At 47.9% G+C, this 111,169-nt stretch overlaps 3 protein-coding genes and 1 non-coding gene across 11 annotated transcripts; 1 reads left to right on the top strand and 3 right to left on the bottom strand.

Moving 5' to 3' along the window:
* Positions 1-4,663: 4,663 nt before the first annotated feature.
* On the bottom strand, positions 4,664-8,001 carry PTRHD1 (peptidyl-tRNA hydrolase domain containing 1). The gene is made up of 2 exons (XM_020870412.2): positions 7,716-8,001; positions 4,664-5,142 (listed from the first exon to the last, which is right to left on the bottom strand). The coding sequence occupies exons 1-2, from the start codon at positions 7,965-7,967 to the stop codon at positions 4,972-4,974; spliced, it is 423 nt and encodes a 140-aa protein (XP_020726071.2). The 5' UTR covers positions 7,968-8,001; the 3' UTR covers positions 4,664-4,971.
* CENPO (centromere protein O) lies at positions 7,954-32,498 on the top strand. 7 transcript variants are annotated; one of them, XR_011482129.1, is made up of 9 exons: positions 7,954-8,254; positions 8,426-8,535; positions 9,774-9,931; positions 16,974-17,091; positions 17,778-18,037; positions 18,958-19,129; positions 19,866-20,029; positions 21,407-27,354; positions 31,920-32,498. XR_011482129.1 is itself a non-coding variant. In XM_020870410.2 (8 exons), the coding sequence occupies exons 2-7, from the start codon at positions 8,490-8,492 to the stop codon at positions 20,000-20,002; spliced, it is 891 nt and encodes a 296-aa protein (XP_020726069.1). In that variant the 5' UTR covers positions 7,954-8,254; positions 8,426-8,489; the 3' UTR covers positions 20,003-20,029; positions 21,407-32,498. The 7 variants fall into 7 exon arrangements, 5 of the variants coding, with proteins under 5 accessions (XP_020726069.1, XP_070307070.1, XP_020726067.1 ...); XR_011482128.1 differs by having other exon boundaries at positions 28,561-32,498; XM_020870410.2 differs by having other exon boundaries at positions 21,407-32,498.
* Positions 21,996-102,805, bottom strand: ADCY3 (adenylate cyclase 3). 2 transcript variants are annotated; one of them, XM_020870406.2, is made up of 21 exons: positions 102,030-102,805; positions 65,730-65,879; positions 42,929-43,059; positions 42,437-42,548; positions 42,110-42,237; positions 40,827-40,985; positions 39,891-40,068; positions 36,296-36,424; positions 34,535-34,677; positions 34,258-34,419; positions 32,887-32,974; positions 31,939-32,055; positions 29,432-29,691; positions 29,052-29,117; positions 27,554-27,635; positions 26,474-26,632; positions 25,832-25,978; positions 25,151-25,270; positions 23,501-23,624; positions 22,747-22,871; positions 21,996-22,178 (listed from the first exon to the last, which is right to left on the bottom strand). In XM_020870406.2, exons 1-21 carry the CDS (start codon positions 102,702-102,704, stop codon positions 21,996-21,998), a joined length of 3,438 nt encoding a protein of 1,145 aa, XP_020726065.1. In that variant the 5' UTR covers positions 102,705-102,805. The 2 variants fall into 2 exon arrangements, with proteins under 2 accessions (XP_020726065.1, XP_070307042.1); XM_070450941.1 differs by lacking the exon at positions 65,730-65,879.
* TRNAG-CCC (transfer RNA glycine (anticodon CCC)) lies at positions 73,639-73,711 on the bottom strand. The gene has a single exon. It is a non-coding gene; the product is annotated as a tRNA-Gly (tRNA).
* Positions 102,806-111,169: the final 8,364 nt, after the last annotated feature.

Here is a 111,169-nt window from a genome sequence, read left to right as displayed (position 1 = left end):
TCTGAGATGACCAGCCATTGGAGGATCGTAAGCAGGGGAATGACATGATCTTACTTGGGTCTTGGAAGGATCACTCGGGATTTTGTGTTGAGAATAGTTGTGGTGAAGGCAAATGCAGAAGCAGGTAGACCTGTAGGAGCCTACTACAATAGTACAGGTGAGAGAAGATGGCTTGGACCACTTTCTCCGTCTGCTAAGATGAATCGTAGCAGTGGAAATTGTGAGAAGTGGTCAGGTTCTGGATGTATTGCGAAAATAGAGACAACAGTATTTGCCAACATATCAGATGTGAAATGACAGAAAAATCAAAAACAACTCCAGGGTTTCTGGCCTGAGCAACTGGAAGGATGGAATTTCCATTAACAGGGATGGGGGGAAAAAGGCAAGTTTATTTTCTATCATGATAAGTTTGAGATTCCTATTAGACATCCCAGAGGAGCTGTCAAACCTATAGGATATAGAGGAGGCTGAAATTTAGGGGAGTTGCTGAAGATACAAATTTGGAAGTCATCATATGATTAGTTTTTAAAGCCATGAGACGGAAAGATAACTGGAACCCAGGTGTCTTAAGTAGGCCATCTCCCTCATACTAAATCATCATGCCAAAGTAGGGTTTATTCCAAGGACAGAGATGGTTCAGTATTTGAAATCTTGCACTGCAATTCACCATGGTAACAATGAAAAAAAAAAAAGTGATCATCCCAGTAAATGAAAAAAAAAAAGTGGTTGATTTTTTTTAAACACACATATATATGAATTTTTTTTTTAATTTGGCCTAGCAGTGGCAGAAAGGAGCATCCTTAATCTAAACAAAGGATCTGCTGAAACCTTCAGCAACTCAACATACCTAACAGTGAAAGTTTAAAAGCTTTCCCTTTATAGTCAATGATATCAAGTCAGAGATACCTATGCACACTGCTATTATTGTACTACAGGTCCTAGCACAGTGCAAGGTCTTGATCTGACATCTCCATAATGCAATAAAATGAGGAAAAAAAAAACATTGATTATAATGATTGTATTGCACACTAAATTGTGCGGTGATAGTGCTTTTGTGGGGTATTGTTTAAATTGGTCCTTAAATTTGAATTGATTGTTTAATTCCCATTAGGAATTTTTCACAGATCAGGAAACAGAGGCCAAATTGCACAGCCATTAAGTAGCAGTGTTCAGCTTTAATCTCAAATCTGGGATTGTCACCTGCCTTGCTCTTTCCATTTGTACCATAAGGAAGTAACACCATATTTCTTATGGCTCAGTTTCCTTTTGCCACCACATCATCAGTCTTGTGCCTAATTTCGTACATTGTCCTTACTAATGTCCCAACTTTCCTCCCCATTCCAAGCAAATCCATCTTGAACCTGTTGTCAGAACACTCATTAGTTCTTCAGAATTCCTTACATCCAGTGTTGGAGAGAAGGTGGAATGCCTTTTCCCCACTTCTTTCTTTATAGAGTGAGTTTAATAAACATAATGTTCATATGGAGTCTGCTGTTCCACCCCTTGCTCTTCCTCATGCAGGTTGAATGAATAGCCTAGTTGGTGGATGATTGCTTTTGGTCCATGTTTCTCATTTGGGTGGAATTAATCAAAGTTTGACAGATTGAATGTGGGGCATTTATTATTCTCTCTTTACTTCTTCTCTTGACCAGAAGCAGAAACTTTGGTATCTGCTTTCCCTTCAGACAGGAAAGTAGCAAGCCCATTCAGGGGTCACATAAAGCTCTATTGTCTAACCTATTGATAGTAAAAATGATATTTTTTTTCTTCATCTGTTTTTTATTTCTCAAAAACCTAGGTTCAGAACTTGGGTGCCACTTTTTTGGCCCTTGAAAAGCCCCCAAAGCTAAAACTTGGGCATAGGCCAGCATTTAAGACCTTCCATATCTGGATCTCAAGGTAGAGTAGAAGCTGGGGCTGTGTTGACTTGACCTCAGAGAATGACTAAAACTTGTGAGGCCAAGGTAGCCGAGGGGAGTGGTTTTCAGCCATTTTTCCACACTAACACCTTGTCAGCAACAGTGGTTCACTATTGCCACAGTTCTCAACCAGGAAGCAGTGCACACCCCTAGGGTGGCATCTCAGAATCTGTGGGGAAGATACGTTGATTAAACAACAATAAAAGGTGACTGTAATATGCCCCCGTGGGGGAGCCCTCTGCATTCTGCCAGCCCCGTGGGAAGCAATGACCTAGGTGCTGATCCTCAGCTGTACACGTTCACAAGCTGAATTTTGTTAGCTCCTCCACTGATAATTGATCCCTAGGGTACAGAGTCACACAGCTTACAGTCACAGGAGGCTGATTTATAATCTGGAATGTCATTTAACCAATTTAAAATGGAACATACAGCTCTTCCTAGTGCTCCAACTACTCATGACCCCTTTTCAAACCACTCTCAATTAGTATCTACATGGCTGAAAATCAAATGAGTAACCAGCTATAAGAGGTTAAGAGAAAACTGGACTGACGAAAGATCTGGTTTTCAACCCCAGTCTTGGCACTGACTTTGATCTTGGACAAGTCTAAGCCTTTCTGAATCAGTAACCTTGAGACAAGTCAGCCTGGATCACAAAATTGTCAAATTGATTAGCACGATGGAAGCAGTTTGTTCATAATCAGATGTTTTTCACATGTAAGAAACTCACCAAAGCATAGATTCTTTTCAAGGACTTGCTGCCTGTTCTAGGTCTAGCAACACAAGCTTGCTCCATTGGAGAAAAAATTCTTTTTTATATGTAAACTTGGTGTGCAAGGCCAGATATAGTGTAATTAGTACCAGATTCTTGCTCTCCATCCTGCCTCCTTCCTGTAAGCACATCATACACTATCATATGTGTTGACTTGAAATCACACACATTCATCATACACATTTTAGGTTGGCTGCCTCTTGGAACCAGGCCGCTTCTAGATAATGCCAGAGTTTCCAGTTCAGTAGGTCTGGGGTAGGGCCCCAGGATTTATATTTCTAACCAGTACCCAAATGATGCTGATCTAGGGACTACACTTTGAGAACCTCTGATCAAGTTCAGATGATAATAAGCTTAGCTGATTCTACTAAGGAAAGCTGCTGCTTCCCTGCTGCTGTACTCTCACTTGAGTGCCTGTCCTTTCTTCCCTTGGGAGCTGCTTTAGGCATTTGCCTAAGCTGTTACCTCCCAACTGTATAGACACTCATCTCTCTCTGACTGTATCACTGTCTTACTGCAGAATTTGAATTTAAAAATATATAGGTTTTTTAAAAATTCAGTATCATTTGGAAACATTTACCTAGTTGTCTTCAATTGAGGTAACAGGGAGTGGATGGTATCACTTCACAGAAAAGGAGTTAGACAACCAGCTTACGTGATTGAAAGCTTCTTGAGGGCTGTGTCTTACATTTTTACGCTCAGGTTCTGGCACTGAGTGCCCTGGCATTGTTCCACAGGATTTGTACACACTGACACATTTAATCCACACAGCACTCCTGTAAATCCCTGTTTTACAGATGAAGGGCCTAGGCTCAGGGAAGTTGAGTGATTTGCCCAAGTTCACACAGCTGAAATGTATGAAAGCCAGGATTTGGACCCAGGCTGTTTGACACTAGAGTGTGAGCTTTAACCACTATGTTATGCCATGTAATAAGGTGCTCAGAAAGTTTATTCACTGTTCTGGAAGACTATATGCTTCCCACTTCATAGAAGAAAATTAAGTCAACAGGTATTTCTTCCACTATAAATTTATATATATTCATACTTTTCCCCACTCCCTCTCCTCTAGTCTCAAAAAAGTTTTCTCCCTCTCTCCCTGTTCAAGGCCAATCCTCCATTATGCCCCTGACCCTGCCTATTTTTAAGCACTGTTCAGAGATGGGTGCTATCATTTGTGGCTGGGTTAGACTTTGTGAAGGTGGTAGCATTTGAGCCAGAAACAGCTTACATCCAGAGGCAGGCAAGGGAGGAGAAGAGTCCTAACATTCGACTCCCAGGCCAGAATGGAGGGCAGCAACTGGAGTGTCTTTATTGATACATCAAGTTTGAATAAGGGAATTGAACAGTCACCTAAAAAGTTAGTTAGGAAATATAAGCACGGAGGGCCTGAGGGCTGAGCTAAGGAATCCTGACTTTATTCCATGGGCAAGTAGGACCCTATACTGACGAGGGTGCTCAGTGATCCTACATAAACCTGGTGGCAGAACATTTGCCACCTTGTAACCAGGATACACTAGGTGAGCAGACCAGTGGGACACCCACAAGGAAAATGAGAGCCCGACTCAGGGCCATGGCAGTGGAAGCTATAAGAAAATAGATGTGGTACTTGGCATATTTTATTAAATAAATTTTATATCTTTGAAGTTGGAATATATCTTTCAGTTAATTATATGTCTCAACTGGCAGTATTTCTCCTTTCTTAACAACAGGTAAAAATCACTGTGTATCTTAAATCTGATGGTGTCCTAGATTCAACGATCATAAGACCTGAAAATGAGTAAGAGATAAGGACTTTAAAGGCTAAGTTTTAAACCTGGGTGATTGAAAGAACTATATTAATTCTAACAAAAAAGTAAGGGCATTTCCTTGACCCTATATAGAAGTCTAACCAAATCTTCTATTTGAGCAAAGACCCATAGATGATAATGCTACTCACCTACCTTCCCCATCTGAACTAATTAATTAAAAGAGGAAATACTTATTAATGACAACTTTAATATGAACGTGTGTTTGACCTTCAAGAAACTGTCATAATTTGGGGATTCCCTGGCAGTCCAGTGGTTAGAATTCTGCACTGTCAAGAATGTGGGTTCAATCCCTGGTTGGGTAACTAAGATCCCACAAGCCATGCGGCATGGCCAAGAAAAAAAAAAAAACAACTACCATAATTTAAAAGGAAGAGGGAATTGTCATTGAAAGGAGTACACGGTGCTTAGGGATGGACGGCATGCAGTTTCTGGATACAGCTGATACTCAAATATACAAAGCAATGGATAATGTCAGTCATTTGAACAATCGGAATTTCTTCAAATACTGGCTCACTTCTTCCTTGGGGTAGGGACGGAGTGCAATGCAAGTGGGGATGTTCTCTGGCTGTTCCATCCACAGTTTGTGGTCAATGTTCTTCTGTTGCAGCGTCTCTGCCAGCAACTTTAAGGTGGTCTCATCCGGGGCCTAAAAGGAGCAGAACACAGACTGAAAAGCCCACTTAGGAAGTGACAAAAAGCAAAAGCAAAAAAAAAGTATGAAGGGGGACTCCTCTTAACTGAAAGTGGAGGAACAGCTCTACCAAAGTAGGTGCTGTAGAGAATGTCTCCAGAAGCAACAGCTTCATCACTCCATTTGCCATTCACTCCCTGAAAGGGTGGGAGTGGGGTGAGGTTTCATATTCCTGTGTATAAAACGGAGTTTTTTTCTCTCCCCTCCTGAGATGCTGAGGGAATGCGCTGTCAGTAATTATGCTCTATGCATTTCCTAGTTCTGGTGACTAAACAGCCATCACTAATCCCACAGCCAGCTCTGACGTGAAGAGTTGACTACTGGAAGGCTTTCTAAAATCACATCACTTCCACCTCCCTCCTACTTTCACCCTAGTCCACACAAACCAAGAAGGATTTTCTTACTGCTGGGATAGTTCTCCCTTGTTAACTCAATGGTGGGCAAATGATTCTCCAGTGTCCTTCTGAAATTGTTTCTCATCATCTTTATCACCCATGCTGAATCCCATTATAGGAAATAGTAAAGCTATTACTCAGAAAATAAAGATCACTAGTGTGTTATGTTGCATAAGGTATACATGTGTGTGTGTGTGTGTGTGTGTGTATTTTGCCTAGAAAGGCAGAAGTCACTAAGGTAACTAGAGGTTTGTCTTATCAAAGTAGAGGATGCTGGGATTGCTACTCTTAATCTATTGAGTCCTTTGGGCATACTGAAGAAGAATGCATTGACTTCCCTTCCTTCCTTCTTCAGCACCAGGAGCAGCATAGTAAAGCTAGAGTGAGTTCAAACCCTTGCTATACCACTTACTGGGCTTCCCTGGTGGCTCAGATGTTAAAGAATCTGCCTGCAATGCAGGAGACCTGGGTTTGATCCCTGGGTTGAGAAGATCCCCTGGAGAAGGGAATGGCTACCCACTCCAGTATTCTTGCCCAGAGAATTCCATGGACTGAGGAACCTGGGGGCTACAGTCCATGGGGTCACAGAGAGCTGGACACAACTGAGTGACGAACACTTTAACTTTGCACCACTTACTGGTTGTGTGATCTCTGATAAGTTGTGTGGCTTAACTGAACCTTTGTTTCCCCTCTGTAAAATGGGATGATAATGCTTCCTAGTAGTAATGAGATTCAGTGAAATTAGGCTCATATCTGTGTCTGGCACACAGTAAGCACTCAGTAAATGGAGTTTATTGTCTTATATCTTATTGGTCTTTGTGGCTACGGGAGCACCTTTATTTAATCAGTGGTGACTCCTAAGTCCCTTTCTTGAGTCACAGCTAACGAGTCACTTAATCTCTGAGCTTCAGATGTCTCATCTGAGAAAAGGGGTAAATATTTTTATCTGCTAAAAGCAAGAGAGAGGGAGATGTCCGAACCACATGATTTCTTGAAGTCTTCCTATAAAAATTCTATAAAAAGAATCCAAAGGAAAAGCTATGTTTCTTTTCTGCCTTACAGATTCTCTGGACTTCTCCCTCCAGGTTACTGTTTGATGTTTCAACACTCAACAGCAAGTTTTCTCTTGAAAAATAATGCTTTTGCCAGCTAGCCCAGAAGGAATTACCCCAACCCTCCACCTCAGTTATTAAGATAAATTTTATGAGAAGAAAGCTGCTTTCAAATGAAAGCAATCATTTTTTCATTATAAAATATGTGCTTAAAAAAAATATGTGCTTAATGTAGAAAAGTAAAAAGAGAAGCATTACTAAGAAAACAAAATTCCACTATTTAATACTTGGATGTATTTAGTTTTTCCTATCATAATCTGGATCATTTTGTATGTAGAATATAGTTCAACGAGCACCACGTCATGAGCACTCTTACACGCCAGCTAAATGTACTTCAAAAACACGATTTAGGCTAGTTTCATAATAATACATTATCAGGGTCGAAGTTTAGCCAACTCATCATATTGGAAATTTAATGATTTCCACATTTTTTACTATTATAAAACGCTCCTATGAGTATCTTTGTGCAATGCTCTTTGGATGCATCTTGTTATTTTCTTAAGATACATTTCTAGAGGCAGAATTGACAGAAGATAAGAGTAAGATCTGTTTGGCCATCTGTAAAAAGAACCTTACCTCTGATGCTAGGTTCAAGTCACACTAGGGTTCACGTTTATTTTCAAATTTTGGGGTCAGACCCAGGTAAATGCTTCAGTTTGATTTCACTTACAGAAAGGAACCCTGAGTCCCTACGCTTCTGGATCGGTTTTTCGGAGAGGGATAAGGACTGTACTTTTCAGCACAGCCATTAAAAGGGCCAGCCCAGCGCTCAGGTAGAAGGCGGGTAGAAAGTCCTCCGCCCTCACCAGGCATCTATTTAAGAGGGACGCAGGTGAGACCCACGCGCGCGCGCACATCCACCCACCCACACCCACACCCCCACTCCATGATGTTAGGCGCCCCCCGCCCCCCCACACACACACGCCACACCCACTCCATGATGTTAGGCGCCGGGACTCAAAACTACACCCACTTCCGGCCCAGCGTCCTCAATGTCCCACCCCTCTGCCTAGTGCCTCACCTCAAGGACCACCTTGCGCATGCGCTCTAGCTCCCGGAGGTAAGCGGTTGTGTGCGGGTGGTCGCGGTGAAGGTGCAAGGCCGCGGTGGCTGCGTGACAGGCCTGTGCGACTAGTGCGCCCGCTGGCCAGGAGAACGGAGCCTGTGATAGATCCTTTCGTAACACCAAGTACTGTACCAGGATCTGCGGCTCTCCGCCAGAGGCCGCCATCTTCCTGTTCAGCTGAAAGGCCAGGCCTACCCCGCGGTGCATGCCGGGATCAGGGAGGAGCCCTGAGCGCTGCCATGTTTTTGTACGGCAGGAGCGCGAAGCACGCTGGGACCGCTTGGCTTGGTTTTGAAGCCGAGGATGGCGGGAATTCTTGGCCCTGACTAGAGTGAGCAAGAGAGGCGGTAAAGGGACAGACAGACCCAGTGTTGGACCGGGCTCTGATCAGGGTGGAAGGTTGAGCGGCCTCTTAACAGTCCCTTCTGTGTGCGAGGAAACTCAGAAAGGGGATCCAGAGGCGTGGCGCCGCGGTAGCGCGCAGGGACCGGGAGGTAGACACCGACTCGGACCCGGGGATGGGCCGGGCGGGTCGGGGAAGGGGCATCCTAGCGAATACCCTTGGGGTGTCGGGGCTCAGGGATGCGTGTCTGCGTTGTGTGGGCCGGCCCTGTGGGTTTGTCGTGAGTGTGAATACATTCCTGCCATTTTCTTTTGCCCACAAGGATAACTCAATTACTGGTGACTGGACCACTTCTCTAGGAAGGCCTTTGAAAATCTGAGGAGAAGATGGAGCTGGCAAATACTTTAAAACAAGACGGCGAGTCTCGCGGAGGTATTCAAAGGTTCACATTTAACTACTGCTCCTCAAAATAATTCTCAGGCTGAAAGCCCGTTTCTCCTCTAACCCGAAGTTTGGGAGCAGGATGGTGAACGAAACTAACATGAAAGACTTCAAGGCAGCTGCTGAGATCATTGGAGCAAGAAAAATGACTTTTATTTATTCCTAAGCTCTTTTCCCTTTGTGGACCAGTAGGTTGCATGCGGTAGTATGCTAAATGTTTGTATTCAGAGCTGCAGTTCTAGCCAGTGAGCCTTCTTTTCTTCTCAGAACTTTTGGGGGGCCATTTTCCGCATTACTCCCGTGGAAGGGGCCGTGCCAGGCAGTGACCGGTGTTGGTTAGACCTGGGTTTGAGTCTGGCTGTGTCATTATAAATATTGTGGCCTTGGGCAAGTTATTTTACCTTTCTCTGCCTTGATTGCTTCATCTGAAAAATGGAGGAAATAGTAGCATTGTGATGGTGGTTGTGGAACTTAGATAAGTAATTGTTTTAATGCTTTTTCATTGAAGCATTTAGCAGATGCATAATTATAGGAGATATAAATGCTTTAATTCTTTGCATGCTTTGCAAGTAAAGGATCTAGTGCAAGTGTCTTAATATGTAGGAAATGTTCGCAGATGCTTCATTGTTAGAGTTGATTAGCATTTTAAAACTAGGACCTCAACTATATTGGTCTTTAGTCTCTTGGAAACTGAGATTGCCCGAGTTTCTATCCATTGGTGAGCTTGTTTTCCTGTCTAATACCCAGTAATATTGGTGGACAGTTTCTCTGAGTGTGTGCCTTTATAGTTCTATGCTCCTGATACTTTTCAGGGCTTCAGAATACTCACTCAAGTCTATGGATGTCTAAATCGAAATAGTTATGCATTACCACTTTGGGAAAACGTGTATAAAACCCAATTTAAAAAAAGCTTTTTCTGACCCTGTTTTCCTCTGGGTCACTATTATCACAGATAACTGAGATTAGCTATATTTAGATGATTCCCTTTTTGAACAGTGGCCTAATAAGGAACCACCAGTAGGTCAGTGTTCTGCCTAAGAGGTTGCTGACCATTGACTTCTGTTGTCAGCTCCTCTTGTTTTATAAATTGTTGGCAATTGTTGTCTACAGTTTAACTGACCACAAATTTCTGGGGAAAGGGTCACCATCTGTTCTTCCCTGAAGTGCTTCCTATTCCTGGAGTTAGAAATCCTTAGCTTTGTTTGAAAGTTCCTTTTTACTTCCCTCAGGTGTTTTAGCTCAGTTGGAAAGACTAGAGACTCAAGTGAGCAAATTCCATAAAAAATTGGAAGAGCCACAGGATGCACAGGCTCTTGAAGCCAGGATTCATGAACTGGAACGTCTGCGAGATAACCTGAGGGCTGAAGTGAAACAGCGTCAAGCTGGAGTGAGTAGAAGTGTGATCGATGCTGGCAGGCTTTCCTGGAGTGTAAAAACCTAACATGGTCTGGGATAAGCAAATTTGAATAATATGTTTTACCTGTGGTCTTAACTGGAGCAGTTTCAGTCCTTGATTCCTCGAGTGATCACACCTATAGAGTCAGCTGATAGCAATATCATCTAATAGTTGGCAGGCCTTACTGATGGGCCAGGTGAATTCATAATAGTCTCTTAACCTGCTCTCATGGACATGAGCCTCTTACCTCAGTTTCACCCGGACTTGAGTCATTAGTCTAGATTTTTCTAGAATCTTTCACCCAACTTGAAACTTCACAGTAAACTTTGACTCTTCCCTCTTTTAAGCTTTCTCTCTAGCCCAGATCCAGTTAGTAAAACCTGTCAAATTCTTTAGATTGTCTTTGTGCCCCCCTCCTCCACCTCCTCCGTACCGTAGCTTGTACATTATACACATGGTTCTTAATATTTACCAGGTGATTTAGATGGTAGGATTTTGTAGTAGTCTGCTAGTTGGTTCTCTTCTAATATTTATATTTTCCAATAAATTTTGCACAGCCAAGAAAATGTTCATAAAATACTACATTTTTCATTAAATTACAAGTTTTCTTGCTCATTGTCAACAACCGTCCTCAGCCTTCCTTCTTTTTCTTCTCTCTCTTTTCCTTGTCTCCATTTCTTCTCTTCCTCCTTCTTCTGTTTCTTTTTTTTAGTAAAGAAAAAATCTGTATCTATTATTAATATAGATAGATAAATATGTGTATATACTGCAAAAATCTAAAGATCCTTTTATAGAGATGAGCACACTCTGGTAAGTACCATACAAATCAAGGTGTAGACTATTACCAGTACCTGAGAAGTCTCCCTCCTCCATCCTCCTAGTCATTTCCTTCAAGGTAACAGTATTCTAGTTTCTGTTACCATACCCTGGTTTTACTTGTTTCTGAGCTTTATATAAATGAAAAAAGTATGAACTCTGTTCTGTCTTCTTTTGCGGATTGATTTCTCTCTTGAGTTTCATCCATTTTGGTGCATGCTGTGGTCCTTCTTAGCGACTGAACAGCAACAATGTATGTACTTATTTTATTTGGTTGTGTTGAATCTTTTAGTTGTGGTATATGAGATCTAGTTCCCTGAGCAGGAATCGAACCCAGGACCCCTGTATTGAGAGCGCGGAGTCTTGGCCACTAGACGACTAGAGAAGTCCCCTGGTCATTCTTTTTTATTGCTATATAATTATTCCATTTTAGAAAATATCCCACAATTTATTTACTGATTGAACTGTTGGTGACATTTACATTATTTGGGTTTTTTCACTTTGGGGGTACTAAGAATAATGCAGTATTCTTATTGCTATCTTTTGATGTAAAAATATGTACTTTTCTGTTGAATTGCTGGATCACAGGGTACAAGGATTATCTTTAGTAAATACTGTCAAACAGAATTTGAGACTGATTGTACTAATTTTACATGACCAGCAACAGTATATAGGGTTTCCATTGTTTTGCATCTTTACCAATATTTGATACTGTCAGTTTTAAAAAAATTATCATTCTAGTGAGAGTGTAATAGTAAGTCACTGTGAATTAATTTGAATTCTTTTAATTAATTATTTTAAGTACCTTTTTTGGACACTTGAAAGTCTTCTCTTGTGAAATGAACTTTTCAGAACTTTTGCAGAATTTTTATTGGGTCATATATCTCTTATTAAATTGTAGAATTTTTTACACATTTTGGTTAGAAGTACCTTGTTGTATATCTGTATTCCAAATGTTCTTTTAAAGACTAACTTGCCTTTTCACTCTCCAGTGACATCTTGTGATGAGGAGAAAGTCTTCATTTTAATGAGGTTTGATTTAAGAATCTAACTTCATGTTTCCTTTGAATAAATATCTGCCTAACTTAAGAACACGAAGATGTTCTGTTACTTTCTGAAAGTTTTTATTTTACTTTTACTGTCAGAAATACAGTCCCTCTGGAATTGATGTTTGTGTAACATGGTGTGAAATATAAGTCATACTACTTCTTTTTTAAAAGCATTATTTATATATTTTGCTGTGCCAGATCTTAGTTAATGGCACTCTGGATCTGTAGTTGTGGCATGCAGTCTCTCAGTTGTGGCATATGGGATCTAGTTCCTGACCAGAGATCAAACCCAGGCCCCCTGCATTGGGAGTGCACAGGCCTAGCCACTGGACTATGAGGGAAATCCCTGAAGGTCACACTTTGTTGTTTTCTTCCATATGGGTATGTAGTTCATTCAGTACCACTGCTTGAAGGTCACTCTTTCCCCATTGTATTGTAGTGGATCTTTGGGTTCCACTGCAGGCCCATCTTTGAGTTGTTCTGTTCCATTGGTCTATTGGTCTTTGTGCTGGTACCAGAGGTTTATTACTGAAAAGTTTTGATTCCTATAGTTTAGGTCACTCTTCAGATTATCTTGGCCATTCTTGGCCCCTCAAATTTCCCGTAAATTTGGGAACTGGCTGTCAGTTTCCAAAAAGAAACCTCCTTTAATTTGATGATTGCACTAAATCTATACATCCATTTGGAAAGAGTTGAAATCTTTATAGTATTGTGCCTTCCAGTCATTGTACATGGCATGTATCTTCTAGTTTCTTGGGATGAATAATTAATTGTTTTTTAAATCTCTTTTTTTTCTTCTGTATGTGTTTAAAGTTATAAATTTCTCTCTAAGCATACTGTCTTAATCTACATGGGCCACAATAACAAAAATACGTAAACTAGATGGCTCATCAGCAACAAATATTTTTCACAGTTGTAGATGCTGGGAAGTCTAGGATTATGATACTGGCAAATTTAGTGTCTGAGGACTTATTGCCTCTTTTTAAAAGAATGTTTTATTTTTGGCTGCACTTGGTCCTCGTCGGTGCAGCGCACAGACTTGTGACTTCTTTTCTAGTTATGGCACACAGGCTCCAGAGCATGGGCTTTGGTAGTTGTGGTACTTGGGCTTAGTTGCTCTGCGGCATGTGGGATCTACCCAGACCAGGGATTGAACATGCATCCCCTGCATTGGCAGGCGTATTCTTAACCAGTGGGCCACGAGGGGAGTCCCCCTTACTACCTCTTTGATTGTGGTCTTCTCATTGTAACATCACATGGCGCAAGGGGCAAGCTAGTTCTTTGGCATCTCATTTATAAGGACACTAATTGCAGACACTATTAGGACACTATTGAAGGCTCTCCAGTTATGACCTAATCACCTCCGAAAGGCCCCACCTCCAAATACCATCACATTGGGCATCAGATTTCAGCATGAAGTTTGAGGGACACAAATATTCATAGTACATGGCTTTAGCTATATCTTGCAAGTTTTGATATGTTTTCATTATCATTTCAATTCAAAATATTTTTTATTTCCATTGTAATATCTCCTTTGTCCCATCGGTTTAAGAAATATACTACATAATATCTAAAAATTGGATTTGTTAGTAATTTTTTTAGTTATTGATTTGTAGCTTAATTCCATTGTGATTGAAGAATATGACCCAGCATGTGGTGAATTTTGATAAATGTTCCATGTTCATTAAATGTGGATTTTACATTTTTGGGTACTGTATTCTCACTATATATCAAATAGACCAAATGTGTTCATCATGATGTTCATTTCTTCAGCTTATTAGTTACTGGGGTAAATGTGTTGATCTCCCACTATGATTGTTGATTTATACATTTTTTCCCCTTTCATTCAGTTTTGCTGTGTAGTAAGTAAGTGTTAGTCGCTCAGTCGTGCCCGACTCTTTGCGACCCCATGACTGCAGCCCCCCAGGCTTCTGTGTCCATGAGATTTTCCAGGCAAGGATACTGGAGTGGGTTAGCCATTTTCTTCTCCAGGGGATCTTCCCAACCCAGGAATCAAAGCCGGGTCTTCTGTACTGCAGGCAGAGTCTTTACCGAGTGAGCTACAAGGGAAGCCCTGCTGTGTAGTAGGTACAGACAAATTTAGGATTGTTTTATCTTCCTGGTTAGTAAGCCTTTTATTTTTATGCAGCAACCTTTTATCATTATCAGCTATCCCTGATAGCTCAGTTGGTAAAGAATCCGCCTGCAATGCAGGAGACTCTGGTTTGATTCCTGGGTCAGGAAGATCCACTGGAGAAGGGATATGCTGCCCACTCCAGTATTCTTAGGCTTCCCTGGTGGCTCACCTGGTAAAGAATCTGCCTGCAATGCAGGAGACCTGTGTTCAATCCCTGGCTTGGGAAGATCCTCTGGAAGAGGGGAAGGCTAACCACTCTAGTATTCAGACCTGGAGAATTCCATGGACTGTATGTAGTCCATGGGGTTGCAGAGTCAGACATGACTGAGCGACTTTGACTTTATCATTATGCAGTGTTCCCTTTTATTTTAGTTAAACTTCTTGCCTTAAAGCCAACTTTGTCAAGTATAACTTTAACAGTTCTTATTTTTGTAAGTAGCATATAGTTAGTTTTAATCCAGCCTGGCTGTCTTTGTCTTAATTATTTAGTCCACGAACTTTTAATGATTCCTAACATATCTAGAAGAACTTCCCTGTAGCTCACACGGTAAAGAATCTGCCTGCAATATAGGAGATTAGGGTTCGATCCCTGGGTCGGGAAGATCCTCTGGAGAAGGGAACGGCAATCCACTCTAGTGTTCTTGCCTGGAGAATCCCATGGACAGAGAAGCCTGGTGGGCTGCAGTCCATGGGGTCGCAAAGAGTTGGACACAACTGAGCGACTAAAGGATATAACGCAATATATCTAGATCTCCGTCTATCATGTTACTATTTTATTTGTTCTTTGTTTCTCTTCTTGCTACTTTTTGGATATTATTCCACTTTTCCATTAGCTTGTTAATTATATGACTTTTAGCATTTTTTTAGTGATTTATCCTCGACAAAACAGGCTTGTTTTTCTTACTAGAATATACTTTAGAGTAGTGCCTTTACCACTTCATAGATAATTATAGAACCTAACATCTTTGCTTTCCCACACATACAACCTTTCATGTTATTATTGTCGTATGTAAATTCTACATGTATTAAACTCTATGAAACACTTCATTGTACAGTCACTGTGCCTATAAAGTTATATACCTATTTACCCTTTTCAGTGCTCTCTAGTACTGCATTTCCATATTTTCATCTGGGATTATTTTCCTTCAGTTTAAGTAGCTCCTTTTGGTACCATTATCAGTGTTGGTTTGCTGGAAATGAAAATTCTCTATTTTTGTCTGTCTGAAAAGCACCCTTATTTCACTATGTTTTTCATGTTTAAATGGATATTTTTGTTGGGTATTCAAATTAGAGGTTGAAATTTATTTTCTTTCATACTTTAAATACATTTTTTCATTGTCTTCTGGTTCTGTGGTTTCTTTCAGATGTCAGTCTTCCTGTTTGAATATAATTTGTCTTTTTTCCTCTGGCTGCTTTTAAGATTCTGTCCTTGGGTTTTAGCAGTTTCACATCATCATGTGGCCAGGATTGATTTTCTTTCTTTATCCTGCTTTATGTTACAATACTCTTTAATCACTTGCAGTTTTCTTTTGGAAAATTTGCCCAGGATCTCTTCAAGTAATGTATCTGTCTTGTCCTTTTTCTTTATTTCTGGGGCTTCCATGTGTGGAGTTTTTGTTTTTACTGTGAGCTGTCTTATATCTTTACTCTGCTTTAATCTAGCTATGAAAATATACCTATTTTCCACTTTTCTTATGTGTCCGGTCAGCTTTTAAACCCGTTGAATTCCTGATTTCTGTAACTGTATTTTTTGGATTCAGGATTTTCATCTGATTCTTTTTAGTAGATTCCAGCCCTTTGGTATGAATTTTCCATTCTTTAATCTGTGTTAATAACTATGTCTGATAATAACTCAAATAGCTGAATCCCCTCAGATCTGCTTCTGTTGTCTTCTTTTTCCTTCTGGTTTTCAGCCATCTGTTCCTCTTTTCTAATATGCTTGGTAATTTTTCTTTTTAATTCAGTGATGGGTAGTGTTTGAAAAAAATAGGGATTCTGAACTATGCTATCTTCTTCCAGAAAGAATTTCAGTTTTTTTCTGACAGGCAGATAGTGTATGGGCACATCACTGTCAACCAGCTGAGGTCATCTGTTTCTGGTTTGCCCTCACTTAAAGGGTGTAGTCCTTTGTGGAGGCCTTACTTGAAAGCTTGGGTGTGCTAGGACACATGTGTTAAGATCCATCTTCTTCGGCAGGCCCTGACCTCCACAGTCTGCTTAGCTTTTTGATTTTCAGCAGCTTCTTTCTGTTACACCTGGAGGACAAGTGCCATGCAGCCTGTTGGGTTCCCATTTCTATATCTTGGCCCATAGGAAGACTGCTCTGGTAACCTCCATCTCCAGTTTCTGTTGCCCTGGCACTGAGAGTGCTGCAGAATCTAGCCTGCAGCTTTCTATTTGGCCTGTATGCTGTGTGATAAAAATCAACAACACTATGAGGGGGAAAACCCAACTAACTTCCACATTTATCTTTAGTCTTCAGTCTGGCTAATTTGGTGGTTCTCTGATGCCTTCGGGCCATTTTCTGTTTGTTTACTTGCATGATTGCTCATTTCTTTTTGGTATTTCATCAGCTTATGTAGTTGTCTCAGAAGGAGTTAGTTTGATAGCATCTACTGGGTTGTAGCTCACAGTATGCAACTTATAATCAGTATTTCTCATCCTGGCACTTGAAAGCTTGCACAGTCTGACCCAACTTTCCTTGCTTTGCCTCTTTACAGCTGTTTTTGCTTACCCTAGGCTTTCCTTACCTCCTTTTCTTTCTCTTCTCACAAGACTCTATACTGCAGCCAAATGCATTGTTCTTCAGGCCGGCACATTTTCTACTTCTGATTCCTGTTACTGTATATAACCCACAAGATTCTTCCTCTACTGTGAATTCATAGCACCAGCTGGCTGGCCACAGTAGCATTTCTTGATTCATAACATTAAAAAAAAAAATACTCTGCATTTACATTTTTCCCACATAGGTGAGGGCATGGGACTTTTATTACGCCTCTGTACCCAGATTGATCTGCTACATGTCTTGCAGGTTAAAGCATCTACTGCCAATGTCGAACCTGACCAAACATTAGAGATTAGTGAGCAAGAAATTTTGGAGAGAAAACAGGAAAACGTGAAAGCCATTCTGCAGGCATATCGTTTTACAGGTATGATATTTTTCTGACCTGTTTCAGTCTGAGTCTCCTCTCTAGTGAGATAGTTTGTAAGATGCGTTATTAGTCCTGGCCCTATTTCATTAACACTGAATTTTTCCCCCCACCCCCCGACATACACATGCAGAACTGGAATGCTATTCACAGGCAGCTTTACCTGCAAAGTTGGCCGCTGTGCAGCAGCAGATTGGTTGGTGACTGGCTTAGACTATTCATTGTAGTGATTCGCCATGTGCTAAACCGTGTGCTAGAACTTCCTGTACAGTTGGTTTGCCTGATGCCACTGTTCAAACAGTTTAAACCCCTCAAGTCTCTGTTTCACCACTAAAATGAGGACTTACTTACCTATTATCTGTGTCATAAAGAGGATTGTGAGAAGCCCTGGGGACTACCGTAAGTTACTTGACACTCAGGAAAAAAGGAGCCATAGATAAATGGAAAATTTCAAAATCTCTTCTTCAATAATTTGATACTTAGAATGTTTCTTCCCCCCACCATTCTGTGGTTTTAAGAACACAGATTCAAAGTAAGTCAAAGTCAGAAGAGTCTAGACATTCGTTCAGTGAGCATTTGAGCGCATGGTGTGTGTACTAGGTGGAGCTGAGGGGCGTGGGGTGCACAGATGAACAGGATACTGCCTTTGCCTCACGTCCCTTAAGGCACTGTCTTAATTGTCCCAGGGATCAGCGGGAAGCTGACCAGCCGAGGAGTCTGTGTCTGCATCAGCACTGCTTTTGAGGGGAACCTGCTGGATTCCTACTTTGTGGACCTTGTCATGGAGAAACCACTTTGGATACATCACCATTCGGTTCCAGTCTTCATTCCCCTAGAAGAGATATCTGCAAAATACCTACAGACTAATACTCAGCGCTTCCTGTTTGTTCTCTGCGAATACCTAAATGCTTACTCGGGGAGGAAGTACCAGGCAGATCGACTTCAGGTATCTGTGGTCTTATAAAGCATCTTGTGAGCCCAGATAAACTTGAAAGAAAGGGACATGTTCTTTTGTACTTTAGAATGCTTCATAATTCCAAGCCAGAAGTTTGACTGTTGTCATCCTAATGCTCATTTCTTATTTACACACAAGCTATTTTCCACCTCCTCTTCTGTTGAAACTCTGGATGGTGTTGAGCATGGGTACTGGTGAAGGGATTATTTATTCATGCATGGTGATTCTCAGGCTTTTATACTTGACCCTTCCTTCCTCTCACAAAGTGGTAGCGTACAGTTGCTTTATTTTTAATTCAGTGGAGGTCCAGTAGATGACCTACTGTGTTCCAGGTATCTTTGCTGAGCCTTGGGAATAGGTGCAAAGCAGAATAATGGTTTCTGAAAATGCCATAGAGGAATGCTGTCCATCTTTGCCTAAGCTCAGGCTTGCATTCTTAGGATTGTAACTGAGCTAGGGTTGCATTTAAAAGGGGGGGAGAAAAAATGGAAATGAATGCAAGCAGGGAATAAGTGACTCTTACAAACTTAGCATTTCTCTGTGCATTTGGAATGACCAAAACTTCTGGTTATCAGCTAGATACTGACATGTGAATGTAGACATGAAGCATTTTAGCCAGACATGTGACATCCCCTGAGTTCTTAGCAGAAATAGTGTCTCCCCAGTCTCTAGCCATTGACTTAGTAAGTGCTTCCTACAGGCCTTCTAGGCTGCTACCAACTCTTAATTATCTTATAAATCTCTATCATTTGTCCTTTTTTCAGGCCTTTCTCTATCCTTCATTTATTTCTGAGATTTAATTAATGGGCCCTGTTTTTGGTAGACATGTTTGATGTGTCATAACCACTTACTGCGTTTAGAGCTGTAATTGTCATATACTTTGTGTGTCTTTTGATCCCCATCCCCATTAGAATGACTTTGCAGCCTTCCTTGTGGGGCCCTTGCAGAGGAACTCATTGTGCAACTTGCTGTCATTTACTTACAAAGTGAAGCTGAAAGGTCAGTCCTTCCCCTTTTGTGCTAGACTGCTGTATAAGGACCTCACAACAACCCTTCCAACTGACGTCACTGTTACTTCTCAAGGTAAGAGGAAGGATGCCTCCAGGAAGAAATTACAATATGCTCTGTGTTATTCACATGATTGAAACAGAGTGAAATAGTGAGATTGTATCAGCTGGTCCTGTTGAGATACTATTTTCTGTTTCCATACTGTGAACCAAAAAATACAGTCAGTAAGATACCAAGAATATCTGCCCTATTTCTGTCAGTTTTTCCTCTCCTCCTTGTTAAGTAGTAAACATAATTATTCAACTTTTTCTTTCTCCTTTGCTCAGTCCACCGCCACCAGAGTTCTTTCAGCTTATGATTTGTTTTCATTGGAAACCCCTCTTAGACAGTTGATGAGGTTGCATCATAGAGTTGCTGTGGTGGCGAAAGCCTAGACTCGATTCACTGTGAAACCAAGTAGATGTGACAAGTCGGCATACCCTTAGCTCTGCAGAGACCGGTCTCTGAATGGGAATTTTTCAGGGATGGCCGAGACTTATGTTGTTAAACGTTACATAATGGACAGTAACGAGAAAAAGGATAAAATATTTTTAGTAGGCAGGTTTCACATCATAGGATTTAGATTTCTCTGGGCAGAGTCTAAGTTTCTGGTCTCAAAATTTCATTGGACCAATAAGGGGCAAGCCTCTCTCAGCTCCAGACCAAAAACGAAAAAAAAGCTCCATGGGTCCCAAATATTAGTGCTCTAGATTCTGATTCCTTCAGTTGCACTAAGTGAGATTGACAGATCCTGTCTTTTCTTTTTTTTCAGGGATGGAAGCATTACCCAGTACATGGGAAGAACAGCGAGCAGACCATGAAAACCTATTTTTTACGAAGCCCCTACATCAGGTGTTTACATCATTTGCAAGAAAAGGAGAAAAGCTGGATATAAGCCTGCTCTCCTAGAATATTTTCTTTGGGAACACATCAGAAGTGAGTAAACGAGTACTGACCACACTTGCGGGCAAGGTCCTGGGAACGGAAAACTGTTGAAAGGCTCAGACTCCTCTCCTGGGGACTGTCCCTGGAGTGAAAACAGACACCCACCTTATCAGGATGGTCAGGGGCAAGTTTGGGTCTGTTGACCCTGGCATTTTTGGATAGGTCTCCAAAATTGCCTGGTCACTTGCTCCAGTGCTCAAAATCATCTCTTCTTTTTGAGATATTAATCATACGTTTTAGCTGAAAATGAGATTTTTTTACAGAAGGCATTTTGTGAGAGAGGGAGTATTACCATTTAATTGAAGAGTTATTATGTAGCTTTTATGAAACCTTCAGCTAACTTTGTCTCATTTTCTTATTTGTGACTTTTGAGAAGAAAGTTCTTAGAACTCTCAGGGTTCGTGATATGACATGAATCATATAATTAAGAAGGGAACGGTGGTTAATCTTTGGTTTGGAGTGGAATATTCTCAGCCACTGCTTTGCAAAGAATGTGGTGTGAGTACTAAGGATAGAGTAATTGGGGTTGCATGTATCTAATGTCGTTTCCTAAAACAAGTTGGGAGAGCACTGAATATATTGAGTCAGCTCATGATCAGAAGTCTACTCATTACCTTGATCATTGCAAAGGAAGTGGACCCCTCTCCTTTATCTCTTCCCTTTTCTGTAAGCTCCAGGCCCTGGCCATGCAATTGTTTTCATCCTCTGCTAGTCCAGTTAGTGAACCACCTCTCCACATAACCATGGCCTCCACTTTGCTGGCTTTTTTTGTTCCTTGCCTTGGGAGTATGTGCACGGCCAGTGCATGGATGTGAAAACCTGTCACTTGCCAGGTCATAAATAGGAGTCATCACTACCCTTACTGTCCAAAACCCTGAGCTGTATTCTGGCCTCACTCTAAAATGGTCCTGTCCTAGAGCTGATGGCCAAGCAGCAACCTGTAGGTGTGGGTGCCACAGGTACCTCTGGGAGGAGCACAGGGGGATGGTCGAGCCAGTTTGGACCACCATCTAGAAGGAAGCAGCCTAAGGATGAGAGAGAGGTTGTAGTTTAAGTTCTTGCCTTCCAGGCACATGAGGACCAATGTGGGAGAGAGCAAAGCACTTCTCAGATGAGGGCTGTTAACAGAATTGGCACAAATGATCATATTCAAGTTGAATAAAGCTTTTAATAAAACAGTCTTGTTCTTTATCAATACCTGTAAATTCTCTCTTTAAGCAGTAGCAAAGGCGACTGTAGCAAGAGCTCAAAAGGCAAGGCAATATTGGAATGTTTTCTTAACAGAAAGTTAAAAATATAAATGTAGAAGATCTGTTTATATATTTTTCTTTCAGAAATCCCTTTCCCTCCCTCCCTCCCACCCACCAGGTAAAAGGAAATATTGCACTTTCTGCTCCCATGACTAAGGTGACGGGTTCCAGAAGAACCTTTCAAGATTTATCAGGACAAGGGCCATTTCACCTAACTCGGACCACAGATAAGCAGGTCTTCAGATTGAAAAGCACTGCTTCCGAGTTCTAGCTGGGGAGCGAGTGGTGGCCAGCGGGCGGCCCTCATCTGAAGCAGAGGTGCTCCACCCGTGCTTCTAGCCAGGCACAGGGGCAGCAGCCTTGTTCCTCCTCTGGCAGCCCTTTCTACTCACAGTGGCCGTGGCCTCTCTGGGTGGAAGAGGGCTGGTGAGACTTAGGGCTCCGGAAGGAACCTTCCAGTACTGTGACTGTGAGCCCTACTCTGGGGAAGCTAGAGGCACGCTGAGGAATAGGATGGCCGCCCCCAGAGCTCGCACGCCCACGGACAGATGAAGGCTGAAGGAGAGTTCTTAAACCTAAAGTCTATGTGAGTGCGCTTCAACAGCCTGAGTTGTTGGGACTTGGTCACATGTCCTTTCCCAAGGCCTTTCTTTGATTCCCAGAAATAAACTCCCTCCCATTTGGGTTCTCGTAGAGCTGGAGGCCATTCAGGAGTTGTCTACTACCTGGTGAGGCAGTGTGATTGAGGCGCCATTGGGGAACATGGCCAGCTTATCTCGGCCCTTCAAGAAGAAGGTTAGCAGTTCCCCCTTCCCTTTCACAAAGATGGGCCCTCTCCTCACGAAGCGGAAGCCGTACTCTCGAAGGATGACTTGGGTTTCTTCCACTACCTACAGAGGAGAACCGAGAGCCTGGGGTTAGAGAGTGAGCCTGGGCTGAGGGGCTTGGCGGCACCCAGCACAGTTCCCATACTCAGGTCTGCAGGGCTCCCCTCCTGTCCCCTTCAGCCTGGGCACAGATGGCGGTGGGTTGGGGGTGGAGAGAAGGTTTGCCTAGCCCTCCTCTCTCCCACAGGTAGCCTTTCTGCCTGCTCTTCCAGGAGGTCAGCCATAGGTCACCTTGTTTGGCAACTTGTATCTTGCTTTTCTGTCTTCTTTGCCTTTTTTTGTGGAGCTTTCCTGCCAGATCCCAGTGACAAAGATCAGATGGTTTTGAGGGGAGCACTTGGAGGCCCAAAATGTCAGCTAGTTCACATCAAAAGGCAGGATGTTCTTACCCAAAACTTAAACCTACATTTTGCAAATAAGAGTTGAAATATTTCCTCCCTTCTACTGAGGCAGCTCTTCCCACTCTTGCTCTTGACTGCAACACTACCCGCTTAACATTGTGGGCCCACAGAACAGAGGCCGCAGTGCCCAGCAACACATGCCCTGCTCTGATTCTGTTCCCTGGACCTACCTGGATGTTGCCCATGACCCCTGTGGACTCCATCCTGCTGGCCACGTTGACTGTGTTGCCCCAGATGTCGTAGTGTGGCTTCCGGGCTCCAATGACCCCAGCCAGGACCCCTCCTTTGTTCATTCCTGGGGGGGGGGGGTGGGGGCACAGAACTGGGCTCAGCCCAAGCTGAGCTCGCAGAAGCCACCAGCTCCTTTCAACAATTTCCACCTGACTCCAGCCACAAAGCTCCTAGTTATATAACCAATCTCATCAAGCCTGACTCTTGAATTCCCAGAGGACAGAAATCAAGTCTTCTCGTCCTCACTGCTCTGCAGACATCAGCCACCCTGCTGTGCTAAGTAATTTAGTGCAGAAGTTGCCAGTTTCTCTTGCCACCCACCTGGTACTTCAAGTCTCCTGTGACCTTGCCCAGGATTGAGAACCCCCCTCCCCAAAAGTGTGTGATGGGTGATGTTAATCCTAATGGGCTAGACTGAAGTGACAGAAGATTCCCTGGAAAGGGAGACAAACTCAAGCCCCAGCCAGATTCAGAAGGGAGGCCATCATAAACAGCATGGGACAGGAATGGCTGAGTATCACATTTTTGGTTTGATCACTGACCTAAAGACCCTTAAGTTCCCTTCAGCTTGAGAAGTGTGACCCTCCCCACCCAAAGTGCATCAGGTCTTTCCAAGACCCCTCCCCTGATTTGCAGAGCCCCCTGCTTGGGGAGAAGGGCACACAGCAGGATTGGCACGCTGAGAGGCCTTACCAATGCGCAGCATGAAGTTGTTGAAGGACTGGTTGTTGATGTTGGTGAGCGTGTCCTTCATGGCCAGCGCAAAATCAGCCAGATCTGCCAGGTGCTGCCAGCGCTCCTTGTCTGACTTCTCCTCCTGTGCCAGAGAGTGGCTGTGAGCGCCAGGGCTAGCTGGGTGCCTTTAGCTAGCTTATAAACACCGTCCTAGACATGTCTTTTTAAGCTCATCCATAAAATGGAGATGGCTATTGGTAAAAAGTCTACAGATAACAAGTGCAGAGAAGGGAACCCTCCTACACTGTTGGTAGGAATGTAAATTGGTACAGCCACCATGGAGAACCATACAGAGATGCCTCAAAAAAGTTACCATATGATCCTGCAGTCCTGGGTATATATCTGGAGAAAACTTTAATTTTAATGATATATGCACCCCAGTGTTCATTACAGCACTATTTACAATAGCCAAGTAGTCATGTATGGATGTGAGAGTTGGCCTATAAAAGAAAGCTGAGTGCTGAAGAATTGATGCTTTTGAATGGTGGTGTTGGAAAAGACTTGAGAGTCCCTTGGACAGCAAGGAGATCCAACCAGTCCATCCTAAAGGAAATCAGTCCTAAACATTTCCTAAAGGAAATATTCATTGGAAGGACTGATGCTGAAGCTCCGGTACTTTGGCCACCTGATGCAAAGAACTGACTCACTGGAAAAGACCCTGATGCTGGGGAAGATTGCAGGTGGGAGAAGGGGACAACAGAGGATGAGATGGTTGGATGGCATCACTGACTCAATGGACATGAGTTTGAGTAAGCTCCAGGAGTTGGTGATGGACAAGGAAGCCTGGTGTGCTGCAGTCATGGGGTCTCAAAGAGTAGGACACAACTGAGTGAACTGAACTGAAGATGTGGAAACAAATGTCCAATGACAGATGAATGAATAAAGATGTGGCACATGTATACATACAGTGAAATACTACTCAGCCATGAAGAAAGAAAATGCCATTTACAGCAACATGAATGGACCTAGAGGTTATCACACTAGGTCTAAAAGACAAATAGCATATATCACTTTCATGTGGAATCTAAAATATTACACAAGTGAACTTATCTGTGAGACAGAAACAGACTCAGAGAACAGACTTGTTACTAAGTAGGGTGGGGGAGGGCTGGTTAGGAGTTTGGGATTAGCAGATGCAAGCTATTACACAGAGACTGGATAAACAACAAGGTCCTACTGTATAGCACAGGGAACTATTCAATATCCTGTAATAAACCATAATGGAAAAGAAAATGAAGAATGTGAATATATAACAATCATTTTGTTGTATGGCAGAAATGAACACAAGATTGTAAATCAACTCTATATATTTCAACAAACTAGAGAGCATGTGCACAATTACACAAACCATCTTGTGCCCAGCCTAAGCTGTGGAACAGGAGTGCAGGAGGAGGGTCATGTGTCTTCTCCTCTCTGCTCATTAAATTCAGTAAAGCTGTGTTTATATTTGTACTGCATGGTGCTAGTTGGTGTGTGTCTTAAGGGACGCCTTCACGCAACAACAACAGTACTTAATGGCAGCTATTTTTATTAGACCATTTCCCACCAATGATGTGTAGGCTGCCTCTCTCTTGCCCCATCCATCTCTAGCTACTGCAGGTTAGCTACCTTGTTGGAGCTGGTAAAGCCATTGGTGTTGACATCTGGGGTGACTCCTGAAGCTGCCATGTAGGTGCTACCAATGGTCTTGATCTTGGTGATGACCCGGAACTTGGGATTGTCCAGAAGCTGAGGCCAGTGTTAAGAGAGAATTATCAGCAGTCAAGGGAGATGAATGAGCCAACCAAATGACAGATCTGCCCTTTTTTTTTTTTAACAACAAACCCATGAAACATCTAAGAGATGTTTTCCTATAAAAGCTTCATTTAGCCAACACGTGCCATGTTATCCTGGGCCAATGTCCTGATTTTCTGAGCCTCAGTTTCTACCACATTAACACAGGGATAAAAGGGCCAGTCTTGAAGTGTTGAGCGTGTATGTAAAAGCATTTCCCCTGGTACACAAGTTACTAATACCTGATAAATGTTTGCTGAATCTGAATTTGAGGATAAGAGGAACCAGAGGGGCCGCAGAATCTTGTTTTGGCCAGACCTTATCCTATGAGCTTGTAGGTGATTTCCCAGGCTCCCACCTGGGACCCAACATTTCCAGACAACTACAGAAGGCCATGCGTTTTGAGGAGGAGTTTTTATGGGAAAACAGCAGCCAAAGTAACTCCCAAACTTCTTGGGCTGCAATCTGGAAGGGCTGGCTTTGTGGCAGGGTGCGGGGGCCAGGGTAGTCACTCACAGAGTCAAAATCTGAGATGATCTCATTGAGGAAGCGCAGACATTCAATGCCACCATTATTGATGCTCTCCTCTGTGTAGAAGTCAGCAAAATTGGGCAGGGAGGCAAACATAACTCCAATCTCATCATAAGACTGGCTGTACAGTTCCTGAAGAGAGGCAGGGCCAAAACGCTCAAAGACAGTCAAAGTGAATGATATGCTACAGAAATGAATGTCCTTCACACCCATGACGTGCACTCAGCTTCTTGGACACACCTGTCTCCCAGACTATCCTGACTGAATTATTAGAAAGTAGCTCATTGCAACTTTGGAAACCAAAAAAGAGCTTTGCTAGTTCCTGCCAACAGCCACAGCTCTAGGAAAGAGGGCAGTGGCAAGCTGGGAAGTGAGGTGTGAGAACCACTCAGACAATCACAGTTGACAGAAAGGTGGGCTCTGCCAAGGCCTCATCTTCTGAAACGGGCCTTACAGAAATTATGGCGTATGGAAACAATGTCTACAGTGGTGCTTTTCACCAAGAGATTCACTTCTAATACTGTGGTGCTGTGTAGGTCCAGCCCAACCTGGGTCCCCAGGCCATGTCACGAGAGGGCAGAAAGCCAGAAGACAGCCCCATGGCTCTAGCATGGGGCCACGCCTCACCTCATCTCTCTTCTTGGACCCCAGGAAATGGCGTGCCACATGCTCAGGCAGCATGTTGGTGACCAAGGCTTCGTTCCAGCGTCGCATCTCATAGACACGTTCCTTCTGGTCGTGGACCTCAATCTTCCACAAGAACAGTGTCCGTGCCAGCTTTTCCACCTATGGACAGACACAGGCGAGGTGTGTGCCCTAAGCTGGCCATTTCGGGTTTCCCAGTGGTTAGGACCAGGTGCTTTCACTGCTGTGAGCCTGGGTTCAGTCCCTGGTTGGGGAACTAAGATCCCATAAAGTGCATCCAAAAAAAAAAAAGTTGAAAAATGGGGACTTGAGAGGTTCCAACATGGAAAAACTGAAAGGAAGATGGAGATGGCTGGATAGCTGGGGAAATGAGCCCCAGAAAGACTCATCAAAAAAAAGGCCACACCCTACAGCTGGGGTGAGGATCCCAGCCTCTGTGGTCACAGGAGGATGTGAGGGGGCCTCCTGGGACCTCATTTTAGCTACAGATCAGCCTTGTGGGTGGTGGCAGCAATGGGGATCTCTTAGCACAGAGAAGTCAAGTCCTCATTTGCAGCAGGCTCCAGTTGCCAACAAGTGGCTGGGGGTGGCTGCAGTTCTCTGACAAGCCACTGGGTGGCTCCTGAGCTAATATGAAAGTAAGTCCCTTGTGTGAGTACCTCCCCTCCCTCTTCCTCTTTTTCCTTTTAACCAAACAAAAATTTCACCAGCTTCTTTCCCTTTCTGGCTCTGTAGTCAGTGTGTTAGTGACCCCCAGAGCCAGGATGAGTGGAGATCCATGAGCCCCTGGCCTAGGAAATTAGAGATTTTATCCAGGCTTTGTACCTCAACCCCAGGCTTTCATCAGCAGATCAGAGCAAGAGGTAAGAACTGTTTTTCTGGTATTAATACTCGTGAGGAAGAGACCAGAAAATGGCAGAGGTGGTGGCCTGACCAAGGTCACATGCCATGTGGGGTAAGGAAAACGGCATTCCCCAGGAGCTTGGATTCTTAGATCCTGGGGCTGCTTCTCAGGAGGCCCTGAGAAGTCGGCACAGAAGGGGCGGGTGTGCAGGCACTCACATGGCGGGAGAAGTAGTAAAAGCTCAGCATCATGACGAAGATCATCACTGTCATCGAGTACTTAGAAGGCACCAGGGGCAGCCTGTGGGGCCCAGAGAATTCAGTTGAAAGTGCGCCATGCTGCCCTCTGCTGACAAGGGAGTTTTTATCCCCTCTAACGTACCTATGCTGTTTCCTATCACCCCAGAAACCTTTCTCAGCAGCTTCAGCACCTTCATATAAAGTCCAGATGCCCACTGGGCAGTAAAAATTTCTGAAATCACTGGGTTTTTGTCCTAACTGCCAGCCAACTCCTGGCCAGTCCTGGCTGCACTTGGAATCCATGTCAGGCCTTCAGAGCTGCTTCCTAGATGTTTATTAAACACCATATCACCTGAGTGATCACAGCTGTAGTCGCAACCATGTAGGAATCTGGAGAAAGGAGAGACTAACATTTCAGTGATGGGATGAGGGCACAGTTGCACCATGCTTTTCTATAACTGTCAGCCATATTTTTGCGTGGAGCTGAGTTGGTATTATATGCATATAGCACAATGTACATATCCATTTAGTCTTAATTTCATTGGGGTTCTCCTTTGTTTTGGATGTTTGTACATGTGTGGCTATTATGAACAGTGCAGCTATGGACATTCTAGTACATACATCTGGGGACAAATAACATGTACATTAATTTCTCTAACATGGATACATAGCAGTGGAGTTACTGAGGTCTATTTTCACCTTTACTAATTAACTCCAAATTGTTTTCTTAGATGGTTGTACCATTTATACTTCCAGCAGGAATGTATGGGTTACCATAATCCATGATGTTATCAGACTTCTTAATTTTTGCCATACTGGTTGGTGTGTGACAGTCTTTCCTGGTGGTCTTAATTTGTATGACCCTAATTACTTGAATGCCCTTAATTTACTAGTGCCTATTTAGACTTTGTGAAAGGCCTATTCAAGTCTTCTATCCATCTTCTGTTAATCTTTTTTCTTTTTTTTTTTCTTAACTTACTTAAAAGTCTAGTCAAGTCACTGCATCGTAACATTCTAAAACTTTAAAGCTAAGACGGGATCTTGAAGAATTCTACTGATAACCTCTTTAAGAGATGACACAGACTCAGGAAAACTGGCCTGCTGAGACCCCACAGAGAACTACTGTGGTGGGGAAAGAATCCAGGTGTTCTAGTCTGAATGCCACAAGGGTCCTTCCTCCTCAGGCTTCTGAGGTCTGTTCCGCAGCTGTCATCCATGTGGCTGCTCCTCTCTCCACCTCTCCAGCCTGCTCTCTATTCTACCCTCTAGACCGCTCTGCATTCTCTTCACCTCAGGAAAGGCCAGCGTGTCCAGATAAGCACTAAAGTCTGCTCCAACCTCCCACAGAAACATGCTGACTTTTCAAGCTTGAACATCCCATACAGTGTGCCTCTGGAAGGATGAGACCCTGTTGTATTTTGTCTCCCTGAAGAAGGACCAGAAACGCAGGGCAGGACGGGAAAGTAGACACGCTTACCTGTCAGTGCCATTGAGCCCCAAGCTGGAAAACACTTGCATCTTCTCTAAGGCCACCATCGGAAAGCTGTTGAGACAGATAACAGCACATACTTGGACCCAGCCAAACACTGAGGTGACCTGGGCCTTTCAGTTCTCAAAAAGGGACAGGATCTGTCCTGGGATCACAGCCAACCAATCTGTGAGAAGCCACAAACCCTGATTCCCTTACAAGCCTTTGTTGAGCCCTAGAGACAGATGGCCAGCTCACTGCAGGCCCGTGACCTTGAATCAGGGACTGGGGAGGCGGGTGAGAGGAAGGAGACCATGCTTGAATCGGGGACTGGGGAGGCGGGTGGGAGGAAGGAGACCATGCGGATCTCCAAACAGGCTTCATCTTACTCGTGTTGCTGGAAGCGTTTGCGGTCGTAGTCATCAAAGATGGGGCACCAGGCGTAGATGTTGATGACAGCCACAGCACCCGCAATGAGCAGCATGAGTGTAAGCTTGACCATGTGGCTGACCTGCACCAGCATGATGGTGGCGATGAGGGACAGCACGGCCACATAGTTGTAATACTTGGGGTTCTCCACGCAGCCATCCTCCACCTGCATCTCTGCAGTGCCGTTGGTGGGTCCTGTGTAGTACTGGAGACAGCTGAGCTGGAGGCCAGGACCATGAGTAGATGGGGAGAGCGTGGGATGCAAGGGGACAGCAGACACTGGTAAGAAAAGGCTGGGCCGTGGCAGCTGCCACGTCCATGGCTCCCTCAGAAACCCCGATCAAGAAGGGAAAGTTTACCAGGGGACAGTAATGCACAAGTCAGTAATTCCTGCTAAGAGCTTTACCTTCATCTCTGATGATGACCATGGAAATTCTCTTGTGTATTGAGTACTGCTACCATCATATAAGGGGCTTCCCAGGTGGTACTAGTGGTAACCTGCCTGCCAATGCAGGTTAGACATGAGAGATGCGGGTTCAATCTTCCCGAGTCAGGAAGATCCCTTGGAGAAGGGAGGGGCAATCCACTCCAGCATTCTTGCCTGGAGAATCCCATGGACAAGAGGAGCCTGGAGGGCTATAGGCCATGGGGTCGTACAGAGTCAGAGACGACTGAAGCGACCTAGTACACACCACACACACGATCATATAAAACAGATAGGCCACCCTTGGCCAAATGAGCAAAATTAGCAGGTGGTAAAGCCAGACTAGGAATCTGGGGTTTAGGTTTCAAGCCCAAGATGCTCTAGCCCACATTGCACTATTGCCCCAGAGGAGCTCTGGGTCAGCCAGTCAGCCCCCTCACAGTTCACTGTGAGGGCAGCCAGTCCCCACTCAGACTCCTTTCTGGAGTCTGGTTGCCAGTCCCGCTGCTGGGCAATGTGGTCAATGGAAAGTGCATCCATAAACTGAATCAGACCTACTTTTCTTCACTTTCACCCCCTGGCCATTATCTGGCTTTGGGAAAGCCCTCAGCATGTGACTCTAGCATGGGGAAAATCTTACACTTAGCCAGATTTTCACCCCTCCCCTGGTGACAGGACCTCCTGCTGTCCTGTAAGTGTCCAAAACCCTGCTAGATAGCGGTCCCCAGACCCAGACATCAGGTTCCAGGGGTTCCTGACACGCAGGAGACCTGGGCCTTCTCTTCCCTGCACTGTGGGCACCAGCTACCTGTGGGCACGTCAGGGCTCTGAACCCCATTCCTGTTGAACTTGGATCGAATAGCCTAGGGCTTCTCACCTATATGCTGCTGAATAAGTCTTCATGCTGAGTTTTCTCCTGTGCTTCAGTGTTAAAGAGAACAACGCAAACAATGTTTTATTTTCAAAATAGGACTCTTAAATTAAGAGGGTGCACCTCATGCTACCAACAATGGAGGGAGCTGTGAGGCCTGACAAGAGAACACCAGTGACAGCTCTAAGTGCCCAGTGCTCAGTAACTGGCTGGTGGCTTCCCACAGCTGTCCCTCTGCCCCTTCACGGAACCTGCAGGAACTGGGGAGAGCAGATCTCACGTGAGCTCAGTGGCTCAGTCATGTCCAACTCTTTGCGACCCCATGGACTGTGGCCTGCCAGGCTCGTCTGTCCATGGAGATTCTCCAGGCAAGAACACTGGAGTGGATTGCCATGCCCTCCTCCAGGGGATCTTCCCAGGCCAGGGATCGAACCCAGGTCTCCCGCATTGCAGGCAGATTCTTTACCATCTGAGCCACCAGGGAAGCCCCAACAGAGGAGTAAATCTGCCACCAGCCTCCTGGGCTCAGTGAGGCAGCCGCCCCCAGTGACCCACCTCTGGAAGGTCTGGCCTTGCTCAGATGGATGAAGGCCCAACAGGAGCGCTCCTCTCGGGGAGCAGGTTTATCTCCCTTGTCCTGCTGGATGCCTGACACTAGCCTCACTAGGGGACACTTAAGACACGCAGAAAGCTTAGAGTACTGGGGCCCCTGAGCAGTGAGACATAGAGGAAGAAAACAAAGGACAGGGTTTAGAATTGCTTCAGTTCACTGTGTTACTAACTGGCTGTGTGACCTAAAACAACTGACTTAACCTCTCTGAGCATCATTTTTTCACAGGAAACTACAGATGATACCGACCTCTTGGGATTATTATACAGATTAAATGAATCAACCTATGTAAAGCCCCCAGCACAGGTCCTGGAGCTGGGCTCCTGGATGTGGGGAGAGCAAGGAGCTGGGCAGGGGAGAGAGGCAGTCTGGGAGGTACCCTGGGGAGATGACCCTGCTGGTCAGGATGATCAGTTAGGAACCCAAGTGCCACTCAAACCTGTGTCTAGCGGCCAGTGTGGATAGCTGGGGGGACAGGGTGGGCTGGCAACTGCTCAGGCAGGTCAATTCAGAAGCCTCCTCTGAGAGCGGGTGTCCCTTCAGCAGGACAGCGGGGGCTCACCATGTCCACCACGTTTGCCATGACCAGAATGAAGATGGCCAGCATGGCCCAGGTGTTCCTGGCCCAGCGTGTCCGGTCGATCCAAGTAGAGAAGGCCACGAGCTTCTTTGGAAAGGCCTACAAGCATGGAATTTCAAGGGCCTTGAGCCTTGACAGCCTTCTCCTCTGTAAACATGGCTAACCACTCTGCTTGCTCCCACACTCACCGGGAACCTGGGAAGCAGTGCTGTGCATGTGCGTCAACCAAAAGCCGACTGCAGCAGAACTGAGAAGGCACATGGATCCCAGCTCAGCCTGCTGGTGCTGCTGGAGGTGTGGGTGACAACACCATGACCCAAATATCAGAGCCCTTCCCAGAGCCACTCAGGGATCAGCCCGGAGCCTGTGGGTGGCCCTCCAGCAGCAGTCCACTCCTGGCCTCTGGGCAGTGAAGCCAGGTCAGGGGAGTTTTCAGGGCCGGCTGACTTTGCTTGGCTCCTCCTGCCTTCCCTGGGTCAGTGTACCTAAAACCCCCAAGTTTCTTGTGAGTTACCTGCCAGATTAAATGTCCTAAAATGCTGCTTTTCCCTTGTCATTCTGATCAAAACCTCTGCCTGGCACCCACTGCTTATAGGAGAAAGTCTTAATCCCTTGTGTCTGGCTTTGGGTCCTTTGCAATTGGAGCCAGTTCACATTCCAGCCAGGCCTCTTCTGCTTTTCCACACAGGTTCCCATTTATCTTGATACAGGCTCTCTCACCCTTGCGTGCTCAAGGGCCTGGACCAAAGAGGGTGCAGAGCCAATAGTGAAGGAGTCTGTCATAAATGAATGGATGGGTGCCTGAACCATCACAACAGGAGTCATCTACTTGTCAGGACCTGACAGGACCTGACAGCTCCATCAGCACCCACGCTCACCGGGAGTGATACTTCCAGACAGCTCTGAGCCAGGAGGAGATGTGCTTCTTACCCGCGGAAAGATGGCAGCCAGCGAGCAGATCGTCAGGATCAGGAGCAGAGCCTCCCCAACCACAAAAGTCACATAGTTCGTCATGAGCCTGTAAGAGAGAGAACATGATGAGGAAGAGCCTGAGGCGGGAGGCGGGAGGAGGCAGGGGGTGGGCAGGGGGCTTAGTGAGCTGGGTCAGGGGCCAGGAGAACAGAGGAAGGGAGACAGAAGGAAGACCCTCTAAGTGAGGCCAAGCCTGTACCCTAAAAGTTCCATGTGATTTCCCCTCCATGCAGCTGCGTGCAGGGTCTGGGGAGACGCAACCCTCCCCAGCTGTAACTGTTCTTTAGAGGCATTTCCCAAAGAAGGGCAGACTTACAGATGCCCTGGGTAGAGCCCAGTAAAATCTGGGAAGGGATTCTTAGGAACAAGCCTTCTGCCATGTCACTGTGATGGAAGGAGAGAGCATGGAACAGAGCAGCTTACAGCCAAGGGCTGCTGAACTGACAGTGTTCACTGCATCCCTAGACCTTAACCCTAGGTGCAAGGTAGACAGTAAATATTTGTGGAGCAAATGAATGAATTTGGTCCTCACAATTCTGAGTTAGCCAGATATTATCTTCAGATCATCAGCATCCTGATCTTTCACTTTACAAGTGAGCAAACGGATGCTCCAGGAGCCCTTAGTGATGTACCCAAATAGAACAAATAGGCGACAAGCCACAGCCAGAACCTAGGACTATGTGACAAGTCCAAGGCTCTTTTAAGTTCCCCAAACTGTGATCAGAACAGGGCTCCACACCTCTCCCAGTGGGGAATCCCTGAACTGGAGCAAACTGCTGATTGGCTACGGGGAGAAAGCAAGGGAGGGGGCAGTCATCCTTCAGTTCAGGCTTCAGCAAGGATTGGGGCAAGGATTCCCCAACACCCTGCCTTGCCCTGGAGGACCTCGCACAGCTGTGAGAGGAGACAAGTCTACAGCCAGAGCCTGAAATCTGTCTTTACTAAGATGAGCCAAGAAAGGGAGCCAGTGGGCCATGGCGATTGAGGTTGAAGAGCATCTCCAGCCCGTCTCCTTGTCCCAGCACCACTCAGGCTCACCCAGCCAGATGTCCATCCCCTGGACCCCTCCCTTCCTCAGCTTTCTCAGCCCTGATGTGAGCTCCGCTTTGACGCTAGCTCTATCCCAGGACCCAGGGGCAGAGAGAAGGAAGGGGGTGCAGGGCGCAGTCCCAGCATTCCCTGGGCTGCTCTGGGGGTGAGGCGCGAGGAACCAAGCCTGAGGCCCTGAGTCAGGCTCCACCTGAGGCCTTCTCCCCTCTGGCCTCCAGCCTAGGTAGCTCATCCCCTTCCGCCCTGCCAACTGTTGGGCCTGCCCTGCCCACCCCTCACCAGGGGTCAATGAGGATCTCCACTGCGGCCGTGCAGAGCAGGACGACGCAGGAGCAGCTGAAGGCAGCCCCGCTCTGCTTCTCCTTCTCCACCGAGTAGCGGGTTTCCATCTCGGGGTCCATGAACCGCATGGACAGGAGGAAGGTGTTTCTCTTCTTCACTCTGCAGTGCAAACAAGCCCCATGAGACACATTTAAGAAGACTAAACTTCCTGGACCGCATGCCAGGGCCACTCAAGGCTAAGACCAAGGGGCCAGGTGTCCACGGGGCCGCTTACACCTGGGCAGACTCCCGCTCCAGCAGCGCCTCGTTGAGTAGCTGGTTGAGCTCATGCTCGTCCTCAGAGGCATCCACCACGCGATCAGCCAGGTCCTGAAGGCGCAGCCTCCGGCGAGGGTTGGGGAACGAGGGGTTGTCAGCCTGCAAGGCAGGGCAGCTGAGTTGGGGGGCAGGTGGGGTGGAGCAGGGAGAGACTGGGGAGACACACAGTGGTGTTGGGGGAAAGGAGAACAGAAGGGATCACAGAGCACCGCCCCATGGCTGTCAAAACCATCTCCTGGGGAAAGTCTTCCCAGTGGTCTCACGTGGCTCCATCCTGTGGTCTGAACCCAAAGCCGCAGGCCTTCTGGCTTTCCCTGAACTCACCCAGGCCCCGTGCCCCTAACAGGAGCTCTGCAGTGACCACCCACTAATGGTAGTATGGGGAGCAGCCACCGGGCTCCTGAGCAGACCTGGAGTCAGAGATTTCTGCTGGGCAGCGCGGTGCCAGCACCTTTTGCTATGAGGACAGGGGTGTCACACACCCGTATGCATCGGCATTCTCAGGGATGTAAAAGACCCCCAGCCCTTGGGCTTAAGGGAGCTCCTAAAAGAGCTCAGATCTGGCTCATCTGAGGGGGAAAGCAATGCAGAGAAACCAACAATCTTACTGTTAGTGGGGTGGTGGGGCTGGGGTGCCCCCTACCATTTTTATTCCTGGTCACAAAGGAAAAGCATCAGCTCCAGACACATGACTCCAGACCAGGACTACACAGCCGTCAGTCCAAACAACTGGGACCGGGCTCGTTGGGGCTATCTGGATGGGTCCAAGAGTCTATCCGGAAGCCAGAACCAAGATGCCCCGGGCTGGAGGTCAGGCATGCCTCGGGTGGAGCCTGACCCGTATAATCCACACTCCTCCAGCCCCAATTTCTTCTCTGTAACACAACATGGATGCTCTTTTCCAGCACCAGGAACCTCCGTCCCTGAGGCATATCTGAGAGCAATGCAACACTGGCTAATCGAGAGCACAGAAGAAATCACAGGCTGCTAATTAAGCCTCTGTGTCCTTCTTGTTAGTGAATTACACTGCATTGGTATTCCACTTTCTATCAAGAAAATCACAAGGAAGAGTTACTGAGCATTGTGGTACTCAAGAAAACCCAGTTTTTCTTCAGCCCCGTCCACCCTCTTGTCCTCCAGCACCTGATCTACAGGCACAGGGCAGTAGAGACCAGCGGTGCGGCTGACCAGCTCACGGCAGCCTCTGCAGGGCCGAGACCCATCTCAGCACTTGCCTCTGTCAGTGGATGTACTGAGGAAGCTCTTCAGTAATGGACGGATCCTGGACACTCTCCCAAAGTGGACCCTGATCTCAGGGGGACAGCCTGTTAATTCCTTTGGAAACCCTCCATCTGAGCACAGGACTTGCGGGGTTTGGACCTAGCTAGAGAGGTGGGCACAGCCCTGAAGGCCCACTTCCAAAACAGTCCAGTCCTGGAGCAGTGTCCGCTCGTGTCCTCACTGCCCTCAGACCTACAGGGTTAGGGACATCAGAGCTGGACCAGGCCGTGGCAGTGGGCACGCCTTCTGACCTTAGCCACCCAATCCCCAGTAACTGAAGAGGGGCCAGTGAGACCAGGTGGGGGTGACCTGCCCTGGGTTACGCAGTTCCAAGGATGGAGCCCAGCTAGGGGCCAGGCCAGCCCCTCAGCTCAGAACTCTTCACCTTCTGCCTCCCCATCTCCGCCCACATCCTGGGGCTCAGTCCCACCCATACCTGGGCATCTTGCTCCTCGGGCTCCTCAGATATAGAGCCGCTGGTGTGAATGCTCCCGTTGGACTCCTTGGTCTCAATGAGGGCAGGGGAGCTGGGCTTTGAGGAAGGCGGCGCTCCATTCAGCAGGGCCTGCAGCAGAAGGGAGGGGCTATCAGGGGCCCCCAGGCACTGCCAGCCGCCCACCCAGGTGAGGGGCTGGTCTACTCTCTGGTTTGGAATCTCCCCACCAGACTTCAGAGGCCTCATAGCCTTAGAAATAAATCTCACTGTTCGTTTCCTCCTCCAGAACATCCAGTACTAAATTTCTAGTATTAAAATTTTTTCAAGCAGAGAAAGATCCTATTGTTCTAATTCCTATTTCTAAGTAACTGAGGGATATAGAGCTTCACGGGGATCATTTTTGGGGTAGAGAGCCCTGTCAAACGCCTTCCAAACATCTGAATAAATTCCATAAACCAGTTTCCCCAGGGATTAGTACTTTTCCTTGACAGAATAAATGAGATCCTCTACATAGGAACACAGTCCACTCATTCATTTACTGAGTTATTTATTGAGTAGCTACTGTGTGACAGGAACTGTTGTAACTTCTGGGGACACATACACAATGTCCTGAAGCGGGAGCCCACCTTCTAGTGAGGACAGGCAGACAGTGGTGAAACAAAGAATAAATGATTACAGGAGGTCTGAGAGCAGGGCCTGGAGAGGCAGGGGAGGCAAGGGACACAGTGGTTCCTGAGGAGGTGACTGTAAAAGGAGGCTGGGGAGGAGTCACTGTGAGGGTAACATTCCCGTAAACACGTGAAGGAGCACATTATGCAGCTCTCAGACAGGTTTTGGGGAGCAGGAAGACGAGTGGACGTGCACCCAGAGTGGGTGTGCAGCCAGAGTGGACATGCACCCGCAGGGTCTCAGCAGCAGCCAGGAGACGGGCGCTGCCCCAGCCGAGCGAGTGAGTGAAAGGGGTCGGGCGGTGAGGACCTGCGGGATGGGGTTCCTGACCTCAGGGGACTTTGGCTCTTCCTCTGAGATGGGGACCAAAGGCAGATGCTGAGCTGGGGGGAGGTGACATGATTCACCCAACATCCCTGCAGGATCACTCTGGCGGCTGTGAGCAGAAAGAGGGCAGCGGGGCAAGGGCAGGAGCAGGACGACAAGCTGGGGGACCACCGCGCTGACACAAGCATGAGATGACAATGGTGCGGAGGGGACGTGTCTGCCAGGGGTGAGAAGAGGGGGCCTAGAGGTACATCGTGCAAGATCGTGTGGATTGTAGACAGGGGGCAAGGATGTCTTCAAAGGTTTGGGGCTGAGCAGTTGAAAGAATGGAGTTGCCACTGGTCGAGACTGGGAAGACCAAGGAAGAGTGGGTTCTAGGGTGGAGAGAGGCTTGGGAGCTCGGCTTTGGACCAGTGGGCTTCCCCGGTGGCGCAATGATGAAAAAACCCTGCCTGTCAACGCAGGAGACACGAGAGATGCAGGTTCAATCCCTGGGTTGAGAAGATCTCCTGGGGGAGGAAATGGCTACCCACTCCAATATTCTTGCCTAGAGAATCCCATGGACAGAGGAGCCTAGCAGGCTACAGTCCATGGGGTCGCAGAGAGTCGGACACGACTGAGCACGCATGCGCACACATACGCAGATGGAGATTCACACGTGGCTGGAAGTTTGGTGCAAGGATGCCAATGGGGCTGAGATCGCAGTCTGGGAGCTGCTGGTGACGGCATTCAGGACAACTGAATGAGACCGGCAACAAGGTCCATATAGACGGGAGACGCCTTTTCAACATTCGGGAGGGATTCGTTGTGATAACTCTTCTCACACTCTCCTCCTATCACTCTGTTCAACTAAACCATGGGGAGAGGTCGCTGCAGATGGAATGGTGTCTGCTCCCGTGAGGCCCAGAGAAGCCCCATCACCTCTGTCCCTACTGCTCCTTGTCACCACTCACACATTGCTCATGCGTCAGCTCCTCTATCTTGTCCGTGCTCGACTGCTTCCGACTCACGCCCTGCTGAGCAGGTTTGGTGATCTGCTAGCTCGGCCTTCTCAGAGCACATCTGGAGCAGGAGAAGTTCTAAACTACCACTGAGCTAATCACAAAGGCTTATTATAACTGTGCTAAGCTGTCAGCACAGTTAACACCCACTGGGGGCTGACAGTTCCTGCAGTGACCGGTCGAGAAGACAACTAACGGATATGATCTACAGTAGCCCAGCATCTAAGTTCCCCAAGAGAGATGTGCCACAGTGCTGGGCACGAAGTGGATGCCTGACACAGATCTGACAAGCGTTGTGTGACAGAGGGTTCATCTCATAAACAACACAGTCTACAAATCAAAGGTGCAGAAAGTCCTCAAGGGTTTGCCCTTCACAGAAGAGAAGCCCCAGGCTGACAACCACGTGGAAAGTGTCCAATCATGCTAATAACTGAAGAAATGCGATTGAAACAGTGAAATACCCTGGCTTCACCTTTCAGATGAATGAAGAAAAAAGTGAGTCAAGAACCAGCAAGGGCCCAGAGAGGGTGGCAGGAGGTGGGGATGTGGGTTAAACTTACATTGTACAGAACCTTTAATCCAGCTTTTCCACTTTGAGACATTTATATTTTTCAGGTAGGGGCATCTAAGAAACAGCTGAAAATCAACTTTACAAAACACTGTAAACCTGGATTGCCTCAAAATGTCAGCACAAGTTTTGAAGGGAACAGTGCCCATGATTCCATGAGAAATGGGTCGGCTCGTTGGTTTGGCTGGAGCATTTGGGAAGAAGTCTAACTCCCGCCGTGGGAGGCTGTCGCCTGTGCTTCCATCCTGTATGGTGGCATCCGGGTCCCGGGGCCCAACAACTCAGACTCCGGAGCCTCTGTGCCAGTGTTTCAAGCTACAAATCCATGAACTCAACTTTTCTCTAATTGGAAAACTGGATAATGAAAAACAGCTTCATAAAGATGCTGCTGCTAAGCCAAGATCCCACCCGCAACCCTCTCGGGGGTGTCAGGTGCCACAAACAACTCCTGACTCAGGTGATGCACCATGCAAGGGTAGACTGAATAAGAAAACACAAGATTAGAGCAAACAGGAATGTGTGTGGCTGTCACAAAGATACATCTGACTGCTGCTCTGTGACTTCAAGGTGGTCCCTAGGACAAGCAAATTTGTGTAATTTTTTTTAAGGAGTAACATTTTAAAATTTACTAAAAACTTTTTTTTTGGCCAGAAACTATAAATGTTCCATCACTTCACAAGTTAGCATCTTACAGAATTGCTTAGAAGAAGATTTTTAGTTTGTTTTAGGGAATATGTTGAAGTTCCACATGTAACACTCATAAAATATGAAGACTCAAGAATTCTGTGACTGGGTCAAGTGTCATTTCCTGGGGCTCCACTTTCCATCCTGACATTTCCTAATTTTCTGCAGCGTAGCTTTCTACTTTTTCTGAGTTCTTTAGAGCATTTCCTGTTGCTCAGACTTTACCCTTGCACAACATACCTTGTACTGTCCTTTGCTCTAACACTGCACCTAGAGGACCTCTCATGGTTCTGCCAACTCTTCTACAATCTCATCTCTAGGCCTGAGGGGCGGGCAGAGGACTCACCGAGCCATTGAGGCCGTTTTGGGCAGCTGTCTTCTTCACCTCTGGCTTGGAAGCGATGATGAGGTAGGTCTCGATGCCCTTCTCTTCCAGGTAATCACAGCGACTGCCCCCCTCACCTGGCTCCACGTCGAACTCTCCTTTCAGGCAGTCCATGGTGCTCTGGGAGATGTGCACGCGCCTGGGTTCCAGTGAGAGGGGCCCTGAGCACAGGCCAGGCAGCCCCCACCCCGGGGCAGCCCCAGCGCACCCGCTGCCCCTGGGACACAGCAGTGACCAGCAAGTCCTGCCACTAGCTGGCTGTGTGGGCAGCCCCGCACCTCCCCCTCTCTGAGCCTCAGTGGTCAATCCGTGAGATGGTCTGTCCTCCCAGGCGGCTGAGGTATCAGATAAGATAAGGAACTGAAGTCTGTTCTGAACAGAAGGTCATAAGGTCTGATTAGTATCGACCCAGTGTGAGTCTCAGCTGTACCACCAGCTGTCAGAGGGTAGTAACCCATGTCTAGGGAGCCACTGTGAGGGAGAGAATTGTGACTGCATCTGAGGGAAGCCCCCGGACCCAGGCCGGGAAGATTTGGCCACATCCCTGTCCGTCCTGAGGACAGGGCCTACCCCGCCAACCCCGACCGAGTCTGTGAAGAGCTCAGTAAGATGTCAGGTGCTTCAGGGCCTGTCAGGAGACTCTCACAGCTAATAATGCCCTCCACTGAGACCTGCGCCCTGTAGGAGCTACGGGGACCTCAGAGCCCGGCAGCCCCATGGCAAGCAAAGGGGGAGGGAGGGCAGGGCCCAGGAAGAGGAGCTGCTCCTGGGTGCGGAGGCCTGGTTCTCCAAGACCCCTTGTCCCTTGTCTGGACCACAGCCCTGAGGGATGGGAGGGACGGTCCCTTCACTCAGCCCCTATGCCCGTCCCCACCCTGGGAAGGAACATGCACTCACCCCGGGATGCCGCCAGCCTCCATCTTGTTGGCCACGGTGACGTCAGTGGACCACACGTCGTACTGCCAGCGTTTCTGGCCGAGGACGCCCCCCAGCACGGTGCCCGTGTGCACCCCCACTCGCATGTCCACCCCAGTCTTTGTCTTCTCCCGCACATACCTGCCAGGTGCCCACACAAAGGAGGGTGGGTTGAGCCTGCGCCCAGCCAGGTGGCCAATCCCCCCTCAGCCGCTACCAGCTGCCCACGTCTGAGTCACCCACTGCTGGGGTTACAGCAGGGGCCTGAGCCCACATTCAACAACCTGTGTGTGATTTGCAGGGAGACGGGGCCGGAAACAGCAGAGACCCTCTGCCCCAAGGGACCTCTGACTGCACTCGTCCATTCCCTCATCCATGCAGCCAACATCACCGAGTGCCTACTACGTGCAGGCCCTGTGCTAGATGTGTGTGCGTGGAGGGGACCACTGCCCGCCTGAGACCTCCAAGAGTAGACAGACATGAATTTCAGAATTTTGCCCAACCGTGATGGGAGTGGAAGTGAATCTCTAAATCCTGAACCATGGTCCCCAGGGAACGTCAGTCCTGGCTTCTCTCCAGGCAGTCCTGAGGAGGATGCTAACAATGCAAAACCATCCCCTTGGACACACACCCAATTCCCAGACTCAGCAAGGTGCTTTGGGGGGCTGATGCCACCCAGGGCCCCCCAGAGGCCTTGAGGGGACAGACAGGAGCATCCCCCAGGGATCTCCAAGCTCAGGGTGCAGACACTGCAGCGGGAAAGATCCTGGGGACGCAGAGCTCACTGCCCTCAAGGCTCCCGGCCTTAAGGCAGGAGCGGAGCTCTGAGCTCAGAGGCCAGGGTTCCAGGCCCGGCTCTGCTGCCCAAACACCTTGTGACTCAGTGGTCACTCCTCTGCTGCACTCGGACTTCCTGGTTCAAGAGACAGGCATGGGGACCTCTGAACTTATCTGTCCTGGGGGGGTCATGGTGAGGAAACACAGGGAGAAGAGATGGGGGGACACTTGGGAGGAAAATAAAGAAAATGTGATGTGGAAGCATTTCGTGATGAGGGCACCTCCCAGCAGAACAAACAGCATGGCCTAAGGCTGGAAAAGCCTCCATCAGAGGCTGCACCCACGTCATACCCTGACAGACCCTCTTCGGGGGCCTGGGTTGCACAGCGCCCACCAAAACAGCCCAGCTCGGAAGGTGTGCTTCCCCGAGGGGCCAGGACCCATACTCTGGGATCCCCTCTGTCTCCCGCCAGTGGTGCCCCACTTACGAGATGGCCTCCACCATGGCGAGCCCCATGAGGATGGAGCAGACCGCGTGGTCCTCCCGGTAGTCAGGCAGCCCACAGATGCAGTAGTAACAGTCGCCCAGGATCTTAATCCGCAGCTGGTGGTATTTCTGAAAGGGCAGGGTGTGAACTGGGGTCCTGAGGCACCCCCCTCCTCAGCGAGGAGGGGTGAGAGGCGAAGACCTCTGAGGAAGGCTGGGTGGGAGGAAGTCATGGGAGCCAGCGAGGAGTGGGGAGAGGTAGGCCCAGGCCTCGCGGGTGCCCCCCGCCCCCCACCGTGGAAAGCCAGCTGAGGGGCAGGGTACTTACAGCCGCCAGCTTGTCGAAGCGGGCAAAGAGCTCGTTGAGCAGCTTCACAAGCTCCTGGGCGCTGCAGGCTGAGGACAGCTGGGTGAAGCCCACGATATCAGCAAAGAGGATGCTGCAGGGGAGGAAGGCCCAGCGGTGAGGATATGGATAGCAAGCCGGGCTCCGGGCTACCCATCGCCAGCTCCCACTCCAGCCCCCCGGCAGCCAGGTCCTCGCTCAGGCCCCAAAGTGGTGAGACCCTGGCACATCCAGGGTGTATGCAGGGCTCTGACCTCTAGCTTAGCTTGTCTGTGGTGTCTGTACAATATTGGGCCTGGACCATATGGCCCATCTCAGGCCCCAACATCCAGCAGCAAGGCAGCTCCTGCAGGGGCTGAGGTTCATACTGTGGGGGGGGGTGTGTGTTTCTAGTCCCCAGGAAGACTCTTGAACCCCACAGTCCCCCCAGGGCCCCCATCCAGTGCTTAGAACCCAGGCCCGTGGCCGGCGCACCTGACGTTCTCGTGGCGGTACATGTACATGGTGTTGAACTGCTGCTGGTCCTTCTGGCTCTCGTCCTTCTTCATGTCCTTCAGCATCTCGTCGGCCACGTGCTTGGGCAGGATGGAGAGCATAAGGTTCTCCTGCAGAGGAGGAGAGGGTGAGCGGGGAGGGCAGGATCTGTGTGGACACTCTGGGAAGAAATGCCCCAATCCTGGTGACAGACGTAGGCCAGGAACCAGGTGACCTGCCATGGAGACCGGGCAGGGCAGACCCCATGCTGGGAAGTGGCCGGAGTCCCGGGACAGGTCATTTCCTGCCCTGAACAGGCTGCGTGTTGAGACCTGAGTGTCTCCAGAGCACTGACGGGGCTCAGAAACCCGTGGAGAGACTGAGTGACTCGTTACCACGAAGCACTTAGAACGGTGTCTGCACACAGCAAGTATGCCATATACCTTAGCTGCTCTTGTGTCACTTGATGTGAAGTGTCACTAAGGCACCGAGACAGAAAGTGTCTCAGAAAGACAAGGTCTACACTTGCCCGGGGCTCCTGAGCTGACCACAGGCTTACCGATGACAAGCTCCAGGGGGTTTTCAGGTCAGCAGGAGACCTTCTGTCCCTTGGCCAGGCCCTGTGAGCTCTGTCTGGTCCAGGCGTGATGATGAGGGCGCACAAAGAAGGATCCTGCCTTCCATGCTCATCTCAGCCTTTTTCTCCCCCAGACATATGCGTGCGGGGTGCACAGTAACACCAGGAATCAGCAGGTGTGTGAGGGGCTGGGGAGGACATGCCAGGCTGGGAAGGGTGGAGAGGGACCACAGGACACCAAGGATCAAGGAAGTCCAGCGTGGTGCTGCCCGTCTACTGCAAACTCCGCAGCCCCTGCCCACACGATCAGGCCTCTCCCACACCCTCGGACTCTGCCCCAAACTCTGTCCTCCAAAAAAAGACTCTCTGGGCTCCCTGGGAACCTTGGGGACATCAAGATACAATCTAGTCCTGTGCGGTGGCTGCTCCTAGCACAGTCTGGGCTCTAGGACTGTCAACCAGGGCCGGACAAAAGCAGCAGCTGAAACACAAAGGATTGCAGCTCTGATGCCCCAAACCCGAGTGCCTCGAAGACAACAGAGCAAGGAGGTCAGAGGCTCATCTCTGGGGAGTGCCATGGGGGGAACTGTCACTTTTTGCATCATATACTTCTGTAGCTTTTTACAAGAGAATAGATGAGTTCTGAAAGCAGATCATCACTCAATGTCAAACTGTCAAATAATAAGAAAGCAGCTGTGTTGTAAATTATGGCTACCAATCTTCCTGTGCCGTGTGAGGCAACCTCATGGTCAACCAGAAATGGTTAAGCAGGCAGAGTCTACTTTAAGGTAGGGTCTGATAAGGGGCCTCCCAGGTGGCACTGGTGGTAAAGAACTTGCCTGCCAATGCAGGAGACGTAAGAGGCATGAGTTCGATCCCTGGGTCAGGAAGATACCCTGGAGGAGAGCATGGCAACCCACTCCAGTATTCCTGCCTGGAGAATTCCATGGCAGAGTCTACCTTAAGTCACTCTGATAAAACAGGTCTTAAATAAGAAGTAGGCGTAGTGTACGCAGAAGGGACAATTTGTCAGATGAGAAAAAATGCAGCAAAGGGACTTGATGGGAAAGAACATTCTAGAAGGTGGAGGGCAGGGCAGGAAAGTGACTGAGTGGGCAGTGAAGGAGGGGCTAGGCCCATGTCACAACCCCGGGACTTTCGTGCCAGCCAGGCTCTGCTCTCCTCCCACCACCTTCCACGTCGGATCTCACATCCTCGGATGGCTCCCACGGTCTTCTCCTCTGTGGCCCCAAGGCCTCCTCCATGTGACCCACTTGCTTTCACGGCCCCGACTCCCCGACTTCCCTAGTGGCCCCTCCTGGTAGACAAGCTGGACACCATCTGCTTTTCTCTGCATGCCTTCCTGCCCTCTGCTCTGGTGTCACTCTTTCTAGAACACCCTCCCTCACTGACCTGCCACCTCCCCAGAGCCCCCAGGCCCTGGTCAGGTGTGTCCACCCTGCTCCTCACTTATACCCATTTTACCAGCATCTTCACTGATGCTGACCTTGTTTGCCCTTACATTTCAGAGATTCTAAACCCATTCCTGGGTCCTGGCCTCTTTTAAGACTGTTATGCTAATGATGGATCTTTCTGATAAATCCTCACATACACATAAAAGATTCTTGACAGTCACTCTCAGAGTCCAGGTAAAACTCCTTCCTCCACGTTCTTGGAGGAGGGAGAAGCTGGGATCCAAGTGCACTTGCCAGGTGGGCCTCACAGGGGGCGCAGGGGTGGACAGGACAGCGGCCACCCAGGGCAGCCTCAGGGGCCCAGAGCAGAGAGATATGGCTTGGTCTCCCCAGCAGAGAGGCAGAGCCCCACCCTGCTCTTCCTAAGATAGCAGTTGCTATATGTTTTGAGAGTCATAAGAATATTCCAAGCCTCTGACCCATTAATGGCTCCTCTGGGAATTTATCCAACAGAAATAATCCAAAAGAAATAAAAAGATTTATGTGCAAGAAGAACCTCACTGCAGCATCACTTATACTTGTGGAAAAACCACTAAGCAGGCCAAATGTCCAGAAAATGGCTCATTAGATTGTGACACATCCTCTGGATAGAACATTATGAAACCTTAAAAATGACCTTGATGAAAACTGTTACAAGGAAATAATGAGAAAGAGAAGCAAGACACAGAACTGTATTCTGTGAAGGTGATGCTGGATACACGTGCATCTAAATAACAGCAGAAGGATATATGCCAGACAGAAATGGACAATTCAATGTGGGAGATCAAATTAGAAGAAAAGTTCAGATGTTTTTCGAAACTGCTATATGGTGTCATCTAGAGAAGGAGGTGGCAACCCACTCCAGTATTTTTGCCTGGAGAATTCCACAGACAGAGGAGCCTGGCAGGCTACAAGTCCACGGGGTTGCCAAGAGTCAGACATAACTGAGCAACTAAACCTACCTCCATATGGTGTCATACTGCTGAGGCTTTTTAAAATTACGCTTTAAACTGGAAATAAACACAAAACTTCCTGTTGCCTCCAGCTGTGACCTGACCCCAGCTTGTCTATAGCTACCACGGTTTTCTTCGAAAAGGACAATCCCTGAAAGGCCACTGAGCTAGCTCCAGACTCCTGTGTCTGCTCGGGTCTAACCTGAGAAAGAAGACCTATGGCCAGGTATGAAACAAGCAGGAGACCACAGCCCCGCAGCGAAGGGAGGAGGGCGGAGGCAGTAGCCCTCTCTTAGGAGCCATGAGACAGAACCAGCACTCTGGGCTGCTTTCTTTCTGCAGTTCTCAGAAGATAGCAACTTGCCTGGCAAATGGACTCTGTTGACCAATATCACAACTGTCCCTCTTCCCTAAAACCTTCCCGCCTACCCTGTATTTTCACAAATGTGTAAACTGCCTCCATTCTGCAGGTGCCCGAATCGAAGTGTGGAGGGTTAGTGGTTTGTTCCGATTCCTCGGGCCTCATGGAAGACCCAGAACTCGAACCCAGGGATCTTTAACTGATGGAATCAGGGGATTCTTCTTACCCAAAGGACGTGCTTTTCTCACACTAACTCTCTCACCTGCATCAGACGTTGCTCTGCTATGAATGTGAAGTGCCCAAATCTTATCTAGTAAGGAGCTCACCTGTGAGAGAGCCCACCAGAACATTCTGTGGGCCCCAGTCCCCGTGGTGCTATGTGGGAGGGTGGGTCCTCTGTGGGCGCCTCAGCATGGTGGCCTGGGATACTCCAGACCGCAGCTGGGACTCCTCCTGATGGTCAGCAAAGGAGGAGAGTGCTGCTGAGGTGGGTACAGGTGGGCTGAGTCCTGGGCAGGCGTCACCTCCCTCTTCCCCACGGGCTGAGGGGAGGAGGAGAGAGGGGCCAATGCTGTGAGCTCTGCCTCAGTGACCGACAGTTGGCTCTGAATGTAACCAACAACGAGGGCCCTGGGATACTGGCTTACCCCAAAGCTGTGAGAGATATCAGCTCCGGCAGCTCCAGAGGGGCTCGCCTAGAAGGGGTGCCAGCAGGACTCCCCTACAGCGCAGGTGCAGTGAGTTGCCACTGGACTGACCACAAAGGGCCCAAGGTGCCTGCTTACTACTGGAAGTAACTCAGCACTGCCAGGAAGAGTAGCAACCTCTGGGGACTCCTTGGGTGTCTAGGCTTTAGAAGGTCCCCTGGTTCAGCTAAGCCCACCTCATGAGACCCGAGGCTTCATGACCCCTAGTCTGGCCTGCAGACGGGGGCCTGAGGCTCACCCAGCAAGGCCCAGGATCCTCAGCTGACTGGGGACCACACTGAAGTTTGTAAGCACCACTTTAGAAGCATTTGAGAAGGATCTGAAGGAAAGGAAACTGAGGGGAAAGGCACAGCCATGATTATGTAGTGAGGAGGGGCTTACTGGTGCACCGAGAAAAAGAGCCTGCTACTGAGGTCACTGCTAGAGACCCTGGCCTCCAAAGCCATGCTCACGCAGCAGGCAAAACCGTCAACCAAGACTTGAGGATTAGAAAGAAGAACACTTAAAACCCAGAGGACAAGGCAGCAGCGAGATTCAAGTCAAGGTGGAAATGACACACACCTCCAGAAACTTGGACTCATACAGTCAAAGATGCAGAGGTCCAGCCCCCCACCCAGGCTCCTCTGAGAAAAACAAAATCCACTGATGATCACAGTCCCAAAGAACTGGGAGTAGAAGAGGAAGATGTGATCAGAGTTTATCAGGAACAAAGAGAAGGTGCAGGGGGAGGGTGCTCAACAATTTGGATGATCTTTTCATTTAAGTTTTCTTCTCCATTAACCCTTTTTAATTTTTTAAATTAGTTTTTTGTAACATTTTCAAAACTGAGTTGAAACTATCACCTCCACAGCTTTAAAACTCCTGGCATTTTGAATTCTAACACTCAGCATTCATTATCAGGTGAATTTCTATGATCCACTCCAGACCCCTTCCTATCATCTCTCCTTTCATAAAAAACGACATGTGTGCAGAGGCCACTTTTCTCAAGACTGTACCTTTCCAGGCTGGTGGTGCCCGGAAGTTCTAGCAAGAGCCTGCTGGACATTTGCCAGAAACTAGACTATGGGAAAAGGACATTTTCTTACTTGAAGCTACTTTTAAAATCTGATGGTCTAGACTAAAAGAAGGAATCAAAGTTGGAGGTTGAAGACAGATGTGGAGATAATAATGACTATCTACACAGCATGCTTTGCTAAAGAGACAAATCATTTTAAAGGTTTAAAAATCTTATTGGAACGGAGAAGAGTAGCTGAAGGGGGTAGAGCAAAACAAACAAAAAAAATCACTGAGCTGGGGTCAAGCTTCTAAGGCCCCTGTGACCCAGGACACACACTGCCCCTTTGGCCTTGATTGCTCATCTGTAAAATGGGTTCTCTCTTGGTTCAGTGGAAATCCTTCCAGAAAGAAAACTTCAGAAGACACACAGGATATATTTATAGAATATCTGGATGGGACATCACAGGACAATTGGTGAATATGGATTTTACTCCATAGTGGTCTGGTAAAATGTACAGGATGAAGTTCAAAGTGGGTAAATGTAATAACCAACTACAAGAGAAAAGAACTGGGGAGGCACAGTGTATCAACACTGGGGGAAAGTCTAGCCACTTGAGATGCTATTAGATCTTAAATGAATCCACAGCATGAAAATGGTGCCTGCACAAATCCCTTGGCCCTTAAGAGATGTTAAGGTCCTGAAAGAGGAGGTGGTGGAGCTGCTGGGTCCTCCACCCAACAAAGAAACAGATCTCCTGGGCCGTGGTCAGCAAGTGTCCGTGAGGTGAGGACGCTGGAGTTGGGGCACCTGAGGGTGGCCGGGTGGTGGGGTTGGGGGGCTGGGAATCAGCCCAGGAAAGGGAGGGTCCTGCAGCCTCACAGAGAATTCAAGGCCAAGGAAAGCTGTTGTGTAGAAAAGGGATGCGCTTGCTCTGAAGGCCCCACAAGGGAAGACTGCAGGGAACAGACCGTTGCTTCTAGCAGAGGCAGAATGTTCTAAAAGTCAAAGGAGTTCAAGTAAAGAATATGCTGCCGCGAGAGGTGGTGATCTCTCATCCTCAGATGCCATGTGAGAAGGCAGCAGGAGGGGGCAACCACCAATGGAGGACTGGCTAGCAGACGGGGATTCAGGGATCCAGAGGCTGTGACGTGGTTCCACACGGAGAAAGAAGGCGGGCGAAGAGCCTCCTGTAGCCCCTGTCCAGCCCTCAAACTTTGAGGCTCATCCTGAAAACACACAGCAACGAAAGGCAAGGCCCTGACCCTCTGGGCAAAGAACCAAACTAGGTCCAGAAAGAGAGAGAAAGTCTTTAGAAGGCCTTACGAGTAGAGCAGAAGACTGACCTTGTGAGTAGAGGAGAAGGATCTAGGCCCACTCCAGGGGCGGGGGCTGGGCGAGCAGACCTGGGTAGGGTGGAGGTCCTGGTCCCTGGGAGCAGAGACCACAGTGACCCTGGGCAGGAGGATCGGCCTCCTGAGCTGTGGTCTCCTCATCTGTAAATGGTCACGTGCTGAGCTGCTCAGATGAGCCCCGGACAGAGTACTGTGAGCACAGCTTCGGCCAGGCTCGGGGAAGGGACAGACCAAGCCCCCTTCTCCTTAGTGGGGACTCATGCCAGGTCCCACCTTCCTGCCGCCCTGGGACTGAGACAGAGGAGGGGGCCAGCATTGCTCCCAGGGGCCCTGCGAGGTTACAGCTGATACTCTGATGAGGCAGATTCACGAGTTAATTACAGCAGCGTGGCCACCAGGGGCTGGGATAAATGAGCTTGGCTGATGAGAAGCTGTTTCTACAACATCCTCATGAAAGGGGGAGAGGGAGGGAGACAGATTAACTGTGGAGAGACCGACAGTGCCCAGGTGGTTGGCATGAGTATGTGTGTGTGTACAGTGTCTGTATGAAGTAAGCATGTTAATTCTGCTTATCTAGTTAAAGGATGTGTGCGTTCTTACGTGTACACACACACACACACACATGTCACTACAATGGGCTGGGAGAAAACCCACAGCTGTCTGCAAACATGTCTGTTCTGGTCCTCATTTATCCATATGCTTGGAGTTTCCAGGCCACTTAGAAGCCAAAAGGTCACTGGCCCCCAGCGGGTGCCCATCTTGGTCTGACTACCTGAGCAGAGGAGGCAGAAGGAGAAGGAAATGCTGAGTAGGAACCTGCCCTATTAGCCCGGGGAGGTCAGGGCCCAAATAGCGCCTGACCTGACGAGAGGACACGGGACCACATCATGTAATCTGGACAGTCTGCCATTTGAATGTGAACAGACAGCCACCATTTAGACCCAGGGGGCCCACACGTGCTGCTGCATCCCAAAGACAAGGTCATGATCGAGGTCACTCGAAGAACAGTCACTGATCACCTAGGCAGACCCCTGAGCTACATGCTGTGAAGGTCAATGGTGAACAGAATTCCCAGGAACTCAGGGAAGCAAGGCCATCAGGTTGCATGCCAACTGGCTGGTCTCTCAGGGCAGGAGTGCTTTGCTGTCTTCAGGCAAAAGCGGGGAGAGTTCAGAGGACAGAGAGGCTGCATAACTCAAAACCCAGCGTATCTTTAAACAAGACCTTCCAGGGTGAGACAGGCTCCAAACCAGCAGCCCAGGATCTCCCAGAAAGACGGACTCCACACCCAACCTCAGAGTTGAGAGAACAGCCGAGAAACCATACAGACCCAGGGTCAGCCCCCACCCTTAGCCTGCTAGAGGGGAGAGGGGGTGTGGAGCACGTGGGGCTGACAGTCACCTGCCTGGGTGCCTGTGCAGTCCCCAAAGACAGGTTACTGTAGGCCAAGGTGTCCAGTATCTCAGGAGACAGCCCTTTGGGCCCAAAGATAGCCACCCGTGTGGTACCTGGAGCCCTCACCAAGACAGCCTGGCACAAAGCAGTTGCTCCTAAGAGGGTTGGTGAGTTAATGAGTTGTCAACCAGAAGCCACGGCTCAAGGGGCAAGGCATCACCCTCCAGAACAGCACTTTCTGCAGTCATGGAAATGTTTGGTAATCTCTGCTGTCCAATGCACGAGCCAGCCACACGGAGCTCCCGAGCACATGAACTGTGGCTACTGAAATGGAGGAAAGTGATTTTTAATTTAAAAATTTTAAATAATTTTAATTTAAACAGTCCCAATGACTGTACACCTCTAGAATGCTACAGCAGCAATTAAGTCCAGCTCACATGCCAACTCTGAGGGACAGAGAGCAGCTGCCCAGAGCACTGTGTTGAGAAGGATGCTGAGGTCACATCTGTGATCAGTGGAGAAGGGTGCTAAGATGCCTGCTGTGGAAGCACAGACCATCTGCTTTTGTCTTGGACCCAGAGCAAACTCACCACCTCCAGGCTAAAATCCTTAGAGCCATCTCTGACTGAGCCATCCCTCTCCCATATCCCAGTCTACCCTCCAGTACCCTGCCTTCAAAACATATCCAGAATCTTCTGTTCTCATCACTCCTCATTCTCATCACCTGGTCTGGTCCATTATCCTCTCTCACCAAAATTACTGCGAAATTTCTAACTGGCCTCCCTGATTCCACTGTTGTGTCTTCTCCACCAGCAGCCAGACTGATCCATTTAAATCCTCCAAAGCAGGGTTCTCCTTTAGGGAAAAGCCAAGGTCTAACAGGCCCCATCACCTCTCTGCCGCACCTCCCGCCTCTCATCCCCTCATCTCTGCTCCATCTGCACTGACTGCCTCGATGTTCTGTGAACATACCTCAGGGCCTTTGCACTTACTGCTCATTTCTCTGATCACTGCATGGCTTGCACCCTCACTGCCTTCAGGTCTCTGCTCAAATCTCATCTTATTAGAAAGCCTTCTCTGGCCCATGACACTGAACAGTAATCTAGACTCTGTTCTGTTCACAGCTGTTATCTCCAGTGTCTAGAAGCATTTTGAAAGTATTTGTGGGATGAATCCTATCTTGGAGACTGTCTGCCAATCTTATCCTGTTCCCGTTTCATAGACAAAGAAACAGGGGCTCAAAGGGCAGAAGTATTTGGCTCAAGGTCATGCAGCAGGTTAAGTGTCCTGGCTCGGATGTGAATGCAAGTCTCACCCGGCACCCCATGCTGTCAGACCTTTCCATTTCCCGAGGCAGTCAGAAATAACATGTTTTTATATAGAATGTCTACATCTTTAAGTACTGGAAAGTTGTGAAGCTCTGGGCAAGTCAAAGAAAACAGAAACAGACAGAGTGGATGTCGTCTGGGACTACTCACCTGACCCTCCTAGTTAGTAACTCCCTCAAATAAATAGCCTCACTAGGATGGAGAGGAGGAGGGCCTACTCCCCAGAAGGGTTTTGTTGTGATGATTAAATAATTCAGTAAAAACTCAGCCTACGACTTGGCACCAGAAATTGTTTTAAAAAAAACAACAAAGCACAACTACCCCTATTACTAAACAAAACTTCATCCTTTGAGCCAGATAAAGGTGGGGGATGCACCACAACCCTGATCACGCTGGACGCAGACTATGGACTGTGTGTGGAGGAAAGCACTGCTGGGCTATGTGGCCAGGGCTCACGGCCTCCCACAGCCTGGCAGGGACCCAGCTCAGCGGCCCCCCAGCCCAGACAGGGGGCTGCCCACCAGCACCATGGGCAGTGCCACCAGGCCCCTGTCCCCCCACCGGCAGGGGCCCTCCACAGCCTTAGAACAACCTTTCCTCTGAAGGCTCCTCACTCGCATCATCTAACATGCATTTATTTTGCCAAATCCTGGAATGTTAGAAGGAAGACCATGCTGTGAAATCCAAGAGGTGAGAGCTGGAACGGAGAGACGCACTAATTCTTACTTCATGCCACGGGAAATTCACCTTCTGGCTTTTCTCAAACCAAGAAGCCTTCAAGGCTAAACTAAAAACACCGACTTGCGTGTGGTTCTGTGAAGCAGTTAAGGCATCAGGGATCTCTGGAGGCTGATGTCAGGGGGTTTCCTCTGTGGTTCCCATCAAGTAGGTGATGGGTTTGCCCCACCTACATCAGCTGCTTATATAACAGGACTGCTGCAGCGGACAGCAGGGTGCATCTTCCTCCTCCATCCCCATCCCCCACTGGCTCCCAGGAGGCAGGTCCCCAGTCCCAACCTCACTGTTGCCAGGACAACAGTGGGCACTTTGAGGGCTGACACTGGAAGCCAAGCCCTAGGCTGGGAGGCAGCAAGCTTCTCACCTCCCTGTCACTCTCACTCCCCTCTCCCCACCAACTGAGGCTGAGATCACTCTGGGCCTTATTCTCACAGTTAAAGGTCTTGAAGGGAACAGGGAGGCTGGCTTGGGCAGAGACATTCAGAAAAAGACAGGAGATGGAGCTTTTGAAATGGTATAATTCTGAGTCCCAAGCCTCTCTTACCTGAGAAGTCTGACTCTCATGGTAAATGGGTAAGGCTCCCCTTGGAGACCTGCTCAAGGACAGAAGGTAACCCACCCCAGCAAAGACTCCTGCACGAAGAGGAAAGGCCATCCCTGGTCACAGGTGACCTGGGCTTCGGGCTGAAGTAGGAGGAGAGGCAGAAAGAAGCAACTGTTGCCTGCACAGCCTGCCAGGAGTTGAGCAGGAACCCCCCCCCCCCCCACACACACACACACCCCGCACTGCCCACCCAAACTGAATTCCCCAGGACACCACGGAGGAAGGAGATCTGGCCCTGGCCCTCACTGGGGACGGGTGATGATGACTGCTTTTCTCACCCTGGGCTCCCCTGCAGCTTCTGCCTCCGGGAGCATGGGGACCAAGGGCAGTTCTCCTCCCCCAGTGAGGGCCTGGCTGGCTTCCTAACTGAACGGGATCTGAAGGGACGTGCAGGCCTGCCTAGCCGTGTCCCCATCGTCTCTCCACCTTCCCCCACAGGCTCCTCCAGCCACTCCCCATCCCTGGGAAGTGATTCTGAGGATGTGATTCTGAAAGGTTCATAATTCTGCAGTCCATACTTGATGACAGGTGTGCTGGGTGGATTTCCTGGATGCCTGCAGTTGCCAGGTGGCAGCTGGGGTGCTTAGCAACCCTCAAGGTCCCCAACTAAACCTATGGTCACGTGAGAATAAAGAAAAACAACTCCACCCTGTGGTCCCAATGGATGGCCTAAAGTGTCAGATATGTGCTCAGCAATGCAACGAGAGGCCCTTGCCTGCCAGGGCCATGCTCGCTCTTAGAGCCTCAAACCCATGAGGCCCCACTGTCCCGGCAGAGGAGGAGACAAGCCGAGTTACTGGAATCCGAGACCCCGTCCCATCTCCTCATCACCCAGGGGCTCCCTTGTCTCAACACAGCCTTTTTCACCTCAACAAAAAGGAAAAAGAAAAAAATCCCAGTAAACTAGAAAGCCTGTTCTAGCCAAGAGCCCAATTTAAAAACTGTATTTTTTAAAAGAAACGCCTGGATTATGGAAAGTTTTTCTCTACTTCTCTGTATCTTCAAAATGTATCCAACAACAATAATATTAGTAGTAGACAGTTCAGGGTCTACTATTTCTGTTCAGTTCAGTTGCTCGGTCGTGTCGACTCTTTGTGACCCCATGGGCTGCAGCACGCCAGGCTTCCCTGTCCATCACCAACTCCCAGAGTTTACTCAAACTCATGTCCATCGCTGCAGTGATGCCATCCAACCATCTCATCGTCTGTTGTCCCCTTCTTCTCCTGCCTTCAATCTTTCCCAGCAACAGGATCTTTTCCAGTGAGTTGGTTCTTCATATCCGGTGGCCAAAATGTTAGAGCTTCAGCTTCAGCATCAGCATCAGTCCTTCCAATGAATATTCAGGACTGATTTCCTTTAGGATTGACTGGTTGGATCTCCTTGCTGTCCAAGGGACTCTCAAGAGTCTTCTCCAATACCACAGTTCAAAAGCATCAATTCTTTGGCGCTCAGCATTCTTTATAGTCCAACTCTCACATCCATACGTGACTACTGGAAAAACCATAGCTTTGACTAGACGGGCCTTTGTTGGTAAAGTAATGTCTCTGCTTTTTAATATGCTGTCTAGGTTGGTTATAGCTTTTCTTCCAAGGAGCAAGCGTCTTTTAATTTCATGGCTTAGCACTGTGCTAAATAAACCCTTTACATTTAGCTTCCATAATAAGCATATGAGACAGCAAAAACTTGAATATCTGGTTCTAAACTGCTACATCTGAGAATAAGCTGTGACTTTTATAAGGATTAACACTTGCAAAACATAGGAGGAAAAAAGACTTGAAGGAATATGCCTCTATCAGTATTTTTTCTTTATACTTGTCTGTTTTGATCAAATATTGTACAATGTATACTGAAAATGAAAAGAAATTCTTCCAACCCATGTTCACCTGGCTGTGACTTGACTCCAATAAGAAAACAGTGGGCAACAGCTCACAGGATGCTACCACTGCCTTGGGGCCTGTTCCCTGCAGCTGGGGTTCCCAAACAAGACATCTGTGGGGGGAGCTGCAGGAGTTCCAAAAAAAGAAGTCTTTTCTAGATAAACAAGGAAAGTTTAAGTGCCTAAGTCCATTCTCATGCATTGCTGAGAGGAGCGTAAATTGTTTGAACCTCTGTGAGACAATTTGGTAATATTTATCAACATTAAATGTGTCAGCATGTCAGCAAATTTGTAAAACTCGGCAGTGGCCACAGGACTGGAAAAGGTCAGTTTTTGTTCCAATCCCAAAGAAGGGCAATGCCAAAGAATGTTCAAACTACTGCACAACTGCACTCATTTCACATGTTAACAAGATAATGCTCAAAATCCTTCACACCAGGCTTCAGCAGTACAAAAACTTCCAGGTGCACAAACTGGATTTTAAAAAGCCAGAGGAACCAGAGATCAAATTGCCAACATCCCTTGGATATAGAGAAAGCAAGGGAATGCCAAAAAAATATCTACTTCTGCTTCACTGACTACGTTAAAGCCTTTGACTGTGTGGATCACAACAAACTGTGAAAAATTCTTCAAGAGATGGGAATACCAGACCACCTTATCTATCATAACAAACCTGTATGTGGGTCAAGAAGCAACAGTTAGAACTGGACGTGGAACAATGGACTGGTTCAAAATTGGGAAAGGAGTACATCAAGGCTGTATATTGTCACCCTGCTTATTTAATTTATATACAGAGAACATCAATATGAAATGCTAGGCTGGATGAATCACAAGCTGGAATCAAGATGGCTGGGAGAAATAGCAACAACCTCAGATATGCAGATGGTACCACTCTAATGGCAGAAAGTGAAGAGGAAGTAAAGAGCCTCTTGATGAAAGTGAAAAGAGAGTGAAAAAGTTTATTTAAAACTCAACATTCAAAAAACTAAGATCCTCACATCCTGTCCTATCACTTAATGGCAAATAGAAAAGTGGAAAGTGGAAACAGTGATAGATTTTATTTTCTCGGGGTTCAAAATCACTGTGGACGGTGACTGCAGCCATGGAATTAAAAGACGCTTACTCCTTGGAAGAAAAGCTATGACAAACCTAGACAGCATGTTAAAAAGCAGAGATATCACTTTGCCAATAGAGGTCCATATAGTCAAAGCTATGTTTTTCCAGTAATCATGTACGGATGTGAGAGTTGGATCATAAAAGAAGGCTTGAGCACCTAAGAATTGATGCTTTCTAATTGTGGTGCTGGAGAAGACTCTTGAGAGTTCCTGGACTGCAAGGAGATCAAACCAGTCAATCCTAAAGAAAAATCCTGAATATTCACTGGAAGGACTGAGGCTGAAGCTCCAATCCTTTGGCTACCTGCTGCGGAGAGCCAACTCACTGGAAAAGATGCTGGTGCTGGGAAACACTGAGGGCAGGAGAAGGGGGTGACAAGATGAGATGCTTGGATAGCATCACTGACTCAATGGACATGAGTTTGAACAAGCTCCAGAGATAATGAAGGGAACAGGGAAGCCTGGTGTACTGCAGTCCATAGGGTCACAAAGAGTTGGACAGGACTTCATGAATGAACAAAAACAACAACATGTCAACATTAAAAATGCACGTGCCTGGTCCCTCAGAATGTTAAATACAGAACTACCATATAACCCAGCGATTCCACTTGTGTTTATTCCCCAAAGGCTTGGAAAGCTGGGACTCAAAGAGACACTTACACACCAACAGTGCATGGAGGCATAATTCACAAGAGCTGAAAGGTGGATCCCATCAACAGATGAATGGATAAACAAAATGTGACATATATACATTGGAATATTATTCAAACTTTAAAAGGAATGAAATTCTGATACATGCTACAACATGGATGAACCCTGAAGACATCATTCTAAGTGAAATAAACTAGTTACCAAAGGACAAATATTGTAGGATTCTACTTATATGAGGGGGCTTCACAGTGGCTCAGTGGTAAAGAAACCATCTGCAATGCAGAAGATGTGGGTTCAATCCCTGGGTTGGGAAGAGCTCCTGGAGAAGGAAATGGCAACTCATTCCAATATTCTTGCCTGGGAAATCCCATGGACAGAGGAGCCTGGTGGGTTGCAGTCCACGGTGCCACAAAAGAGTCAGACATGACTTAGTGACTAAATAACAACAATAATGTATATGAGGTACCTACAACAGTCAAATTCATAAAGACAGAAAGAATAGTGATTTCCAGGGGCCAGGGAGGGGAGGATGAAAATTTAATATTTAATGGGTATAGAACTTCTGTGTGGAATAATGAAAAAGCTCTAGAGATGAAGAGTGGTGGTGGCTGTACAACATTGAGAATGTACTTAATGTCACTGAACTATAAACTTCAAAATGTTTAAGATGGTAAATTCTACCTTATGCATATTTTATCACAGTAAATATACATATATATATACACACATATACATGTTCACACGTATATGTATACACATATAATTTTAAAAATGCACTGATCAAGCAATTCCACTTCTAGGTTTTTAGCTTTCAGATATATTTGTACATATATAATATGGTATCCCTATAAAGATATCTACTATAGTAACATTTGCAGTAGCATAGAACTGGAAATAACCTAAATGTCTACTTATAGGAACCCTTTTAAATAAATGATGTTACCTCTACACAGTGGAATTCAACACAGTCACGAAAAGCATGAGGCAATGCAATATGGACTTGGAACCCTCTCTAAGGGACTGGGTGAATAGAGGGTGGAGAAGAGTGAACATACCATCTGTGTGTGAAAAGTCTATACAGGCACACCTCGGAGATATTGTGGGTTCAGTTCTAGAACACTGCAATAATGCGAATATTGCCATAAAGTGAGTACATGGATTTATTGGTTTCTCAGTGCATATAAAAGTTATGTCCACACTATACTGGAGTCTATTAAGTGTACAACAGCATATCAAAAAAAATACTTCATTGCTAAAAATTTTTAACTGTCACCTGACCCTTCAACAAGTCATGATCTTTTTGCTGGTGAGGGCCTTACCTTGATATTGATGGCTGTTAACTGATCAGGGTGGTAGCTGCTGAAGGTTGGGGGTGACTGAGGCAATTTCTGAAAATAAGACAATGAAGTCTGCAGCATCAGTTGACTCTTTCATAAATGGTTTCTCCATAGCATGTATTGCTGTTTGATAGCAATTTACCCATAATAAAACTTTCAGAACTGGAGTCAATCCTCTCAAATTGGGCTTCTGTTTTATCAACTAAATTTATGTAATATTCTATTAATAAAGTCTTTGATGTCATTTCAACAATCTTCACAGCATCTTCACCAGGAGTAGAATCTATCAAGAAACCATCTTCTTTGCTCATTCATAAGAAGCCATACTTCATCCATTAGTTTCATCCATGTAATTCAGTCACATCTTCAGCCTCCAGTTCTAATTCTGTCTCTCTTGCTATTTCTACCATGTCTGCATTACTTCCTCCACTGAAGTCTTGAGCCCCTCAGTCATTCATGAAGGTTAGAATCAGCTTCTGTTAATGTTGACATCTTGACTTCTTCCCATGAATCACGAATGTTCATAACGGCATCTAAACTAGGGAATCCTTTCCAGAAAATTTTCAATTTCCTTTGCCCAGATCTATCAGAGGGATCATTCCCTATGGCAGCTGTAGCCTTACAAAATATATTTCTTAAATAACGAGACTTGTAAGTTGAAATTACTACTTGATCCATGGGCAGAAGAGTGGATGTTATGTGGGCAGGTATGAAAAAAAATTAATCTTGTACTTCTTCATCAGAGCTCTTGGGTGACCAGGTCCATTGTTATTCAGTAGTAACATTTTAAAAGGCATCCTTTTTTCTAAGCATTAGATCTAGATGGTGGGCTTCAAATATTCAGTAAAAATATGCTGTAAACAGATGTGCTGCCATCCAGGCTTTGTTGTTCCATTTATAGAGCACAGGGAGGGGTGATGTAGTGTAATTCTTAAGGGTCCTAGGATGTTCAGAATGGTAAATAAGCACTGGTTTCAACTCCCAAGTCACCAACTGCATTAGCCCCTATCAAGAGAGGCAGCTCATTCTTTGATACTTTGGAGTCAGGCATTGACTTCTGTCTAGCTATGAAAGCCCTAGATGAGATCTTCTTCTAATAGAAGGCTATTTCATCTACATTGAAAACATAGGTTTTCAAGAGTTTAGTGTAGCCACCTTCATTAATGATCTTAGCTAGAACTTCTGGATAACTTGCTGAAGCTTCTACATCAGCACTTGCTGCTTCACCTTCTATTTTTATGTTATGGAGATGGCCTCTTCCTTAGACCTCAGAAACCAACCTCTGCTGGCTTCAAACTTTTCTTCTGAAGCTTCCTCACCTCTCTTAGCCTTCATAGAACTGTTGAGAGTGAGGGCCTTCCTCTGGATTAGGCTTTGGCTTCAGGGAAGGTTGTGGCTGGTTTCATCTTCTATCCATATCACCAAAACTCTCCATATCAGTGATAAGGCTGTTCTGCTTTCTCAGGAACTTTTCCTTTGCATTCATAACTTGGCTAACTAGTACAGGAGGCCTAGTTTCTGGCCTGTCTTGGCTTCTGACATGCCTTCCTCATTAAGCTTAATCATTTCTAGCTTTTGATTTAAAGTGAGGGTCATGTGAGTTTTCCTTTCACTTGAACACTCAGAGGCCACTGTAGGGGTACTGACTGGCCTAATTTCAATACTGTTGAGTCTCAGAAAATAGGAAGGTCCGAGGAGAGGGAGAGAGATAGGGGAGGGGCCAGTTAGTGGAATAGTCAGAATAAATATTATTTATCAAATTTGCCATATCAGATGGGCACAGTTCATGGTGCCCCCCCATATAAATACAATAGTGGATGCAAAAACCCCTGATCACAGATCACCACAGCAAATATAAAATTAATGAAAAATTTTGAAATATTGTGAGAGTTACCAAAATGTGATCCGGACACATGAAATAAGCAATGCTGTTGGGAAAAAAAAATGGTGCTGGCAGACTTGCTTGCTGCAGGGTTGCCACAATCTTTCTTTTCCTTTCTTTTTGGACATACCACGGCTTGTGGGAGCTTAGTTCCCCAAGGAGGGATTGAACCTGGGCCCTCTGGTCTGGAAAAGACTCTGATACTGGGAAAGACTGAAGGAAAGAGGAGAAGGGAGTGACAGAGGATGAGATGGTTGGATGGCATCACCAACTCAATGGACATGAATTTGATAAAACTCCAGGAGAAGTGAAGGACAGAGAAGCCTGGCGTGCTACAGTCCATGGGGTTGCAAGGAGTCGAACCGAGCAACTGAACAATAACACTTCAATAAATAAATAACAGGAGCAACAGTGTGTCTTACGGCTGGCATTACAATGGAAGTCCAAGGACAAGGGAAAGACTCCTTCAAAGGGCAGAAAGTAAGAATCTGGCAACCTAAAAATTCTTTATCTGATTAAAAAGTGGCATTCAAAATTGAAATCAAAATAAGCTCTTCTAACAATTAAAAATGGGGGAGAATTTAGTGCCAACAGACCTACATGAAAAGCAGTATTACAAGGAATTCCTCAAGAAGGTGGAAACACGGCAATGAAGAAGTGGAGTATAACCAAGGGTAAAATATGGGGAAACATAAGTAATGACTATTAACTATAAAAAAACAATAATTGTGTAAGACTGTTTTGTGGGGTTTAAAATATATGTTGAATTAAAATACATTACAATCGAATCATTATGTTGTATACCTGAAACTAAGAAAATATTGTAGATTAACCACATCCCAATTTTTTAAAAACCTGAAATACATAAATAATAATATACATTACAGTGGCTAGAAAATCTGGGGGAGGGGGAATTAAGTGTTGTGAGGTCTTTGCATTGTGACCAAAGAGGCAAAAATACTTTGGGGTAGATGCAAATGAGTCATAACTGACATTTATTGATCTTATTTCATTTTTGAAAGGCATTTTGATACTTACACTTGCCAGGTCAAAAATCAAGTTCCAACAAATTTCAAAGAGCTAAAATCAAACAGTTCAGTTCAGTCGCTCAGTTGTGTCCAACTCTTTGCGACCCCATGAACCGCAGCACGTCAGGCCTCCCTGCCCATCACCAACGGCAGGAGTCTACCCAAACCCATGTCCATTGAGTTAGTGATGCCATCCAACCATCTCATTCTTTGTCATCCCCTTCTCCTCCTGCCCTCAATCTTTCCCAGCATCAGGGTCTTTTCAAATGAGTCAGCTCTTTGCATCAGGTGGCCAAAGTCATACAGAGCATGTTCTTTGACCACAGTCAAATTAGCCTAAAAATCAACAATAAAATGATAACTTTTAGGAACTTCCCTGGGGGTACAATGGTTAAGACTCTGTACTCCCAATGCAGGGGGTTATCAGTTTGGTCCCTGGTTGGGGAATTAAGATCCCTCAGGCCACATGGTATGGCAAAAAAAAAAAGATGACTTTTAAACAATCCCCAGCTATTTGGAAATTAATTAATGTACTCCTAATGGCTTAAAGCTCAACACTCAGAAAACTAAGATCATGGCATTTGGTCCCATCACTTCATGGCAAATAGATGGGGAAACAATGGAAACAGTGGCTGACTTTATTTTTCTGGGCTCCAGAATCACTCCAGATGGTGACTGCAGCCATGAAATTAAAAGACGCTTACTCCTTGGAAGGAAAGTTATGACCAACCTAGACAGCATATTAAAAAGCAGAGACATTACTTTACCAACAAAGGCCCGTCTAGTCAAGGCTATGGTTTTTCCAGTGGTCATGTATGGATGTGAGAGTTGGACCATAAAGAAAGCTGAGCACAGAAGAATTTATGCTTTTGAACTGTGGTGTTGGAGAAGACTCGAGAGTCCCTTGGACTGCAAGGAGATCCAACCAGTCCATCCTAAAGGAGATCAGTCCTGGGTGTTCATTGGAAGGACTGATATTGAAGCTAAGACTCCAATACTTTGGACACCTGATGCAAAGAGCTGACTCATTGGAAAGGACCCTGATGCTGGGAAAGATTGAAGGCAGGAGAAGAAGGGGACGACAGAGGATAAGATGGTTGGATGGCATCACTGACTCAATGGACACGGGTTTGGATAGACTCCGGGAGTTGGTGATGGACAGGGAGGCCTGGCGTGCTGCAGTTCATGGGGTCGCAAAGAGTTGGACACAACTGAGTGACTGAACTGACTGAAACAGTTCATGGATCAAAAGCACCTCAATGGATTTAGAAAATATGAATTTTAGAATTTAGAAAACTGAACTAATTGACAACAGAAATATGACATATTGAAACTTGTGGGATAAAGCTAAAGCAACATAACGAGGGAAATCTATAGCAAAAGTACATGTTTTAGAAAAGAAATGCTGAAAATTAGCTATATATAAGTTCCATTTCAAGAAGATAAAAAAGAACACCAAATTAATCCCAAAGAAAATAGAAGATAATGACAAAATTAGAAGTATAAATTAATGAAAGATAGAAATGTACAAAAAACTGAAAAGGTGTTTCACTGAAAAAGCTAAAATGTGAATTAACCTTAATAAAACAGATTAAGAAAAAATTTAAAAATAGAAGGCACACATTACCAATATCAGTAATGAAGAAAGAAACATAAATTCCATAGACAATGACACATAGAGATAAAATACAATACACATATAGCAACAGTTTGAAAACTTAGATGAAATGGATAAGTTCTTGAAAAAACAAAAACTTTCCAAAACCCACACAAAAGGAAATGTAGACCCTTACTTTTTAGAGGAACCAATCTCCTCATAAAGAAAAACTCCAGACCCAACAGGGCTTCACAAGTGAATTCTTCTAAACATTAAAAGAGTAACCTAAAAGAGGGAACATTTCTCCAGTTAATAAGTTGGCATAACCATGATACCCAAACCTGTCAAGGACACAGACAGAAAGTTAAAATGGAAAGCAGGTCTCATGTACATAGTCACAAAAATCCTAAAGAAAAACATGAGCAAATGTTGACTCACAGGTGGCAGCACTCCAGTGCTTTTCTCATCCTCAAAGGGATTGACACAGATTATCCCATTTTACCTACAAATGTATTATCATCTACACTTCACATATAGGGAAACTGAGGCCCAAAGAGGGGAAAGAACTAGCCCAAGGGCACACTCAGGCTAAAGTCCACTTGATGGGCATTTACAGGCACCTGCTGCATCCAAGCAAGGCCTGGGGATGTGTCCATCTTCTCCCTTCACCTCCCTTCGGCCTCCCTGGACCTCTCACTCCCGGGCCAGTGTCTGCCCTGCTGCTGCCACACGGCCTGGGCAGACAGCCAGGCACCCTCTGGATGCTCCATAGTGTCCAGGAGGCCTGGAGCACACAGGGGTGGTTCTCTCTGCCAGGCCCCAGGCTCCCTGCACTGACCCTGCCAGGAGCGAGCATACAGCCCGGGCATTAGAAAGCAGGCCTAGTGGCCTGACCATCACTGCTCCCAGCTTTCCAAGTTACAAAGCACTTCTGTCTGTGTTTCTCATTTGACCCTCAAGGAACCCTCAGCAAGATGATGATCATCAACATCTCCATTTTGGAGTAGGAACACTCCCACTTTGAAGATAAGGAAAGAGAGGCTCTACAGGGTGGATAACTTGTCCAAATCATCCATGCAGAGAATAACAGACCCAGGGTGAGACACAGGGCCTTTCTCACCATCCCAGAAGGCCCCCACCAAGCACCGTGGAACGTGATTGAAGATGTCCTGGATTATACACAATGAGACTGACAAGATCAACAGAGATGAGTATGGTCAAAACTGCAAAGACTATATAAAAAAGAACCCTCCAGTCTAGCTAAGTGGTGACACACACATTTTTTTTTTTAATGTAGAGAACACAGCGGGATGCCTCCACAGTATGAGAGATCAAATGCAAACAAGAACCAAGACAGTATAGAAGGCAGAAATTAAAGAATGCCTTTGAAGGGGCTCAATAAAGCCAGTAAAGCAGGATTCTTTAAATACGTTCCAGCCGCAGCAGCTCCTCCATAATGACAGGACACAGGGTAGAGGAGAAGGGGACAGGTGTGATGGCCCCTTGTCACCATGGAAGTCAGGATGGTTCCCCTTCTAAAGCCTGTCTTCTGAAAGAGATGAGTCCAAGGCTCAGCTCAGAAGCTTCCAGATCTCATTGGTAAACAGAGAGAGAAGGAACGCCCCAGGACAGAGGGAGCCAGGACACACCAGCTAAATGAGTCAGTGTGTGCCTTAAAACAGCACTGTCTGGAGAATGTGAGGTTCACCAATGGAACCCCCGAAACTACTGCCCTGCCCACCTGGGTAGCAAGGTCCAGGAAAACAGCAATTTCAGTGAAGCTGCCAATCCCAGAGCAAACAGCATCACCTGAACACAACATGACATGGTTCCCAGAGCAGAGAGGCATATATTTTCAACCTACTAAGTTCATTTATTCAGGGGAAGACAACCTATGGAGAACAGGAAACTGGTGGATGAAATTTCTGAAGACCTTCAAAAAGCATCTGAGATGAATCCAGACCAAAAACTATTTAAAAGACTCAGTCACATGAGAGCAGGGAGCTTCTGCAGTGGATGAGGCTGGAGTGAAGCCAGTAAACACAGTGTGGGGACAGCAGGCACTTCTCAGTGGAAAAATGTAAACAGCGGGGTCCCCAGGGGCTGGGCTGGTTTTACCATGTTCACAAATGACTTAGCAGGAGAAGGCGGTGGGAAGCCTGCCCTGAGTGCAAAGGAAACAGTGCCCATAGGAGGAGGGATGAGGGGATGACAAACTTCACCCAAAAGGACCCTGAGGTCAGGGAATGTGTCTTCCACCCCCGCCCCACCGCAGGGAGCCCTGAGCACACAGTAGGTGGGTAGCATGAATCTGCACAAGATGGAGTGACAGAGGGATAAGAGTGATGCCTCCAAAGAAACTGTGGTGCTGGAGAAGACTCTTCAGTCCCATGGACTGCAAGGAGATCAACCAGTCAATTCTAAAGGAAATCAATCCTGAATATTCATTGGAAGGACTGATGCCAAAGCTCCAATATTTTGGCCACCTGATGGGAAAAGCCAACTCACTGGAAAAGACCCTGATGGTGGGAAAGACTGAAGGCAGGAGGAGAAGGGAGTGACAGAGGATGAGATGGTTGGATCGTATCACCGACTCAGTGGACATGAGTTTGAGCGAATTCCAGGAGACAGTGAAGGAGAGGGAAGTCTGGTGTGCTGTAGTCCATGGGGTCGCAAAGAGCTGGACACAACTGAGCAATTGAACAACAACAACGCTAGTAAAAGAGAATTCAAACTCCAAGCCCCACTGAGCCCTGGAGACCCAGAAGTAACTGGGCTCACTCCCTTCTGACAGGCCCCAAACTGGGGTCCCAAGGTACTGCCCCAAAGCTTTCCCCAGAGAGCCTGACCTGCTGCTGACTCTGCTCCTCCAGGTTCATCTTCACCTCCAGAGACTGGCGGGCCTCCAGGAAGGCCTTGCGGTGCTTGCGGTCTGCCATGTAGTAGGACATGATGCCCACGACGATGGCGCACAGGTAGAGGAAGATGTTGGCCAGAATCTGCATGCCGAGGAGGAGGAGAGGAAAGGACAATGGTCAGAGCCCGCCTTCAGGAGAGGGAGGGGACCAAAATCCACCCCTAAGTTGCCCAAGGTCCAGGGAGGTGCCCAGCAGAGCCTCTGGCCTTGAGCGGGTATTCAGATCCCTGGAGCAGACCCTGCCCTCGAACCATGGATGCCTGAAGCTATTCAAGGGTGTGGCTCCAGGCCTGGAAGGCTGGTAGGAGGACCACTGTTCTCTCATCCTCCTTTACATGGTAGCCAAGTCGGCCCATCCCACCCACTTCGAGGCCTGAGTTGTCCCTCCATTACTCATCCATTCACACACTTACTCGTTCAACAACCACTTACCCTTACTTCATAGGTGCATTTAGGCACTGTGCTGAATAGCTGGGGAGGAAAGTGAACGAGATCTACTGGCCAGGCGTGTATAATCCTAACAGCTACAGGTCATAGGGAATGTCACAGGAGACCAGAAGAGGTCCTAGGCTGATTCCGTTGTCACAGTGCTACCCAACATGTGAGTCACAGGTTACAGACTTCTAGGATTCACGTGCATCCTCTGAGCCAATTCACCTGCCACCTGGTGAGAGGGTGGCCAGCACCAACATCCAGATCTCACAAGGAACTAAAGCTACAGGAAGCAGAAGAAGGGGTTTGGGATCTAATGTCAGTCTGGTGACCTCAGTGTCCTGGCACCAAGGGCTTCTTTGGGCATCAAGAGGCTGTTTCCCCAGCCCTGGCACCCTGCAGTCTGCCTGAGGTGTCCCTGGTCCCTAGCTCCCAGAGGCTGCCAGAGGTAACTTTGACTGTGGACCTGACATCCAAACCACATTTCCAGGAGCTGGCAGCTGACGGCTCCAATCTCTGACCCAACTTGGCCCCATTTTGGGCTGGACCAGGTTCTAATTTCATACTGTTCATGGGGTTTGCAAGGCAAGAATAATATTTTTTCCAGTAGTCATGTATGGATGTGAGAGCTGGACCAGAAAGAAGGCTGACCACTGAAGCACTGATGCTTTCTAACTGCAGTTTAGAGAAGACTCTTAAGAGTCCTCTGGACAGCAAGGAAATCAAACCAGTCAATCCTAAAGGAAATCAACCCTGAGTATTCATTGGAAGGGCTGATGCTAAAGGTGAAGCTCCAATACTCTGGCTACCTGATGCAAAGAGCCAACTCATTGGAAAAGACCCTGATGCTGGGAAAGACTGAAGGCAGGAGAAGGGAGCAACAGAGAATGAGATGGTTGGATGGCATCACTAACTCAATGGACATAAGTCTGAACAAACTTCAGGAGACAGCGAAGGACAGAGAAGCCTGGCGTCCTGCAGACCATGGGGTTGCAAAGAGTCAGACACTACTTAGCAACAGAACAACAACAAAGGTTCTAGTTGCTCCCACTTCTCTAAGTCCACTGGCTGTGAATCTTCTCCAGTAAGGCCAGTTTCCAGGTCTGGTGCCTCTTACTCCCCTGAGGCTGCCCCAGGTTCCCTGCCTTGATTCTCTGAGGGCCTGTCAGAGGTAGACAGACCTCTCCTCTCAAGGGTGTGGTTTTGGGAGCAGAAGGTAGAAATTGAGAGGTGGGAAGGGAGACAGAAGTTCTTAGTTCCTGGCCCTAGGGGAAGAAAAGATCAGTCCAGTGGAACATAATAAATTCTGAGGTAGGTGAAAAATGCAGGGAAGTCCATTTTAGATTTGTAAGCAAGAAGGTTTAATAGATAATAAGGCAAGTTAATTGTAACATTAATTTTCTGAGTATCCTTGATTATGCTGTATCCCTTCTGTTTTAATGTTTCATCAGGGCTGCTGGTTGATACTAACTAGGAGAACTTACCACCCAGAAAGAAGTTTCCTAAAGAGCTTGTACTTGGCTACCAGTCTGAGCCTGGGGGTGTAGGGGGGCACTCAAGAAAGGCCCACTTAGTAATGAATTAATTAGTAGGTGAGACGTACAATAACAGAGGTGTGTCTTGGTGCTAGTAATCAAGTCACTAGGTGATAATTTCACAAGCTTCTTAGACAGCTGGTTCTGGGAATTAACAACAGCCCGATCTTGGGCCTCGGCAGCTCTGATGGCTTCCACCATTCGTGGGGCAAGCAGATGGGATCTCAAACTCCTTTGGGACATCTCTCGCACCTTCTTCTGGACCACGACAGCGCATTCCCACAAGCGACCAGTATCAGTATGGCCTCAGGCCACTTTATTAAACACCCGATGATCAAAAAAGCTGCTAATTCATAATTTGTGTTCAGTGAGTCAAAGCAAATCACACAGATCACTGGGTCTCAAAGCCAATCTACTGTGAAACTCCACCAGCGCAGAGGCCACTCTCCACGGGGCCCATGGGGCCTTAGAAATCTGCTTGCCCTCAAGTTCATGGCTCAGGAAACTAGACTGTCAAGGTCAGGCTGCTCCCCATGTGTACTCATGGAGCAGCGGCACCCCATCAAAGCCCACAGGGGTGGGTGGGCAGTCCAGATACAGTAGCCACCAGGCTGAGAGTCTCAGGGCTGACTGAGCTCAGGGTCATGGAGGATAAGGGAGATGCCACACACCTGGACCCAACACCTGCCAGTGTCAGCAACTGAAGCAGGGGCTCCAGATAAGGTAGGATAACCTGGGGCCCCTGGCCTGTGTCTCCCCTGGCCACAGCCAGCCAGGGCTGTCACACGGCTGGGGACAGAGCTCCACACTCAGGGGTCTTCCTGACCACTCACAAGCATGGAAGAGGCGGGCTGTGTGAAAGGTACCATGCTGAGACGCTCACTCCTTGGAAGAAAAGCCATGACAAACCTAGACAGCATATTAAAATCAGAGCCATTACTTTGCTGACAAAGGTCCATACAGTCCAAGCTATGGTTTTTCCAGTAGTCATGTATGGATGTGAGAATTGGACCATAAAGAAAGCTGAGCACCAAAGAATTGATGCTTTTGAACTGCGGTGTTGGAGAAGACTCTTGAGTCCCTTGGACTGCAAGGAGATCCAACCAGTCCATCCTAAAGGAGATCAGTCCTGAATATTCATTGGAAGGACTGATGCTGAAGCTGAAACTCCAATACTTTGGCCACCTGATGCAAAGAACTGACTTGTTGGAAAAGACCCTGATGCTGGGAAAGACTAAAGGCAGAAGGAGAAGGGGACGACAGAGGATAAGATGGCTGGATGGCATCACTGACTTGATGGACATGAGTTTGAGCAAGCTCCAGGAGTTGGTGATGGACAGGGAAGTCTGGCGTGCTGCAATACATGGGGTTGCAAAGAGTCAGAAACAACTGAACTGAACTGAGCTTGTGTCAGGAATCACTGTTATACATTACCTACTGAGGCATCCACGGAAGAAAACCAAACTTGCAGACAGACCAGCAGAGAGCAGCTCTAGTGAAGTTCCAAACCAAAGATTATAATCCAAAAACTAGAAGAGGATTCAGATTTGGTTCATGCCTGGGGCCATGTAGGCAGGACAGTATTCCTTTCATAGAACTGCACGTATTTTAAAATAAAACCCATTTTTGCAATGCCACTTGCAGGAACAGAGTCTAAAAAGTATATTCAAGGGGAGCCCTGGACTCTGGCACTGCCCCTTCCCAGCCAGGTGCTGCCAGGTCAAATAACCAGCCCGAGTTCATTTCATCATCTTTGAGCTGAGGCAGGGACTGACTCATCTGGAAGGTCCCTCAGCCCTGACACTGGTCCTCTGACCTCACTGAGGACAAAGGTTGGGATTGGAGACCAGGTCCTGAGAGGCCAGGGTAAGGACAGTAGGTTGGTTCCAGGTTGGCCAGAGAGCCACGCTGCCTCCCGTGCCCTGGGCACCCCTGGTCTTGGGAAACCTCACCCCCTTCCTGACCTGCACTCTCAGCTGCAGGGATATGGAGGCAAACAGCCATATCTGGGCCACGCACGGGAGGCTCAGGTGGGTCCTGCAGGTGCTGTCCACGCCAGGGAACCCCCTCCACCTTTCAGTGAGCGCATCTGTTTCCAGGCAATTCTTCCCACAGTCCCAGACCTTGGGTCTCCTGGAGTGCCCCCAATTCTCTAAACATGCTTCAACTGAAGAAAAGGCCCTCATGGGGTGCAGCTGCTCTAGTCCACCTGACCTCTCTCACGTGCAGCCACAGTTCTGAGGCCTGGAAGGAGCTCGGTAACCCGTCAGGGCCAGGCAGAGGTGGAGAGAGGCTCAGCCCACAGCAGGCCAACTCTCAGCCTCCAAACCCAGGACACAAATCCGCCAGGTGATGCTGCCTAGCCAAAGACACCTCCAGCCAAGGAAGCAGGGGTCTCCTCTGGGGAGGTACCAGGGGAGGCGTTGCAACAGGTCCCCTGGGGTGATGGGGGCCTAGCTGCTCCACCCCAGGTGTGCACAGGTGACTGGCAGAGCAGGCTGCATGCACTCCCAGGGGACCCCGTAGCCAGGGCCGGGAGCCCCTGATCTTGTCCAGTTCCCTTGCCTGTAACACCCCCTCACATCACACCCTTACATCCTAGACACAGGCATGCACCTTACCCGCCTCATCTCATTGAATCTTCACAAGGTAGGTGATGTTATTCCAATTTTACAGGAGAAGAAACTGAAATTAAACAAGGGCTCATAACTAGAGGATAAGGTTTCTTCCTGCTTGCTCAGTCATGTCCAACTTTTTGTGACCCCCATGGATTGTAGCCCGCCAGTCTTCTCTGTCCATGGAATTTTCCAGGCAAGAATACTGGAGTGGGTTGCCATTCCCTTCTCAAGGGGATCTTCCCCACCCAGGGATGGAACCTGTGTCTCCTGCATCTCCTGCAAGAATCCTCCTGCAGGTGGTCTCTTTATCACTAGCGCCACCTGGGAAGTCCTCTCTTCTTATTTTTTGATGCACAATCCCATCCTACAAGCAGCAATAACCCCACCTTTTCCCAGAAAGGCTATGAGATATTTTTTAACACTAAAATCAAAATTTCCACCAAGATACAAGCCCTAAGGCACTTACTGTGAGCTGCTTGCACTTTTCATCTGAAACAAAGCTGTACATCGACAGATTTCCACAATTTCCATACACATGGGTGGTCTTTAGCTCTAGGCTCTGGAATTCCTAAATTACCTGCTTCATATTTATAAATGTAAGTGTGTCTCACTTAGCAAAAGGAATGTGCTCCCCCAAAACGTGCCTCCTTCAGCAGTGAGCCCCCACCCCCACCCAGTGCTGCACCGAGGAATCAAAGGTGACCAGGAGGCCACCCCAGGGCCCACGAGCCCAGCACTGCCAGAGAAGGTCTAGGTCCAGGGAAGGCCACGATGATGGACAAGGAGGGCAGCTGTCATCTCTCTAACTCATCTGCTAGTGTTGCCTCTCATACTACAGTTTAAAAGCTGCAGACCCAGCTTTGGCCCAGCTTTTGCAAACTTTTGGCCACCAAGAAAGCTTGAACCCTGAAGAGAATCTGAGATGCCTCTTTCCCGTGATTACGAGGAATGGGCTTCTTCAAGCTGAACCTTGAGCTCTGCTGGTCTGGGATGAATTTTCTGGTGCTCCCACTCCAGTGAGGGGGGAAGGGCCTTCTGGTCAGAATTCAACTCCCTCCAGAGCTGCCTTTCTTGTACCCACTGCTGCATAAATACCTCCCCCAACACTCCAGCCCACCTGGCTGCCCCTCTGCCTGCTCAACCTCCATCTCCCTTCCTCCCCTCCATCCCTTCCCCACCCTCCTCACACAGGGTTCTGTCCTGTCTCTCACAGACAGGGCACCTGGTAAGGCCAGCACTGCTGTTCTTCTCACCCCTACGATCCCAAAATCCATCCCAGACCTCACCCCGCACCCGGTGCTCAGGAAGGCAGAGCAGTTGGGCTGGACACACCAGGTAATGAAACCACAACACAGATTTCCCGCTCAGCTGACCCTTTCAGCCTCTGGACACAGATAAGCAGATAAGAAACCATCCTAAAGTCAACCTTTGGCCCCCCACAACCTCCCAGGACCCAGCCTTCTAATTAACATCCCATCCGCAGAACCCTAACCTCTCCCACTCTAAGATCAGAGAGGAATGGGGCTCAGTCACTCCCCCAGGATGGTGAAGACCCCCAGGACAGCAGGAGGGGGACAGTCTGAGAAATATCCAGAGTATAAAGCAGAGCATACAAAGCGGCAAGAGAAAGACAGGGATGGGTGGGGTGCCACGTTCTTTCAGGAAGAGGTTAGAAGGCATCACACACACTCCAGAGAGAGACGGGATCTCGGAAACATGGTAACGGGTTCTGATACCACAGCCAGTGAATGAGCGTGGCCTGAAGCCTCTGCCTCTGTGTCATCCAGAGGATGAATCTGGAGAGTTCTGGCTCTACTTTCCAGTTCTGAAAGTGAGCAGCGGCCCAGATGCACAGACCCTCACTCCTGCTCCTCCGCATGGTCGTGGGCTGGCCGTGACAGCACCTGGCTGCCCACCTAGACATGCAGTGCCTGAGAAGACTGCTCCAGGGTGCCGTTGAAGTCACTTCTTCATGCCCTAGTGGCCTCCTTTAGACTGGGCAGCAGTCTTGTTTCAAAAGAATTGTTCCTTGAGATGCATGGAGACAGTAGCATGGAAACACATACACTACCATATGTAAAACAGATAGCCAACGGGAATTTGCTATATGACTCAGGAAACCCAAACCGGGGCTCTCTAACAACCTAGAGGGGTGGGAAAGCATGGGAGGTGGGAAGGAGGGGACATATGTGTACCTTTGGCTGATTCATGTAGATGTATGGCAGAAATCAAACCAATATTGTAAAGCAAACATCAATTAAAAAGAAATAAACATAACTATAAAAAAAGAATTGTTCTTTTTTTCCTTTTAAACACAAGATTCTAAAAATAATGAATAAAATGAATGAATCTCCCAAGTGGGTAAACAATCAGACTAAAACTTCATCTAACCCACGACAGCTGGACCAAGTGTTTATAATACCCCAGCTCAGAAATGCAACCGTGAGAAAACTCCTTTACGAAATCCTTCCTCTTGGAATCTGACGAGTCACCACATCCTGCACAGTCTCTAACAGCCCACAGGGACAGGGATGGCTCTAAGTGGGGCTTTAAGATGGAAGTCACCCCACCAGAGGCAGGCTCATGGCTCAAGTACCCAGGCTGACCTCGCTCTGTAAGCTCATTCAGGCCTGCAGATTCCAGAACATTCCCCAAATGGGGGGCAGAGGGGAAGACTGCAGCTCTAGGGTGTCAGCTGTCCTCAGAGATCTTGTGAAGTTCTGCTGCTGGGGGAAGGCCTCTGTTCATTAAAGCTAACTTAGATGCTTTGGGAAAAAACTCTCCCAGGAGTTGCAGGGTGGGAAGGAGCAGGGGAGAAGACACCTCTGCAGCAACCAGCCTCCACAACCTAAGGAAGACGGGCCAGAGCCTGCAATGACAGCCACACAGTGCCCAGCGGGTCCCCACCTGGGAAGCCATGCTCCCAGCAGACCCTTGGAGGGGCCCACTGGTAGATGAACACATGGCAAAGAGGCTGGGCCATGCAGTCACAGAGAAACTCCCCCATCACCCATTACCGGCAGGCTGTGTGGCCTGGAGCACTTAACCTCTCTGAGACTTGGTCTCCTCATCCTTACCATAACCCTGAAGGCTGTTCCACTAAGATTAAAACAGATTCTCTGCAACACCACCTAACAGAGGGGTTGGCACAAAATATGTTAACGACATTTTTTTAATTTCTTCCAGAGAAGAGAAGGAAAATTGGTACCTAACACTTTTTATTTTAGGCTATGCTGTGTGGCATGTGGGATCCTAGTTCCCCAACCAGGGATTGAACCTGTGCCCACTGCATTGGGAGTGCAGAGTCTTAACCACTGGACCACCAGGGAAGTCCCCCTAATAATACTTTAATGAAGTTTTACAAGAACTTTCACATTCAACAGGTCTCCTAGCAATGCTGAAACTGGAACGCAGATCTCCCTTTTCATTTTTCCCCCTACAAGCACAGAGTTTAAATTTCAAGACATTAAAAAAATTCTGTCCTGGTCCAGAAGACCAAACATCAGAAACCAGCCTGGCTAGGCATGGGTGGCCTTGCAGTAGGTCCACCAGCACTTTCTTGCCCAGCAAGCACACTACTCAAATATGAGGCCAGGGCCACTTTCTCTACATTCCTGTCTTGGTAGCTGATTTGTGATGTGGGTCAGCAGAGGCTGGGTGAAGTCTATGGGGTCGGGGGACCCTGGGAGCTCAGCACCCAGTGAAGACCTAGAGCATTTATGCATATGGGGAGGTCTGCAGTCAGTGGGGTCATGCTCCCGTGCTCCCCCAGGGTAAATGCCAGCATCCTTGAGCCGAGAGATGACTGGAGTCTCTAGTCAATACAACCCTACTCAACACAATGCAGAGCTCAAGCCTTGGGACACTGTGACAAGCTCTTCCAAGTCAGGTGTTTTGTCAAGTTCCTACCACCTGCCTCAAAAGGACTTCCAGAAGCTTCCTACTTGTTTAGTAGCTTGGACATGCCTCTGCTAAAAGATATTCAATGTTCACCCTCTTCCAAAACAAAGATGACTTTCAGATAGCCATCCAACCATCTTGATGTATGACACAAGGTCCCTTGTGACCTGCTAGGTGACCAGAACAGCTTTCTAGGTTGTGTACTGCACACCACAGGGGCACCGCTCCAGACACAGACACGATGGCTCCCCTGAAGACGTGGAACACAGAAGCCCTGACTATGGGGCTCCCAGTCACTCTTACGTCTTGTATGTGGCTGCTGCCCACCAGGCTCCCCTCACTCCAGCCACACTCGGCATCTCTCCAATCTCTAACAAGATGTGCTATTTCAGGGTCTACAGCTCCGTCCAGAACACCCTGTTCTCTCCCCTCCCTGACCAGCGGAGGGCTGGCCACACACTGAAATGATGCCCTGACTTAACCAGGTCGAGCATAAGCATGCAGCGCACCCCTGGCCCTTAGTCATCCCTCAGAAACCGTTAGCTGCTGTTACTATTTCAAGATTACCTCCAACACCCCTCCCTGATTCCCAGACAGAACCATCCATCCATCCACCCATCAGTTTAGTGAATGCCCACCCTGTGCTAGGTAGGTACTTGGCATTTGGCAGTGAATACAACAGAAAAAGTCCCTGCTGTCATGGAGCTGATGATTTGGTACAAAAGACAAATAAGCAATAAATAATTCAACAGTAAGAGTATCAAAACTCAGCAGAGAATAAAAATGAGTAAGTGACTGAGTGGCTGCTGTAGACTGAGTGAGGCGACAGCTGGGCCCCATTCTCCACTCCCCTGTAAAGTCCTATTCAGCCACGCCTCTGCCATGGCCTCATAGAGAGTGATGAGCTTCCTCCCTCCTGCTGACTCGGACTGTGTGATCTACTTTGGCCAAATGGATGTCCGTGCATATGATACAAGCAAGAAATACATTTGCTTCCCACTCTGTGCTGCTGCTGTCGCCATAAGAACAACATGCACCAAAAGTTCACTAGTCCACTAGAATGAGAAACCCATGGAGGAGAGCTAAACTGAAGCTGCAGCTTGCAGCCAAAACCAGCTGAAGCCCAGCCTACATCAGCCACACCCCAGCCAACCCACATCCCAGCCAACCCACACACATGTGAGCAAGAAATGTGCGGTAGTGAGCCACTGACGTCTGGGCTGTTTGTTACAAAGCATTAGGTGAAAAGAGCTAACTGTGGTTAGATGGTTAGGATAGGTCTCCCTGAAGTGGTGTTGCTTAAACTGAGATATGAATGTCAAAAAAGTCCCAGTCACAGGAAAAATCAGAAGAAAGAGCCTCTTGGATGGAGAATACACTGGTGCAAAGACTCTTTCCCATGAGACAATCCTTCCCCCTCCAATTTCTGATGCATCTGTGTGTATCACCCAGACAAGGATGCAAGGAACACCTGTGGTCAGGGTGTGTCTTGTACTCACATTTGCAGCCGCAGGGCCTGGCCCAGTTACTGGCACAGAGCAGAAGTTAGCTGCACAAATGGCTATCATAGAAAGAAACTGAATGAATAGTCCATTCTCCACTGTGGTGTCCCTTTAGTAAGAGCCAAAATCCAGCTGCAGAAAGGCTGAAAAGTTCTCAACTAGGGTGGGGTGGTGGTGATCTGGGGACCATTTGGCAATGTGTCTGGGGACATTTTTGATTGTCACAACTAGGGGGGAGGATGCTCCTGGCATCTCCTGGGTGGAGGCCAGGGCTGCTGCTGAAGACTGCATGGTGCACCAGGCAGTTCCCACAATGAGGAACTGTCCAGCCTCAAATGTCAACAGCTCTGAGGTTGAAAAACCCTGGCCCAGAGCAATGCCTTCTTCCCTTTTGATTCCTGAGTCTTCACTTGAAACTTGCTTAAGCTTTTGGACTGAAGAACAAGGAACTCTGAGGACAAAGATGGAACAAGAAGATTTATTTTTATATCAATTATATACCTCATGGACTAAGAGGATAATACTACCAATACTTGCTAAATGAAAGGACACAGCAGCTTGACAAATGCACCCACAATAGACAGAAGGAAGGTCCAAATCCCATAGATAGAGACGATTAAGACCAGAGAAAAGCACCTGGTCTGTCTCCTCCCTGGAGGAGCAGATGCAGGAATAAACATCTCATAGTTGGCATTTGATACTGACGAAGGATTATCCGCTTGAAGTCTGTGGACCAAGTTAGGGAGAGTCAGTGAACCTCTAAAATTGGCGGGGGCGGGGGTGATTTTTGCCCTCTTCTGGGGAGCAAATTCCATTGCTTTCACCAGGTTCTCCAAAGGGTCTGTTTGCCCAGATGATGAAGAACCACAAAACCAAAAGTACTCCATCTCCTCGTACGGCTTCACAGCAGAAATACAAAACATCAGGTCATGGCACTTTGTGTCTCTTCTTACACATGTGACCCCATTAGTCACCCTGGTTTTTTTCCGCAGGCCAAATGATTCCCTTTCTACTTAAAGGAATCTATTTTTAAAATGTTTAATCATGTTTGGCTTCAGATTTTTTTTTTTTAAACTCAACCCTCAACTGTCCCAAGTTGTTACTGAGTGATGGACCCCATACTGGGTCCTGGAGAGTGAAAAAGAACTTCAAGAGCCCAGGTCTACTAGAGGAAAAGAAGCCACAGGAAATAGACTGATTGTGAGAGAAGAGGACAGGCTGGAAAAGGTGGTAGTCCCTACTGTCCAGTGGTGATTCAGTTACACATATGTATACATTCTTCTTTCCATGCTTTTCCATTATAGTTTATCGCAGGATATTGAATATAGTCCCCTGTGCTCCACAGTAGTCCCCAAGAAGGAGTAAAATGGGCTAGTCACACTCAATTGTGGGTTTTCACACATGCTGACAACACAGAGCTTTTATATACATATGAATAGATGGATCAGCAAGTGTGTCGGTGCGTGTGTGCTCAGGCATGTCTCTTTGCAACCCCATGAACTCTATTTTGGCCACCTGATGCGAAGGGCCGACTCATTAGAAAAGATCCTGATGCTGGGAAAGATTGAAGGCAGAAGGAGAACGGGACAACAGAGGACAAGATGATTATGGCATCATTAACTCAATGGACATGAGTTTGAGTAAACTCCGGGAGCTGGTGATGGACAGGGAAGCCTGGCGTGCTGCAGTCTATGGGGTCGCAAAGAGTGGGACATGACTGAGCGACTGAAGAAGCCAGGATCCTCTGTCCATGGGATTCTCCTGGCAAGAATACTGGAATGGGTTGCCATGCTCTCCTTCAGGAGATCTTCCCAATCCAGGGATGAGCCTCCATCTCTTATGTCTCCTGCATTGGCAGGGATGTTCTTTACCACTAACGCCACCTGGGAAGCCCTACTATGTGCGCGTGTGCTCCGTTGTGTCTGACTCTTTGCAACCCCATGGACTGTAGCCCGGCAGGCTCTTCTGTCCATGGGATTCTCTCGGCAAGAACACTGGAGTGGGTTGCCATTTCCTCCTCCAGGGTAATACTTGGATCGTAAAAGCAATTTAACCCAATTTCTCACAAGGACCAAAGTTAAATACAGAAAAGGCAAAAAGTAATAAACTGTACACTCATGGAAGTCACCAGAACAATGAGAGGGTTCCAGCTGCCTGCTCTGGCCTTCTCAACTCTACATAGCCTTACCTGGATTGAGTGCAGATATCCTGACTTCCTGGAACTGTCTTTGAGTGAGCTTGAGAACAAATGCACCAGCTCAGTGGAGCATACCATCTGAAGACAGAAAGAGAGTTCTAGAATCTCAGCAGTATGACCGTCACACAAACAGCACAACACGAAAGGGATCTGCAGTCTCACAAGCACACGGAAGCCCCTTTATACAGAACCACGGAACTCAGCAAACTTGGGATTCCAAGGACTCTGTCCCTCTCGATGCAAGATGACTCATGTCCTGAGAGTAGAACTTTCTGCAGACTCTCAGCTGCAGAAACCCGCGTCATGGCTTTCTCCTTGGAGATTCGATTCCCTCTCTGCTCTCTGAGTGCTTCTGAGGGATTACTCAGCCTCGCTCAGCCCTGCAGCCTCCCAGAGCCTTGCCTGGAGACACCCGGGATGTGGTTTTTTAGTCACTGGTTCTGACTCGACCCTTCCTTGCTTATTCCTTAGTTGCCGTTTCTCTAGTTTCTGATCCAGGTGCATTGGCATCCCAAGGATAACTGATTAAGACTCAGGAATCTAAATTTTGCACCCCCACTCCAGGTGATTCTCTTTTATTCACTGTTCTAGGGGGTAGGCATGCGTACTCAATCGCTCAGTCATGTCTGACTCTTTGCAACCCTATGGACTATAGCTCTCCAGGCACTTCTGTCCATGGGATTCTCTAGGTGCTATAGTAAACATCAAAACAAAGCCAAGATCCTGGAACCTTCCTGGTTCTTTAAACCAAACTGTGAACATTGCGATCGCTTTACATCAACTCCCTCTGCCTACTGCCTGTTTTTCTTCTGTCCATTCATTCTCTTTCCTAACAATCTTCTGATCCTTCTCACCCTGAGTTACATAGTCACCATCACGGACTGGCCTGGAGGAAACTGCCAGGCCACGGCCCAGTCCTCTCTGTACACCATCTGAGTCATGCGACACACACAGACTTTCAAACTCCACAGCTCAAGTTTAAACGCCTGGCGACCTATCACCGTTCCTAACTTTCTTCAGCCTCAACTGTCTTGAATTAGCACCATCTGAGTAGGCTCCCAACCTTGGCAGCACCTGAAACTCACCTGGGGGCCATGCCCAGGCAGCATCCCAGAACAGTGAAATCTGAAACCCAGATGTGGGCATCGTTCAAAAGCTCCCAGGGATAGCCCGGGAACAATGGGAACACCCAAGCGTGTCGCAGTATCCCCAGCCAGCCCCAGGCTGAAGGTCCCATATCTGCCAGCCAAGGGTTGGGAGCACAGTTCACATGACTGTGTACTCAAGATAACAGCACCCAGTCCCAAGTAATCCACAGTAAGCCTTCGTTGGCTGACTGTTCTCTCTGTCATTGGTGCTACTTTCCACACCTCCAGTGGGTCATTCATTCCATCTGGTCTTTCTGGGTCTTCCTCATTGTCCTCCTCCTGCCTTCATCAAGCCAAAACCCTCACCTCCCCCAGGACTGGGCACAGACTTGTTTCCCTGGCCCCTCTCTGGTCTTGCTAATCTACCCTCTGTTCAGCTTAGTTCAGTTCAGTTCAGTCGCTCAGTCGTGTCCGACTCTTTGCGACCCCAAGAACCGCAGCACACCAGGCCTCCCTGTCCGTCACCAACTCCTGGAGTCTACCCAAACTCATGTCCATTGAGTTGGTGATGCCATCCAACCATCTCATCCTCTGTCGTCCCCTTCTCCTCCTGCCCTCAATCTTTCCCAGCATCAGGGTCTTTTTAAATGAGTCAGCTCTTCGCATCAGGTGGCCAAAGTATTGGAGTTTCAGCTTCAACATCAGTCCTTCCAGTGAACACCCAGGACTCATCTCCTTTAGGATGGACTGGTTGGATCTCCTTGCAGTTTAAGGGACTCTCAAGAGTCTTCTCCAACACCACAGTTCAAAAGCATCAATTCTTCAGCGCTCAGCTTTCTATCCTCTGGGATCACTTTAAAATTCCACAATTACCTTTATGAAAGTTCCATCTCCTGCTCAAAACACCTCAAGAGCTGCCAATTTTCCTCATTTTGGTACGTGAAGTCCTACATAACTCTGTCCCCTAGGACCTTTTCCAAATATCTCCCACAGTCTCCGGATGTAAACCATCTGCTTTAGCCAAGTTGACGTCCCCAACGTTGTTACCCAGCAGGCACTCCTGAACCTCAGCACGTGTCACAGCCCACACTCTGAGGATCCTCAAACTTTTCCACCGAAGTACATGTGGAGGAAGCTTCACCTCTTTCCCTGCTGGGGCATGCGGCTTCTACATTCTATTCCATAAAAATCCATGTTTGTATTACTATTTTTTAAGTGTCTTAAATGTTTGCCTTTGAGTAAAACTCATGAGTCTGTCTGTTACATTACATGTTCCACTTGGGCAGGGACAAGATCTGTTCCAAGGACCCTGTGTGGCCAGCACTGGACAACACCTGGCACATGGGAGGCACTCAATGACTACTGAGTGAAGGAATGAATAAGTGGGGATGGAGGGGGGAGGGAGAGACTGAAGGAAGGGAGGGAGGAAAGGATGCAGGGAGGGAGGATGGAAACACAGATGTTATAGTCACCCTGAGTTATCCCGAGTACACCAGGCAAGCACACCCTTGCATCCATCCCAATGTGAGCAGTGCCCTACCCGAACTGGCACCCCCCCATCACCTTCCTCCCTTCCTTCAAAATCTAGCTGACCTCCGCCCCTCCACTGAGCCTTCCCGGATGGCCGCACCCGTGAGCGATCACACTCTCCTTGTGTTTCTTCTCTAGTTTCTTAGAGAGGAAATAAGAGCAAGATAAGTCATTTAGAAGAAAGAAAAAAAGTTTAAATATGCAGGCATACTCTGATCTCATTTTCAGAGTAGAAATGAAATGGGGCAGGAGCAGAAACACCAAAATGTCAACAGCGCTTATCATGCAGAGGAGGGAGATTTAGGATGACTTCTGTTTTTTTCCTTTTCACTGCATCATCTTTCTGCAGTGACTCTCTCTGGGCAGAAACAATAAAGACAAGGGGCACTAGGGGAAGTTTCGGCTGCTCCCTCTACTTGTTTGAAACACCCAACCACCACCGGACCCGGGACCCTTAGAAATAGAGACTCGTCTTCAGGGAAACTCCCTCTTGCACCGGGAAGGACCTCAAGAAACACCCGGTGGCGGGCAGCCCACCCAGAACCTCCCCTGTGCACAAACCTGTTTCTACGGGACATGCCTCACCCCACACCAGGTTTCTCAGAGGGCCATCTGGGAAGATAAACCTCCCAAGGGTCTTCAGACAAGATCTGGGCACAGCATCAGATGGCCTCGCCCTCAGGCCTCCTGCTCTGCTCCATGAAATGCAGGAACCCACAGGCTGGCAGCCACCAGGAGTGAAGGGAGAGCCCCGCCCCAGACCCTAGGGGTCAAGCCGATTGTCTGTCATTCAGCATTCAGCGCCAACATGCGCAGAAGAGGCACCGGCTCCTGAACTGGAGTTGGTTCTTGTTACCCCCACAGAGCCATCATCGCCTCGTGCTGACAAGCCTTCCCTGGATAAAGGCAAGGGTACATCCAGCTGGCAAGGTGGCTGCCATCAATCCTGAGTGGTCTCACTGCAGGTCATCACCACTGGTAGGGAGGGCCTCTCATTGTCAACTGCAAAGTCTCTTACAGACAATGCCAGTTGGCTCACTAGGTCTAAGTTCCCCTCTGGACCTGGTTTTCATCCTCTTCCCTCAAATGCTTTGTCCACTCATGAGCACCTCCACTGTCCTTGCCCTTCAAAGACCTAGCCAGCAGGGACTTTTTTTCACCCTGGGGACACATGTATCCCAAGCTCCCAGGAGAGCTCTCAAACCATCCCCTGACTTCCTGAGAAGCTTCTATTTCTTTAAATATTTCCCTTTGGTTTTTGCTGGATTTTCCCACTTATCAGCCTTATGCTTTTGATCAGATCTTCTCCTCACCTGAGCGGAGGATTAAAGCCCATCACCAGCATGGCCAGTGGTCTGCCCCATTGGCACCTGAGTCCCTCCCGGCTCACACTTGGTGTCACACTTCCTGTGGCATCCTTCCTTTGGGGGACCCTAGGACCATCTGTCCCAACCCCTCCCAAATATATTAACACACACACACACACCATCTCTCTATAAGGTAAACACTCAAGGACAGTAAAACACAGCAGTTAGAAACTGGGCTTCAATTCCAACTCCACCACCATGGATTGTGGCCTTGGGATGTGTCAACACTGCTGTAAGCTTGCTCCCTCCTCTATGAAATAACAGGACTCCTACCTCAGGGTGGATTAGGGAACTCATGAAAATGATGTGGGTAAAGCACCTGGACTCTCTACTTGTGGTGCACGGGCTCAGCAGTTGTAGCACATGGGCTTAGTTGCTCCTGAGCATGTGGGATCTTAGTTCCCTGACCAGGGATTGAATTCATGTCCCCTGCATTGCAAGGCATATTCTTAACTACTGAACCACCAAGGAAGTTCCATAGATCATTCATTTTAGATCTTTTTTACTACCACTAGCATTTAGTGCTATGAATTTCCCTCTTGGCACTGCTTTGTCTGCATTCCAAAAAATTGCTATGCTGTGTTTTCACATCAATTCAACACATTCTCTAATGTTACTTGTGATTTGTCTACCCATTTATGCATGTGTTGCTTAATTTTCCAAATATAATTTGGAATTTTCAAGATATATTTATTTCTACTTCAATCCATTATTTTTGCCAAATAACATTACACTTTGCATGATTTGAGTAACTTTTTAAAATATTGAATCTTGTATTGTAGTCCAAACTGTGTGTCTTCATGAACATTCCAGTGCATTTGAAAAATATTATACTCTGCAGTCATTGGGTAGAGGGTTCTATAAATATCACTTTGGTCTGGCTGGTTGTTAAGTTCTATTAGTACATACTTTTAATTTGTCATGTGTCCTATATTCTTTATACTTCTGTCTATTTCTTTTACAAATAACTGAAAGAGGTGTGTTGCAATCTTCAAATATAATTAAAAATTTGTCAATTCCTTTAAGTTTTATTGTTTTTTTGCTTTACATATTTTAAAGCTTTGTTATTAGGAATATATATATATATATATATATATATATATTTAGGGTCTTAATGTCTTTTTGATGAATTGACTCATTTATCATTATGAAATGTTCCTCTTTATTCCTGATAATTTTCCTTATTCCAAAGTCTGCACTATCTGTTACTAACATAGCCAGCCATCTTAGCTCTCTTTTGATTAGTGTTTCATGGAATAGCTTTTTCCATCCTTTTAAATCTGTGTCTTTATAATAAAAATGGGTCTCTTTATGATAGCTTATATTGGTTCTTACTTTGTTATCCATCCAATAATACCTGCCTATTAAATAGAGTCATTATGTCACATACATTTAGTATTATTTTCAGTATGGTTGAATCTAAAACTATCTTTTGTCATCTACTGGTCTTATTTGTTCTTTGTTACTTTTCCCCTCTTTTCCTGACATCTTTTGATTTTGTCTATCATTCTACTCTTTCTCCATTATAGGCTTATGTGCCACACTTCTTTGTTATGTTTTTTAATGGTTGCTCTGAGATTTACAATATATGCATACCTCAGAGATGTTATGGGTTTAGTTCCGATCACTGCAATGAAAGAGAATATTGAAATAAAGCAAGTCACACAAATTTTTCCAAACACATAAAACTTATGTTTACACTATATTGTAGTTTACTAACTGTGCAATAGCATGTCTAAAAAACCAACATGGTGTGCTAAGTCACTTCAGCCATGTCCAACTCTTTTGAGACTCTATGGACTATAGCCCACCAGGCTCCTCTGTCCATGGGATTCTCCAGGCAAGAATACTGGCATGGGTTGCCATTTCCTACTCCAGGGTATCTTCCCGACCCAGACATTGAACCCAGGTCTCTTTCGTCTCCTGTATTGGCAGGCAGGTTCTTTACCACTAGGACCACACCCTAGTTAAACAAAGACTTTATCACTTAAAAAATACTAATAATCACCTGAGCCTTCAGCAAATCATAATCTTTCTGCTGGTGCTTCGAAATATTGGAAAGTTACCAAAATGTGACCCAGAGACACAAGTGAGCAAATGCTGTCGGGAAAATAGTGCCAATAGAATCGCTCTACGCAGGGTTACCACAAACCTTCAATTTATGAAAAACACATGTCTAAGAAGTGCAATAAAACAAAGCACAATAAAATGAGGTATGCCTATATGCATCTTTAATTTAACATAGTCTATTTCATGGATATTTAATTTCCAAATACATGGGTTTTTTTAAGCATCTTAGATATTAATTTCTCATTTTGATATCAATTTCTCATTTAAATGCTGTCTCCTCTGCAATGATTCTATGTTTTTCCATCTTCTAACCTTACTGTGGCTTTCAGTGGCTAAGTCAAAGATCTTGGTAAATGTCACACTGCACTCGAAAATATATGGGTTATTTTCAAACATCTTTTGATATTGATTTCTAACATAATTCCACAGTGACAAGAGAATAGACTTTGTATGATATCAATACCTTTAGACCATGAAATTTTTGCACTTTGTTTTATGTCCCTGGATATGTTCCAGTTCTCCTGGTTTATAGTCTATGAGAACTTGAACAGAATTTGTATCTTGCTGTTGTGTGAAAATTGTATAAATCTAAATTATGTTGAATTAGTTCATAGTGCTTTTCAAGTCTATATATCCTTCTACTTTTCTGTCCATCCTATTGATTTTTGAGAGTTTTATATTGAAACTCCAACTAAAAATCTTAATTTCCTTAAAAAACTGTAATATATAGAACTATATGTAACTTCGTTCTGCATTTTTCAAGTCTCCTATAAATGTGTTACCATACTTCCATAATTTAAATTTTTTAAAAAGAAAAAAATACAGTCTACATCAAATATTATTACTTTATATATAGTGTAAGGAAATTATAACAGTATATTTTCATTTCTTCCCTTCTGTCCTTTGGGATAATGTTGTCATACATCATACATCTCTGTTATAAACAGTACACTGTTTGTTTTCGCTTTATACAGTCTTTTAAAGAGATTAAAAATGAGAAAAAATAACTTCTGTAAGCTTCTTTATTCTTTTTGTACAGTCCAAATTTCTATCTAGTATCAATTTTCTACTGCCTGAAAGACTTTCATTAATGCTTTGTGGTACAGATCTGCTGGTCATGAATTCTTTCAACTTTAGTTTGTTTATTTAAAAGGACAAATATCCTTCATTTTTTTTAAGGATATTTTTTGAGTACAGAATTCTAGTTTGATCTGTTTTTCAGTCCTGTTGTTTTCTGCCTTTAACAACTTCTGGTCAGACATCTACTATCATTCTTATCTTTGTTCCTCTATGTCTTTCTTTCTGGTTGTTTTTATGAGTTTCCCCTTAACCACTAGGATTAACCAACTTGATCATGATGTGCTTTGGTATGATTCTATTTTTGCTCTTTATATTTATTTGAATTATTTTGAGCCTCCTGGAACTGTGAATTTATAGTTTTCATTGAATTTGGAAATTTTTTCACTATTAGAAAAATACTTTTTCTGCCTTCTCTCTGCTCTTCTTCTGGGATTCTATTGCTTCCCACTGCCTACAAAAGGCAGTCAAAGCAATTTCAAATAGCTTTCCAGGTCACCCATTTGAGATCCCAAACTACCTTCCAGATTCATCTGTCTCATACATCCAATTCTGCAGTCAAAGTTGTGTGTGTGTGTGTGTGTGTGTGTGTGTTTGTGTGTGTCTGTATTCAACCCCAGACCACTGCCCACCAGCAATTGTCTCTGCCCCCTACCAATCCAGGGCTCAAAATATATTTCTCCCCGCAAGGCACAGTTCAGTACTGCCTCCTCTAAGAGACCTTTCCCAGCTAAGGCAGAATGATGCCTTTTCTCTGTACTCTCACAGGTCGTCCGTCATAGTGACTCCCTGAGAGCTTGACGGCATACTTTCAGTCAATGTGGGATGAGTCCCACCCTCAGCCCCCAAAGAAAGAAAGGCATTGGACTCTGTGATGGGAGTTAAGAGTGACATTATGTCAAAATGCACCTAAACGAGACTTTCCAGAGAGAGAAGTTGAGCACACAGTATTTTAGGAAGAAGTGAGTCAGGCAGCATCTCTCCTTTTTCCAAAGGGAAAAATGAAACACACAGCAGATTAAGTCAATTATCCTGAGCCAGAGGAAACATCCTCCAAGGATCTTCACTCTCAGACCAGTCTCTCAATGTAGCCTCTCAAGAGTTGGAAAAAACCCATTCCAGCTTCCAACTTCCTTCTTATAAAGTCAGGGGAGCAGCAGTAGGCAATCATGTTCCAGGAAACCACGCAGCTCTTGGATCCAGGTCTCTGAGGAGAGAATCCTTGCCAAGGCCCCAAGAAAGCAAACAGAATTCCCCAAATTAGAAGAACTAAAGCAAAATGAATCAAGCAACCAAGAGCAGCTCACCAGCAAAAGACATGAAGCCTGAGGCCATCCCAATTTTTCACTGGAAATTCTTTCAGTGACCCAGAACTCCACATCATCCTTTCAAACACGCCCATACCAGGTGACCACCCTCCTTTCGTCTCCACCTCCCATTCTCATCATTCTCCCCACACAACCACAGGCTCAACAGTCTCCTCCCTAAACAAACTCCTCCTAACGCCCCACTGGCCCCTCACTCCCTTTTCACTCCAGGACTACAATGTCACCTGCCTCCAACACCCCCCAACCATTCCTACCCGCAGCCCTTTGAAGCTGCCATCCCCACAGTAAGTTCCTGAATCAGACCCACAAACTACTCATGAACTCCTTTCTGTTTCCTGTTCCCGTCACGGGTCTGTGCCCCATCATGGTGGGCCACAGTGGAGCACAGTGCTGGCCTGGGGGCCTGGAGGCTGAGGCTACAGACAGAGGCGCTGAGACAGGCTCTCTGTGGCAAGTCACTTCCCCTCTGGGCCCCAGCATCCTCTCTGGAAACACTCAGTAATGACTGGGAGGCCACCCCTCCTGGCAGAAGCAGTGTGGGCAGCAGGGGAGAGCAAACAGAGGAATGAGATCCTCTTGGGTGCAAATCCCAACTCCTCCCGATCTGTAAATACCACTCAAGCAAAATGCAGCCTGCCACCTTCCAACAGGGAAACTTTGGGGTTGTTCGCAGCGACAGATAAGCATATAATCACAGTAACACTTGCATCTGAATGGGGCTTTGTGGTTTACAAAGTGTGTCCACTCAGCCTCTCATTACAGCCTTCACCACAACCCTGGAGGAGCTGGCGCGTCATCATTACCAGCATGGCAAAGACACAAGGCAAGTACTATTCCAAGAGCTTTATTTTATCACTCAGAGATTTAGTAATGAAGGCACAGAGAGGACTAAGCAACCTGACCAAGCTCTTGGAGCTGGAAGAGGCAGAACCAGACATGGAGCCCTGGCATCTGGCCCCACGTCTGGCTCATGCTCACTGGGTTCATGTCCTCTGTTCTCCTCACTCACTGAGGAGAAGACCAAGCTCCGTGATGTCAAGGGGTTTTCCCGAGACCCACATCCACAGCAGGGCAGAGTTTCAACTCAACTCTTGTTCAATGACAAGACAATGATGAAACAGACAAAATCAGAAATACAAAGGACGTCAGCACTTGGCAGGTATGTGGATACTATGACTCCCTCAGCTCAAGGAGTGGCCACAGGTGCGCACAAGAGGCCACGAGGATGGACCCCACGGGGGCGCTCCTGGCTGAAGGAGGGAAGGGCTACCAAGGGAAGATTACCAAGGCCATGTGACCACCTTGAGGGGGGACACCAGTTACCATAAAGGAATGTGTGGATATTAGCACTGACAGGTTTGCTTCGTTGATTTGCATAAACTTACATAAATAATCTCTCAGTCTCAAATGTGCATATATCACATACATATGCAAATTCAAAGAAAACTCTCTGGATGTATGCACACCACACACTTGGCAATTGTTGCCTATGGGGAGGGGAGCAGCAGAGGAAAAGGGGGCTTCACTTTAATGTTTCTGCCTCAGTTGAACCTACCTGCCTGCCAATACAGGAGATGTAACAGACATGGGTTGGGAAGATCCCCTGGAGGAGGAAATGGCAAACCACTCCAGTATGCTTGCCTGGAGACTCCCTTGGACAGAGGACCCTGGCAGGCTACAGTCCATAGGGTCACAAGTGTCAGACATGACACTGACATGACACAGTGTCAGTCACTGACATGACTAAATCGACTTAGCATGCTTGCATGAAATATTAATATTTCTTACAATAAGAACAACACATGGTATAGAAGAAAAAAATTAATTGTCACCTCTATCTGTAAAAAGGGACCTAATGTTAACAGCAGGTATCCTTGAAGGATAATACTATGGATAATATTTCCCCAAACTATTTAGTATTTTCCAGGCAAAAGCAGAGACATTACTTTGTCAACAAAGGTCCGTCTAGTCAAACCTATGGTTTTTCCAGTAGTCATGTATGCATGTGAGAGTTGGACTATAAAGAAAGCTGGGCACCAAAGAATTGATGCTTTTGAACTGGGATGTTGGAGAAAACTCTTGAAAGTCCCTTGGACTGCAAGGAGATCCAACCAGTCCATCCTAAAGGAGATCAATCCTGAATATTCATTGGAAGGACTGATGCTGAAGCTGAAACTCCAATACTCTGGCCACCTGATGCGAAGAACTGACTCATTTAAAAAGACCCTGAGGCTGGGAAAGTTTGAAGGAAGGAGGAGACGGGGACAACAGAGGATGAGATGGTTGGATGGCATCACCGACTCAATGGAAATGAGTTTGAACTCAAACTCATTCAAATGAGTTTGAAACTCCGGGAGTTGGTGATGGACAAGCAGGCCTGACGTGCTGCAGTCCATAGGGTCACAAACAGTTGGACACGACTTGAGCAATTGAACTGATTGAACTGAACTGAGGCTTTCCCTAGTGAGCACATTTGTTACTTTTATATTAAACAGAACCATATGAAATGAAATTGCCATTGCATGCATGTTGAAAATGGTTGGATATTGGTTATTTCATGTGATTCAACTTATTCATAATTCATGCAACAACATTCAACAATGATGGAGGGATTGCTCTGTGCCAGGCCCATATTCAGACATTGATTATTTTTTTAAGAAAATATATAAACTAAGTTCCCTTGTAGGCAGGACCTGAGGGTACTGTGTCTGTGTCTCCAGGAACCTGTGCAAACATGTGTCCAGAACCATATGTTTTTGGCCAAGTGAAGAGATAAATTAGCAGACAGAAGGACAACAGATGCCCATCAATAGGCACACACATGCAATTAGACTTCCTAAGCAATCAACAACAAACACAGCATCCCTGTAGGAAAAGAAGAGGACAGACAGGGAAGAGGATGGGTCAGACTCTGGGTAACTTGATAATCGTGCTGGTCTTTACTGCTCTGGCAGGGCAACAGGAACAGAGAAGCAGCGGGGAAGGGGAAGGCATAAGGGGCATCCAGGCTGCTGAGGGACATGGCCCAGGTCAGAGGACAGCCCAGGGAGGCAAACACACCTCCAGCTCCAGGCCGCAGTTTCAGTGAATGGTCCCTGGGACCAGCTCCTCTGCCGGACCCTGGGACCAGCCCCCACTCCCTTAAATAGCACATCCTGCCAGGTCAGGGACATTCTGTCAGTCTCTGGAGAGCTATTCTACCACCTAAGCAGCAGTGGGTTTCTCTAGATTAACTTCCATTTTCACGTAGACTCTAATTCTTTTATTAAGACCTGACTGGAAAAGAGCCTGATGCTGGGAAAGATTCAGGGCAGGAGGAGAAGGGGGGCGACGGAGGATGAGATGGTTGGATGGCATCATCGACTCAGTGGACACGAGTCTGAGCAAACTGCGGGAGATAGTGAAGGACAGGGAAGCCTGGGGGCTGCAGTCCATGGGGTCACAGAGAGTCAGACACAACTCAGCAACTGAACAACAACATCTAAATTTCCATGAATGGAGACCACCCACCCCATCAAACCTCAAATCACAGCTATGGTCTTTACACCTCTAGCATTTGTGTCCTGCAACAAGGCAGGATGGGCAAGGTTCTGAGAGCAGGCTGGGGAAAATGTGTCTAAGACGGGAAAAGGCAGCACGTCTCAGTTTGCAGCCAAAGAAAGTGCTAGGGTGATGTAAGGCCCAGAAACCACGTCACCTGAGGGCTTCATGAAAAAGTGCAATGGGTTAGGCTGAAGAGGAGACCGAGAGACAGCAAGATGGCCGAATCTGAATACCGGGAAGGCTACTGAGTAGAGAATGAGAGGCAGACGTGAGTTCCCTCCCCTGGGTAAACCAGAACCAGGACCAGATGCTTAGAGGGGCAGGATGGGGCTCCAGCAGGAGGGCCAGCAACACAGGATGGCGCTGAAGTCCTCCAAGCCCACGTTCCAGATTAGTCCAGTCCACCCACTCCCACAAAACCTCCTGACCTTATGTGCACAGCTGGCAGGACCTCTCTAGAACTTTCCTGCACATCTGCTCCAACTTCTGGCAGTGGTGGTAGTTTAGTTGCTAAGTCGTGCCTGACTCTTGTGACCCCCATGGACTGTAGCCCACCAGGCTCCTCTATCCATGGAATTTTCCAGGCAAGAGTACTGGAGTGGATTGCCATTTCCGTCTCCAGGGGATCTTCCCAACCCAGGAATCGAACCCAAGTCTCCTGCATTACAGGCAGATTCTTTACCCACTGAGCTATGAGGGAAACCCATAATGTAATTAAGAACCTAAACAAATAAAATATCAGTATGAACAACAGACAGTTGCTATTTCTAAGAAAAGTAAAATGAATGTTTGGAAATTTCTGAATAAATGTGAGTAACTAATAGAAATTGCTGCTGAATTAGAAGTGGGCAAGACAACAGTAAAAATTTAGCCAAAATAAAAGTCATAAAAATCGAGGATTTGGCCCCCAGATTATTTTCAAGTGACTTTTAATCCTCTCTCCACTTTAAAGAAACTAGAAATTACAGAGGTCACATCTTACCTACAAAAGGTCACAAGGAACACCAAAAAGGACACCCAGACGCAATGATCTTTCCTTTCCACAAAAGACGAGTAGCTAGATGTTTTCAGCTGAAATAAGCTATTTTAAATGCACACAAACGTTTATGTGCAATTTTTTTGTGATTGCTGGATTCTACTGACTTTTAAAAATCTACTTCGTTGAGTTAAAGTTCACATACAATAAAAAGCATCCATGTAAAATGTGTATTCCCTAGTCATCTAGTGATTAGGACTCTGTGCTTTCACTGCAAGGGCCCCGAGTTCCATTCCTGGTCAGATAACTAAGATCTTGCAAGCCATGTGGCACAGCCAAATAATAATAATACAATGTTACTTTGATGAGTGTTGACAAATTCACACAACTGTGTGACTACATCCACAGTAACCACAGGGAATGCTTCCATCACCCCCAGAATGTTCTTTTGTGCCGCATCCAACCCCCTTCTTGCCCCACAGTATCTAAGGCATCGTGGCTCTTACACACACAAAATGCATCAAGGTCATCTGGTGACCACAAATGCTTACCACCATCTAGCTTTTGTTTTCACTCCCTTTTCTTCACATACAGTAAAATTCTCTTTGTTCTGACACAGAGCTGTATGACCACTGTCAAATAATTTAACTTTTGGCATCAACTGACCAAACACCTGTGTCAATCTCTCCAGGTTAAAGGACTGCCACTGCATTTGGACCTGACCCCAGCCATGCTCCATCTTCATGCTCTGATTCTGGGCACCTTGTTATCTCTGTAAACTGGACCACAAGCTCCATTATCTTTTCTACCCCTAAATCCAGTGATGAGTGTTGTGAGGTGGGCATGAAAATGAACAAAAGGAGGCCACCCAGGAGCAATGGGCACCCACAGCTCCCTTATTCGCAATAAAGGAAGCAAACAAGCTTCACATTGAAATCTCAAGCATTCAACTGAAAGGAAGAACACATTTGACATTCCTCCAGTCTAAATCATTCCAGAGACTTCCTTCACTGAGTCTCTCACCTGCTGCTACTCTTAATTGATTCCTCCAAAAAGAGGGAATAAAGAAAAAAGATATTAAGTGAAAGGCCTCAGCTATGATGCAAACAAACAGCCCTGCATCAAAAGTGCAGAATTCTTGGGACTACCCTGATGACTATGACTCTGCACTCCCAACGCATAAGGGCCAGGTTCGATCCCTGGTCAAGGAACTAGATCCCACATGCCACAGTTAAAGATCCCTCATGCCGCAACTAAGACCTGGCACAGCCAAACAAATATATTTATATTTATTTTTTACAAAGTATAGAATTTTTGTCCTCATAGGGAACTTTATCTGAAAAGTATGCATTTCATTTCTTAGACAACAAGAAAAATGGTGGCTCAGCTAAAGTAATCATCCTACGTAGGACCTTTTATTGACATAAAGGGGCAACGTCCCAGATCTGTCCCCAGAGATGGGCTACGTAACAACTACAGCCCCAGTTTAGGGAAGGGGGGGACTCCTCTGTTTTCCAGAGTGCTTGATGCAGCACAATGAAAGATAAACTGTAATCATGTGTAGGAGTTTAGAAAACAGAGAGCTGAAGAGTGAGAAATTGTGGCACTTTTCTTGCAATCTGGGGGAGGCTGCGTCTAGCTGACAGCATCGCCCATTACTGGGAAATGGGCCCTGGGGGGAAGCCGGGGGACTCCCAGCCCAGCCTGGGAGAATGATCCACTTCAGCACCAGGCAATGCTCTTTGCTCAGATTCCCCTTCAGGAAGTGAAATTGGTAGTAAATTTGTACCAAATAACAGACAGGGTGTCGCCATCCTTCGAGAATGGTAAGGGCCACCTACGATCAGCAGGTTGGTGACTTCGCCTTGGGTTTATTGGTCAGTCTCTTAGGAATGTGGCCCATGGGGATCACTTCCCCACTGCCCAGCCTCCTCGGGTGAAAAACCCAGCCTTCCAGGGGCTTCAGGGGCAGCCCTGAGCCCAACCCTGGCCTGGGCAGGCAGCTCCTAGCCTTACACTGCCAGTCTGACTCAGCCGGCCCCATTTCATGGGGACCAGTCCTCAAATGACATGGGAACAACAACCCAAGACCACGGAATCTTGTGAGGGTTCAAATCCAGTTTGCATACGCTGGGATTTCGAATGGGGGTAAAGCGTGGTATGGGATTTCTTCTGAAATGTGTCATTTTCTTTTCTGTTTACAACAAAGAAAGGGCTCTTGAAGAGAGAAACAGGAAAAGATTTCATCATTATTCAAAGCAAACTTCTTAGGAACCACAAAGGAATTCTGCTGGAAAGAACAGCTGAAAATGTAATCAGAGGAAGGAAGATACATCAGACACAAAACAGCCAGGAGGGGAAAGGAGAAAGGCAATGGGCCTGCTGGTATTACATATACATAATGATAATAAGCAAATGAAAATGGGATGATAAATAAATAAAATTAATAAAGTAAGAGTAACCAAATGTCCTACAGAAAAGGAACAGTTGAGTTAATTATGGTACATTTAGCTGACATCATATTATGCAGCCATTAAAAATGATGATTGTGAACACTAATTTAAAACAGAAAAAAGTCTGTGCTATAAAGCTGACTAAGTAGAGAATAGTGCGTACAGCTTTGTAAAAATTTCTAGAAAGGAAGGACTAGAAAGAGACACACACAAAATTGGTTATTATAGGATTATAATAAATTTCTCTCATTTCCAAAGTTTCTGCAATATTAGATGGCATTTTATAATTAAAAACACTCCTTAAAATAATCCTTTCACAAGGAGGGGGAAGGAGCCGGTTGGTTACACAGAAAAGTGATGAGGAAAAGGATGATGAATAAACCTGGTCTGATTCATTCATAGATCAAAGATCAGAGATGGTCTGTCAAGATTAGGTGCAATAAAGAAATAAACAGCTAGCATTCTCAAGGTGCTTTACAATTTATAAAGTGCCCTTACAGACCTAACCCCCTCCCCCACAAGGTGACAAACACTCCCATGAGCAGTCCCCCACCTGACTCCCCAGCCCTACTTCACCATGGCTTGTCTTAAGCTTCCCCAATGCAAAAGCACAAATGGTGCAAACACCAATAGCCAGGGACTGCCTCCTGCTCCCAGAAGGGCCATCTGCTCATCACCGGCCACTTAGGAAAAGCATGTCCCATGCAGGAAGCAGAGGTTGGTTTGGGCATGGATGTTCCATGTGGGGGACTGTCCTCCAACAAGGCTGCTCCCTAGTGTTAGGCCCTAAGACCTCTTCCTTTTTGATTCTACACACTGTCCTTAGGCAACCCCTCATGCTCCCTATGGTTTTGGGTACCACTTAAAGGTTGATGATCCCCAAATCTAGAACCCATGACCTCTCAGATTCTAAGCTCCAGATCTTAAGCCCAGGGCCTGGCATACAGAAGGTGTTCAATAACGATCCACTGAATACTCTGATAGTTCCACCTGGATATCCCACGGGCACCTGAGCCTGAACTCATCTTCTCCATCCTCTGATTCCACCTTGGTGAGTGGCCTTCGTGGCCTGGACTACTTCAATAGCCTCCTAAACAGTTTCAACCTTACTCAAGTCCACCAGAAGGATTCTATTAAATACAAATCGGATCCTATCTGTCGCCTGCTTAAACGCCTTCAATGAAGACTCATCCTTAGAGGAATAAAGCCCAAATTCCTTAGCCCTTCCACTACTTAGCTTCTCTATATCTTGTATCTCTAGCTCCTGCCACCCACTCCTGCTCCTGTCACAAAGTATTCTCACCAGTCCAAAGCAAGTTAGAATCTCCTATGACTCTGATCAGAAAGCCCTGTTCCCGCTGCCCCCCCGGTAAACTCCTACTTATCCTTCAAAACCCAGCTCAACAGTGAGCGCTTAGGAAGCCTTCCTCTGTTTCCTGAGGCAGGGTCTCTTTCACCAACATAACCTGGGAGCTTCCTGATACCAAGGGAGGACTTTCACTCATTCTTTGTATACTCCTGCCTAGAATGATGCTTGGTAAGTGACACAGGAAATATAGTTTCCCTTTAGACTAGAGGAACTAGCAGGAGGGTGGGATAGGATGGTGAGAGCTCCAACTCTGCTCATTCTTCTACATGATCTTATGCAAATCATTCTTGCCCAAGGTCAAGATTAGAACTAGGCCAACAGGATATCAATGACTCATTTTCTGGGCCCCTAAAACCCTTTTCTATTGCTGCTTTTTCCTTAGACAAGAAAAAAACTTAATTAACAAGTGGTAAAGAAGTACAGACTAGCACTCTTGAAGAGTTATATGTCTTGCTTTAAAAATGTCATTTTCGAATCACTTAAATTAACATCAGAACATTTCCCTAGCCTGGATCTAACCAAGTAGTTACCAAACTGTCAGAGTTGATGAGGAAGGAAATAAAGATAAAAGCAAAGCAGGAATGTATTTATTCAACACGCATGTATAGAGGGAGAGTCGGGACCAAGGCACTGCAAGGGGCTGTACTAGTGGTCTTACTCTCCTTGGGGCAAATGACAATCTGCTAAGAAAGACAAACTGGATGTGTTTCTGACAGATGTGCACAAGCAAATTTCCACCTCCTGAGAAAGGAATACAAACATCAGACCGTGCTGCCCATCTAGCTGATACGTGGAGAGAAAGGGCCGGGATTGGTGCTGGGGTCGTGATCGGAGGCAGTGTGCCCCGCTCCACCCCGGACAGTGCCCTGGACAGAGCGAGTATGCGTGTTTGAAAAAAAGAACAAATTCTTCCTCAAAACATAAAGCAAATCCCAGGCAGATGAACCATGAGCTATCATCTTTTCATGTGCAAGTCAGTTTCTGACTTTGTGAATCTTAGAAATGATGTGTTGGGCCTCATAGAGAATCAATACCTTCAAAAAGTTATACACAGTATCTGCAGAAGACTTGTTCCAGGGACTGTCACGGATAACAAGGGCATATATTAACATAAAGTGGCACAGTACAATGAAGACAGTCTGCTCTCCATATGTGGAAGTTTCACATCCACGGATACAGAGAAATGACTATACAGCAGACCACATTTCTAACTTCTGAAGCATCCTAAGGTACCCCACCCAGACTCATGGCTCTCTTCATCTCTTTCCCCCAACATCCCTCATGCACCCCCTTGTTTAGTAAAAAGCCTCAGAAGACAGCAGCCCTTCATCCCTTCCTTCCTTATACATATCACTCTCACATCAAGGGGTAGAATCACTTTCCCCTTATCCTGCACCTGGGTTACCCCTTGTGACTTGCTTTGACCAATAGTGATGGGTCTAGCCTTTAAAATCTCTGATAACGACCACCATGCTGTGAAGAAGTCCAAGCTAACCCCTTGGAAGGGTCACTTAGAGAAGCCCCAAGGCTCCAGGCATGTGTGTAAGACCTTCTTAGGGTTTGCCAGCATAGCTGTCAGTTGAATGCTGGTGCTGAAAGAAACAGGCAGTCAAGTTAGTGGCCTTAGCCAGTGCATGGGAAGCAGGGCAGCACCCAGCTGAGCACAGAGAATCATGAGATTAAATAAACTGTTATTGTTTTAAGGCACTAAGTTTGAGGTTATGTTATATAATCATGGATAACTGAAACACGAAGTAAATGAAGGGATGGTGGTGGGGGTTAGTCACTAAGTCGTGTCTGACTCTTGTGACCTCATGGACTGTAGCCTGCTAGGCTTCTCTGTCCATGGGATTCTCCAGGCAAGAATACTGGAATGGGTTGCCATTTCCTTCTCCAGGGCATCTTCCCGACCCAGGAATTGAACCCAGGTCTCCTGCATTGCAGGCAGATTCTTTACCAACATGTATAGTAAGGCCACTGAGAAACAGTCAACCCCACATTAGTGAACTTCCTAGAGAACCAAAATATAATCCTATTCATCCAAACTTGTTCTTACCTATTTCTGATAGAAAATATTTTTAGAATGTAGTATTAGACCCCACTTGACACTAAATGTAACCTAATGTTTTCTTGAAGTGGGGGTCATGATTATAGACATGGGTTACTGTAAGGTCCTGTAATGGAACAATGCCTCCTCCAGCCACGAAGGTGTATACAGACTATCAGCTGAAACGCCCAGACAGCTCGGCCCCTCCATAAGCAGCAATATGTCTGCCCCTAGAGACACCTCCTCATCCCCCACGTTGCTCCTTCTGATACTCGTGGGTGAAGAGACTGAGGACCCAGTCCTGCTGGAACTGTATCTCAACAGACTCTCGGGGAAGATCGAAGGGGTTCTTTTATGATGGCAGAAGAGAAGGGACTCTGGAATTCCACTGGCCAGGTTCATATCCTGCTCCTCCACTTGCTACATAGCCCTGGATGAGCCATTTCACTCACATATTTCAGTGTCCTCATCTGTAAAGCAAAAATACGATCTGCCTCTTGCTGGAAGATGCTCCTGAAACACTGCAAGAGCTCAGTAAACGTGAGCACCCTGACCATCCCCAGGGTCACTGGGTCTGCACCTGCGGGCTATCTTTGAGTTCAAAATCTGAGTGTCGGTCAGGATGGTACCCACGGAAGGAGATCACCATGAGTGCATGTGTTCATGAGGGCACAGCTCGGAGAGAGGTGGCCGAGTGTTTATTCAGGGTTGGAGCACCCGATTGGGGCTTCCCAGGTGGTTCAGTGGTAAAGAACCCACCTGCCGATGCAGGAGACTCAGGATGGATTCCTTGGAGGAGGAAATGGCAACCCACTCCAGTATTCTTGCCTGGGAAATCCCATGGACAGAGAAGCCTGGCAGGCTACAGTCCATGGGGTTGCAAAGGGTTGGACATGACTGAGCAACTTCACCTTAAAAGGATAGGAAAAGACCCCAGAAAAATGCAGCCAGGGGAAGGGACTGAGAGGGAACTTTCTGCAAAGATGTTTACATGTTCAATAACTGACTATTCTTTCCCCCAGGCAGTTGGATTCAGTGGCCTCCCAGTCCCTTCCTATGTGCTTCCTTATTATTCCAATTCCTACATGATGCCTCTCTACACACTTGTGGAGGATGAGCCATCTGTCCCACTGTGGGATGGGGGCAGAAGCCAGGGCCAGCGGGACAAGAGTTGGATTGCTGTTACCCACTCCCAGTCCATCTGTCTGTCTGTCACTCACACATACCTGTCTGTCTGTCTCTCTCTCTCTCTCTCACACACACACACACACCCCTCGGCTGCTGCAAAGGGGCCAAGAGCTGGGTTGCTGTTGCCCACTCCCAGTCTGTCTGTCTGTCACTCACACACATACAGATACCTGTCTGTCTCACACTCTCACACGCACACACACACACACACACCTACCTCGGAGGCTGCAAGCCCCAGGCTATGCCTCCCCATCTCCCCATCCAGCTCTTGTTCCTGCTCCCCACACTCACTTCTCATGAACTCCTGGCCACGCTTCCACCAGGAACATTCTGTCACAGGCTTCTCCCCTCTACAGCCAATTCCCAGGGGGAAACAGAGGGGTGATCCCTGTGATATTTTAGGGCCTCCCACCTCTTGGCCCTGTTCTTCAATGCTGCTTATAGCAAAGGCATCGGGGGACAGCCAAGGATACACGAAAGAGGTTGCAGAGAAAAAGAGGCTTTCAGGGACGCCCCCTGCCCCTCACCCATCATCCCCCCTACCAGTGATCCCTCCCTAGTTACCAGTCCTCCTCCCTTCTCTCATCCTCCCAAGCCTCACTTTTCTTGTCTGTAAAATGGAGCCAGTAACACCCAAGATCAGTTGAGATGATGCCTGTGAACCTGAGTCCAGCCTATACACAGGACATCTGCAGCATGAGCTCCCTCCAACCTCCCAGGGCTGAATGCGCATTCACTAGGTGGATGATCTGCTATGTAATTTGTAGGTGTGAAAGGAATCACACATCCACAGCTCCAGCATGCTCTAATTTGTGAATAAAGGTCTTAACAGGCTATTAATTCCATGAGAGAGTTTTGCTCCTGAATAGCCTCTTTGCTAGGAAATAAAGCTGTAAAATATTTCTCAGGGGTTCCTTGCCCCTAATTTGCCAGACTCATTTTTTAAGGACCCTTTCAGAAGCTAACAGATGTCTGCGGCCACATGAGAGGGCCTTGGGAGCAGCCACTGGCCACAGGAATGTTTCCCATCTTGGCTGCATCTTCTTCCCGCCCCATCTTCCCCTTCGTTCTTACCCATCAGCAGCTGCCTGGCCCTGCCCTTGACTCCCTCCCTGCTTCACCAGTTCACCGATGGGTTAGTAAAAGGTAAGCTGGGCCAGGACCCAGGCAAGGGGAGAGATGTGGGAAAAGCCAGTATGCTTCTCCCTCCCCCAGCCCCACACCGTGCTCTCCTCCACCACAGCCTCTGACATCATTATCTGACTCCTTTCAGTCCCAGACCTGCAGGCTGCAAGGCCCATACTTGTTGCTCAGTCAAAGCCACTCACCCACTGATAAATGAAGCCCCAGCAACATCCCATCCCGCAGCCCCTGACTCCACCAGCTGTTCCTGCTGGAACCCCAACCAGCCTGCCTCCATGAGAAGAGCCAGGCAGGGTAGGCTGGGTGGCTTGCTGCTGATACTTCAGGCTACCCCAAGGCCCCCATGTCCTTCTATCTCTCCCCACCCCAGACTCAGGTACGGGTTTGTGGGGATGAAGGGCCAGAGGAAGCACACACAGGCATAGGGAACGTTCCTTTGGTGCTGCTGGCACTCATAAAGCCCCAGAAATCCCGTGTCTCCTTCTAACTGTGAAACTGGGTTCACCCCTCCCCCACCAACCCAGGAGGGAGTCCCTGGCTGGAGCCAACAGGTGATGGCAGGAGACAAAGCAAAAGGAGTCTGTGGGCAGAAGGCGACGCAAGGAAGTGCCTGGTGTTACTCTGACTGTCGGGGGCCAGGGGGGTCTGGTTGCCCAGTTCTCACATCCTGTCCTCCAGCCCTGCCCCCCTCTATGCTGGCACCCCACCCTGGGGGGTTTCAGGGGCCCAGGGGAGCAGCAGACAGATGAGCTTCATCCCAAGGCTGGGGGGGGGTGTCCAGGTGTTCTCCCCACGGCGGCAGGGGGCTGCAGGGGGCTCAGGGCTCCATCGTGCTCCTAGAAACTGAATGCAGGGCCCCTGTGGCTTAAGACTTCGGTGGGTGGGCCTGGGAACGCAGGCACCTTTTCAAAAAGTCATATTAGTCCCAAACAAGTGACTCAGAAACTTCTGGAACACAGCCCACTGAAGGCTGGGGCCTCCTGCATTCTATCTCAGGCTCCCAAACAGACCCTGTAAGCCCCCTCTCTCCCCTTGTAGTCCCAAAGCTGCATCCAAGGCACTGCTCCCACGTCAAGGTCATGCTCTCCTGGGATGCTAACAACTGCTATTCTTGATTTACTTATTTTTCTATCTTTTTTTTTTTCCTGTTTCCTAATCTTTTGGAGTTTCTGTTTCTTAGCAGCGCCCCAAAGACAGCAATCAAGCGTTCACCCTCTGGGCTCCAATGTGGAGAACGTCTGATTTGCCTCCTTCATGGGCAGCAAAGCATACTGGAAATTCATGGGGTCCAGGGGCCCCAGCAAAGAGGAAAGAGCTAGAAGTGACTGTTTAGAAAAAGGAAAGGGTTCCGAGTTTGATCCCAGGCCCCACAGGCTGCTATGCCCACTGATCTGCCCGCAAGCTGTGCTTTTCACTGATTCCCAAAAGGAATGTCTCTCACCATTCTTGCCCAGATAGCTTCCAGCAGGGCCCTCAGCTGGCAGGGGCACAACTTGAAGTTCGCCAACTCAGAAGTCATTAGTGGTATGGCAGGCTGTCACCCTTCTATGAACAGGGCCTCGGGAGGAAAAGGGACCTTCCAGTGTGCCTACCTGAATCCATGTACACCAGCCCAGGGCCAGGCCCTTGCAGAACCAAGGCACAAAGCTTCTGTGCGATGACACTGCATGAGCCAGAATGGGAAAACAGGAAGAATCTTGGTCCAAGAACCGGGGGGAAAGTTAAAACAGAGAAAAAAAAACCTGTGTTTTCCTCTAACCAAGTGGGAGGCCAATGGGGCGGCCCCACAGGGTGCTTGCATCGCCCACCGGCACTGCTGCGCCCCTGGAGACTCAGCCCCCCATCCCAGGAGACTCTGGCTGAGACGGGGGCAGTGGTGTGACGTAGAAGGAAGAGCCCTGAAATGGGAATCTGGACACGGACATTCCAGCTACCCACTGCCATATCTAGCTGTGTGGACTAAGAGAGGTCACTCTCTATCTCTGGGCTCATACACAAAATGAGGAAAAGGTAGTGAGGAGGATACACAGCTGTGGAATTCATAGACTCTCAGCCCTATGGAACCCCCATTGCCCCATAGGTGACCCAGCTCAGAAGGCCAAGCATCACATCTCCGCAGCCCCTCAGCACCTACCCAGGGTCTTGGCACCCAGTGGGGAGCACAGACTATCTGTTAAGTTGAAGCCAAACTTGCGCCCCTTCCAGCAGAAGGCTTCCTCCAGAACCAGCAGACCTTCCCTCACTGTGGCTGGCTACCCTGTCCCCGTTTGCATCCCTGCACCATGGCTCCCAGGGGGAGACCACCACTCCCTCTATCATCTGAGCACTCAAGCACCCTGAGCTCTCAGCAGCAGAAGTGGGATCTATGACAACCACACAGCCCTTCACATCTCGTTCTTTGAGGTCACCCACAACCTTTCATCTTGATAACAACTGCTTTCAGCAGGCAAACACCGTCCCCACTGGGCAGAGGCACAGAGTCCACACAGTCAGCCTCTTGCTGAAGCCACTCAATGCCAAGTTAAAGGGTCAGAAGCGGGGGGAGCCCTCTTTCCCCATGACAGTCCTTCCTGGCAGGGGTCAATGACAAAGACAAAGCTGCCTCGCTTGAGATCAGGCCCAGGCCCTTCCGGCCACCCACTCAGGCTGGGCGTGGGTTGACAGAGTGGCCAATGTCCAGAAACCCTCTGATCTCTCAAGTCAACCACAGGCCAGCGCTACTGCAAAGCCAGGGGTTGAGAGAGAGGTGGTCCTTCCTACACACGTAGGTGAGAGCCCCAGACCACCCCCTGTCTGAAACAGGTACCACCTCAGCCCCGAGAGCCGCTGGGGAGGGAAGTCACTGGCCGGGTCAAAAGGTGGGACTCACCTCCCTCAGCAACTGCACTCCCTTCAGCCCATCCTGCTGCTGCTGGGCCACGGTGACCCCCAAGACGAGTGTGTGCACGACACAGGAGACCACGGAGATGATGACAATGGGGCTGAGGCTGAGCGGCAGCGTGATGAAGAAGGAGAAGATGAAGAAGGCCTGCCAGCCCACCGTGTCGCTGGCCGCGTGGGCGCGGGAGAAGTTCAGGCCCAGGTAGGAGAAGACCTGGGCTGATATCAGCAGCCACAGCAGGTAGGGGACCACTCTCCGAGTGACCCGGTTGGGGAGCAGCCCCTTTTTGCAGAGCACAAAGAGGATGATGTCCAACACCAGCCCGACCCCGGCCACGGCGAGGGGGGCCAGCTTGTCGCCAGAGAAGACCACGGCGCACATGACCACCACATAGCAGTCGAAGAGGGCCGCGAAGACCACCAAAACCAGCAGGGTCTCATGGCGCTGCCTCTTGAAGTAGGTCTGGTACAGGTTCTCCAAGGACTCTGGTACGAAGGTCAGCCGCATGAAGCGAGGCAGGCAGAGGCACGACCCCGAGTTCCGGACAGAGATTTCATGGGTGCGGCCCACCCCGCGGTCAGGGTCCGAAGGCAAGCTGACAGAGTACTCGGCCGAGTACTCCGCCGAGTACTCGGGCTCGGAGAAGCCCTGGGTCCTCGGCATCCTGGCTGGTATCTGCTTCTACTGGCTCCGGAGAAGCCGGCCGGAGAGCAGAGGGAGCGCTCTGGCACCGACCACCGACCGGGACTCTCGGAGACCTGGGGCCACTTCGGGCAGGAACGCAGAGCGGGATTCCAGGGCCCAGGGAGCGCTGACCATCTGGAACTTAAAAGGACATCAGTAAGTAGAAGCCCCTCTTCCTTCCTACCAGAGCTTTCTCCACGACCTGCCCCAGCCCTCCTGGAAGAATCCTTGCTGCCAGAGGCTCCAAAACCGAGGCCTTTCTCCCGCCACCCCAACGCTCACGGCCACCACCCGACCACACACATACTTAGTCTTGTCCACCCAAACACTCTGCTTCCTGTCTCCGGCTGTGGACGGGCCTGGCTACCTCTCCACCCATCCCTGGTCTCTCTCCGCGTCATCTCAGTCTCTCTCACCCCACGATCTCCTCATCTAAGTCGCCTCCAGGCCCAAGTCTTAGAATGTGAGGATAAAACATGCTCCAAGAAACCAGCGCCAGCCTGGGGGGTTCCTGAATCTTTCTCTGCTTACTTCCCTTCCCAGCCAGCCCTTTGGCCCCTGGGGCTACCCATCTCCGGGCACGGTCTGACCTCTGGAAGGCAGGCCCTGCCCCTGTGCTTACCTGTGCGGGAACTCGAGAGCCGCGTGGCCCGGACCAGTCCCCTCGCGGGCTGCGAGGCCGGGTCACGCGTGCAGCGGGAGGGGACAGGAGGGCTCGGCGCGCCCGGGGGCTGCTCCCCGCGGAGCCGCGCCGACCCGCTAGCGCCGCGGTCCCCGGTCCCCCGGCACGGGCGCGACCCTCCCGCCGTCAGGCCGGGAAAGGCGCAGGGCTGCCCTTCAGCATCCACAGGCGCCCGGCCGCTGGAGAAAGGGGGAGGAGGCGGCGGCGGCGGCTGGAAAATTCGGGGGCGCCAGCCTCTTGGGCTGCGGCTCGCGGGGCCGGCGCCCTCCCTCTGGCCCCGCAGTGGTAGCGGTGGCGGCGGCGGCAGCGCTGCTAGGGGCGCACCCGGGGCCCTTGGCGGCGGGAGCGCGGGCCGAGGCCGGGGAAGCCCGCCAGCATCCTCTGCCCCGCCCGCGCGCCGAGCGGAGCCAGCCGAGCCCGGGCGCGCGGCACAGTGAGTCCCCGCGCGGCGCTGGCGGCTCCGGGGCCACGCGCGCTCCAGGCCCCGGGAGGCGGGCGGCGCCCCTCCTTCCCTGCAGTCGCCGCCCTCTAGGCGAGCGGGTCTGGAGCTGGGGCGGGGGTTGGGGGGTAGGGGAGGTGCCGGGGGGAGGCGCTCCGCTAGGGACCCGAACCCGGTGCGGGGGCAGGAGGAGGAGCGCGAGGAGGAGCGCGGGGGCGAGTTGCAGGGGCCCCCGAGGCCCCACGCTCCGGCACCGGGCGGCGATCGCTGCGTGGAAGCTCGGGGTGGGCGGTGGCAGGAAGGATGGGCTAATCAGGGCCTTCCCCCCGCAGGCCGGGTCTCGGAAGATAAAAGCCCGGGACGTGCCCTCTCGCAGGTGAGGCACGCTCGGGGCATCCCGGGCGCCCCCTCCTCTGCCGCGACTTCCTTCCGGGCTCGGAGAGGCGGGGGCTGGGGTTTGGGGACGACTCCCCTGCCCGGCGCGCCAGGCCTGTGTCCCCGCCCACTCTGGCAGCCCAAACGCCGGCCTGAGCTTGCCGCAGAAGGGCCCGCAACTGAGCCCGATTCTTCAAGGAAGAGGGTAGGAGTGGCCCAGGAGGCACGTGGAATTGGGAGAGACCCGGCTTCAAAACGATCGTTTGTGCACATTCCACCTGTTTGAGGCGTTTTTTGAATGTAGGAACGCTGTTAAGAACGCAGATGCTCCTTTGAATGGTTAAGTCTATCAGTCTCTTACACCAGAGTATAAATTACTTTCCCCGGATTTGACAAAAAGTCAAGACCAACCACAGGCTTTAGGAATTTAGATAAAGGGAAAGAAGGGAGATAAGTTGTTTTGAAATACAAGTAACTATGTGGAGGGAGGGGGGCGGGAGTTGCTGAGGACAGCCAGCCCTTTCAGGGTGGGCTCCCTGGGGAAAGCAGAACTTGGTAAGAAAAGAGAGAAACCCAGTCCTCCAGGCCCTGAATGAAGGTGACTCCTGGATCTCTTGAGATCATCTGTGAGGGCCCTTTGCAGAACCTCAGGAGGTAGATTCATTAGAGACTTGATCCTATCATAGCTGTTTCTGTCTGTTCCTCATACTAACTACGAAAAACTACTAACCTCAGCCCAAACCTGTCAGGGTTTGCTTCTAAAGGTGAGAAATATGACATCAAATTAGGAGGAGGGTAATTTCAATAATCCTTGGGTCAGGAAGATCCCCTGGAGAAGGAAATGGCAACCCACTCCAGTATTGCCCAGAGAATCCCATGGACAGAGGAACCTGGCAGGCTACAGTCCACAGGGTCGCAGAAGAGTCAGACAAGACTGAAGTGACTAAACAACAAACAACAGTTTCAATAAAGTAGCATTTCCCCCCATTGGAATTCAAACATTTATTTTGAATAGTTCAGTTCAGTTCAGTCCAGTCGCTCAGTCGTGTCCGAATCTTTGCGACCCCATGGACTGCAGCATGCCTGTCCATCACCAACTCCTGAAGCTTACTCAAACTCATGTCCATTGAGTCAGTGATGCCATCCAACCACTTCATCCTCTGTCGTCCCCTTCTTCTCCCACCTTCAATCTTTCCCAGCATCAGGGTCTTTTCAAATGAATTAGTTCTTTGCATCAAGTGGCCAAAATATTGGAGTTTCAGCTTCAACATCAGTCCTTCCAATGAATATTCAGGGTTGATTTCCTTTAAAATTGACTGGTTGGATCTCCTTGCTGTCCAAGGGACTCTCAAGAGTCTTCTCCAACACCACAGTTCAAAAGCACCAATTCTTCGGCACTCAGCTTTCTTTATGGTCCAACTCTCACATCCATACATGACTAGTGGAAAAAGCCATAGTTTTGACTAGACGGACCTTTGTTGGCAAAGTAATGTCTCTGCTTTTTAATATGCTGTTTAGGTTGGTCAGAACTTTTCTTCCAAGGAGTAAGCGTCTTTTAATTTCATGGCTGCAGTCAAAATCTGCAGTGCTTTTGGAGCACCCAAAAATAGTCTGTCACTGTTTCCACTGTTTCCCCATCTATTTGCCATGAAATGATGGGACCAGATGCCATGATCTTAGTTTTCTGAATTTTGAATCATTTCACAATATTAAAGGAGGTATGATTTTTATGTTTAACCAAGTGCTCATGCTCTTGCTTTCATCATGTTTGACTCTGTGCGACCCTATGGACTGTAGCCAGCCAGGCTCCTCTGTCCATGGGATTCTCCAGGCAAGAATACTGGAATGGGTTGCCATCCCTCCTCCAGGGATCTTCCCAACCCAGGGACTGAACCTGCATCTGCAGGCAGGCAGGTTCTTTACCACCACCAACACAACCAAGATACATGTGTTAATAAAAGTGAAAAGAAAAAGCTGATGAATACTGTTTGAGCCTGCTTGGGTACAAGGGACAAGCACATCGTGCCTTCTGTGAATCCCTCCTGTTTTCCTGGCACCCATGCCAACTCTTGGGGTTCTGTGGAGCTCCCCACTTGGCAAGGCCACACCCAGCCCCTGGGCCCTATGAGTTTCCTGATGAGCCTTCTTCCACCACCCATGCCCTGGCCTCTCCTCCCCACAAACCCCGTGAAGGGAGTGGGTTCCACACAGAAATCTCTCTCCCCCTCCTACCCTGACTGCTGACCTCACTGCTCTGCTCCCTGGCCTTCCACAATCCTCCTCTCTCAGCCATGCCACCTGTTCAACAGATATGTGCTGAGAGCACCCAGGATGCCCAGCTGGCTCAGGCATCCATCAGGAAAGACCAGAGGAGCCACCTTGCCCATGCTCTCAAGATGCTTGCCAGCTCTGCCAGGGTACTGTGTCCACCAAGACAGACCCTCAGCTGAGCACAGGCCACCTGAAACAGGGCTTTTCAGGACCGGAGGGGAGCATCGGATTGTCTGGAGCCTCTGCCAAGGTTCAGCAGCAGGACATCACACTCCCAACCCTGTTCTTCATCCTGGGTCATACACATAGCCCTTCCCTATGGATGTGGGAAACCCAGGAGGGCAGCTGCAGCCCCTCATTGAAGCCAGAGGCAACTGAGTAAGAGAGGCAGTCAGGGAAAACACAGCTAGTCAGAGACAGACAGCAAGGCCACAAGAGTCTCAGCTGTCTCCCTCACGGCTGCTTCTCCAGCACGTGGCACCTAGTGGATGCTCAAAACAGCCACTGAATGAGTGGATGATTTCCTTAAGGAGAAATGCACCTGGCTGTCCCTGAGAGGACCAACAGGCCTCATTCACTGATGCAGAGCATGTCCTGGGCCGGGGTAAATTAAAGATAACTAGGGACTATCCTGGGCTTCCCAAGTGGCATTAGTGGTAATGAACCGCCTGCCAATGCAGAAGACAGAGGAGATGCAGTTTCCATCCGTGGAATGGGAAGATCCCCTGGAGGAGGGCATGGCAACCCACTCAGTGTTCTTGCCTGGAGAATCCCATGGACAAAGGAGCCTGGTGGGCTACAGTCCATGGGGTCGAAAAGAATTGGACACAACTGTAGCAACTGAGCACTCACGCAGGGACTATCCTGGCGGTCCAGTGGTTAAGGCTCCAAGCTTCCGTTTTGGGGATGCAGGGGGTGTGGGTTTGATCGCTAGTCAGAGAACTAAGATCCCACATGCTGCATGGTGGGGCAAAAATAATTATAATAAATAAAAAAAAATAAAAATAACCCCACTCAAGTGAAAAGGGGGCAAAGTGTCTTCAGTTTCTAAGCTATGCATCTTGCATTATCTGGACAACTGACATGCATTCTTTTACAATCAAAAGATGAAGTAAATCTATCTTGCAAACACACATGCACACACCCACATAACCCAAGACCATGAATGGCTGTGTGGGTGACTTGCCTATGACACATGTCCTAAAGTGAAGACAGAATTACGGGCTTGGCTAGAAGCTTGGAGGGCATCCCAACCTCCACCCGATCCCAGGATCCACTCAGACAGGATACCTGTTTGCCAAAGGCAACTTTTGTTTGTATGGTTTGAGACTAGAGATGATTGCTGAGAATGAATGGTTATTGGATAAACAAGAGTGGTGTGCCCCCCTGGGGAAAAGCGGTGGCTCCTGAATCCGGCAAACAATAGATCAGAGCAGAACCCTGGAGTCCTGGGGAAAGAAAAGTGGGAGGAAAGAAGATCCCCAGCTCCCCTGGTGCTGGGCCCCAGGAGGGCCCTGATTGGGGCCTCAGCTGAAAGCAGAGCCTGACACGGGCCTGTGTGCAGGTGGTTTAATTGGGAGAGAGACTCCCAGGGAGGGAAGACAGGAAAGCCAGTAAATACAGGGTGTGTATTTACTTCAGGGAGTGGTCCCTGCCGCGGGCAGTGGGGCTCAGTCCCTCTGGGACCCTCTGAGGAGCCGTGCAAAAGGTACCTGGGCATGTTTGGCTGGGTGACTGGAGCAGGGGGGAGGGGGGATGGCACTTATCTGTCTGCTTCCATCCTACAGGGGTTGAGGGGCCCCAGTCGGTGGGTTTACTCTTAAGTACTTGCAGACATGCCAGTGTGAGCCTCAGGGAGGCCGAGTAGTGGGCGGCGGGGCAGGAAACAGGACGCTCGTGCAGAGAGGCAAGGAGTCTGCATGGTGTACCCACAGCAATTGCAGAGTAGATGGGTGGGCCAGGAGGATGTCTTCTACAGGGCCCAGACCCCTCGCCGACTCCTCCAGCTCAGAGGTTCGGAGCCTTCATCTGGAGGACAGGAGTCCTCTGGAGTCAACCATGGGCACTGGCCTGGATGCTGCAGGAGACTCAAACAGATGATTCCAGCTCCCCAATTCTCAGTATCGTGGTGGATGACAGAGACTGCCCCCTAGGAAACGTGGCTCAAGGGCATCAGTGTGTGTGTTAGTCACTCAGTTGTGTCCGACTGCATGGACTGTAATCCACCAGGCTCCACTGTCCAAGGAATCCTCCAGGCAAGGATACTAGAGTGAGCTGCCATTCCATTCTCTGGGGGATCTTCCCAACCCAGGGATTGAACCCAGATCTCCTGCATTGCAGGTGAATTCTTTACCATCTGAGCTCCCAGGAAAGCCCAGCAGAATGGCTGGCAAGTCTCCACAGGACAAGTCAAATGGGAGTTACCGGCCACCTCCTGGCCAGGTCGCCCAGCCACTCTGGTGCTCCTGTTCCCGCGGGACCTACTCAGAGCCGGGCTGGGCTGCCGCCTCCCTCGGGCCCTGCCTGTGGTTACATCTGGGTCCCTCTCTTGACCCCCACTGTGGTTTTCCTCTCTGACACTCAGCCCAAATGTCACTTCTTTGTGTCTCTGTCCTCTGTTTCTTGATGCTTCTGCGTCCATGTTAGGGTCTCCCTGGCTCTGCCTCTCCTCTGGGTCGCTTGTTGGACCACTGTGAGCATGTACAAGTAAGAGTATGTTTCGGAGTATATGAGTACATGTTTTGTGTTAGAGTCTGTGACAGTGAGAGTTAACGTATATGAGATGCCTGTGAGTGCACGTGTGTGAGGAGTGTGATGGGCGAGCATGCACATGTCTCATGGGCACAGCCACACCGCCCTAGCGGGTAGGTGCTGGCTTCATCCCTCCTCCCCCATCTGATGGCCCCAGTGCCCTGCTCCCTTCCTGGGGCCTCTGGGTGGGCAGAGAGCACAATGAGGACCACGTTCTCTTCCCTGGATGGGGGTATCTCTGGGTCTGATTCATACTGGGTGTGAGCATCTCCTCATGAGCTGGGCCAGCTCTCCTCCAGCCCAGTGTTTGAAACAGAGCAGCTACTCCATAACCTGCTGCTGAAATAACATCAACTTAATACCAGCCATTCATCCTCTTGCACGCACTGGTCCGTGTTGCCCTGTGGGCGGCGACCCTGTTTCCTGTGGGATCCTGCCTCCAGGCGCTGTGGTGTTCTTGCCTTCAGCTTTATGACTTGGGTACTACCCAGGTCCCCATTTTACAGGTGAGGAAACGGGCTCAGAGACAAGAGGTGACTTGCTCCGGAGCCCACAGCAAGGAAGGGGCAAGGGAGGGCTGGACTCCAGGTGCTTCAGGTGGTGCACAAGCGCAGCTCCAGCGGGAATCCTCAGAAGCTTGCTCCGGGCAAGACACTGTGATCTCAGACTCAGTGCCCAACTTATGGCCAGGGGCACCTGGCAGAATCATGGCTCCCTAGGTGTCAGAGCTGGAAGACACTCAAAACATCATTCTGCTTCAGCCTGGATGAGGAAGTTGAGGCCCAGACAGGTTAAATTTGGGGCAAGTAAGACACATGTCCAAGGAGTGCCAAGCAACATGTGGATGCTGAGTAATCCCGAGGTCTCTATGGAAATGTCACGTTTCCAAAAGCACTTGAGCCAGGGCCCCTCCGGGAAGAGGCACCATAGAAATATGCCCTAATGAGCCTCTCCCAGCCTGCTGGGGATTCGAAGGAGCAGAAAAAGATTTTGAAAGCTGAGAGGTGACAAGACGCAGGCCAGCAGGAGATGGAGTCCTCCACTCCACAGTGCCTCTCCCTCCCTCTGGTCCCAATAATCAAAAGAGCCCAGTTCTTAGGGGGTCAGGCTAGGGGCTTTGAGAAGGGCTAGCTCCATGCCCTCATTGCAGATATTCAAACCTAAACCATTCCAGCAGCCACTCCCTGGCCTGGCGCCCCATCTCAGGACTCGGGAAGCATTTCTTGACCCTATTCTTCCTCTCTCCTCCCATCACCCATTCTCTACACCCCCAACTAGGGCAATAGATCATTCCAAATCCAGGTCTGATCTTATCCCCATCTTCCTACCCGCCCCCCACCCCCCAACGTGCTAGGGGATCAAATTTGATACTTTTTGTAAAGTGCTCAATGTCATTTTCCCTTGAAGCTGTCCTCAAGGAATAGTAGTCATCTTTCACTTGGAGATCTGTAGTGGGTTGCACCGTTCCTTGTCACCACCCTTCCAGAAGATAGGTACACGGCCAAATCCCTGGAACCTGTGAATGTGATCTTATTTGGAAAAAGTGTCTTTGCAGCTGTGATCAAGGGACGAGATCATCCTGGATTGCCTGGATGACCCTAAATCTGATGTCTTTAGGAGACACACAGAGAAGACAGGCACAGATGAGGAGGTGTTGTGACGATGGAGGCAGAAGCTGGAGGGATGTGGCTACAAGCCAGGGAACACCTGGAGGCCCCAGGAGGTGGGGAGGGATTCTCCCCTCCAGCCTCCAGGGCGTGTGGCACTACTGACCGCCTTGATTCTGCAATTGTGGACCCCAGACTTGGGAAAGAGTACATTTCTGTTGTTTTATGCCATTCAAGTTGTGATAATTTGTTCTGGTTGCCACAGGAAAGGGTGTGTGGCACTACTGACCACCTTGATTCTGCAATTGTGGACCCCAGA

The sequence above is a fragment of the Odocoileus virginianus genome, chromosome 2 (genome assembly GCF_023699985.2).
Source record: "Odocoileus virginianus isolate 20LAN1187 ecotype Illinois chromosome 2, Ovbor_1.2, whole genome shotgun sequence".
Taxonomy (NCBI): Eukaryota; Metazoa; Chordata; class Mammalia; order Artiodactyla; family Cervidae; genus Odocoileus; species Odocoileus virginianus.
The sequence above is the reverse complement of the archived record's forward strand: the minus strand, read 5'-3'. Positions and strand labels throughout refer to the sequence as shown.

Excerpts from the sequence above, each read along its gene's own strand:
- PTRHD1 (XM_020870412.2), bottom strand. The coding sequence starts at position 7,967 with ATGCACCGCGGGGTAGGCCTGGCCTTTCAGCTGAACAGGAAGATGGCG. Across the intron at positions 5,143-7,715 it reads TGCGCAAGGTGGTCCTTGAG|GCCCCGGATGAGACCACCTT; the intron begins GTGAGGCACTAG and ends TGCTCCTTTTAG.
- CENPO (XM_020870410.2), top strand. The coding sequence starts at position 8,490 with ATGGAGCTGGCAAATACTTTAAAACAAGACGGCGAGTCTCGCGGAG. Across the intron at positions 18,038-18,957 it reads ACCAGGCAGATCGACTTCAG|AATGACTTTGCAGCCTTCCT; the intron begins GTATCTGTGGTC and ends CATCCCCATTAG. Across the intron at positions 19,130-19,865 it reads CGTCACTGTTACTTCTCAAG|GGATGGAAGCATTACCCAGT; the intron begins GTAAGAGGAAGG and ends CTTTTTTTTCAG.
- ADCY3 (XM_020870406.2), bottom strand. The coding sequence starts at position 102,704 with ATGCCGAGGACCCAGGGCTTCTCCGAGCCCGAGTACTCGGCGGAGTAC. Across the intron at positions 25,271-25,831 it reads TCATCTCAGATTTTGACTCT|CTTCTGGACAATCCCAAGTT; the intron begins GTGAGTGACTAC and ends CACTGGCCTCAG. Across the intron at positions 22,179-22,746 it reads GGGTCATGGGCAACATCCAG|GTAGTGGAAGAAACCCAAGT; the intron begins GTAGGTCCAGGG and ends TCTCCTCTGTAG.